The sequence below is a fragment of the Eutrigla gurnardus genome (genome assembly GCF_963514095.1).
Source record: "Eutrigla gurnardus genome assembly, chromosome: 15".
Classification (NCBI taxonomy): domain Eukaryota; kingdom Metazoa; phylum Chordata; class Actinopteri; order Perciformes; family Triglidae; genus Eutrigla; species Eutrigla gurnardus.
The window spans coordinates 12,964,400-13,108,578 of NC_139938.1; the positions used below are offsets into that span (position 1 = coordinate 12,964,400).

Here is a 144,179-nt window from a genome sequence, read left to right on the forward strand (position 1 = left end):
TCCGGTAACGGAGCCGGTAGACTGCACTGACGATCCGCACACAGCAGCACATTTAAGACTGTGGTTGACCTGCAACCTGACAGCAGGGAGTCATAAAGGCACTTCCCTCTGGTCTGGGGTCTGTTTTCCATCCGCTCTCGCCTGCACATGTCTCTGATATCCGGGCATGAAATAAAGTCTTAGGCTAACCTTATTGATTCACAAACACCAGATGGCGGTGAGTTGAAATACCACTAAAACACACCAGCGTGTGTTGGGACGGGACGAGGTGTCTTTTTTTTCCTTCTTCTTCGCCTTTTTCACAGCAAGGAGAAAACTTCGTCTCTATCAGTGGCGGATCATCATTTTCTTTAATTTTGTCAAACATCACCCGACCTCTTCTTCTTCTTCCTCCTCCTCCTCCATCACCTCCTCCTCCTCCTCCTCCACCCGTCTCCACTTGATAAAACAACAGCCACGGCGGTGAGACAAGACTACAGCCTGCCTGCCAGCGGTCAAAGGGAATCAAAATAACAATTTAGTTTCCCAGCAGCAGCGACGGACTGGACTCTCACAGGGATGCTACTCCAGCACAGACACCACTAGACGGTCCGAACAGCTGCCGCCAATATGTTTAGGCGAGGTAAGAGAAAGAGGAACGCACTTGCTTTTGTTGCTGATGGCGTTGAGCGCGTGTGGCTGGGCCGTTTATTGATGTGCGCGCGCGTGTGTGTGTGAGTTGATACACATTCTTGGAGTGTTTTTGTTATGATTATTATTATTATTTTTATTATTTTGGCTCAATTGGAGTCGCAGCAAAAGAGCCTCTCGGTGCCGCTTCAACAACTTACCAGCCGCTGTTTATCCGCGCCGGCGGCCGGGGATGGAAAGGAAATTAAATATTTATCCACTTCATGTGAAAATTATTCTTAAAATAGCGAACCGCTGCCGCACTGCAGTTTGTAGGACTTGCCTGCACGAGGACGGCTGGTGCTGTCGGTGCGCGAGCCGGTGTGTGCGTGAGAGAGAAATAGGACGAGGGCGCACGGGAATGAGATTGTTGTGGGAAAAGTTCACAATTGTGCTTTATTGTTAAAAAAAAAAAAAAAAAAAAAAAAAGTTTCACCTGTTTGGGCGCTTTGTGTGCGCGCACCTATGGCTTGAGTGCGCGTGACAGAATGAGGCGCGCGCGGCCACACCAACAGCAGGATATTCTGACTTGTGTCCGCGCCGAGGGAGAGGGTGTCTCTCTCCCGCTGGAGATCAGCACGCGCCCCGACACCTCGCTGTTTACTATCACACTGACGCGCGCGCGCGCCTGTTTTGTGGCTAGAAAAGGGGATCATGTTTTGAACCACGATGGCCGTGTTGACGGGGAGGCTCCTTTTCCGTGCGTGCACGTGCACGTGCACGTGTATGACGAAAAGTAGGTCTAATTAGCAACACTTCTGTCAAATCCTAAAAAGCCTTACAAAGTGATGTCCCATGGTAATAAATATAAATATATATATATATAGTGGTGAGTGAGTGGTGACTCATCTACCAATCCCCCCCCCCAAAAAAAAAATTAAATAAATAAAAATAGGCCTACAGTGCGGCTCCCATGAAAAGGCAGATTGTCAGCTCACTGATGAGTGTCGTGCACGGCTGACTGAACCCTGAGAACATAATAGAAAACATTCTTTAATAGAGACACTGGAAGTCTGTCATTTGTCATATCACTGCAGCCCAACACCGAGGAGGGTCACAGCACGCATACATCCACGCACATCATTTTCCATTAGCTCACTCGGCTGGCCCGAGTCGGGGCACAAGCTGGGCGATCTCCTCATTAAGGGTGTGACCTAATGGGCTTGACAGAGGGCTGATTAGTGCTGTCATTGCGCGTGTGTGTGTGTGTGTGTGTGTGTGTGTGTGTGTGACAGAACAAAAGGAAGACAGAGAGAGCTTGCTGGCTAGAGGCAGACAAGCTCAAATTTTAATCTTGCTGTAATTTCAGATGGATAGCACCCACACATGCGCGCACACACACACACACAAACACACAAACACACAGTGGTGATGGCTGCTGCTTTGTATCTCCTCCTACAAATATGTGGCTGTCAGTAACAATAATAAAATTCAGGGTAATTGTGCGCAGTCTGCCTGAGATACAGTTATCTATGTCTGTCACCTTTACCCACAGTATATCTCTGCGGTGGGATAAAACAAGAGAGATGGAGAGAGGGAGGAGGAGGAGGAGGAGAAGTGGTTCTGTGTAATGAAACCTCCCTCTCTCTTTCCCTCTTTCCGTCTCTCGTTCTTTCTCTATCTCCCTGCTTGGCCAGTTCCCGCTGCCAGCTTCAGTCTGAGAGGAGAGAGGCCTGGCAGGCTGATTGGCCGCTAGCTGGCTGGTTTGGGTAGCTGCCGAAGCTTTGTTTCCCAGCTTGTTTGAAGCTGGATTTGTTTCCCTTACTTGACTTTGCCTCGGCGTCCAACTTTTTTTTCTCCCGTTGTCTCTCTCTTTATCAACAGCTTTCCGCAGTCACGTACACAATGGCACAGTGAACAAAGCACATGCCAAACCTTAAAATGAGTTGCGTAAAGAGAAGCCCTTTTATTAAGGAAGACACAAATGAAAGGCTTTGTCATGCTCTGTCACAGACTGTAAAAGAACGCACACTTACAGAGCTGCATTTAGATTTTTCTGTTTGGCTAGGCCTGGAACTAATGATTACTTTTATCGTCGATTCGGCTGCCGATTCTTTTTCCTCATTAATCAGTTTGTCTATAAAATGGCAGAAGATCCTGACATTTAAGAAGCTGGAACCAGCAAATATTTGGCATTTTAGTTTGAAAAAAAATCACTGAAATGATTAATTAATTATTAAAATAGTTGCAAATTATTTTAGTCAATAAATGACTCATTAATTTATCTAGATCTACTTCACATTTTATCAGGCTATTGTTTGTTTGTCATATCTTTAAATGATTCATTTACAGTTTTGTATTGTCTTGCTACAGGTAGATAAAATACTAGTTCAAAACTAAGCATTATTAAGGATTTGCATATTTTTGCCACATCAAATGAAAACACTAATAAGCAGAGCTGATCAGCAGTCAGACTGTGTGGAGGAATTGAAGAGTAAAGATAATGGTGGTGGATCAACTGCCACTGATCAATAAAATGACCTTTCTTCAGGGTTTTGAGTTTTTCAAGCAAATGACACTCGACCATCATACTCCCCATCATCAGCTCCACAGTGAATGCTTTCTAACAGGGCTTCATATATTATGCCATTATGGGACACTATTCTAGAAAGTCATGTAAGTCAAACTGATTTACATCAGAAATATAAGAAGCAAACATTTCCAAAAACACGGCAATAAATACAGTGATTTTGAAAACATTGTTGGTTAAATGCAGTTTGAGGTGAAGCAATGACAGTATAATGTAGGGTTTGGTCCACGCAGAGCTGTATGTGTAAAGCTTTTTATAAAAGGCAAATTGGAACTGAAAAAACTATTGAAATGTATTCAACTTCAAACTTCACATACGGTTTTAAAATGCCACTTCGTGATATAATGTGGTGTCGTGACGAGTTCCTTTTTGACATTATATCCATGGATTTACAGAAAACTATCACTTTGATACTGGCAATAAATAGTGAGCATCTTATTTCTATGCTTTCTAAGTGGATTTATGGATGTTTATTGGCGAAGTGTTTGTCTGTCACTCTGTCTCTATTATGACAGTAACTTTCGCTACGTCTCTCCTCCATAACACTACAGTAACTGCATCACTGTATGTAGTGTCCATGGGTTTGCTTGTCAAGACACACACGTTCAATTATGATGCATGATTTTGACTTGTATTTGCAAACTAATGTGAATGAAATGTGTCTTAAGTTCTTACATCAGGAGGTGGGAACTTCTAAAAAGGCACGACCCCGTGTCTTCTTCTTATCGTTAGTTCATAATATGATTTCATCCTCTCGCAGTCGACCCTGCCGATGAATACACTGTAATCCACCAAGATGTGCAATATCTGAGGAACGTTCTGTGATATTACCTTCAGCCGTGATAATATAAAGAGAAGCTCGGTGCTGAAATCCACTGATCAATATCAATACAAAATGGTAAGATTGGAAGTCACTGTTCATTCAGACTATAGCCTCAACCTTGAGGGCCAATAGCCTTCTCTGGGCCAAAAATCCCAATATGGTCTGCCCTAATTCTGAAACTTTCTGGCAGTATTATGGAGTTCCTGTTCAGCTTTAACGTTTTTAACACATTTTTCATACAGAATTGATTTGATTTTATCTGATGGCGTGGCGACAAAGACTAATGCCACTTACTTACTTTGCCTCTCTTAGCTGACAGTTGCGTTGACACACTTTGTCTGCAGGCTTTTGTCAAGTCTACAGTCAAAACAATTGGAGTCTGTGTGTGTGTGTTGGTGTGTGTGTTTACTTGCATCTTTGATAGCCTTGGTGGATGATAATAACATATGGATTAGTGACAAAATGTTTATTCGGGTCGTGAAGCACCAAATGGCGGGGTAATTGAGTGCTGAGATTGATCCAAATTTGCTCTTGCAGTGCGGACATCCTGAGGCAACGGGCAGATTTTACAGATTAGGCGGAGCGACACGATACGGGGAACGTGGAGGGAACATCGCGTGGATTCTGTGGATATATCACATTAGAGCACTAAATCATCTTGGGACACGATGACTGGACTAGAATTCATATAATAATCAATTACATCTCTAATGCAAGGCACAGCGGAGAACGGGATGAAACGCTTCGCCACACACAGCGAGTGTCCGCGCGTTTGGCCGTGCATATCAATGACCTTTGCAACCGCTCCTCCTGCCCGATCTCAAGGTCACTCACAGACTCCTTTCTTCTTCTGCTGCTGGATGAGCTCCCTGTGGTCTGCCTGCTCAATTCTGTCTAAGTTGCACGACAAGTTTCGGGAATTTGCATTAGCGTTCACAACCGTGTTTAAATGCGTTACAAATAATTAAAAGGGGCTGATGTTTTACAGGTCCGAGCTTCCAAACTGGTAAAAAGAAGAAAAACCTAATGAGCAGGAGTTGTTTTAATGTGAAATAAACAAACACCAAGTGCTCCAAATTATACAGCACGGAGCATGAAATGGCATTCCATAATGGCCCTGTGGTGTTTTAGTTCAACTTTCTTGCCAAACAAAGCTCGATGCCCTATTTGTGTTTACGTGCAAACACACGGCTTTGCACTTTTCATATTTTTCACGAGGTCACCGTGCAAATTGATGGAGACAGCCACAACAAAGGAAACGTTCCCAGAATTATATATTCTTCAAACAAACAAAAACAAAAAAAAGGTAAAATCACAAAGCAAGCAAAATGAAATGGTTCATGCATACTATTTGCCACTGCAAAGTAAATATGTTGCACTAATTTGCTAATGAATCACTGCGGTACAGAGTTGGCTACGCACACAAACACACACACACACAGCAGGAAGGTCTCTGATCGCAGGTTCACTAAGCAACAGCTAGGCTAGTTGTGTGTGTGTGTGTGTGTGTGTGTGTGTGTTTCCACAGAGACAGGGGAGTGAGATGCACGGGCGCGTCGGCGTCCACCAGCGTGAGACATTTTTTTCGGGATGAAAGGGAGACAAACGTGCGTGATCGCAACGCAGGAACACAGCGATCCTAAGGATTCTGTGAGTGTGTGTTTGGCCATGAGCCTCAGGAAGCGTTGTGTAAATGTCAGAGCCGGGGGACTAGAGAGATGCAGGAGAGAGAGGGAGGGAGAGAGAGAGAGAGAGAGAGAGGGAGAGAGAGAGAGAGAGAGAGAGAGAGAGAGAGAGAGAGAGAGAGAGAGAGAGAGAGAGAGAGAGAGAGAGAGAGAGAATGTGTGAGACGGAGACAGAGAGATGGACACAGGAAGAAAATTAGTGATTATTTGGAAACAGACTTCACCTGCAGGATGAAAGGAATGAGGGAGAGAGAGAGAGAGAGAGAGAGAGAGAGAGAGAGAGAGAGAGAGAGAGAGAGGGAGAGAGAGAGCCAGTGACGAGTGAAAATTGAGCTGACAGGAGCTGATTGTGGTGTGTGTGTGTGTGTGTGTGTGTGTGTGTGTGTGTGTGTGTGTGTGTGTGTGTGTGTGTGTGTGTGTGTGTGTGTGCGTGTGTGTGTGTGTGCGTGTGTTTCTCCCCGTTTGGACCATGCAGGAACTTTGGTATTTTCCTGACTCCAGAGGGAGGGACACTTGGACAAACCAATCGCTTGAAGCAGCAACCTTGTTTGTTGACTGAAGCCCATGAGCCACTATTACTCATGTTAACGCAGGCGTGTCTTATCTTATAACACAAGATAAGATGAGTTAGGCCTTCATTGATCCCCATGTATTTAAATCTATAATTAGAATAGAATAGAAGACAAATGGAAGTAAAAATAGTAACTATACGAGAGCAACTAAAGACAAAACTTTAATGTAAAAGTGGCTGTGGTGTGATGCATTAAGCAGCAGCAAAGTGTCTGGATATTGTATTATATTACCATACTGTATAATTACAAAGGTATACTATGGTATAGTAAATCAAACAGTCGGGATATAGGATTGTGACTGTATGGGAAGTTACATGTTGAAGCTATTTCATAGAACAGCGGTGCATCCATCTGACTATAATCCAGGTTGCCAGGTTGGTGAACAATGATACTGAACCTCTCCACCTCTCTGCGACGACAAGACTTCAGGGACTCGCTGCCTCCCGCTTTTGTTTGCCAAGAAATGTATCCAACATGTCAACACGTCATTTAACATTTCCAATGTTTGCTGCTGTAGAGGCGTTGTGAGGCTACTTTTCTCATTCGGTGCATGAAGTGCACAACTTGCCCACATTGATATTGATATTATCTCCGCATTCCCAGACAGAAAGCAAGAAGGATATTTCCCAAAATGTTGAGCTAATAAGCCATTAATATCAACGAACTGACACGTGATCGCATGTTGTATAAGTCAGAAAGTAAAAACCATGTGCACGTTTCTGAACATCTTGAGGGAAAAAAAAAAGGAAAAATCAAAACCTTTGTGTCTAACTCCCATGCAGGATATATCTTCTCTATCCCCCGCTCTCTCCCTCAAATCTCCTCTCCCTCCCATGTCTTCTCTTCTGTAGCTGGTTCTCTCTGTACCTGTTGAATAATTGATAGCTGTTTTGGTTTCCGATAAGGCGTTTGGGGTCCACAGCTCTCAGCAGTATGGGCTTGCTGCTTTCCTCACGGCTCAGTCCATTCTCTCCCTCCCTTCCCCTCCTTCACTCTGCCTCCCTCCAGTTTTTATCTCGTCTTCCACATTATTCTGATGGGCTCCGCTCACGTTCTCTGGAACACCTCTGCATGCATGTATGTCTCTATTCCAGGTTTGATTCCAGATAAGCTCTTGCTATCCATCTTCTGCTCCTAATTACAAACAACTCTGCAAATATTAATAAATAGATTTTTTTCCCGTGGATATTACCATGGAAACAGAAAAATAAGTCAATACAAGGTATTTATTACAACCCATGTCTCATACTGCAGCAGCCAGGCTATCACATGCAGGCGGTTGCTGGTGTTTACAGGGGGTAGACACAATAACAGGAACACTCCGTGCATGTGAAATAATTTCAACTGGATGAGTCATCCATCAGCACTTCTAGATAGGTCAAATAGGTGCCACGCTAACGGTCATGATGTTCAACCCGGAGTTTGGTGGCTCCGAGGCATTATCTTGAGACTGTCCTCAAGGGGGGAAAAAAACGTCCTCAAACTCACACATCTGTTACTCCAATCAGCCTTCCTGGATCATATTTCATGAAGTCTACCATTGGTATCTCACGCAGCATTCTCCCCCTGGGCTTAGCGCGCAGACAAGGATGATTGTGGTCGGTTTAAATAAATACAAACGAGCCAGAACGATACTGTGTGGAGCCAGACACTTGTTTGGTACTGACCCAGCGCTGTGGAGATGGGTCTGACTATGCAAGACTTATGTTGATGCTCACCTGACAAGAACCTCTAGTAATCATACAAATTCTAACTGTTGTCTATCAGGAAGAAAGGCAGAAGTAGCATGGCAATGTAAAAGCAATGCTATACCTTAATCAATAAAGTGTGTGACTTTGTTTCACTGCAGTTTCCTGTCCTATGATGACGGTTGATCCCAAACCGTAACCAGGTTGTTCATGTGCCCAACCATCCAGTTGGGGGCGTCAGATCAGAAAACGCTAAAGCCCAAGTTATGCTTCCACGTTGACACAACGCAAGGGGGCTTGCGGACCCCTTACGTCCTTGCGGACCCCCCTTACGTCCAACGCAAGGGCCTGACGTGCACCTCCCAAAAATCCTAGACGTGCGTCGAGGCGACGCAACACCAACGCAACACCAACGCAACACCAACGCAGTGATTGGTCCGCTAACTACATCCGCTGGAGACCGCTATCCGGTTTCCACTCATAAACACCGCCATCTAAACTTTTAATAGGCTACTTTTATTGTTTGCACCTTGTCGCTTTTGCACAAAGAAATAAAACACCAAGTTCTGAAAAATTGTGGACGTTTAAAGACGGAAAGTAAACAAATAGGCTATAACGAGGCTAACGACGATATACGTCAAGAGTCTCGGTCGGTCGGTCGGTCAGTCTTTACAAAAAACATAGCGCCCTTTACCGGTGTGGCATTGAATTGCATTTCGACACGTAAACCCAACGCAGAACCATCACGGTCTCCAAGCAACTGCGTGGCCGTTGCGTGGCCATTGCGTGATCACTACGCGGAAGCATAACCGAGCCTTAACACGGGTCTGTGTGAACGGCAATGAGTGTAATAATGTAGTGATGATTTCTGACTGCGTTTAATCATCTAGCAGGGTTATGTATGTACAATGTTAAGTAAGTCCAGATGACCGCCGGTGAGCCCCGAACCCCAAAGATCCTGATCCCTGGACCTCGTTTATTGTTAACAAATTGATTCACCCTCATGTGATCCATTCACACTGGAGCAGTGTTTGTACTTCAGTTACTTAGGTCATTTATTATTTATGTCTATCCCCTGCAACAAATTGTAAATTAGGCACTCGAGTATCCCAAACTGTATTGGGGCATTAATATGCGTATACAGAAACTGCCTTAGAACCATTCCTTCTTTATTTGCTACCTTGGCCTACGAGGGCTCTCTGCTTTGCCGTCCCTCCTCCGTTCTGCTACCTCGGTGCAGTCGAGTGTTTAGAGGCCTGTATCGGCCGTTACTCAGCATGTGGGGAATTGAAGCGGATGGGTTAAGTAGGGAGAAGAGTTCATCAAACCCAGGACAACAAGTCAATTCCTCCTGATTTACAACATCAATCCCCATCCGTCCCACAGTGTTCCTACACACACATGTAAGCATGTGTGTGCGTACGCATAAACATGATAGCTCCAACAGAGACACATTCAAATAACTCACAAGCTCTTTTTTTTTTACATTTTCTCCCTCTCTCTCTCTACACTGCGGTATAGACAGACAGGAGCGGCAGCAGTAGCAGGTCTTACATAACTCCATCACTGCATTAACGAGCCCATCTGCCTCCGACTGGTGCTTACACTTGGAGCTCTGTTCAAATAATACACACTTAATTCAAGTACACGAGATATGAGACCACCTGAACTGCCCCATGAATCAGACTGACCAGGTAAAAACAGATTCAAACCTTCCCTCATGGTTTGTCTCCGTGAAGCATATTTTCATTGTTCAAAGAGGAGAAGATACTCCTTCGAAATGACAAAAATGCACCAGATTTGTCTTTGAAGTTACAATCAAAGCAGAAAGCTCCTGTCATACAGTATGCACACAGTTGCCATTTCATTCCGTACACATATCTAAAACTATTGCAGTCTAATACAACAGTGGTGCAGTAAATCCTACCTTCATGATGGTTATAATGTTTATTGTTTTGAGAGGTATTCATATTTAGAGTGCGGTCATTGACATCAAAGTGATAAATTACATATATTTCAACTGCACCTCAAAACAATTTAGACAAAAATGAACACTATAATGGTCACGAAGGTGGGATTTATCTCAGGACTGTGTACCTGTACCTCTTTCATCGTGTCCTCTTTTCTTTGCTCTGTCTATCGTTCTAAAACTTGATTAACTGAATAATTGTTTATGTAATTTATTAAATAAAAAACTCTTTTTTGCAGCTTGAAGACATCACGTTGGGCTCTGGGGATGCATTTTTCACAGTTTTCTGATGTATTATCAGCTAAATTATAAGTATCAACAAATAATTGAGAGATTAATTATGAAGAAAAATCTAAAAGAGTTTCAAAAAAACATTACTTAGCCCTCCAGCCCTACCTCGGTCTGTTGTATAGCATTCATGTTTGCTTTTTGGGGGAACTGGGTCGCACAGCACGCGCCACACACACACACACCCACACTCACACCCACACACACACACACACACACACACACTTGCCAGGACCTACTAGTGGGTTTAATGAAGCTCATCCTGTTCCATTTTTTCCTGATAATAAATCCACTTCCTGACTAAATTCCCAATTTAGCTCGAGAACAAATATGGAAAAGCCAAAAATGACTTTGCATTGCGACGCCCACGCATAGGTGCACCGGCACACAAAGACAGTGACGCATGAAATGGCTGGAATTAGAAGAAGCTTCTATTTTGTGGCAGTCGGTGTTTGCATGCTTCAGAGTGATGACGCCGAGGAAAGATGGAGTGATGTGAGAGAACGGCAGTTTGTTTGTCTGCTGCCACAGCTTGTTTGTGTCTTCGGCCCAGTCTCATTACAACACGGAGGCATTTTTGTGTTCTATGTCTGTGTGAGCGCGGTGTGTGTGCACGTGTATTCATGTGTGTGCCACACTTAGTCTTACATAACGATCCGCTGCTCAGCTGGGAACACGACGGTACAGACGGATCCCACCACGGCCTTTTATCAAAATCCAGTGTGGAGGTTTTTTCTGGAGCGCAACTAAAAAAAAGTAATCAGACGAACTTTTGCAGAGAAGTCGGTGTATCAGTGTCATCATTATACGTATCTGCAAAAAAATATTTTCATGACATCGCATTTATATTTGCAGCACCACTGATGCTCTTTTCAGCATTAGAATCTGATGGTCTTTTACATATTTTTGTTCCAAGCTCTTATTTTTTCTTGTCATAGAAATACAATTTGTTGTAGCTGGATTATAAGTATGCATTATAATATTGATAGCATGATTAAAATGAGAGGGATGTTTTAGGACCTTTCTTTAATATATCAAGGGGATTCATTCAAAACCCAATAATTCATGTATTTGTACATAATGGCGGTATTGGTTGTCCATTGCAAGTTTCCCTTTTTACGTTGCAGAGCTTTGATTTTATGTCGGTTATCATTCAAGTGGTGGAATGTGGCTGAAACATCTCATTTATGACATGTTAACGGTTGAATCATACATTTGTCTTTGAATCATGGAGAGATCAGCACAGGTTGATGTCATGAGAACGGAGAACGCTCACCCAGAGCCGTAGTATTTGCCGAGGGAGACAACATTCAATATAGTGAACTTTAAATAAAAGTGTCGAGTTGGTATAGCCATTGTTGATGGAGCTGGTATATGGGCGTGCTGCTGTCCCATGTAAGCGGTGTTTATAGGAGGAATTGTCCCTGCAGCATCTGTGTCGGAGGCTGCCAGCACACTTAATGTTACGGGTTTGGGCCTGTTAGAGGATGATTACTTCCAGCGCAGACACAAGTGTGCGGCGGCTCGCAGTCGAAGTGAGCGTTACGGGCAGCGAGGGGGAGGAAGGGTGAAGACGTCCACAGCGCATCCTCTGAACTCCCTCACCCCCCTTTAACCAATACCGCATTAATCTTCTTAAGCTGTCAGCATGACCTAAAACTGATGATGCACAGAGAAGAGGGGGGGAGGTTGGGGGGGGGATCAAGTTGACAACAGCTTGTGACTAATAGTGAGGTTGGGGGCAGCTCACCAAGCTCATAACTGAGTTGTTGCACCATCACCTTGGCACAATTCAATTACCGCTTTGAGAATGGTGCTTACCTCAGATGTTTCTGCTCACTCATAAGTCAGCCGACCCGCCGCCTGGTGCATGTGAACTCCCTGTGAACCGGGGGCGGGCCGGAGAACACTGACTTTTGAGATTGTTTTTTTTTTTTTTTCTCCCCCAGATGTGCAGCGTAACAGATGGCACCGCTGGCTCACACGTTCATGTCAGCTCGCCCACACAACATGAGTCTTTCACGTCGGTGATGCAGGTGTGACTTTCTGAAAAGGTGTGCGAGCAGAAACCGTGTGAAGCGAATGCTCCGACACAGCGAGGATGTGTGAAACAGTGAGGGAAGGGAACTATTTGGATGAGAGGGATGCGCGGAAACAAAAACATTAGGAGTTTTTAAAAGGACTGAATTTTTACACCTTTGCGTCCACCTGTTATTTAGTGATATAATGACCTCAGAGATAATCACAAGCCAACAGATGCCTACCTAAAACAGTCAATCCCAAAAAAAGCCAGTTTGACCCGGGTTGTTGTTATGATTACTACAGTGCAACTGCCCCAATAAGGATCTGGCTACACTGCAGCACAGCTGTCATGAAGATGGGCTGCCTGCCCAACTACACCAGCTGTGCCAGCCCAACCATCACTTAATCACCCTGGGAGGGAAGGAGGGAGTGTGTGTGTGTGTGTGTGTGTGTGTGTGTGTGTGTGTGGTGAAAGTGAGGAAGTTCAGAAAGAGAGAGTTGAGGGTAAACTGAAAAAGGGAACAATGGAGGAGACAACCTTTGAGGGGGCAAGTGAGGGAGTGGTGACGGAGGAGGGGGATGTAGAAGCTTAATCAGTAGGAAAAAAACAGTGATGGATTTGAGAAGCAAGGGATGCAAAGAAAAGAACACACAGATATGTGCGACAAGCAAGAAAAAGTGGAGTAAGAGGTGAACTGAGGAAACAGATGAGGGAGGTGAGTGTCGGGAGGAGTGGAAAGGTGAGAGAGTGATTTGTAAAAAAAAAAAAAAAAAAGGAGGAAGGGAGCTGAGGTGAAGAACTCGGCCTTACGCTGTTGGATGGAGCCGTAGTGAGGAAAAAGATGGAAGAGATGATGGTGTCAAACATGTTTTAGGTCGATCTCTCAGCCGGAGAAGACTGCAATCAGTCTTGTAGAGTTGTATGCGGCCACACAAAGGCCAGTACACTATATTTAGCAGGATAACTTCTGACAGACTTTAACCTGCTATAAAAAGCCCTTGAGGTCGGACTGCAGATAAGCTCTCCTAATGACCAGCAAACATTAAACTGAGGATGAATCAGACGACCTTTTGCACAAAACAAACATCATTATTGCGTGTCCTTCTCTCTCTCACCCAGTGACCCACCTATCTGTCTATCCATCGCACTCTTCAAATGCCTCTCCCTCCTTTCTCTCTGAATACGTGTGACTAACATGTCAGGCGACCACTCTCAGAGCAAATCATCCATCCCCAGGGCAGACGTGTGCTGCACCGCTCAACATTTAGGGCGACGGAGAGGAGTACATTTGTCTCTCCATCATCACAGATACGTGAGGATTAAACTGGGCTTTTCACATAAACATATTTTATTGCCAAGATAAACGCTGTCCCGTGAGTTAAAGTTAGAGTCTTTTGTCCTAATTTAATCAGTCAGCGGCCATTGATCTGAGCACATGCAATCCTGGAAAGCTTCAGGTTTGTAGAGAACAGAATCAGGTCCACTCACATTCAGAGAGACCAAACTTGGAAAAAACAAACTGATACAGACGGACCCCTGGGAGCTGCCGTGGAGCTGCACAGCCTCGTTTGAATTTATTTACAGGCAAAGTTACCTGAGGCCATGAGGGCTGCGAGGAAAAAAAATGATTTGTGTGGCTTATAATGGGCATCAAAATAAACCTTTTTGTTGGGGTCAGAAACCTGTTTTTATTCACTATTGTGGGGAAAAAAAGCCTGTGAAAAAAAGCAAATGATGGATGGAATGAAAAATGGAATCAGATTGAATAGATTTTCTTGTATCCTTTCATGAAATGTCAACAAAGAAATCGTATAAATATGACACTAATAGAGAGTGCCAGGGGTCCCGCCTACCTCTCAGGATGTGTTCTGGTCTGTAGTTCCCTCTGCCTGCTCCTACCTGCCCCGTCTCTTCCCATCTGTCTCCCCAGCTAGTCTCGGGGACCTTACACGCTCCGTTCGGCAACAGATCAAGACGGGCTACATTTTCTCCAAATGTCATCTCGCCAGCATTTCCCCAGACACATTCAATGGGAGAGGTTTTTCATGTAGTCGCATGAGCATGTGCGCTGCCGGGTTGTACAACGTGTGGGAGTCCTGCTTCTAGAAACGCCATATCTTTTTAGTCTGGAACAGCCGGTGAAATAACCAGTTATGTCTCATGCGTATGTCATGAGTGTGCTAAATAGATTGCATTTATTCCCGCAGTGAAACGGAAAAAGGTTAATTCCTCTTTAATCATTCTGAGACGTCGCCAAAAAAAGAGGGTAATAACAAGTAATCCACTTCTTCAATACGGTTGCTGCCAGTTGTTTGGACGCAAGTTCTGTGTCTTAATAATGACGAGGACGATCCAGCCGAGGTAGATGAATTGGATTAAAGGTGTTTAATATGAGATCGGGAGCGTTTCAATTACCCCTCAAGGGCTAGCAGCTCTAACGTAGCAGTGCCAGTGTTTTTACCCGAAGAGGAGAGGAGAAATTTGCATAACAACACACACGGAGGGAGAGTGACTTCATTCTCTTCTCAGGTACACAATACTACTCTATATCTGTACATGATGAGAAGTTAATGGATAATGCTCTGATTCCGGTCTTTAACGTGCAGCATAGATACTTAAAAACTGTAAGCTCACATAAACTCTCTGTCACATCATTATTTTTTTTCGCTTGCTTACCCCCCCTCCCTCCTCCATACATCCCAATGTCCCCTGCATACCACGAGTCCTCCATGTTAACCCACAAGCCCCAGTGGTCCACACATGACTGAGCACAGGCTTACCTTAAAGAGTTAGCATGGTAATACCTTCTGGAATAGGACTCAGTCGGCCAGGCCGGAGCAGAGTTAAGCCCTTGCTCCACTTACATCAAAGGGGACGGGCCGTCCACAGCCATCTCCCCGCGAGGGGGGGGGGGGGGGGGGGGACAAAGAGGAGGGGGGCTGTCATATATTCCCTTTATCACAGGGAATTTTATGGTTCAGAGCTGTGATTCTGAGGGGAGTTTTATGGGCTCACCAAAGATGGGCAGCTTCAATTCAAAAGTAGAGCTGTCTCATCACTTCCCAAAGTGTGTGTGTGTGTGTGTGTGTGTGTGTGTGTGTGTGTGTGTGTGTGTGTGTGTGTGTGTTGGCCCATTTGTGCCAACCTTACCTTTCTTCATTCTAAAGGCATATTTTATCATCCTGACAGCTTATTGTTTATCAATCCCGCTTTGTACAAGCTGATTCATTCTCAGCCGCCGCCTTCCACTCAGACCTGCATTTCTAATTGAACGTTTCAGCACAAGGGCAGAAAAAAACCCCACAAAAAATATAGATCTATCAATTCATTCCGCGTGAGCAAATTTTGCGTCGCGGGTAGCGTCTCCTTTCTCAGATATCGCCTGCGTCACTTTCAGACTAGTGTCCTTGGAAAACATGAGCACCATTACGTTTAGGTGCGCTCGTGATGTTTTATGGGCGGATTATCAGATTTACGTGCTCACATGGATGTTTTTATAGCCTGACAGAGATATTATCGCAGGATGACGTGGGCGTTGTACACAAACGTTGGCGTAAACGCTCCAGTTGCGTTGCATTAGCGAAACATGTTCTCCAGAGATTATTCATATTCTGTTTTAATTACGAGATGGTCTCACTACACAATAAGCCTCTTATCGGACTGTGAGCATCAGTTTATTTCTAAATGAGCCACTGATACCAAAGCTGGGCGAGAGCTCACACGAGCACACACACTGCACACACACAGCATCCAATGCAACGTTTCATTATTACATGCAAATGCTTTATTGCATTTAAAGGCCCTTTCAACCCATTTCTCCCAATCAGCTTACATGAACACACTCGTTTCTGTCTCACATGACAGGTTTCTGTATGTCTTGTTGTGTTCCTGGTTTTCTCACGAGGTTTAAAGTTGTTTGCTTACGTTGCTCACATCTGATCAAACCGCACCCTCGCAGCACAGATGGAGGGTTTGAATGTTAAAGTCTAAATAAATAATAACAGAGGATGTTTGTTTCTGAACTTTAACTTTGATTGTTGTTCATTTAGTCATGAATATTTAATGTTACAAAGAAAGTTTTCAGGGGCTTTATACATTTTTGTAAGTGTAAGGGGCTTTTGTAAGTGTTATCAAATCAACTTCATCTTTTCCAGTCTGTCTACTGCCAGTACACTGAGGATCATTGTGGTCATAGCTTACTTCTGATCTTTCCACTTCAGCTGTCACGAGTGATGAGGCGATGGCACGTTTTGGAAGATGTCTCATGTAATTTGAGTCACCAGAAACAACAGTTTTCACGGATAAATGACCTTTCATAGATGAAGTAATGTCATACTGCAGTGTTTCAACCAGTGAAAGCTTTAATTAAATGAAGCTTCAGTCAAAGAGCAAAAGTTAATAATTCTAATGAGACAAAAATGACTTAACAGAAGCATAAACAGGGCGTGCTGCAAGGCGATGCAGCCACACGTTACATGTGTTGATATCGGACACCAGCCGGCTGGGCCAGAACTGCAAAAGTTCCGTGTGTATTCATAAAAATAGCAAAATATACCATTGTGCCTTGTATTGACAGGATGCCAGGTCATATTGCATATTAGGGCTGCAATTTAATGTAATCTATCTGAGCATAGAATGAAGTTGCTGTCCCTCTGTGTGTGTTGTTAGTCAAGCTTCTCCTTGCCTCACTTAGCCAAGCCGCTCAAGCATGCTTTTCTTGTATGTTAGTGCATGTGAGCGTGCCTCATGGCCTGCTCGCGGCCGCTGCTCTGCACACGGCGATTACAGCTGACGACATCCCGACGGACAGCGTCGTCCCGACGGACAGCGTCGTCCCGGCGGACAGCGTCGTCCCGGCGGCGTAGTACCCGCCCTCAGGTCAACACACACTAGCTCCGTCAACACTTTTGCCTTAGTCTGCAGTGTTAACACAGTAAGCCAACAGCCGACTCAGCCATCGCCACGTTGAGAGGCAATATCAATGTTCCCCATTTCACAATTATTTTCATTGTCGGTTGATCCATTAATTGTTTAGTCAGAAAATAGCAAACAAACAACAACAACAAAAGATTCCCAGATCAGCAGTCCAAACACTTCAATAACAATTCACAAACTGTTAGCATGGCAACGCTGAACAGGAGAGGTAAAAAAAAGAGACTTCCGACTGGGTGGAGAGCTAACAGGTCACGATAGAAATCACGTTGTTGACTTCTTTAATGACCCGCATTGCTCATTACGGTAAACACACTGAAATAGTTTCACCTTTGGTTTCTTGTACAGCTGGCGATGCATAAATAGAGGCTCAGTGTACCGTAGCGCTAATTGCTAAAGTACTCAGTGGAAGAGCATCATCATAGTAAATAATAAATGTAGTAAAGTATTCTTAGGACAGAGCAGTTCACTGGGCTGGCTTCTATTACAGACCAGGCAGAACGCAAAAAAAAAAAAAAAAGAAGTATGGCATTATTTTTAGTCTTTCAAACATCACAGCAGGTACACAGTCTGAATCAGCCTCTCTCTCTCTCTCTCTCTCTCTCTCTCTCTCTCTCTCACACACACACACACACACGACAGTGTATTGGCCATATTGAATGAAGCACTGTCTACTGAGTATGTTCATTGACTGTGTCACCATGGTATCAGGAGAAACCGATCAATTCTCCTTCATCTACAAGGAAGCTGGAGAAGCACTAAGCCCATCCACGGAGTGGCATTATGCATTATGGACCGGCCAATTAAGAAAGGGAGACAGACCTCCGGATGGAGATGAGACAGTGAGGCAAAGATACGGAAACGTGGGACGACAACGACGCAGAGAGACATGGAGTGGGATTGATGATGCAGAACAAAGAGAGAGACGGAAAAAAAAAATAATGATTTGAATGGATGAAAAAGAAAGAGACTCATCAAGGCAACAGAAATAGATCGATGCATATGAACAATGTTAAACTTGAGAGTGTATCGCAGCAGAAAGTGTGGTTTTTTTTCTCACAGTGATATGAGCTTGATCCAACTATCAGTCATGCAGCGGATAGGGAGATGGTACGGTGGAGTGGATGCCGCTGTTTTTGGAATACATAAGCGCAGCCGTCGCCTACAGCTACAGCAGAACAATTACAGCTTTAACTCCGTAACATCTGCTGCTCTCGAGCCGGGGAGGGCAGAACGCTGGAGAAGACCGTGGAGAGAAGAATTAAAGACAAGGGCAGGAGCAGGGCAGGGGGTCCTTAACGCCATGTCACGGTGCCCATCCTATCTGTGTCACCTCCTCTTGTGATCCCTGCCGCTGTCCCACTTTCCAGAGGAGGAAGGGAAGGGAGCGAGAGACGAGGGGAGGGAGGGAGGGAGACGGCGAAACGAGTACAAAAAACGCTGACAGACGGAGGGGGAGACTCTGCACCAAAGCCACAAGGGTCTGCAACACCAGCCTGAGAACTGGCTGGGTGCGAGTGTGCACGCATGTCTTGTGTGTGGATACAGGGGTTTGGCCTCATTAGGAGATTGTTTGGGTTGGAAAAGGGCAACGCTACCGTGAGAAGGAGGATCAAGAGGGTGCAAAGAGGAAGCTTGAAGTACAGCTGGGATTGAAGTCAGATTGAAGGCTAGTTTCTGCAAAGACTGCGAGAGGACGACATCAAAGACAGCCAAGAAATACAAAGTTAATGGGCTCACTCATATGTGCAGGGCCATTCATGTAGCCTTGGCTGAACAAAAACCTTTTAAGTAAGTGGAAAAGCAATAGGGAGAACAGGAATTATGTATTTATCACAGTTATGTTTCCCATTAAGAAGGAACAATTGAAATAGTGAGGCATAAAGTCCAACAAACAAAGTCATTACACTCTTACTGAGAGTGGTGCTTGCGGAGAGGCCAAGTGGTCAGTCGAGTCTAAAAAGGTTTATCCCCACGGTACAATGAATGTGCTCTGATTTCTTCAGTGTGATATTTTGCAATACCAGCAACACATTTCTTCATTTTTCCCACATTAAATGTCGATATGACCAGTTATAAAAATGTGGTATGTTGTGGTATTGGATGAGCACATGAACAGGCTGACTAACTGACACCTCCATCCTTTGACAAAAATCATATGATTCATCAGTGACATTGTATTAGTCAAAGTGTTACACACAGCAGAAGTTATGGAACTTTTACTTTTAATGCCAGATAATACATCAGATGCAAAAATAAAACAAAAAACATGTTATTTTGAGCCAAATTGTCTTCAATAATGACATTACTGCAATAGTAATCATTCTCAAAATACAATAATTACATACACATAAGTTCACTATTTGACCATTGTGCACCATCATAATACTGTGAGTTCAGTAACGTCAAATTCAAGTCTGATCTCTCTTCACCGTCTAAGGCTAAGTAGACAGTGAATATAAGCACAGCGAGAAAAGAGGAATTTGGAGCAGAATTGATGAGGTGTAAAAACAAAATGGGGCCGCGGTGGCTTTGATGTTTTCACACAGCATCCCTGACAGCCATGCTGCAACGGGGCTCAGAATGTTCCCCCCATTATTTAATCCATGAGTGTAGAGAGTCTACCTACTTAACACGGAGGAACACAGAAAATAACCGCGTAGAAGCGAGCACCGTGGAATGTAGAGCTTTGGACTTTCCACTGAGAGAGCATGATCGGGTCTGAGAAGTGACTCACATCTCTAGAGTTTTCAGAGGAGTGTACTCTTAGCATTGCAACATGGGTTTTAACAGCTCAGCAACAGTGCTCCTTCCCCCCCGAGGATTTTAACACCATTTGATTTTTCATAAGAATAACACATGAGCTCATATGCATGTGTCACGGACCAACAGGTAGACTGCAAACCATTTATTTTCTCCACACACAAACCCGTGGAGGTCAAAGAGGACATAATGCCGATGACACTGAGCTTTCATAACACTGCCTACACAGAACTAGACACAGTGTCTGCGGAGCTTATGTTCTGCCATAAGGACTGAGGAGGAGGATGAAGCAGAAAAACAGAATCCCCCGTTTCTGTGTCAAGAAAACACGCGTTGCGACACAGACGCGACTGCATTGTAGGTTCGAGGTTTCATTTGTTGTCACTGTACGGTGGGAACGCGCGACGAAATGTGGTTGTAGTCATGTTTGGTGGAAAAGAAAGAAGGGTGGAGGATGAGTTCATGAGACTCGCAGCCTGAGGGAAGAAGCAGCACTGAAGTCTGGCGGTGCGGCAGCTGATACTCCCGTATCGCTAGCCAGACGGCAGCAGGGCGAACAGGCTGCGGCTTGGGTGGGTATTGTCTTTTGGAATCCTTTTTGTCCTCTAGTATGGCTTTGGAGCCATATCTTTACATGCTGCATACTTTTTACACACTCACACACCTTCAGTGGAGAAACAATGTTGGCAGTTGAAAGTCATTCCAGCTCATCTTTTCCATGTCTGCCTATTTACCTGACTCGACCGGACGGTTTAAACCCCCATACTCCTGACGAGGTCAAACCCAGTGATAATAAAGTGATTTGTGCCGAGTCTTTGAGGGATTTCGAAGTGTAAAAAAACTTTGTCCGTGCGACGCCATGCCTGTAATCCCATCAAGACAAGAGCAGGAAAAAGGCATCGCATTCAAACCCTCGGCAAATACTCTTCAGCTGTCATATTCATCGCCGTCTGATCCCATTTGCGGGGATCAATGCCCCGGGAACATAATCTCACAATAATGGCTCTGTTTAGAGACACTAGTGTCCCAGTGTTTGGAGTCAAATGTGTTTTGTGTCATGCAAACGGAATCGACCCGCATTTTATATCACATGTTGCTGTCTCTGTCCAGATAAAATGACAATAAACAGCACTTCCTCACTTCTTCATTGGCCATTTAATGCCTTTGTGCGAGATGCATTCTCATCCTTTTTTTAAGTCTCTGCTGCCTGGAGGTTTACATTAAGTCATTTCCCCAATGCAGTCAACACACACACACACACACACACACACACACACACACACACACACACACACAGAAGAACACAATCTAATCCTCCGTTATTGTCCCAATCCACATCTCTTTTCACAGGGCCGCAGGAGGAAAGGCATCTATGCAGAACGGGCCCCAGCGCACTAATATGGATACAAACAGACAAGTGCGTTCACACGTGTGTTCATATCTACACAACAAACACGCGCGAGCTCTTTCGCGCCCAGATCTGTGTCCCAGATTAAAAGGTGCCAATTACTACAACAGATTTTTTTTTCCATTGTTATCCCCGCATGCTAATTTCAAACTTGTTCGAAATAAACGCCTCCCCGTCAGAAAATGCTTTGGCTTTTTACATCCGTCTATTTTTGTCACACGGTTGCACAATTAGACGCACTCAACCACACGGGCATGTCAGCACTGACAAACTATGAGGAGGCAGCGGCAATAGAGATCTGTCCAAACCGGGGATGATAAGACAGCTGTGGCACATCGCATGCTCGTGTGTTCGTGGCCTGCAGAGACTCGGGGAGATGTGTGGATTTGGAGTATGCATGGGCACAGGTGTGTCGCGTGGCTCGAAATGAGGCAAATGCTCACAGATTAAAAATGATTACAACAAGCCGAGGAGGTCTGCAGCAACACAACCCCCTTTTTCGAGCCAAAAATATATTAAAATGGGGAAAGAGATGACAGTTTGCAGCCAGTTGCCATCAGGGTCAGTTTTAAATTACATTTTTTTCCCAGTGAGGAACAACTGGAAGTACAAAACATCAGAGACATCTTCCTGATTTGTTATCAGTAACTTTTTTTTACTGTTTCTCATCAGCTTCTGCTCATCAGCCTGTTTGCATTTTCTTTTTAGCTTTGTGATTGATATTTAATAAGGGAACCAAAACAGATGGCTTCTTTTCTTGACAGAAACAGCTACTACCCCTTATTCCGTCCCCGCGGTGACTCGAGAAATATACCAGGATCCCATCAGCTGTGGCAGCTCTGTCCATTTTTGTACATCACCGAATCACACTCTGGAAATCCTCTCTATTACCACTGACAAATGTAACTCGTGTCGAGATTTCCTCCACACCAAAACAGACACGGTCCCTGCAGCCAAATACTTTTCTTCCTCCTTCATCTTCTCCACCTCTGTGACAAAACCTCTCCTGTTCTCAAATCGGCGAGATCTCAGCCGCGGTCCTAGCGGACGTGAGAGGATGCCCAATGGAGCCGTGGCCTCAACTGCTTTTTCTCCCGGCTCCGCTGGGAAGCAACTTCAGGGAAAATTGCGAGAATTGCAATGGCCAAGTCCGTCCATCGCAAGCTTTTTTTTGTTGTCACACCTAGCCGCAAGCAATCTGCATCTTAAGTAAACACAGTACCGTTTTGCAAAGGCTGTTGAACAGCGTTGTTCCATCACAGCTATAAAACCTGCCTCGACTAACCTCACACACTTCCACGGGTTCGGCTAATCTACTTTTATAGTTAAACACAGCAGACAAAGCCATCTCATTTAGTCCCTAACACAAGCTCTCCGTTTTTCGTGCGTTTACTGGTGATGGAAGTCACATGGGCGATGAGTCAAATGTACTCGGAGTCGGATGACTGTTGCGGTAAACACTTCCATTAGAAGACAAACAAAGAAACAATGAATGTCGGATCTTTCGTACGCTACGGAAGAAAAACAGGTTTCGGGCCCAAACGGCCGGGCTGCAGTCGTTCTGGTTGGATGGAGTGTGGGAGGTGTCGAGAATGGTTCGACTTTTTAACAGTTAAGGCAGTTCTGCTGGAAAACACTAAAACATTTAGAGCTCATACATTTCTTAACTCTCTGGTTGTTTAAAGCTTCAACTGAGGTTCACTTTACCTCCATACAGCCAACTAGATGACACTAAACGTAAAAAGATGCACAATAAGCTCATTGTGAAGCATTGATAGAAGACGGCTGTCAATTACAATGCTCTTGTTGATGCTACGGGCCTAAAACGCGTTAGCTCATAGCGACACACAGCTTTATTATTTCCTAAGTGCAGGGCTTTCTGAGTGCGCGGCAGCAGTATTCTGCTTTCGAATAATGGATTTGTAGTTTAGACGATGGATGAGGTTTATAAACAGCAAAAAAAAAACATCTGGCAAACATTGCGTGGAAAATGATTTGATGTTGATAATAATGGTGATAGATCTTTTAGCACTCAAGGGTTATGCACAAGGCCAAAGCAATCTGAGGGTATCGGGCAATTTCAAAATGACCTTTACATCACACAAAGAGACTTTCATCTGCTGGGAATGAATTGAAAACTACTGAAGCACAAAGCCTGAAGTGCACAATGCAAAACGGTAGATCAGCGGAGCTTTTACAAAACATTAAAGAAACTTCTTTTGTAGACAAAATAATCCAAATATGTTTTTCAACACAATTAGACGTAGCGTTCGCTACACATCGCAGTGCAGCTGCTGCACAGTAGCTTAAGGGTTTCTTTTCTTTAAGAGCAAACATGAGTGCATGAGTGCAGAGATTCTCCGGGTCATCAGCACGTTGCATCAAACGTCTCCGTTCGACATCGTGCTCAGACGGGTCTAGCATTCGTGAGCAAATGTTTCCAGACGCTGAACTTGCAAAGTTATATGTTATGCAACAAAAAACAGCTTCCCTTTCATGTTCCTGGTCTGCCATCTTACTTCAGAGGATAGGAACTCAGCTTTATAAGGTTGTCAAAGAGCCATGTCAGATCTTTTGAAGGTTTTAAAAAAAAGGGACACTGTCTGAAAATATTTTTTCACAGTGCCGGAGTGTTAAAGAAGGCGAGGCTGTTGTCTTTTACCTGGATTCAGAGCTTGTAGTTTTCTAATCAAACCGTAAAAACTATTATATTATTAAATATCCAGGGTCCAGGGTGTACCCCACCTTCGCCCAATGTCAGCTGGGATCGGCTCCAGCCCCCCCGCGACCCTGAATACAGGATAAGCGGTAGACGATGGATGGATGGATGGATGGCAATCTTTCCTAATTTAGTTTGATTTTCATATTTTTTTTGGCCAATAATCATCCATTGCATTCAGCAATTAACTTAGATTTGTATTAACTTCTTAATACAAGAGTTTTCATTGTCAGTGGCTGAGTCTGATGTTCCCACACTGGACCAGTAGTTCTCCGGGAACGATGCCTTTCAGCCTCACTGTCTGTAATCTTACTGAGGTTGCATTAGGACTCAAGATGTAGCTCAGATGGATGAGGGCAACAAGTTAAGACCGTTGAAACCACCAGTTAGAATCCTGAGAGTTTCCCCGATCCGCCACTAGATGTTTTCACACACCACCACTTCCTTTCAAATTTCCTTCAAAGTTTTGTGTCGATGGATAGTTGAAAAATGTAACAGTTGAGGAGGCATGCAGGAATAGATTCACATCCAGAGGAAAAAAAAATACCACTTGCAAAGCAGGAGATGTCAAAGTGTCCTCATCCAGGCGCCTCATCAGCATCCGACAGTACTCTGCAAAGGCCACTGCTGCTTATGCACATGAGTGGCATGACAGCGGACCCCCCAAGTGCACGTCCCTTTGAGGCAGAGTCACAGTTTTCTTCTTTTGTTGCAGTTGCAGCTAAACACTTCAACACAGATAGATGCCCCCAATGGTGGACTTTTGTTGAAAGGAATGGTACACTTAGAGAAGGCATCAACTCCAGTAGACCAAAAAATCTCCAAATGGTAGAGAGGGACCATCCTGACAAAACAGTATAATGAAGCTATAGAAACAGTCTTTGCATAAAAGTAAGCGTCAGGCAGACAGAGCATCCCTCCAAACCACCAGGAAATCCAGCAGAGCTTTAGGTGGATGAAAACAGAGTGCTTCTCTCCAGAGTTGATTGGAAGCTGCTCTGATGCGTGTTGCTCTCAGACACATGAGCTCATCCAGTGTTCATGACGCGGAATGCCAAACAGTCTTATAGATCCTACTCAACCCTAAAGTGCTGATCCGCTTCCCGGCGTGGCGGAATCCACTCTGAATACAAACCCTTTGTGACGGAGACGATTACTATGATTACTCCATTCCATTTCGCTTTTTTAAAATCTCACCTGCCCCATAACGTTCAAAGTAGACACCTACATCACACAATCAACGTCTCGTGATACATTTTAAAAAGAAATCTCGGCTGATACACTTGAAGTGGCCGGGCTCCAGAACGGGTGATTCATCAGTCTGAATCCGTTTTTTTCAGCGAATCTGGTGCAATAATACAATATGAGAATGGCATACAGCTCCACATGTGAGGATGCTCACTTAACTTAGTCCAACAGCACTTTGGTACAGGTGTATACTGCCTTTCCACTAGCTGCATGCTCTGAAATACGCCTGATTCATTATGCATATTCTACTGATGGAAGGAGAACTGTAATTAGTCATCAACCCGGCAGCAGAATGCTGCTCGTGAATCATGTGTGCTTTGTAACAAGCTCTTTTTGTCGAGCCAAATTTTATTTTCTCAAAACAAAAGAGGCAACATGTTATTTTTTCCAAAGCAAGCGGGTTCCTGTACATTCAGGTCACAACGTGCGCAGCATGACTGCTGTTGTTCTCCTTTATTTGACACGCTGATGGAGAATTTTTCTGTCTGTCTGTCCTTTAAAGCACCTACATACTTGGCCAACGTGTGTTTGAAGTCCTCCTTCCCACAGCGTGCACAATAATGTATGTATAGTTTAGAGCTGTCAATTTTCCTCTATAATACTATTCAAATTTCATTCCATATTTTTACCAATATTCAAATTATATTACAATATTTAATGCTCTAATTCAGCCTTTTATTAAGATTAACTACACTACACAGGCTTATACGTTGCCAATGCCATTATCGGCAATGTGGTTGTTTTACTTCCTGTCCACTAGAGGGCGTTCCGAAAACATTACCAATAAATATGTTGAATTTCAAGGTGATAGCTTTCTAGATAAGTAATAATTTAGAAAGTATAAGGACCACGTTGCCGTTCTCCTGGGGACACTGTGTCCCCGTTACCATGGCTACGCCCTCCTCGTCTCACCGTCAGCTCTACTTTCACTTTCTCACGTGCATCCTGCTGTTGGTCTCGTGCAATTGCACTGAGAATAGACTTTTCATCTCATGTTCAGCAGTTCACATGTTTAAATTAACACCTGCACACTCAGATTCTAGACTGGGGATGAGAGTAAGGGTAGGATGAGGTGTCATTTTAAGAATTAACAAGGCAATTATGGCAAACACATAGCAGACACAACTTATTACGAGGCAAAGCATTTTTATATGTATTTAAAGATGTCAGCGAGGATCTTTAAGCATGTTTGCAGTGATATGTAGCCTATAAATGCTCAAATTAAATCACACAATGCTGCGAAATGAGAGTTACAAGCTCAGATTGGCTCTATATCTCCGCTAATGTGACACCGGATGACAAATTCACAGTTCTATTAAACAGTTATTGCTTTTGGCACAATGCCTCGTTCACCTACTGTAGCTCCATCACTTAGGACGTGGGTATATAAAAAAAGGAAACATTCCCTTAATCTGCAAAATGCCTTAATAAAAATGTGAAGCGACTGTCCTGCAAGTGCATTTACAATAGGCGAGTAGATAAATGGGTTCTATTTGAGATTTTCCTCATTGTAAAAAAAAAAAAAAAAAAACTGTCACACACAAAGTCCTCAGGGCATCCTGGTGACTCAGCTGGCTCAGTAGTTGCCATGCACCAGTGATGTCCTGGTTTCATGTCTGTGACATTTGTCTCATGTCAACACTCGGCACCCTTCTTTTTTTTTTTTTTTTGTCTCACTCTACTGTAGACTGTCAAAGAAGAAGAACAAGGAAACAAAAAGGCCACATGCAGTCTGTAAGAAATGTTCTGGTGTGCTTCGTCTGCACCAACACGTCCACACAGTTAACACATGGGACTTGCTCAACTAGATTGTCCAACGAGGTCCTTTCTCCTCTCCGCTAGCAGTATTACTGTCATGCTCTACTAGAACACTGCATTTAGTGCTGTCAAAGCTGCTGGACGCGCTGACCTTTTTGTACGTCTGTATCTTCAGTGGTTAGCGTGGACGTCTTGTGGAGCAGAAACTCTATTGCCCATTAAAGCACAGACACGACAAACGGTCAAACTTATGTTCACTTTGGTCTGCTCTTAATGTATGCAAATTTGTATGTTGTCATTTTTTTTGAGGCTCGGGTTAAGTGTTGTAGAATCGCTTTCTGAAATTGGCCAAATGTGAATCGACAGCAATTTTTCTAATCGACCAACGTTAGGGTAATAATACACTAAGATGGTAAATGACGTGAACGTTATTAACAGCATGTAAGCATCGTCATTGTGCTGATGTTAGCATTAAGGACGGACTCACTATTACTATTCTATTGCTATTCACTATTTTCTGACATTTCATGGACTTAAATGATTCATCTGTGAATCAAAGCAATCAAGAGAGGAATTCTTCATTAACTGCAACCCCGGTTTAGAAAATGAACAACTCGATCAATTTCCCTGCTGTGATAATAGTCTTGCCCGTTTCCTTTCTGCCACACACACACACACACCGACACACACACACACACAATGACGGCCTCTTCCACTTTTGTTTATGCATCTGTTTGCACGAGCGCTGCACCTCATTGACCCGTTTGTGGCATCCTTCCTTTTTTATCTCTCCCTCCTATCATTTTTTTTCCTGCCTGCTATTATATCCGTCTCACTGTTGCCCCTCAGCTCTTAGCACTCAGGTACACTCATATTTCAAGGCCAGCTGGTAATTAGTGGTATTTTAACAAGCTTGTGAATTGCTCCCAGTCCCACTCCTCTTCACCTCCCCCCCCTCCTCAGCTTCTCTCTCTCTCTCTCTCTCTCTCTCTCTCTCTCCACATTACAGCTGAAATCAGATAAACACCACAGATGGAGTAGCTGAGCAGCGGCACGCCGCGTCCTCTCCTGATTGTCCGATTAGCATGCTACCTTTGTGCATCTGCAATTAAAAGCAAAGGAGGGAAATCTTCATCGCATCCGCAACATCGTAGCATGTCACATTTTACACATCGGAACCACTCAACGCTATTTATTTGGCCAACTTTCCTCTTCGATGTGATCGAATCTAACGGCCCCGCGGTGTTCCAGTTTTTGGCTCATCATCATGTCTCCCCTGACTAATTTCCTCCATTCCTCCCCCCTCGCCTCCCTGTAGCTCCTCTATCATTCTGCTTGCTATGCGGCTCACACAGACCTGTCTAATTACAGTGGAAAAAAGGGGAAAAGGAGACTGAACAAGAAAGAATGAGACACATCCCTCTCTCCACCCCTCCAGCCACCTTTCTCTTGTTTTCTATGTGCCTTCTTTCATTTAATCTTTTTCCTCTCAGCCGTTCGTCTCCACACACACACACACCTACCTACACACACACACACACACACACACACACACACACACACACACACACACTCTTTGAGTTCACTGTGCACATACTGTCCAGATGGGCGAGGAAGCTGAAGACGTGAGCTGTTGTCATCAGCAGATTTTAGCAGCCGTGTTTTGTTTTGTTTTAAAGAAAGGAAAACCAGTAATGGGAGCAGCACTTGACTGTGTGTGTGTGTGTGTGTGTGTGTGTGTGTGTGTGTGTGTGTGTGTGTGTGTGTGTGTGTGTGTGTGTGTGTGTGCGTGTGTGTGTGTGTGTGTATGTGTGTTATAAGTTTACCCTTTTAAACTTGGGGCAAACTGACTATTTAGAAAATACAGCAAAATTATTGGAAGGATATTTACAAATTCAATCTCTCTGCATCTCCTCACACACACACACACACACACACACACACACACACGTATGAGCTCCAGGGACCCTGTTCAGTACAGACCTCTCCTCTCTGACCTTTCTGTGCAGAGAAAACATTGCAAAGTCTCCCTCTGCCTCTCACACTAATAAACTTGAACTGTGTTAACCGTGTTAACTCTGTTAGCTGATTGGTGTCTGATGACGGATCCAGATATCCGTCCGACCTGCTGCTGTTGCCTTTTGAGGTTAACAGACTGAGTCCGAGCAGCTCGATTAGCTCGGGCTTTTGTCTCACATGGGAGGCGTCGATTAATTTAGGCTGCTTGGCCAGGGCCGGTTGCCATGCCAATTGGTGATCAAATCACCTCGGTGCTTTTATAACCTCTGTTCTTTTCATTGCTGCCGATGCGCTACATTTAGCCCAACAGGCTGTGGTTGTTATGTTTCTCGGCCTCTACAGTTTTTGCAATGAACAGACAACACGCTCTCCTAGTAATGCTGCTCTTTTATTCCCACCTGAGAGGATGAACGCTGTCAATGAAAGCAGCCACCAGCTCAGAGGAGCGAGGTTAGATGAGGGTAGATGAACCCCTGGACTACTGATGGGCTAATTGTGGGCTCATTATTTCTGCATTTAATTTTTCAAAACAAAATTATCAGTGTGGAAATTAGATAGGAGTGTAACGGTTTAGCTGAGTATATTCTTTTTTTTAATGAGGCATTCTGGCGCACAATCAGCAACTTATTTGCCTTTTCTCATCAGATCTGTCCTTCTTTTTTGATTGAGTGAAGCGTCCTGTGAGCTGTTAAGAGAGCCCAATTACTGTTAACTGTTTTCTGCTATCTTCCTGCAGCAGAAAACACTACATTTTTGATTCATTGGCAGCCATAAACTCCAGGTAAAAACAGGAAAAAACAACTTTAAAGGAATAGTTCAACATTTTCAAAAGTAAGTGACGATGTCCCAAGGGGGTCCTGGATTCGAATCCGACTGGCGGCCCTCTCTGCATGTCGTCCCCCTCTCTCTCCCACACTGTCCTCTCTGAATGAAGGCAAAAAGGCAACAAAAAAAACATGTAACTGTCCATGAAGCTGCACCCGGTCTACGATACGAGGAGGTGTGCTGTCTTGTGTGTTATCTTCAGAGATGGTATTATAAAATGTTTTATTTATTGTTTAGGCTGTCTGTAGTATTACTGTCATTACGGTTGGCAGGTAGCACCGATAAGATTACGTGTGTGTACATGTGGGCTTGTTTTTGGATTACAGTGGGGTGGCAGAAGTGCTGAAGATGAAGGTTAGGGTTGAGCTAATGGTCGTTAAAGGCTCCAGTTTTTATCTTGTCCTTGTCAACATGAAATATAACCCCTCTCGCTCTCTCTCTCTCTGTGGCGGTAGCCGTGTGTGATTGCCGTGGGCCTCAGTCTTCCGCTCACCTCTGAAAGCCAGATTCGCGTGTAGCCACCGCAGCGGATCATTGGGAAATTTAATTACCCGTCTGAAAGCTCTTTCAATCAGACAGATTACCCGCTCTGTGGGTGTGTGTGCGCGTCTCTGTGTTTATGCGCGTGTGCATAGGGGTGTGTTTGTGCACGCATACGGTCAGTGCGTACGCGTTGTGTTAGCACAGGCTGCCCACTGAGCACCAATCCTGGGAGCCGGAGCTCAGAGAGGCAGCGAGCGGGGACAGAAACAGTTTTTCTTTCTCCCCTCCACTCACACAAGGGAGAGCAAGATTAATAGAGGGTTATTTGATCGATTTCAGTAACGCAGAGACTGATTCTCACAAAGAAAATCAAAAGAAAACTGAACCTTTGATATTCTAACCCCAGAATCCGATTTAATTTAATAATAGTGTCCGATGCTAAGCAGCTCACGGAAGCATCAGATTCCATACCTCAGGCGAATAAAGTAACCTCACAGCTGTTAAATGCACAGCTGTATGGAAAATCAAACTCAAATCAATTTGGTATTGATGTCTTGACAGATTCTTCATGTAGTTTATTTATTTATAGTTTTTCATATATGTAGTTTAACACTCCTCTGTGGCTTTTCTTCACCCCTTCTGCTGAGCTCTAATCCCTTAGCCGTGTGGACTGAATGCTGTGTTGTTGTTTTTTTGTTGTTTTTTTAAGTTTTTCTCTCAACTGGAGCAAATAATTCCACTGAATTATGCTTAAACACAGAAACGTTCAGTTCCAGTGCAATAAAGACAGTATGGCGGCCGGGGGAAAAGGGATTTAGTGTGCCTTTAACACCAGATCGGGGACCAGGTGTATGAACTTTGTGTCGACATGAACTGGTATTTATGAAAGCATGCTGTGCAGCGAGGATGTACTGTACCTCACACCCACTGCAATGCAGACCAGACACACATACAGTATCCGGACAGTACAAGATGTTTCTTTTTGTTATGTACTCTGTAGTGCTGATGATCTTCTCATTTTAAGCTCTGTTGTGAAGGTGTTTGTTAAGTCTGTTCCAGTATCAGCACTATAAATTAATCATTGATCATCTGTGGTTTATTGAAGATGATAAAGTCTGATCAGCCTCACCAATGCAACAGCAGTAACCTCTTTGCTGGTCTTTTCATTGATAAGCCAACCCCAAAAGTATCAATATATATAAAAAACTGCTGGTTTGACAATGGGAATGTAAATCTGGCTCGTTCTGCTATGATTGAGATTTATAAAACAGCACCTTTCGTGCTCCGTAAACCTGAGGAAAATAATATGTTTGTATATTTAAGTCTTTGTGCCTGCACACCGTTTTATGACCCCGGGTGTCACATCCTGTCTGGTGGTAGTGAGTGATGTTTTTTACCTGAAAAGACATTCACTGCCACCCGAACAGATGGAAGACAAATACAGGGGACGTGTCTTTGTCAGATTTTGGAGATCCTCCTTTGAAAGATTGGCAGCATCAGGCATTTAAACCAATGCACCAAAACCACATATATAATTTATTCAAGTGACAAAGCTCTCAAGCAGCCATAGTAATTATAGGGCTGGACGAAATGGCCAAAGTCTTCTATCACAATATAGGTAATTTCATCATATTTGTATCATATATATCATGTTTTGTGGTCATTCAGTTAATATATTGTTTATAAATAATGAATTCTAACCCTAGTGTTTCCCTCACATTATTTACTCCAATAATAGAAGCTGCATTAGCCTCCACACAGTGATTTGCCAGTACGTTTTAAAAAGTGCGTTTCTAATGACACTGATACCATTTAGCTGCGTGGTTTAACCCCCTACGCATAGCAGACCTTTTAATCCCAAATGAGCCGGCCTCTAATCCACAGGGAGGGCGGTGCTGAGCTTTCTAAAGTCAAAGACAAAAGGTGACCAGGTGTTTGCAGTCAGAGCCATGCAGCCTTGGAACACGTCTGAAGAACGAAAGGAAACATGCATAAGAAGACTTTCATTATAATCTTGTTTTTTAAAAACGACCAAATCTCATCAGAACTGTCAATTTTAGAATCCTCTGATTTAAACGTCAATTTATTCAGTTTTAACTGAGATTTGTGGTAAAAATAATGAAATATGAATGAAAAATTAATGATATCATTGTTGATGAGAATCAGAAGGAGGACCACCAGTGGTATTAATAGCAGTGTGGCAAACAAGCCGTTTCCTAAATACTATAATTAATTGGGCTTCCTTGAGGGAAGAACAGTTGATTCAAATTTGTAGTCTAAAAATGTTTTGTTTTGTGTGTGTGTGTGTGTGTGTGTGTGTGTGTGTGTGTGTGTGTGTGTGTGTGTGTGTGTGTGTGTATTGTCCAATCAATCACTATGTCATAGTTTTATTTCAAGAAGTTATGCTGCGTTAATTTCTGGACAAGTCAAACTATCCTTGCCAGAAGATTACAATAATTCCAGGATAAACTGTGACAATAACGCAAGTGGGAAAAAACTACTGAACACATGCAGCATCCGAAGGGTTAAAAATGTCAATCGACTTGAGTATTGTAGACAGTCTTTGGTCGACATCCATTGGGGGATTAATCAGCATTAGTGTAGATGCACTGTTGAAAACAATAGATGATCAATATCTTTGCAGTTTGATGAAGAAGGGTTTTCTCGGCTATGGTTTCCACAAAAAAAGACTTTACCTGAAGTCCTATTGACAGTGTTGCAGCATTGTGCTTTTGAGCACACTTCCGTCTTCTGGAGCTTTCAATGAGCGAGCAGGTAGGGGTTCAATCTTAGTCAAGGGCACTTTGACAGGACAAACTGTGGTTTGGAAACAGTGTGGCGGCTGCAGGATTTGCTGCGCCAACTACCTGGCCTGGAAGCCGTCAACACAGGGGCTGCTCATGTGAGAGGTGATAGAACGGACGGGCTGCAGGACGATAAGAAAATAAATCTACGCCGTCGCCGGCTGGACTACTAGCACGCTGGAGCTCAGGAATAGCAAATCTCTTCGCTGTGCCTGACTGATCCACTGTTCGCCTGCTGCTTTGCATCCTCCTGTCGCCTCGGGCACACACACAGAAACAGTGCAGATCAAAGAGTCAGCTAATGTGCAATGTTGCAACAAGATTTGAAACGAGATTGTTCGGGACATCTCATTTGGACTCCTTGACAAAATCCCATGTCGTGAAGGAGTGAGAGCCATACATACATTTAAAGCAGGTCGTTATAGTGAAAGCAACAAAATGTGATCGTCAGCATAGATGCAGAATAAGAATAGAGATACAAAAGTGAGAGGATACATGTTTGAAATATAGGTGCTAAGTCCTAAAGATCTGGGACCGCCAAGGAGAGAAAACATGATTGTACCCAAAATGTTCAACTTATTTCATATTAATGAAACAAGCTATTTCAAGGGTTCTTGTAACAAGTGCTCACATTTAATGGAGGCAATGATAAGCAGAAGGCTCTCAAAGTTAATGAGGTTCATTGTTAATAATTTGATGCTGAATTTAGAATCTCCCCTCGTACTGCTCTGTAGAGCTCTAAAAAAAACTCCTGGAGGTACACTTACCCCAGTTTGGGAATAGTGGTACTACATACAATATGCTCCTCCGTGTAGAAAAACCCTCAAAAGATCCCGGGGCCTCATTTAAGATTCTCACACACATTTTTGTGCTTCCAAAACAGCTCGAGTCAAAGCGGTGATTCATACTGCTTACTACGGAATCGGAAGATTTGCCAATTTTCTGACTCAACTTTTCTCAAAATGTCAAAAGTTCTCCTTTTAAATGAAGCTCCTGCCGAGCTGCTGCTGCACGTTTGTTCCATCCCAGAGGGCATGGGTTAAAACACCTCAGCAGGAAGACAAACAATCCTCTGGTAGCTATAGGTTGATAGGGAAAGTTTATAGGGTGCCATGATATAGCAAAAACACCTTTCTGCAGGAAAAATACAAAAACAGGGTGGATAGCATTCCAGTAATATTATCCACTCACTTCACCAAGCAAGATACTCTCGGTGGTGGGATTCAAACTTTAAGATCTTGCTTCTGAAATATTTTTTCTTTTAAAGCAATCATCTGCTGCACTCCACAATAAAATCAAAATATGTTATAAAGAACAAGCCCACGGTTCAACCGTGTGACAGCACAGAGACAAGAGCAAGTAAAGCCGGAGCTTGTGCATTTGAAGGGAGCGCTGTAATAGAGACAGAGCAGAGGATTGTTAAGAGAGGGATATTATAGAATTATCATTGTTCAGAACATGCACTGTTGCATAATGCAGGAGTCAACGCTTTGATTCTTCCAACTGCCGGTATGCCTTAACTTCCAGCCGTACAGATGCTGTCTTTCAGCTTAAAACAGTATGCAAATGTTCTTCTGGGAATCAAGTGCTTATTTCCTGCATAAAAACATGCTTATTCTGGTTCAAGCCTGCTTCACTCTGCACTCGTCCTCGAATTCATTTCCCCCTACAAACCCGTCTCCAGCTGGAGTGCAGCGATTCTTTAACGTTAGGCTTACATACAATGACATATTTACATTTGTGTGTCATTTCCATATTCATAGTCCGGCTCTGACTGGTACGGTGGCCGTTTCCCTTGTCTTAATATATATTCACGCCACTGGCCTCTGCCTGCAGCACTGCAGTTCTACACTGTGAGTATAATAAGTGGACAGTTGACAGTTACAGTAATAGAATGCACACATTTGTGTTTCTACGCGTTATTCTTGAAGCGGGAGCGCAAATGCTCCGCTGCTTCGGTCTGTACGCCTCTCACATAATGTTTGACCCGCAAGCGTCAGCCTGTATATATATATATATAAATAACTGTGTGTGTTCCCGTTGTACATGTTTCTGTGTTGTACAGTCAGCACCAGTCTTGGTTCAGCGATGGCGTTTGACGCTCCGTATGGATGAGTCACATCACTGCTGGTTCCCGTCTGTCACTGTTAGCTTCTTCAGCTCAGCCACGGCGCGCTTGCATCGTGGGTCCCAAACTGTTAAAGATGCAAGAAATGTCTTACTTGTGACCCATTTTCCTTGTTTTATTCGGTTAATATTTAGAGATATGAAGAGGTAATAAAGCAAGCAGCGTAACATTACATCAGGTTAGGATTCTGCTCGAATGTACACTCCATTTTAAGATGCTGCTTCTTCACATTGCTTTGTGCAAATACTTTGGTCAAAACTATATACTATAAACAAATGTTGATGACATTCATGATCCCCAGAGGGTACATTTTCTTTGTACAATAAATACATTTTGGACCAAATACATGCCAAACATTACCATGAACCTAACCTGTCTGATTAGCAATGCTAGTAAACAACATAACTGATAAAAAGGCAGTGTTTTAACATGTCTCTGTGAGCATGTGATGCTGACATTTACCAAAGTACAGCTTTAGAGCAGACTTCCTGTCCCATGCTGAGGCTGCAGTCAAATCCCTTTTGCTTAGGAAGGACTCTGACTGAAGCGCTCCAAAACACCGCGCCACTATTCATCCACGTTTCTTGTTTGTTACGCATAAAGTTCTGCGGGGGTTTATGCACCAAACATCTGGCACACGGATACAGTTCATCCAGTGCGACCTGAACATCTTCACACGCCGAGCAGCGCCGTTAAAGAACACATGTTTCTTAAATCCCCGCGGCGATGCACAATTATCTACTCTCCTTCCACGTGGCTGAGTGAGGGTTGAAACTTTAGATTACGCTGGTTCTGTATGTGCATCTCACAGCTCAGTGCATCCTGCGTAACGACTTTAATGCTTATTCTGGCATGTTTTCCCGAAGGCAATGTGCCACCGACGGGCACATACTGGAGTCGCTCTCTGAGGTTGTGCTGATGGGACTCCTGCTCATTGGGTTCAGCACTGTAGCACCCTGTAATGTAATAATTTCCTGAAAATGTAAAAACGCCTGAAAATGTGAGAAAATTTGCACTTAACTCGATTGAAAATGTTATAAAACCGAATAATGTAATAAAATATCCTGACTGATATTGTAATAACATTTTTTACTGATAATGTCATACCTTATAACATTATTGGGAATGTATTACATTTTTAAGAGGGTCTTTTTTTTTCAAAACTGATACATGTAATACTTGATAGATAATGTAATATATATGTTCATTTTCAGTCCAGAGTTCTACATTTTGTGTTTTAAGAATCTAAGAGTGTTATATACTGGATTTGAAACAACAGAAGGACTATTGGGTTAAATTGCAGACCTTGAGTACCATACAGCCATATGTACAAATACTCAGGGGCAACTACATCCTGGTCCTACTGATTGGGTGATGGACTTACCTCCTTGGGAGACCAGAACTCCAGCTCAGTTATAAGCTTCTGAGGAGCACTGGAGACCCCAGGTAACTCTTCCCTAAACGTACATCATTTCACAGATTTCCAACAAATCCCTACCTCATGAAAACAACCACAAAACAACTTTCAATAACGCTTCATTTGAAGAGAGTATACGTAAGCATTGACCTACATACACATTACATGACACCTGACATAAACATAGGCCTATATATCCACTCATAAATGGTGGTTATATCACTTTCAATGTCAAATTGACATCTTACTCTATGTCAAGTGACTAGTGAATAGTGGTCAGTTGACAATACAGTCATACTTGTAGTGTAGTATGAGATTTACTTGTATAAATAAAGTAAATCAAAATGACAGAACTTCATGACAATTGACATGGTCATTTTGTATATCATTATCTGTCAAGTATTACATAATCAGTTTTGTAAATAAATTCCCAATAATGTAATAAGGTATTACATTATCACTAAAAATGTTATTACAATTTCAGTCAGGATATTTTATTACATTATTGGTGAAGTTATTACATTATTAGGTTTTATTACATTTTCGATTGAGTTAAGTGCAAATTTTCTTACATTTTCAGGAATTATTACATTATATGGTGCTACAAGCACGATGAAGCTACTTATATTAAATATATGTCCTACTCTCCATGTTGCATTTTCCTTATCCTTATCTCTCCCCCCTCTCTCTCTCTTCACCTCTTACCTCCTTGCTGCATGACCATCCAATAACCAATGTCACGCTTCATTAAGTGACCATTTGAGTGTGTGGAGAAACATCGCCTGTTCTTCCAGGCATCGTTGCTTTTGACCTCTGCTATGTCCAACATTTACAACCGTATTAATCTCAATGAGCTCAGAACGAGGGGCAGCTTTTATAACAATCACATTTTCAGATGTCCACGGCCTTGTTGTAATGGTTTTCTAATACTTCCCAATTCTCATGCATGCTTTCAAGACACACATTTGTTTACATTGTCTTCATGATCTGTAGTTTGTGCACACAGAACAGCGGTTAACGGGACACGATGTGCCCCAGCTGCACTGTCCTGCTCCATTACAAGGGGGGCTTTTCCATGTAGGCAGGCTTATTTATGAAGCGTTATCTAATATTTTATCACAGCGGTTCATCTTACTCGGCTAATACCCGCATGCGTCAACTATTATATCCTCGTGTATTTAAGGCTTATGGCTTTATCAAAGGGGTTTGTTCTGAACTGTTCTTCTCTCAACAGAACATCACCTTACAAACAACACAGCACTGATCTTGCCTTGGATTTTTTTTTTTAAAAAGCAGGTATTTACATGTTTGTGTGTTAGCTAGTGCAGGTTATCACAGGTAACGGCGAGCTTCTGATGCCACTGCCAGTGAATTTCTTCCTCGCAGTTAAAACGAAAGAGCTGTTAGAGAATGGAGTCAGAAAAGCGAGACGTTTACAGACGGCTGTAAAAGTGAGTTATTTTGTGATTGTGTCCACACACACACACACACACACGATGGCTTCATTACCTCTCGCCACATTCTCTGTTTTAATCCTGCTGTAATTTCTGTCTCCACCTCACTAAAGGTAGAAAACATCCCATACTGAATCCCACTTTTCTCCATCCTCGATAACCTCTGACCTTGGCTAAGCCAGAGAAAAGCCTTCAGGGAAATGAAACATGAAGCCGGTTATTTGATGCTTCTTTTTTTTTTTTTTTACAGATCCCTGCACACTAACATTCGGAGAGACACACATGCACACAGATAGACACACTGACCTCCACACCTGAATGACTATAAGACTAACCATTTAACATGGAGATGCTCCTGTGACCCTGCAACACGCCGAGTCTTTGACATCGCCGGTCAATTGTGTATATTGATGTGGGTCTTTGGCGGATGACTTTGATAATGGAAGGCCTGTAAGAAGAAGACTTTGGGGGGGGGGGGGATCTTCCCTGAGGGAGTAGTTATTCTGAGGTGGAGGAATGGATGGTGTGTCACATTGTGCTGCGTTGGGCAGAAACACACAACTGTTTTAGTGATGGCAACCCAGTGACCTTTCCACTAATGCCTTGGACCCGCTCCCTGCTTTCACAGAATCACAACATCCAGCACCTCAAAAACGCAGAATGCAGAAATTCAGCACAGAAATGCAGATTGTGTTTTACACATGGAAACTGTGTGAATGCTACAGGGATCAGGGAGGTTTAGCTCCTCTTAAAGAGGCAGAAATAACAGAAATTTGGTAGACTTCACGGAAAATGTATAAATTGTCAACCATTATCTTTTAGCATTACTTTATAATAATGTATTATGAAAATAAACAAAAAATGTAATTTCATCCTATTAGACATTTGTGTAAAATAGTCATAATCGCCATTAATTCTTCATTTACGAAAAAAAAAAAGTGTTTCGCAAGGTCACAGTGAGCTTTGACCCCCAAATTCTAATGAGTTCTTCCTTGAGGCCAAGCGAACGTCTGTGCATTTGAAGACAATCCCTCAAGGCGTTCCAGAGATATCACATATGATTACATAGAAACGAGATTGTTGCCAACACCAAGCCAGTCCTGAAAATGTGTCTTGTACGTCAAGCACTAAACAGACACAAAAGGACAATCCATTGTTCATGAATCAAGATGTGTCCACCCACCACACCCTTTCTTTCTATTACTTTCTATTTATAAGCCAAATAACTGCCTGTTCCTCTTGTCTCTCCTTTTCTGTATCATTCAACGTTACGCCGGGAAAATGTCGGTCTCTCACCTGCAGTCAGGACTGTCATGTGTGACAGCCGTGTGAGGAGCGACAGTTATTTGTAGGCGCATTGTAAGAAGGAATTCATTAACATGTTCAGAGCTGACGGTCCTGGTTCAGAACCAATTATTATGATGAATTTTAAATCATTTCAATCAGATATTCAAGCCATCACAAATCCTCAAATTTAGTCTCTGTTAACTGAGCGGCACCAGGATGCAAATACGCATCACATCACAAACCGAAGTCTTGATTTCCTGGTTTCCAGCTGTGGGGTGCACACACACAAACACACACACACACACACACACACACACACACACACACACACACACACACACACACACACACACACACACACACTAATGGTGGTGTCCTACTTAGAAGGGGAAAAAAGGAAAGAATCACAACGAGTGCTGTTAGCCTTGAAATGACGCATCTGTGCGATCATTATGGAGTGATGTTCTTTTCACTTATTCTCACATCCTCACTGAGGTCGGCTTTGATCATTACCGTTTCATAAACTGACTCGATTTCTGCCAATAGCCAGCAAACTGAACACCGCTGTATTAATAATAATCATCTCTGGGCATCAGCACTGTGTCTGTCTGTCTCCTCTCAAGGTAACAACATTGGCGACCTGAAACATTAATAGCATCTTTTCATAAAGCATCCTCAGTCAGCAGCATAAACCTGCCTCTCAACACCTCTACATTCTCTCGCACATAAACCATTATCAACCATCCTATCCAACTCCTGCATATGAACATGACTGTATTCTTTCTAAATGCATTCTGCTCATCATCCACCAATATTTAGTACCATGAAGGCAGTGTACGAATCTTGTCAGAATAAAAGTAAAATCTGCTTCAACCTAATTATTACAAAGAAGCAAGAACATCCATTTTTCATGTCACCCTTGTGTTTGACACAAAATACACATTTTATCAAAGCCTGACCCTGATGTGTCGGACTCCCATCTTTCTGTCTTCATCAATTCATCAGAACGACTGTTATCCCCCCCCCCCCACTCCCCCATCATTGTTCCATCCTGCCCTCCTGGCTTCAGCAGCATGTCAAATAGATAATCAATAGCCTCCCGCGGCTTTGTTCTCCTGCATGCTAGATAATGGTTAGAGTTGCCAACGTGCTGAACACACCTCATTAACCACTGGTTACAGTTGTTTGGCTTTTCCATTGCCGGCCCAGACCTCTAGTCAACAGTACGACTAATGCAATGACACACATATTTCAGCCCTGCTGCCACTTCATGGGTGACAATTCTCATGGACTCACTCGCTCAAAAATCTTTACTTATTTACATCATTCAAACACATGGCACAAAGCACACAAACACTCTCTCCCTCCCTCTCTCTCTTACACACACACGCACACACACACACACACACACACACAAAGTAAAAAAGCAAAGAAATCAAGTGAAAATATGAATGTGGGAGGCCAAATGCAAAACAGGCAGGGAAACAAAGAGAATGGAGAAATGGACAGAGAGACACCGGGATGGTTGTGTGAATCGTAAGGAAGGATGGAGAAGCTCAGAGATAATCCAGAGACTGTTGTCAGCAGTTCTGCCTCAGTGCATGCGTGTGTGTGTGTGTGTGTGTGTGTGTGTGTGTGTGTGTGTGTGTGTGTGTGTGTGTGTGTGTGTGTGTGTGTGTGTGTGCGTGTCAGCAACCTGCATGTGGTGTTATTTAAAGTCACACATGTATGGAGACAAACATCACCTGAACAGTGCAAGCTCTACTGACTTCCTATCAACAACACATTGAGAGAGAGAGAGAGAAAGAGAGAGAGAGAGAGAGAGAGAGAGAGAGAGAGAGAGAGAGAGAGAGAGAGAGAGAGAGAGAGAGAGAGAGAGAGAGGGAGAATGTGAAACGTCTTATGTTCTTCGCAGTGAATCTGAATTAGAAAACGCTGCAATTCTCTGCGGTGCTTATGGTTTATTTACACATTGGATTGCACATTCACACGTCTGAAACTCCTGGACAGGCAGGAAGACAACAGTTACACAGTTCAATATAGACAATATAGGCAATCAACATGGAAAGAGCCAACTGCAAGTGAGCAGCATGGACAGACTAATGGGCAATTATAATAATCATAGGATGAATTGTAGATACCGTATTTTGTGTGTATTTATATTATAATACATACTTTTTAACAGGAAATGTTTGCTTTCATCTCTCGTTGCCTCGTCTCATTGCATCTCTCATGTTATTATTATGTTGTTTACCTCCACCTCATGTTTTTCCTTGATTGGACCGCCTCCCTTACTGGAGATTTTGATTGGCTGAGAGAGCGTCGCCGTGCAGTCTCTGTGTCACATGGAGGCTGCAGCGTCTCTACTTCACACACTCGGGAAGGTGAACACACACACACCGACGTGCATGCATGCAGACTCACTCACACCGGCTCGTTTGTTTCTGCTCTTTTCACCCAAACCCTCCAGTGTTATGATATTGATTCTAAATAATTGAAATGGAGTCATATCTGCACTCTATTCCCCAAAGTAATTTATGTGAAGCAGAGACGGAGACCCGTGTGCAGCAGGTCCTTCATGTCATCATGTTAGTCATTTTGTTCATTCCATTTCATTTCCTACAAGCTGTAAAAATGTTAAAATCCATGCCATCCCTCAGCACGGCAAATACACATACAGAGATATTATTTAGTCACTCAGATCATTTCACAATAATGTTGTGATCCGTTTGGCTGAACTGAAATAAATGTAGGACAAAATGAGGCATAAGGAATAATCTGATGATCTTTCATACACCCCCCCCCCCCAAAAAAATCCCTGTCAGAACAGAATCTCTGCTCCTGCTTCCAGTATTATTGCAGTCATTTAAAACTGTGACACCGTCATAGAGAACATTTCTGTTTATAAGTTTTCCTCTGAAAGAGTTTACTAGTTATTGCTATTATCTGTTGATCGAGTGAAGCCTGTAACATTGTAACGTTCCCTTATAAAAGCAGCGACTTGTCGTCGTTCACAGTCCAGGTTTTGTAGGGATTATGTTAATGAGTGCAGAGAGAGGTGCAGGTAGGCAGACTGCTGTTCCCAGACGTTATACTGAGCTACATTAAACAGCTGCAGCCTTTAGGTTCATTTACTGCACAGTCATGAGAATGAACTTGTATCGATCTTCTCATCTAAATCTAAGCAAGATATCGAATAAGCGCATTTCTAAAATGTCAAACTAAAGTGTTCATTGCATTTTGAGATTTAAATCAATATCACGATATTAATAATAACAACAACAACAACAATAATAATACTAAGCTTCCCCTGAATATAGACATACACACACACACACACACACTCTAACTGGAACCTGTGCAGTATACTGGGACCATAAGCTCACATCCCCAAATGTGATGCTGGAGGCGCGCGCGTCATTTCAGCTGAATTGTGACTTACTCATTTTAGGCATAAAGAGTCTATACAGTAGATCAGCAACTTGGAAAGAAAAATATATGAAATGTGAAATGATAAATTATTTCTACCCCCAGATAAGTTGCTCTATTGGATTTCTTCTACTTATCATCCATCACTGGAGTCCCATGAGGCTTAGCTGAGCATGTTTCACTCTGCTGTATATCAGATCCTCTGAGCTGTTCCGTTACTGTACATCACATTAACTTATATAATCCTCTGCCCTGCCATGCTTTACACTGACATTTCCAATACAATCATAGCCGCTAAGCCTGCATATTACAGATTTCTCCGGCATAGTTAGATTTTTTAAAAGTATGACGGGAGAAAAGACAAGAGTGGTGGGAATATATGAAAGGAGTGATTGAAAAGAGTGATTGAAAGGAGTGATGGAAGAGCGGTAGAAGTACAGATGGGTTCAGGATGAGGAAAGACAAAAATAACTGTGATTTGGATTTTAATGCCAGACAAAGCAGAAAAAAAGAGGTGGAGGGAAGGAAACTTGTGAAGACCTGAAACAGAGAGAGAGAGAGAGAGAGAGAGGTGGGGAGATAGAGGGCAAAAAACAGAGCCAAAGAACAAGAGAAGGACATCTACAGCTAAACTTGAGAGTAGTTATAGTGTCTTTCCTATGAGGGGACGTATGCACACTAACTTCCTGAATAATGCATATGAATGATATAAAACTTGATCAAAAATGTGTATGGCAACGAGTCTCAACAGTCACCTTCATTAACCAAGTACACATATTTGGCATCATGACTTCTCGTAAATATACACGCCACTTCCTGTGGCGTGTTATCTGGACGCAATTCGAGCTATTGCATACGTATGTGTACGTTCTGAGCGAAACGACCCATCACATCCGCGTGTTTGTCAGCACCCTCAAGCGAAACAACCCATTGCATCCGCTTGTGTGTCAGCGCCCTCTAGCGAAACGACCCATCACATCTGCGTGTTTGTCAGCGCCCTCTAGCGAAACGACCCATCACATCCGCGTGTATGTAAACGCCCTTTAGGGTTAGGGTTCGGCATTGATAAACACGCGAAAAGGCGATTGTGCGTAGTGATAACACGCCATAATGGCATACGAGTTGGCGTGTCATACATACGCCACTTCATGAGATCAGTCCGAAATAAAGCACGTGTTCTGATAGAAATCCAAAATACAAGTATGAATCTGAGAATGAGCACGACATTTCCCCTTTAAGCCTGAATTCATCGTCTCTTTAGCTTCTAAATGCTCCACTATGTCCACCAGCTTGTCACTCGCTGTGTCTCTCCGGCTGTTGGTGCCGGGCAAGCGGCGTTCGGTTTGTTTATCCAAGATTTTTCACTGGAAGAACAGCTGCCTGCTGTGTTGAAAATTGCCTATAAGACAATGAGCTGAAAGACATCCGACTGTCGACTCGGATGTTAATTCTCAATGTGTTCTGTCACATTCCAGTCATTTCATCCGTTGTTGATACAATATTGATATGCAGCTCTCAGTTTTAACGCCATAACCTGGTGTAGTTTAAAACTGGCTAGAAGCTAGAAGAACTTTACTTCCTCCTATTTCTCTTTTATATCTTTTCCATGCCTTATTTCCCAGCACATCCACATTCCCCCTGCTCATATAATCACTTATAGTTTTTTCTTCCCTTCAGCCTCCCTCTCACTCTCTTGAGCTCCTCTTCTTCTGTTTTTCCTCTTCGCTCACTATCGAAAATAGTTTCCTCTTCTCACCTCTGCTTGGTCTTGCGGGCTTATTTTGGTCCTGTGCCTGTTAGCAGAACATGGCGGTTGTCACCTTTATCCACTACCACTTTGCTGCTCATTCCTCACTCTTCCCCTCTCTCCCCTTTACACCAGCCGGGAACATTTTCTTCCTGGTTTCTTCATCTGCTCTCGTCTCTTTTGATCACCCCCACTCCCGATTGGTCGGTTCAGGTCTAGGCCAACTTGTGCACTTTATTACTCATGTCTAGCTTCTCTATTTCCCCTCCTCTTCACTCTGTCCGTCGTTCCTCTCCAGGTCATTTAGTAGCTATGTTTTCAGCCGTGGATGCGTATGTTTTGGCATTAGCCTTCACGGTGAGGCGCATCACTGCCAGGGTGGGAGGGCTCAGCCGGAGAGGTTGCGCAGGGGTTACTGCCATCGAAGAACTATAATTACCTCAGCTGTCAGTCAAACAGCACACACACACACACACACAAACACACACACTTAAATGTAGTCTAAGTTTGGGACTGGTACTTCATGAATGCACTGCTGCTTCTGCCCGACATCCTGCTGTGTATCACCATGTCTGGTGCCAACGAAGGCTGACTTACAGTGAGAGAAACTACAAGGAGAGTTATCTGGTGTGAAACGTGTAAACTTGTGTTGGTATTTGTGCTTCTGTTGGTGTACGTGCATGTATATGCTTGATTTTTAGTTTTTATAATGATGTTAAGTCGCTGTGGGTTTTGTGGCCTCTGACTCTTTTGGGTCACCAAAGGTCAAGATTCCCTTCCTGCATGTGATTGCATTGCTTGAGAAAAAACCCTTAGAACATCAGAAAAATTGCTGAGTTAATTAGGGGCCTAGCTGATCATTTTTTTGAAGAAATTCTCCTATAAGGCTGTGCAGGGAGAGCAGTGGGCGTATTCCAGTATGAAACAAAATATCTGTAGGCCAGGGATTTGGTATTAACCTAATGGTGTGCATGCTTTTACACAGAGAGACATCTTTGGGGTATGGCAACAGTAAACAGAAAAAAAATATACAATGAAAATAAAAACCCCTACACTCCCATTTCTAAACAGATTACCGAAATACCCTGTCAGTCACCCGAAACACCATGCAAAGTATTAAAAGGAAAATATAATTTCCATAGCGTTTGGCATGAAATGGCACACTTTCAGTTTTCACTAAATACGATCGCAAAAAACAACCCAATAACCAATTATTATTTCATCCGGCAGAAGTCTCCAGATGTGACAAGTGCCTCAAATTTTTTATTTGCATTTCACGAAAAGGCTGTGTGAGTGCGTTCACTGGAATATATCAAGCTTGAATGCATCAAATGGATGTTATCATTATTTGTCAGCCGCGGCGTCCTGGTCTCACAGCCCAGTAATTGGAAAACAAAGTGATGCTCATTTTAAATAAAAGTTTTGACCTCGCAAACATTGAAGCACGCCAATTAGCGATGGTTGCGGTACGGCGAAGACAACACGGACATTGTTTGGAGTGTGGATGATGCTGCTAACAGTGTCGCTGGTATGCAGAGGGACTCGGGGAGAGACGCGTTAAATATTTCAGATGCTGTCCTTGCAGGCGTTTGCTGTATTCAAAGAGAGAGACTGTTGATGTGATCAACAGCTGAAAGACGGACAAGGATTGATCAAACCAAATTTCAATAAGACAATAACATACTGTAATATTACTGCCATTTGTGCCATCGTTGAAAGTGAAAGTGTGAGCTGGAAAAACTCAAACGGAGTGATGGAAAAACTGCGGGTCCCAGATTCCCTCATCATCTCCCCTTCCCCGCATCTTTCCAACCTCCGCCCGCCTCTTTCCCGTCTCACACACAAACAGAATAGAGTGGTTGTAGTCGTTTCTCCAGCTATTATTTCTCCTGCTCTCTCCATGTCGTAATGCGCTCTGTTTTGATGTGTACAATAAACTTATCAGAGGAACGCCGCGGGAGGCCCGTGCAACACTGGGAGTGGCGCGGCAGGAGAGGGAGCTTAGGAAGCTTATGGACAACCAACACAGCTGTTCCAGACAAAACAAAACAAGCGTTGCACCATTCGGCATCCTGCTCCACTGCCGAGCGTCGTTGCTTTCTCCCGACAGGTGCAAATGTTTACGACGGTGGATGATTGAAGAAAATAAACAAGCTGTAGGAAAATAGGGAGGAACGTGCAAGTTCAAACTAGAGTTAAAAAACTGTCGTCGGAGTTGTTTTGCCATTACGGAGAGTAAGAGGCGATAATAAATGATTTTTACGACTGTGTTAAAGCTCTCGCTCGTTTAATGGTTCGCCGCATGTTTCAAACGCATCAACTCCAATTTTTTGGGGGGGCCTGATAATGGCATTTCTCTCCTTAAAGTGCAAAAACCAAGCACCAACAGGTGCCAGATGTTGCACCCCAGAGTGTCTCTCACTCATTGCCGTTTTCCTCTTTTACAATCTTGTGAAAATCTAGAAGTGTTAAAACTTTGTTTCCCCAGTCATTTTTCCTCCGCCCGCCTCCCCCTCCTCCTCCTCCGTCTTTCCTCCCCCCTCCCCTCTGTTTTACATCCCTTGTCCTCTTATCGGACTTTTTTGAGGAGTGGAGAGGAGAGAGACTGCTCCGGGAGATTTGAGAAGCCCATAAAGTAAAGCAGCTCTCTTCCAAAGGCAGCTAAGAGGCTCAGGGGAGGATGGCAGTCACCGTCTTCTTCCCGAACATGTGCCTCAAAGCAGTGACATGGTGTCATGGTGAGAGGAGTGCAGAGGAGGAGAGGAGAAAGTGAAAAAAGCAAATGTGGAGGGGGGGAAGAGAGGGAAAGAGACCGAGAAAGACACAGAGAAGAACTTTGTCAACTTGTCATCCATTATAGATTGCCTATTATTCATTCAGGCCTAACTCGCCTTGTGCTGTGCTATTCTCCTGCTTTCATCTTTGCTCGCTTACTCAATCTTTGTGTGCGTCTGTATCTGTCTCTAGGCAGAAAACCCACTCTGCAGTATTTTAGGATCTCCATAAGGGCAGCTGTGTCGCGTACAGTGAAGTGTAGCGATATGCACTTCTTAAAACACACAACCACAGATACACACACACCCCTAAATATGTACGATCTCAGAGGGAAACGGCACTCGGCATAAAACCACCAAAAACGACATACCGACTGAACATGAAGGGATGAAACCACTTCTTTTTTCCCCCTGCAATTTACTGGAGATAAATGTGATGTCTTTTCTTGCCATATTGTACAGCACTTGAATGATGTTTGAAGAGATGCATACATAAAGACTACAAAGGAATATTTTCATTATTATTTCATCCCCTCGGACACTAATTGCCCATTTAAATATGCCTATATATAGATATACATATTGTATGTTGTTCCGAAAGGCAATTGGCAGCAGTTATCACACTTAATGTAAATCTCCTCAATGCTTTGAGCAACATTCTTTGTAGCAATTTCCCTCAAAGTGCAGCCTGACTTAATGCGGCAACAAACAGCAACTGCTGTAAATGTGACAGCTCTCTCATGTGGCTTCTCCACTTGGTCACTCGCAGCGGTGGACTGTGCCGCTTCGCAGGATGCCGAAGATGCTATTCATGTTAACGTTCTGGGGAGCTGCTCAGTAAACAGTTTGCTGCTGTGTCGTTGCCATTAAACAGCTTCAGAAGGTCAGAAGAGAGAGTTTGACAACGTGGTGTTAGAAGAAGCCTGAATAGCTGTTGATGAAGAGAAGGCGTCGTCTTCGAGAGTGAACGACCCACCGCGGTGCCACAAAAGACCTGCAAGCTCTAAATGAAACCTCTCGCCTTAATACATCCTGCAGATTCATAACGGCACACAGGAGAACAGGCATTAGACATATGCAGTGTGGGTTTAATGGAAGACATTATGCTTGGGTGTTAAATAACATCCGAGAATGTAAAGGATGTCTACGTCTCACCTACGCTGCTCTATTTGTTTTTCAGACTTGAATACATTAGAGGACAATGCAGCATCGGAAAAAACAAACATTTGCATGTCCACACAAAATATATGACGTCTTACAATGAGTGGGGGGATATTTTATTTTATGCATAAGAAGCAAAAACATCTTAACTCTAAGTGGGAGAATAAGCTTCTTTTTTGTGTTATACTTTAAATATATGCAAGTATCGAATGTGGCACTTCAGGAGATCAGCAGTGTAGCATAACGACAAAAGTAAAAAGATCATAATAAAATTAATAAAAAGATCTTGGAATAATGCAGATGTTATTTTAAAAACGGTGTTCTTTAGCAAGTTGGCCTAAATTATTATGTCAAACCAGATTAAACCTGATTTACACAGAAGCCTTATTTGTCTAAAGACTTTCAAAGGATTTTGAGGAAGAGCATTTGCAGCGCAGTAGACTGGTAGGAAGGAATCTGATTACCCACCACATTCCATGTGACTAGACAGTAAATAGACTACTTGGATAAATGTGAACGCACCATCAGAATTCCTGCCTGGAGTGATTCCTGGTTGTATCCGGTGAGAAGAAGCAGATCCTGTCGACAGGCTGCATGTGATTCAGTGCTCAGCGGTGTCAATTTGAATATATTCACCAGAGTTCCCCAAACCCTCTCTTTCCTTTCTGTCAGGTAGTTTTCATTCCAGCGGTCTAATTAGAGTCCGACCTACAACCGAGCCGACAGGCGACTGCACTTAATTACGTGGAAGCACAGAAAACACACCTGGATATGAGAATCCCATATACTCATACACAGGTGACGCATGCAGACACACCTTGCCCACGCATGCAACGAGCGTTTCCCTGTGCCCCTACCCCTCCCGTCACCTTCTCGTCACTGTCAGAGTTGTTACATGATGGCGGTAAGTCGAGGCGCCACTAAAACTCAACAAACAGTTTAACCTCCAGAGACCAGAGGAGAAACAAGAGAAAACACTCTCCTCTTTGCTCCTGAAGTGCTGTCAGACTTCGTCTCATCACAGGAAGACAGAAAAGTTGCTCTTGAGTTTGAAGTTGCGGGGGCGTCATCCAGGTTTCTTTTCACACAAGCAAATTGTTTGCTTTGCGGCAGTTTAGTCGAACATCGCCAGGTCTGTTCTTTAGTGTCGCAACATTTCCAGCGGGAAAAAGAAAGCTAGTTCATTACACCTTCATCTGATTTCCAAAGGTTTGCCCATCATTTGTTAGTTTTGATGATGGTGTTGGTGCAAAAGTAACTGATGAGATCTAGGTGACATCGCTACGACAACAAAAAAAGCCTGAGGGAGCAAAGCGGTCACAAGTGTGACCAGTTAGGTTCAGCCAGATTGTTTTGGAGGTAAAGCCGAAACTTAGCACGCTGGAAATGTCGATAATAATCCTCATTACATGAAAAAACACTGAGCGTTGTTGTAAATATTTTCTATGACATTAGGATAATAGGTTACAATAACAAATGCTTTTATTTTGAAATAAGAATGTGTTATGTTGTCTTCCGCCAGTGTAGCGTTTAGACGTTACTAACGAATCTGCGATTTCCTCCTCGTACTTTTATGTCGCCGTTGTTTGTTTCCCTCGCTTGTAACAGTGTTTCCGTGTTTAAATCAGTAAATATGATCGGCTTGAATGAGAAACGGCAGTGATGGTCAGTTTTTAAGAAGCTCCAACAACTTTGAAACAACATTTTGGTGCCGAAACCCGGGATTTCAAGACGAAAGACTGTGAACGTTGTCAAGTTGGAGCTACCGTTGAACCTGTCGTTAACAGCGGAGATGGCCGAGCAATACGAGCGGATGAAACGGAAACGGCAGCGCTACAGTCATCCAGAAATAAACAATGGGTATTTACATCAGTAATATTTTCACTGACTTTCTACCTGGGACATGTTGCTTTAACCTCTCTTAGCATGTTCTCATGTACGTACTACGTAGCTCCTTTTACAGGATTCTTCCTTTGAAACGAATCAGCTGAGAAACACCGATGTTTTGGAACTAGCATTAGCCGTTAATTAGCAGTTATGCTAGCTACAGGTCGTACAAATTTGCATTTAAAAATGAGAAAGCTTATTTTGTTTGCTTCCGTGTGAAATCTAAAGTTGTATAAGGAGTTACAGTGGAAAATACCATCCAAAATCAGGCATAGCAACAGTAACTAGGGTGGTATCTCTGTAATGTGTTTCATTAAGAAGAAGAATTATGGTTGAAAGGTGTAATAAGCTGCAATTACCCTTTTTAAATGAGACTTGCTTTTGTAATATGTCAGTCAATGCATCGTCCTCTACATTGTTTGTCTATGTATATTTGGGGGGATGCGTGTGTACTTGTAAACATGTGTGTGTGTGTGTGGTTTGTCACATCCTCCCCGCTGAGAATCTTTAGAATCTGTTAATTACTTAGTTGTTGAATGTTGTGAGGGCGATCCCAAGGCCTTATGGGATGTGGTGTAAATACCAGCTGTGCATGCTCCAGTGTGTGTGTGTGTGTGTGTGTGTGTGTGTGTGTGTGTGTGTGTGTTATGCCCATTTAGCAAAGTCAGAGTGTAATCGCTGTGTATTTTTCGTGAGGGCCAACCAGAGAGAGACAGATAATGCGCTGCACTACAGGTAACAAATCTCTGTGCAGTGAATACATTAAGCAGATACATCTATGGAGTTAAAGAAGTGGACAAAATGGCTTCGAAATCCAATTTCCCAAACCTGCACTGCATTCAGCGGGGAAATGCTCGTTCCTGAATGCAGCATGAGTTAGTCTTTTTTTTTTCTATTTCTACCCATCTCTCAGCACATGCGTCACACTGTACATTTCTTAAAAAAGGGAAAGGTCAGGAGGAATGTTGAATCAAATATTAATATGTCGACTGCATATTTGTGTTTGAATTTGATTTAATTATTGTCTCATCTGAGATCTGCGTGTTTCTGTTGGTGGACATGTCTGACACTGTAAATCTAAGCATGTTAATAGATTAATTTCTCCGAATTCGTGTGTGCGTGTGTGTGTGTGTTCCCCTATTCTCAGCTCTGCAAATGCTCACTTATGGTTTTCCAAACGTTTGTTTTTTTAATCTACTTCACTTCAAAGGGGCACATGCAGAGTTGGGGGCATTCTAGCATATGGGCTCTAATTGAAGGAGAGACAGACAAACAGAGAGATAAAGAGAGACAGACAGACAGACAGACAGACAGACAGACAGACAGAAATTTGTGTGTGTGTGTGTGTGTGTGTATCATGTTGTCTTCAGGGCTGCCATAAGCTGTCAGTAGAAAATGGTATTTGTAAGATGCATAAGCACACACATAAAACACAGACTTATGTTACTTTAGTCAGGTGCAACTATGACTTGACCCCGAAAAAATTCGAACAAAGGTTTGTCAGTGGATTATAGTAGTATCAGATGTACTTATAAACATACTAAAAGTTTACCAAAGTGTGATACTCAGAAAGGCCCCATTCTCAAAATGGCCACCGCCAGGTCCTATAAATGACCATTACTCCTTTGTATTCCTCCTAGACCAGGAATACTGGTATCTGATACATGTTTTAGCCATTTAATATTCTAATTAGCATATGTGCATGATAAATAAGTGATTACAAGTACAATTATTTATTAAAGTGAATGTTTACAAGCATATTTATGTGAAAAATAGTACAATTTCCCTGAAGTAACTGCATATTTCTCCTTTCTCGTATCGTTTTGCCTTGTATTGGTGATTTCTGTGGTTCATAACTATCTTTTGATTCCAACAAAGAATAAATTAATTAGAACTGTGTGGTACTGTCAAATTAGTCAAAACAGGGCTGCCACGTGAAGGCTCAGTACCGCTAACCCCATCCATCCATCCATCCATCCATCCATCCATCGTCTACCGCTTATCCTGTATTCAGGGTCGCGGCGGGGCTGGAGCCGATCCCAGCTGTCATTGGGTGAAGGCAGGGTACATCCTGGACAGGACACCAGTCTATCACAGGGCCGACATGTAGAGACAAACAACCATTCGCACTCACATTCACACCTACGGGACATTTAGAGTCAATCAACCTATCCCCATCATGCATGTCTTTGGACTGTGGGAGGAAGCCAGAGAACCCGGGGAGAACCCACGTCACACTCTTCGTCCCATAGAGGTGGATTATTGTGGCATGGTCTACAAGCAGGCATACACTCACCGGCCACTTTATTAAGCACACCTGTCCAACTGCTTGTTAACGCAAATTTCCAATCAGCCAATCACATGGCAGCAACTCAATGCATTTAGGCATGTAGACATGGTCAAGACGATCTGCTGCAGTTCAAACCGAGCATCAGAATGGGGGAAGAAAGGTGATTTAAGTGACTTTGAATGTGGCATGGTTGTTGGTGCCAGACGGGCTGGTCTGAGTATTTCAGAAACTGCTGATCTACTGGGATTTTCACGCACAACCATCTCTAGGGTTTACAGAGAATGGTCCGAAAAAGAGAAAATATCCAGTGAGCGGCAGTTCTGTGGGCACAAATGCCTTGTTGATGCCAGAGGTCAGAGGAGAATGGCCAGACTGGTTCGAGCTGATAGAAAGGCAACAGTAACTCAAATAACCACTCGTTACAATCGAGGTAAGCAGAAGAGCATCTTTGAACGCACAACATGTCGAACCTTTAGGCGGATGGGCTACAGCAGCAGAAGACCACATCGGGTGCCACTCCTGTCAGCTAAGAACAGGAATCTGAGGCTACAATTCGCACAGGCTCACCAAAATTGGACAATAGAAGATTGGAAAAACGTTGCCTGGTCTGATGAGTCTCGACTTCTGCTGCGACATTCGGATGGTAGGGTCAGAATTTGGCGTCAACAACATGAAAGCATGAATCTATTTGTCGTTAGCTCACTAGCAGCTAGCTGCCATTACATTGCACATAATCGACTAGTAAGCATTAGTTTAGTTAGCATTACTAGTTATTACTCTTATTATGCATTATTTCTACTCATGTTACTCATGTCACCGACCTATCCAGACTCTCCGATGCCCAATCTTTGGTCTGATGTGTCCTCGCCTTTACATGACATTACACTTAAGTGGGAAAACCTGACGACCAGGGAAAAAACCCATGCAGACACAGTGAGAATATACAAACTCCATGCAGAGGGACGGGTGGAGGCGTCTCTGTGAGGCTGCAGCGCTGTACAGCGACGCACTGTGCTGCCCTGAATAAGGAGGGGGAGGATGGAGCAGGAGTGAAAGGAAGGAGTGGTGAGGTAGATGGATGAAGGGTGTTTTTTTACATATACATACATACATACATACATACATACATATTTATGAACTGTATATTAGGGTTGAACGATTTTAGGAAAAGATCTAATTGCGATTTTGCTGACAGATATTGCGATTTCGATTTGATTCACGATTTCCTTCAAATCAAGCTTCAGTGCAATATTCACAATGTACAGTAACATTAAAACATTGAATGCTATAACTCTAATGCAAGGATGAAAACTAAAGTTAAAAATTGCTTCCAAATGAATTTATTAACAAGAAACATGCATGTTCATTCTTTAAAGTCCTTGACCAATGGCAGTTATTACAAATGAACTAAAAGAGCCATCTTTGACTGTCTTAACTTGAATGTGCAAAAATCCTTAACTGTAATAATTTAATTGTAAATCAAATACAAAAACTGTTATTGAAATAAAATGACCCTTCTAAAAAATATGTCAGACATTAAAATAGGTGGGTCATTCATTTATTGGTTACCACTTTTTCTTTACACTCCGCGTATAGCTGTGGGACGGCAACCTGTTAGAAGTCGGTGCGGGAGGGAATCGTATATCTTCTGTCCAGCATGCCCCTCTCCCAGCGTGCGGAGGAGGTTTTTAAATCCGTCTTTCCGGTGTCTTCCGCTGCTCTTATCATATGGAGTTACACGGAGTTTGCTACAGTGGGCCTGATCATCATTGTCACCGGACTTTTTCGTCATGCACGCGTCATGCAAATGTCTGTGGTGATTTTTCAAGTGCCGGTGTTGTGCCGTAATCAGCGCCCCTGCCGTGAAATGCACCCTCCCGCGGGAGATTATATCACCGGTATATATTGGTTGTGTTTCCGCTGGATGTTGCAACTTTAGCGCGACAGGTTTTGCACAGTACCCGTTTCTGGTGCACGTCTGCAGCCTCAAACCCGAAATACTCCCAAATGACGGACGTGCTGTTTAAATCCCCTAACTCCGCTTCTGGTCCAGTTGAAGTAATTTCTGACTAATTACAAATACGGAGCAGGTTAATACTGATTTCCCAGCGTGACCTGTTCACAAGTAGTCTGATTGGTGAGCTTGGCAGGATGGTCGGAGGACGGCATGTATGTGTAAAATAGTTGACAACAGATCCTGGGTGAGTCAGGAGCGCTGCAAAAACCGCAGCTTTGGCGATCACATGATCGCGTTGTCTGAAATCGCAATTTCGGTCAGAAAACGATAAATCGTTCAGCCCTACTGTATATATTGTGGGAGAAACCTGAGCACCAGGAGAAAACCCTTTTACGTTGAAGGTGAGGAAGGACAGAGTGGGGGAGATGGGGGTGAGGTAGATGGATGAAGGGTGTTTTTTTTATATATACACATACTATATATGTATATATTGTGCGCGAAACCTGAGCACCAGGAGAAAACCCTTTTACGTTGAAGGTGAGGAAGGACAGAGTGGGGGAGATGGAGGTGAGGTAGATGGATGAAGGGTGTTTTTTTTATATATACACATACTATATATGTATATATTGTGGGCGAAACCTGAGAGACCAGGAGAAAACCCTTTTACGTTGAAGGTGAGAAGGACAGAGTGGGGGAGATGGAGGTGAGGTAGATGGATGAAGGGTGTTTTTTTATATATACATACTATGTATATATTGTGGGCGAACCTGAGAGACCAGGAGAAAACCCTTTTACGTTGAAGGTGAGAAGGACAGAGGTGAGGTAGATGGATGAAGGCTGTTTTAGTATTCTGGTATTTAGATTTCACATAAGGATACAATGGAGAAAGCTGAACGAATAGAAGCCACCTCCACCTTTTGGTCGCCGTGCATGAGCAAACTCAAGAAACCCTTTTTCTTTGGCTTCTCCTCACGTTCTTTCTCCTCCTTCTCCCGCTTGGCTTCCTTCTCCTTCTCCTTATCATGCATCTTGTCCTTCATCTTCTGCAGCTCTGCCTGCTCATCCTGGATCTTTGTCCTGGAGAAGATTCCTCTCCTCTTCTTCTTCATGATCAGACAGAGCTTCTCCAGGACCCTGTTGTCCTCTCGAACTCTTGTCTCACAACTCTGTGCTTCGTTGGCCAGGTCCTTTTGGAACTTGTCCTCCAGTTCCTTTTTCTCGTCCTCCATCTGTTGGACTTTTGTCTCCAGCAGGCGGATGCTTGTCTCTGAGCTCTTCTGGGACACAGCCAGGTCCATTTGGAACTTGTCCTCCAGTTCCTTTTTCTCATCCTCCATCTGTTGGACTTTTGTCTCCAGCAGGCGGATGCTTGTCTCCGAGCTCTGCTGGGACACAGCCAGGTCCTTTTGGAACTTGTCCTCCAGTTCCTTTTTATCGTCCTCCATCTGTTGGACTTTTGTATCCAGCAGGCGGATGCTTGTCTCCGAGCTCTGCTGGGACACGGCCAGGTCTTTTTGGAACTTGTCCACCAGTTCCTTTTTCTCGTCATCCAACCGTTGGACTTTTGTCTCCAGCAGGCAGATGCTTGTCTCCATGCTCTGCTGGGACTTGTCCTTCAGTTCCTTTTCCCCGTCCTGCATCTGTTGGACTTTTGTCTCCAGCAGGTGGATGCTTGTCTGGGACTTGGCCAGGTCCTTTTGGAACTTGTCCTCCAGTTCCCTCCTCTGGTCCTTCATCAGTTGGGCGTTCCACATCTGGCTCCGTAATTTGTCGGCCACCTCCGTCCTCAACTTGGCTTCCAGAGAGTTGCATCTTGAAGATACAATGCAGAAAGAGATTGTACTCTCCAGGAGTTCATCCTTTTTTCTCACAAGCAGGTTTGTCGTCTCTGTGAGCTGCTGAGAGAGACCCTCCTTGTCTTTCCTGAGTTGTAGGATTTCTTCGTCCCTCTGGAGGATCTGAGCCTCCTGCATCAGCAAATCTTTCTTCAGGCAGTCCACCTTCAACTCCCACATGGTTTGGGCGCTCTCCTCCTGGGTCTCAAAATGTTTCCTCAGCTGGTCGACCTTCGCCTCCTGCTTCTGCATGGTTTCGTAGCTCTTCTCTGTCTTCTCCTCCTGGGTTTGAAGACGTTTCTCTGGCTGGTCGAGCTTCGAGTCCTTCTGTATGGTTTTGTAGTTGATCCTTTCTGTATGAGATCCTATCTCTAGATTGGACTTTCCTGCAACACCTCGAACAATGGTTGTGTTTGTCCAGTACCTGCACTATATTTATAGACTCTGCAGTGCTTTGATCAAAGCCACTGCTTTGATGTCCCTGTGATGTCATCAGAATGGAATGGAATCACAGAAGGAAAAAAAACAGTGATGTCATCAGAATGAAATGGAATCAATGAAATGGAATGCTCTCCCTCAACATCAAAGCCACCACAGACTGTGGATTCTTTAAAAAAAAAATGCCTGAAAACACATCTTTATAGAAAGGCCTTTTAGCTAAAGTATTTATCTGTTTTAATGTTTTAATTATTTTTATTATGCTAGTATTAAATTATTTTACAATGTTTTTATCCTTCTTCTTTTTGTGCACTGTAGCACTTTGAGGTAATTGAGTTGATGTAAAGTGCATTATAAATAAAATGTATTATATTTGTATTATTATTATCATCAATGAAGGGAAAAAATAGAGAATAGGGAAAGAACATGGAATGGAATGATGTCACGCAGTGATATTTGTTTGTTTGTGTGACTCCACCCTCATTGATATAATTGTGTTGGACAAAATAAATAAATATTTGTGATGGTTCAAATTTATATCTTTATATCAAGATCTCTGAAATAAGCCATAATTAATAAGTAATAGGCCCCTCCTATGATGTTTACTAACCTTATTATATATTAGAAAGATGATGTAGTTATAGATATTGTGCATAAAAATATAATCACCTGTTAACACACTCGATGGCATTTCCTGTATTCTGGTGCATTTTAACATAGATTGATACTTTTATCTGACTGTATCATGAGAAAGCAATATGGGTTCATGTTGTAAAGTGGTCGGCTCCTGTCAGATCACATATTTGATCATATTAAAAAAGCGGAGTACAGTACATAAATATCATGTAATCCAGAGAGACTGCTCCAGAGCTTGGGGGGCGCGATTAGGTCACAACAGCATTGTGGGTACAGCAACAATCAGATCCATCCATCCATCCATCCATTTTCTACCGCTTATCCTGTATTTAGGGTCACGGGGGGGCTGGAGCCGATCCCAGCTGTCATTGGGCGAAGGCAGGGTACACCCTGGACAGGACGCCAGTCTATCACAGGGAGACATGTAGAGACAAACAACCATTCACGCTCACATTCACACCTACGGGCAATTTAGAGTCACCAATGAACCTATCCCCATCCTGCATGTCTTTGGACTGTGGGAGGAAGCCGGAGAACCCGGAGAGAACCCACGCTTACACGGGGAGAACATGCAAACTCCACACAGAAGGAACCCGGGCCGACCCGGGAATCGAACCCAGGACCCTCTTGCTGTGAGGCGAGAGTGCTACCCACTACACCACCGTGCAGCCCGCAACAATCAGATCATACCTTAAAAAGTAATGTGGACTGAAAGGTAAAATACTTGTTTTGAGCTTGTGAGACTGCAATATTCACACCTGGAAGCTGCTTCTATAACAACGTATCTGCTCTGTTGAGGAAGTATCATATAATCTACTGCACATAAGTAACGTTTGACAGTTATACTGTATTAAATATCTGGGTTTTTTATGTCTGCCTCTTAAAGCGTACCGTTGCTTGTTTTGATGAGGACTATATAAATATTGTCTTTGTTATGATTGTTTATCATATTATCAACTACATGAGATATGTAACAGACTGAACTTTTATTGCACAACATGAGCCTAACAGCCCACAACATAGCGTTAAATATTAACTTACATAGCAAAATTTCTACTAAACATGCTGTTTGTTGTCAAAACTAAGAGCCAATGGCTTTGGAGCCAGGTGTAACCCAGGTTACTAGGCCCTAACCATGAGAACCAAAAGAAAGAAAAAAACAACAACTAAAAACTAAGGGTTAACTGTAGTTTTTTAAATAGGAGCCATTAAACAAAATAGGTTCCTGTGGTTCGATAAATAAGACAGAATAGGCAACATTTTTTGTGTTCATATTGTTCAATATTTCAAATCTAATGACTGTGAGTGTTGTTTCCATTTTGCAGACTTCCAGGTGACATTTGAGTGAAATAGCCCTTTTGTTCATGTGACACGCGCATGATAGCCAGATGATAGACCTAACCGGCCAATCAGAATTAAGCTTTGCTGCGTGATCAGGAAAAAGGTACAGTAATTTCACAAAATCATAAGTATGTGATCATGTCAGTGCAATTTAGACAAGTCCAATGGATTCATAGACCCAGAAAACATGGGGTTAGATACCAAGATTACTTGACAAGGTCAAATATTGAAGGAGCTAGGCTATTTTAAGGGTTTTCTACACATCTTGGACACCATCTTGAAAATGACACCTTTATAGTGGTCAGAATTTGGTAAACTTTTAGTATGTTATTAAGGATACCTAATACTACAAAAAACAGTTGAAAAACATTTTGTTAGAATTATTTTAGGGTAAGGTGGGTTTTTTTCATATATGCACCCGCCTACTTTGCCTACCAGCCCTCTGCTACTTGGAAGGAAAATGTCAACCATCTATCTCTCCCACACACACACTTACATTAGTGTTTGTTTCCCTCCGTCATTCTCCTCAGTAGGAATAGATATAGTTGAATTGAAATTGATGTACAATTTGATGTACAATATTGAAATGTTCCATTCTGGGTTCCAATACGAAACCCATTTTAATTTTATCCAAACACAAAGCAGCAGTACAAAAGCTTTGCCTAAATAAAACACAATCGAAAATATGCCCACACTGAGCCGACTGAATCTGAAAATACTTATGTTCTCTATTATGAGCCAACTTACAATCATTTCCATTTCCATTTCTATTTAATTGCTATTTCAATGAAATGCCTGACAATAGTAAAAATGCCCATTATATTTTCCTTGTTAAATCCCTCAAAGTAATCAATTCACTATATGCCAAATAATGGGGGGAAAACTGCATTGCAATGGGTTTTTCCTCACGACCTGTATTGTGATCAGCATCAATCTGGTACAAGAGGCTAGATGAACAAGTGCATGAAATACAGTGTGCCCGGGAGCCCTGTGCAACCCCACAAGGAAAGAAGGCAAAGTCATAGACTAGAAGTAGACTGGACTTCCTCACCATGACCATGACCATCATTGGTTTATGGACTACGGTTTTGAAGCCTCAAGTTCAGCATTTTGTTTGTCACCATCTTTGATTTTGGCCGAACTAAAAAACATTCTGTGAAAGGGTTAAAGTTTAATCACAATGTAGCCACACCCCAAAGCATTGCCTGCTTTATTATCTATTTTATTGTAAGTGGGACCATAATTTAACAAATGAGACTTGAAAATAGCTATTGAGACCAACTCATGTTTACAATGTTTACTGAAATAATAAATCAAGTGAAAAGCAGTAGAATCGACGCCCCCTGATGGTCGTTAGAAAGAATGCAGGTTTAAGGCACTTCCACCTTGGCTTCACTTTTTTAGACTCAGAGGTCACAGACAGGCTCCTCCCAAACCGAGCGCCCGTCTCTGACCCGCCGAGGTGAATCCTCACCCGTTGAGAAGTGTAAAAAAATGTTCAGTTCATTATGAAACCGTGGCAGGCTGGACTGCAGGTAATTAATGTGAAACACTGGATTAGTCATGGGAAATGAGAACCATGGGAGTTTTCCTTCTGCATCAATCAGCAAAATAGTTGCATCATGACTTTTAAGTTAATTTGCAGAAATCACGCGTCCTGTGATGACTAAGACTAATGTGCATGCACCCCACAATGTCAGACAGTTTGGAGGAGGAAACAAACGGCTGGTGCCTAGTCAGGAGCTGTGCAGCAATTAAGTTAACTTCCTGTCACCTCTAACTTTCTCTGTGATCGCCCATTTTATACGTCAATTTTGCCCATTTTGTTCATTTGCAATCACAAAATAGAGATTTGATTGACATCCTTGTGCTGCAGCACAGTAAATACTCCTTCCCCGGCAGTAACCGGGTAATATTTATGAGACCAACGACTTTGTGAGTTCAGCTGTATTGAAACGGTGTGGGTGATCATAAAGACAAAAGAGCTTTAACAAACTGGGGGGCAGTGATACGGTTTTATTGTTTGCCAACTAAAAAGGGTGCAAACCAAGAAGGGATTCAGCCGGCTGCCTAATGTCCAGGAATACGAAACAAACTTAAAAATCAAGCCATCCGCAGAAATGGATAGAAAGAATGTGTGTGTGTGTGATTCATGTGTGTGTAAGGGAGATGGTATGCATGTCCACTCAGATACACACATACCACCTCCCTTACACACACATGAATCACACACACACACATTCTTTCTATCCATTTCTGCGCACACACACACTTTTTTCCCCCAGTGTCGGAAAAACAATATGAAGCATCAGAATTCAGAGCCACACTGCATGGCTCAATCCTGATTCAGATACAAAGACACGTTTGGGAAGGAGTGGAGGATGAGGAGGAGGATGAGGAAGATGAGGAGATGGAATAGGGGAGTGAAGAGAGGGGGGGTCAGAGGAAGGTGGTACAAAGCGGGTGAGAAATTGAGAGGATTATGTAGCCAAGGTGAAGGTGAATTGAGTGGATGGACATATTGGGAGTTGGGGAGGAGGATGGACTCGGAGACATGCATTCATAATTAATTTCCATGCTGGTGTACGCATCCGTGTGTGTGTTTTTTGTTTTGTTTGATGTACAATGTGTGTGTGCGTGGGACGGCGTGTGTTTGTGACACCGTCCAAGTAGTACACATTCGTAGAAGCACAAAAATGTGTCTTCATGCACGCTCCTTAGCGACGTGTGCAGGCCCGATACTCTCCGTGATGTGTGTGTGTGTGTGTGTGTGTGTGTGTGTGTGTGTGTGTGTGTGTGTGTGTGCATTTGCAGGCGTGTTTGTGTGCAATGCTTGTGGCCTTGAGGAAGAAAATCCAAACATTTGTGGACTTGATGTGATGAGCGCTGTTGCCCCTGTGCTAAAAAAGATCAGGGACATACTGCACTGTGGGTAGAGTCTCTCTTTGTTGCCTCAGGTGAGAGAGGGAGAGAGAGAGAGAGAGAGAGAGAGAGCAGAGTCACTCTGCCTGGAATAAAATGTTACAGTTTAATTCAAAATCACGGAGATGTCTTTTGTTGGAGAAATCTCTCAGTGTGTGTGTGTATTAAAAAAATCTGGAATTACTTGTGGATTAAAAAGAGGTTCATGGGAAATTTCTTGTCCCGAGTTTAGCCTCTAGAGCCCCGAACCCACAGCTTTCATATATCATCTCTGAAAACCTCGGCTGCCACGCCGATACAATAGAGGTGAATCGAATTTTGCTTTGCGATGGTCCAAGTACTGAAAAATGATATGTGACAACCTCAACATGTCGTCTTAGAAACACCGTCCCAGTTGCCCTGGATAATCCACAGACCTGTGTTCATTCAAACTGCTCCCTACTGAAGCATTAGTAGCGTTCTATTGAGAGATACACAATCAAAAAGAGGATCCTTAAGTCTGTAAACAAGGGGAGAAACAAATGTGGACACAAGGCCAGTAGGTAGGAAGACCCTGGGGGTAAAATGAATGGAAACAGTGAAAGTGTCAGAAGAAGAGGAGTAAAAAAGAAGCATAAGGAGGAATTGAGTGATTAAATTATGCAGACTGAATGTGGGAATATTCAATGTCACGTGAAGCCTGAATCATGCGAGCCGATGTCACGCAGCATCCTTCCTGGTATACCGCCATTCACGACGTTCCAACAAAGCGACCACAAGCGTCTGCTCCGCTCTTGAGCTCTTGTTCACTTCAGATGCGAACAACAAAATCAATAACTTCAGCTACTTTTCCTGACGCTTGTGTATTCCCCATGACAAAATACAGAGAAGCCTGTGTGCGCTAGTGTGGACACGGAGAGTAAAATCGTATTTCATATGATTTGCCATTTTAGGCTTGAACACATTTCACCACAGCTCTCATCCTATTAGCTGGATGAGATCAAGCTTGAGACTCCATTTTAGAGACAACAACAGATCAATTCAATTGAGCCTCTCTCTCTCTCGATAGTTGCATGCCTATATTTATACCACAGCGACAGGGTCTAATGTATATAAAGTACTGTCATTTCCTTCTTCTGCTCCCTCCCGCACCGCACGACAGAAAAGTTATTTACAGAGCGGACCTCAAGTTTATTTTTAGAAATAACAGATTTGCACACACCCATGCCAGTGTGGCTATTTTTAATACCGCTCTTCGGTGAGGCTGCAAAATTCAAGGAAGTCACATATTCAGATCAGCAATAACACACAGTGTGACTTAATGATGCTGTTTGGACACATGGCTCAACAGCAGAGAAGCCGACGGTACTGCAGGAGTGGGTTTGAAGTGTTCGTGTTAACGTTGATGTGAGCGTCACGCTGTCACAGTAAGACGTCGCTGAAGTCCACTCCATTGTAAGCGCGCTGAATCCGAGCAGAACAGCCGCCATCGTCATTGGAGGAGCTGGCCGCAAACTTTTCACAGCCACTTCTCAAATCCTGCAGGCGGTCAGATAGATTTCCAAACAGGACCTCCAAAAATGGAAACAGGTTCATGATCAACATCAAAAGGAAGTAATTGAGGAATAAACAGAGCACAACTACGGAGAAAATGCGGCGCTGCAAACTAGAACGGCACGATGAGACGTTTTCCAGATGAGTCTAACCTTCACAGGAGCCCAACGCTATGACTGATGGCGGAGTTTAACCAGCAACCTTCAGATTAGCCAGATCCGATGACTGATGGGAGGGGAGTTTAACCGACGTGCTCTTCTCGCTTCATCCATCTCTCTTTAGCTGATGGAGCAAAGCTGTGACGCCTCCGCCTGTTCGCCTGCCATACATCCTTCCTCTCCCTTTCACCGCCCTTCTCACGTTTCCTGACTGATGTCTCCCCTCAGCACTTTCTCCGTCAGGCCACCTGAATGCATTCTCCTCCGACGCCACGGCAACGCAGAGGGGGAAGTGTACACTGATATCATGCTAATGGTGTTGCCAGAACACTTATTGCTGTCAGTTGTAAGCTATTGGAAAACGATCTGACGCGGATCTAGATGGACGGGTTGATCAGGCACTGATATATCCAGCACAGTATACTTCATGTGTCGTCGTGCTCTCGAGTCATTCATCATTTTGCTGCAGTAGGCTTCACATTCGTCAGCCGCCAGATAACTCATTTTGGAACGAAAGTGATCGCATCAAGCGCTGACAGTTCTATAGTGCTTAAAATCATTCTCGGCGGGGCGCCCGTTTAATGAGGGTCTCGACGGCGATCTCCCTCGCTTGTTTTGGCCAATCAGTCGGGGGAAAATGGCCCACGCCTGCCTGTGATTGGCTCAGTCAAAAGGCAAGCGCGCAGTAACAGCGTGTTATCCGATAAAACAGCCCGGTGACAGATGATCCCTCGGACATGTCACCGCGCTGAAATTGCTCACTTCACTTGTCATTCTGGATACTCGGATTTTGCAACCCTTCATCTCCTTCTGCCTCCTTCCTCTTTTCTTTCTCCTTCGCCTCTTTTCTTGAATGTGTGTGCGTCTGATTTACAAGTGTAATCCCCGAGCAATGGCGGGAAATTTCCCGCTCTGAGCGGCCTCAAAAAACAAACACTGTGGAAGACAGCCATTGCCAGTGTAAGATTTATGCAATAATAAGTCCTGATGTACTTTTTGCCGTCTTTGTAATGGAGACAGATGGGAAACTAAACGAACAACAGGGAGGAGAGCGGAGGAGGGTGACAAAGGGTGATTCATACCTGCAGTGTAGAGGAGAGAGCAGGGAATGATGTAGTCACAAGAAGAGGGAAGAGAGGGATTTTCCTGGAGCCGGGGGAATCGGACAACCAGCTTTTAAGAGAAGAAAACCGCTCGGCCCCCGTGCTGCACTTCCTCGTCCTCTTCTCATTGGCTTGTTGGACAGCCTCGTTTCTCCCCGCTCTCCGCCGAGGATATCCGCCAAAAGCATTCCAGATCCAGTCATGGCAACACACAGGAGGGCAACCAGCACCTCAACGCAACTGCACACACTCCACAGATGCTAAAACTGTACACACACTTTCATATATATATATATATATATATATATATTAGAGGTGTAACAATTCATGCAATGCATCGATTAATCGATTGTCAGTCCTATAGATTCAACTAAATTGATCTGCTAAAATAAATAAATAGAATGAATCCTTTTGGCTTCACCAATAATCCATATAAATCCATTAAATCTTATGAATCGCGATTCTTAATTATGATTAATGTTTTAAGACTTTTAAGACACTCTCTCCCCTGCCAGCCTATTGAAAAATGTTCAAAATAACTGAGCAATGTTTAATTACATTTTTGTATTCAGCATAAAATATTATTTAGGACTACTTTTTTATAGAATAAATATGTTACAGAAGTAATTCACCTTTCAGAAGAATACAGATAATCTCACTCGCACTATTGCATGTTTATTTTATGGAAATAGAATTTTGGTGAAAACTGTGGTTTACAGAATTGAATCGAATCGTTCCAAAAACGAAACATTTGTCCAGATCAGGGCCATTCAGCTACGTAAACCCTGTGAATTAGCTCCGTCGGGGGTGTACGCTGCTGTGTTGGTGCGTGTATAAGTGTTTGCATCCGCATGTATGCCTGCCAGAGTGTGTGTTATTGTTTGGAATGATGTGCTTCTCATCGCCATTGACGTTCCCACACACCCAAACATTTTGCCCACCACTTTGAGAGCACCACTTTCTGGGAACAGAAAGCCAACAGAAGAAACAATGAGCACTTAGTCCAAAGGTTTTCTTGAATTTGATCGTTTCACCTGGATTTCTATTTTCCAGTGTTCAGGTGTTCTGTGTAAAAAGGCGTGTGTGTGGGTCCTCGGCTTCCTGTGTCCTTGCACGCGTGCCTGAATGCATTAGCGTCGGGCGCCTGAGGAGGAGGTGCCACACCTCCTCGTTGAAGTCTGAACATGGCCCCTTGCTTCCCATTGACGCATGTCACCCTGTCGGCCTGCGTTTGTCGTGGTTTCGATGAGATGGAGAGCGGCGTCGTTGACGGCACCGCTCTGCTCCCGCTCGCATCTTTCCTCCACTAATAGGCTGGAGTTAAATAGGGAAAGCTGTGACCTGCATCATCTGATTATGCATGTGGAGGGTGTGTGTATATGGGAGGGAGGGAGGGCTGGGCAAAGTTTTTCTGAGAATAATTAGAGCTTGATTGGTGTTGAGATAAGCTTACCCTTTAAATGACCCAATTACTGCATGCAAAGAGGGTAGAGGTTATTTTTGCATTTTCTCCCTCTCTCTCTCTCTCACTCTCTCAATATATCTGCCCCTCCGTCTCCATCACACACACACACACACACACACACAGAGTAGAGTGTGTGTATGCTTTTAATGGGCCAGTATGTAGCGTGCCGAACAGATGTCACAACAGGGGGTCAGGGGAACCAAAGCAGAGCATCAGCCCAGGCAGCCTCACACGGGGGAACAAATGACCACACAGGAGCGGTCCTACGCTAATTATAAGATACCTTAAAAAGAAAAAGCTTCTAAGCTGGTCTTCTCAGATTTGTTCAACGTGCGAGGTACCACTGAAGGTGCTTCACGATAATGAACACCGATTTTTGCTTTGACTTTAAGCACTTTGCTTCGCTGCTGGACGGAGGTGGACTACACTGCTGTGCTGGGGATCCTGAGGTTAAAGAGCCTACGGTTTAGTATAATACAAGAATAGAAAAGGAGTATAACTGGTGCATTTGAAAGCTTTAGGGCTCAGTTTACTTTTCATATTTCCATACTATGGGGCATCCACTTCCTCTCGATAGGTAATCCATCACAGTGAGCACTTCACTGCCATATATTTCCACACTATATTAACGAGCAAGGACGGTTTTGTCACCGGTGGTGTCAGCTGCTCAACTCCTTGGATTGAGTCGTTACGTTTTCACAAAGCAGAACTTGAAGACTGATGACAACCGAACATGGAGGTTATAAAAAAAGGATCAGTTTGGTTGATTTTCTTCTCGGATAGTAACTCATCCTGCTCAAGACAATCAAGGACACTAATGATTTTTTCTTCTTTTTTTCCTAAGGAGTACTCTGATAGATTTGAAATTCATAAACTCATCCCGGTTCTGCTATATTTCGTCTCATAAAGCCATGTCCCAATGTCATTACTACGCCTCTCTATCTGCACGCAGACAGGCAGGATCATGGATCAAGACCAGTTGGAAGTAGCTCACGTCTGTTTCGAGAAATCAATTGTTTCTCTGCCCAGTCAGCCGGTGATTTGTCTCCAAGCTTTGTTGTAATTTTTTGTTTTTTTTGTTGAGTGTCACAGAAGTGCGACTTTGAATTAAAGAAACTTTCAAGACTATAGAAATAGTCATTCCGAGGCCACAGAGGATCAGTGGCACAGAGCCGACAATATTGACCCGGTTTGTCTCCGATATGAAGATGGATGTAATGGTTATGTACGATATTACATGAGGGGAGGATTATATAGCGAGGAGATATTTCAGCTGTGTCTTTGAGGCAATGACGCCATTTAAATCTCTCATTAACTCTGCCAGAGATTTATCACCATTTGAATGAGCAACGCTAAATGATCTTTGGGATTACGCTAAGCTAAATCAAGCACCAACAAGAAGGGGAGCGGCGTTTACAGCCAGCGCCTGAGTTAGCCGCCGTCTCTCCTGCACCCCGTCTCATTCTCTGCCCCCTCGTTTTTATAAATTCCACTCTTATTTCTCTCCCGTTTCACTCTTGCTTTTTTTTTCTCAGGTTAAATCCTGCCACCGCTGCTTAATTACGATCCATTATCTGTGTCTGTATGTGGGTGTATGCGCCCGCGGCCTGTCTGCATATGTGTGTGTGTGCGCACCTGGATGAAGAGAATACATGTGTTTCAGTGTGACTAAATGAGGTTGTTTTTTCCCCCCCGCAAGTTGAGTGCGCATGCGTGTTAATCAATTTGCAAGTGTTTACCTGACTTACCTCACAGAAGGTCATAGAACCAGTTGGCGAATCATCAGAAGTCACTGTCGGCAGGGCAGACAGACGTTTACACAGCTACCTATATAACGGTCTACGCTCTGCAGTAGATCCCTGTCACTTCCATCTTCACCTTTTTTTAGCTACAGTCTCACTCGCGGTGCTCTCTTTCCCTCCCACACCGCCACGCTGTGCCTCTCTCCCCTTGCCTCGGCTTTCATGTTTTAAGAGCTCCTCATTCCCTTTGAGTATGATATTGCCCATTCCTCCCCTCTCCGGCTCCCCTCCTTTCCTTTCCTCCCCCCTCCCCCTCTTACACCCCCCCCCCCCCCCCACTCTGCTACTTTTTCCCTGTGTTTGCCAGAATGAGTGGCAGGTGTCTCCTCCAGATGCCAGGTTGTAGTTGGGAGGCTGTTGTGATGACAAGCAGCATGTGTATGTGCTTCTTTTCTCCAAGTGTGTGTGTGTGTGTGTGCATGTGTGTGTGTGTGTGTGTGAGACACACAGTATGACTGGCGTGGAGTGATGGGAGAGAGAGACAGAGGAGAGAGATGGCTCTTGTAATTGAACCCTGACTGTGCTTGATGAAGCTTTCAGCAAATATCCAACCAGGGAGGCCAAGATGAGAATTAAGACAAACAACCAGTGGGAAAACGGATGCAGAGGCAGAGAGAGCAAGGAGAGACAATGAGAGAGAGTTGTGATTAAAAAGGCATCACTTGCTGAAATGGACAATTACTGGCAGAAAGTGAAAGCCGTGTGTGTGTGTGTGTGTGTGTGTGTGTGTGTGTGTGTGTGTGTGTGTGTGTGTGTGTGTGTGTGTGTGTGTGTGTGTGCCAACCCAGAGGACAAAAGGACATCATCACCAGTGTGATTATGATCCAATCAAGCTGGAATTTGAACAGGAAAACATCTTTGACTGTGTGGTGCTGTAGACTCAACTCCATTGTTTTTCTAAAAGTGGAATTGCACAATACGGCCAAAAGTTGTGTTCTTTTGGTCTCCGGCTATGGTTCAGGGTTTGGGTGAGTCTTCTACTGTTCCAGTAAAGGAAACCTTTAACTGACATTTGTGTTCTCCACACTTTTTTTTGTAAAAATGAAATATAAATAAAGTGATACTGTAGATGTTCATCATATCTGAGTGGAACAAAGGTGGTATTAAGTTTGTATTCCACTCAGAAAGTGGGAGCCAGCCAAATTCCTACAAAGCTACTTAGCGTAGCTTTATAATATTAGCACTGATCCCCATACACTTCCCAGTTACAGTGATGGCAACAATACAGGTTAGATCCCTCGATCATAGTTGTTAGGAAATATTTTTATTTCCCACCTACAATGATAGGCCAATGTCAGAACCAATCTCATCACCTGGAAGTGGAAACACAGATCCAAAAATCGATAGCCCTGTTAACACTACTGTAGGGGGCAATTACAATGTTGATCTCAAAAACTACACGTCAAAAACCCTTTTATTTTTTAGTAGACACTTTCCTGTAAGGCTGAGTATCTGAATAACGACGGCCCTTGAAAAACGTTGAGGAACACGGTGCCAATTGTTGGTGCTTTACGGTAATTGTGCTTTAGAAGAGGAGGAAACATGACCTACATTCACCAAGCAACATCAGAAATGTTGGAACATGCCATCCAAAGTGTTTCCCCTGCTAAAACCGCAGAGAAAATTTGACACAAGCATTAATATCCTTATATATATTTCACACACACACACACATAGTGAAGTGAATGTCAGTTAAGTCTACAAACAGGCTCTGTAGTGAGTTGGTGTATTTGCTGAGCTAGACCAGAGAATATTTGATGATGCTGTTTTGCCCTCAATGTTTTCCGTGAAGTTTGCTGGCAGTGATGTAATGGAGCCCCAGAGTATTTGATGATGAGTGAGCACTGCACTGAACTTCATTTAGAAAACAGCTTTTTATATGCTAGATTGTTTGTTAGCAGACGGTCAGCAACCAGCTCTCAAAGAAAAGCATTTTAAAATAACTGCCGTTCGATGGGAATGTCAATGTGAAGAGTGGTTCATTGTGAAAAGGGACGGATAATAAATATTTAGAGAATCAACTGATAAATATTAAAATTTATAGTAGGTGGTAAAATTAGTGTTTCATTTGAATTTGTTTTGATGTTGCCCACATGTTGGATTTGCAGTGAACTAACAAGTTTTACCTTTTCATTCACAACGATCATTAACATTCTGAGTCCTATTAAGGATCTTAACCCCTGAGCACGATATTCAAGCATCAACCGATTTTTACAGCAAAAATAAGGCAACAAAGCCATAGTGTGCTCCTTTGTTCCAACGGAGCACCTGGTTTACAAAAATCACTAAAAAATATTTAGATCTTAAGAAGGTAGTCGGTATCAAATGAGCTTTAAAACATTACACCCCTTCACCAGAGAGTCACACCGGGAACAAACGACTTTTATGGAAACTCACCCTGATTAATTTTCCTATTTAACAGCAGGACATGGGGAATTGCGTCATGAAGAATTAGTGGTGAAAATTATTTTTATGTACCTTGAGGCTTCTTACTGGGAAGCCTGAAGCTTGGCTTAATGCCAACTTGATGCCTCTCCTAATTGCTGATTTGCAATTAGTTCTCTATTTATGCAGACTGCAGACTGCACCGGTGCTGTGAAGCCGAACAGTTGAAAATCTACAGTGGCAAATCCACGGATGTGCTTACGTGGTGTTAAGACATTCGAAAACATGTTAACTTTTGAAAACACGGTATCATTAATTTGTTGTGGTTACAGAACTGGAGCTTTTCCCTCTCTGGTGCTGAGAGCAATGCATTAAAAGCCGCTAATGCATTATAAAAATGCTTATTCTATTGAAATCTTTTTTTTTGTTTGCACAATCAAAAGCAGACAAACAGTGAATACATCCTGTTTTAAAAAAATTAAAATGTTTGAATGACTAGATGCTGGTTGACAGTAGTCTGCAGCTTTTCTATCTATATAATCACTTCCATCTCTCCCAATCTATACATTTTAAACACCCACAAGCAGAAAGTAGCGATGCACACACATTTCCCTCAAATGTACATTTTACACACACAACTAGGGACACGTACGCACGATGAACAGCATTAAAATATAGAGGATATTATTGGAAAGAAAGAAAGAGGCAATTGGAAATGGAAACTAATGCTAAAAGCATAAATACGTGACACTGAAGACAATTTTAATGTAAAGAAAATAATAATAACGGGACCACCTCTTTGGTGAATGTAATATCGTAAAGTTAGCTCACTAACAGAAATAACAAGTGTTATCTTTGACTCAGTCGAGTTTTGAACAACAACAAAAAACAGCTTAACCCACATTTATAGAATCCTTTATAGTCGTACTTACAGCACACTTTACCGAGATACAAAGACCTTAAGATATACACCAAGAGCCAAATGTCAACCTCTATTCAAACCATTAAAATACAGCTCCTCCAAGCGACTCTTCCTAAGAAACACCAACAAAAAGACACAAGGCCACACAGTCACAGGTGAATAAAGTAATGCATGTATAGTCAAAGATGCTCTTTAACACAGTGCACATTTTTTTTAACACACACGCTTAAGGAAGCAAATAGCAGCTTTGTACCTAATTAACAGACACAGAAGGCGGGGCTGAGCGCCGCGGGAAGATAAAGCTGTGGAGGAAGGAGGCAGGGAAGCGTGAAGCAAAGGGCAACACAGATGGACAGATAAAGTAGAGGAGTAGAGAAGAGGAGGGAAGTACGAAGAGATAAAATCATTTTGATTACCCGAGGGACCGAATACACACTGCCAACACTTCCTCACTCCCAGCTCATCCAGTACAGACACTCGTCAGTGGACCTACGCTCCAAACGATGACGCGCTGGTGTCAGAGAAGTCAGTTTCCACTTCTTACATTCTCCAAGTTTAGTTTTTAGGAAAAGAGCACGATTGACCTTATCTTGACTGAATGACAATATGACCAATAAAAGCTATAGGCAGACTGTGAGAATAGAAAGGGGAGATCAGGCCACACGTGGATGTGCAGCAAATACCTCTTCAGCTGAAGCATCAATAATACATGTGAATTAATCACTGTGAAATATTTATTATGTAACCTTCCACCAACCCAACAGAGGGTCTATCAGAACAAAGACAGCTGTGCACACAAAGACCTCGTCAAAATGAATGAGATATTCTATTTTATACACACACAAAAATGACTTGTGATGGGGATGGTCAGCACTATATATGTGAAACACACTGCACAAAAACTATTTTTTAAAGTCACAGTGGAGAGGTAAACAGTGTGAATTACACTGCAGTAAGTTGTGGAGGAAATACTCACATCTCTACTTAAAGTACTGCATTCAAAATATTACTTACAGTAAAAGCACAAAAATATTAGCATCAAGATTGACTTCAAGTAGGCGACCAAAAGTAAAAGTACTCTTTATGCAGAATGGCCCATTTGGGAATAATATAAATTATACTAATGGCTTCTAATTATTGATGCATTCATTTGTTCATTACTTGAACGTAGCAGATGGTAATGGCGGAGCTCATTTTAATAACTTAATATACTGCCGGGCTGTTTAATCAATAATAATGTATGAGAATGTATGATGAAGACATGTACTTTGAATATAAATAAGGGGCCAGAGTGCCAAGAAAAGACACCAAGATAGAGACAAATATGCAAATTTCACCTAGAGATACAAAGACGTGATGGCAGAAATACATAAGACAACAGTGTTGTTATGACTAAACAAATATTACTCATACTCTTGAATAGCAGCTAGCGGATGATTTAAGTTTGTTCATGACCGACTAATGTAAAATGACAAAATGGCATGGTGGAATATAATATGTCTATGATAATACATTGAGAGTTGTTATTATTATGAATGTGTTATGTAGATAACGATTATGAAGAACTTGAGCAGTCGTGTGAGACTACATACAATATCAGTGCCATCAGTGTTGTAGTTAAGAGCACCTAAACAGAGTCCAAGTCATGAAAAGACCAAGACCAGATATAAAAAATAAAAACGCCACAGTGTCTCCTCGCATGTATATTTATAAATGTTAAATATGAATTACAGTACAGTATGAAAGAGGAATGCGCTGTATTGATTTGTTGTTGATACCACAGGACAGGACAGGCTGCTATGACGACAGCGGTGAGTGTGGCGGGGTTTGTTTGTTTTTTTATGAAAAAGGTCAGCCTTGTCGAATACAACCAACAATGCCCTCACAAAAAGTGTCAGTCAAAATGTCACATATACAGAGAGACATGAGGACACACACATAGACACCCGTGTGAGTGTGTTTATTGTTTATTGAGGATCCCCATTAGCCGACGAACAAACGCCAGGCTAGTCTTCCTGGGGTCCTTTTCAAAAGTACAAAATAAAATAATAATACACAGATCCAGTTACAAAACATACACAGATCCAGTTACAATAAAAAGAAAGAAAAAGGGAAAGAAAGAGAAAGTTCTCAAAATGATAACATGAAAGATTAACTCTTAAGTCTAAAAAGTGACTTTACATGTTTCTTAAATGCTTTTTTACTGGGAATGGTCCTAATATTTAAATGAAGAGTATTCCATAACGAAATGCCTCTATATACAACAGTGCTTTTCATTGAATTAGTTCTTGGTCGTGGTAATGCAAGTAGACCTTGAGTTGAAGCTCTGGTACTGTAGTGGTGAACATCAGCATTATAACCAATCTGATTAAAAAGATCTGTAGGATACTTATTGTGTGTGTGTGTGTGTGTGTGTGTGTGTGTGTGTGTGTGTGTGTGTGTGTGTGTGTGTGTGTGTGTGTGTGTGTGGCTACACAAGTGTAAGGAGACACATGTTCACCACCCAGGATAATACCGCTCTGTCCTCTGCTGACATTTCAGAACATGTTGTTCTTTACAGAGCAGCGGTGTCCTGGACTAAAAGACATCTGTCCATCACATCTGTTCATGACACACACACACACACACACACACACACAGTCATACTGTACAGAAATGACTCCCCCGGATCAACATGTCTCCACCATGATCTTTTTTTCCTTTCCCCTTTTTTTCCCCTCTCCGGCTGCACAATACACCAAATACTGGAGTGATCCAAACGCAGAAAAACAATGGAATGAATAAATAAAGAGTGATATGTGGATAATCTGAAAACAAAAAAGTAATATCCACCTCACAGACGTGCTGCAGATCCACCTGCTCTCGCTCCCTCTATTCCCCCTTTCTTGCTTATTGTGAGAATGTATTACATGTGAGCTGAGTGTTCACTTGCAAGCAGGAGAAGCATCGATTTCCTGTCGCCTTTAGAGGATAACCAAAAGATAGAACGCTGTGCGGAGCGTGATAGGATGCTGTGTGCGCCGTATCGTCCAGGTTGGTCTAATGAACGAGAAGAAAATGTGACATCTTCAAAGAAAAAAAAAAAACACATTTGCTCAAAAAGATGTTGCCATTTTGGTCGCATCTGCGTGTGGTGGTGAAGCTGCCTCTTCATAGAAATGACCTTCAAGGTTTGCTGCAAAACAAAAATGGTCCCCTGAGTTTAGATTTGAGTTTAAGATTAAGATGGGGTAAAGTTATTTTTAGAGGATAATCAGTTTGGGAAGGAAAATGTGTGAGAAGAATGGACCCAGAAAACAATACATGAAAGTTTGTGTACACGTGTGTTTGCCAGAGATTTATGTCAGAGTTGTAATTCGTCGGCACTGAACCGTGTCCGTGGTTGTCCTTGTAAACTGAGAGCAATGAATGTTTCATTTGAGATGCGTCTGATAACAGGAGCGCCGCTGTATGAATTCAATTAATTCTGCTCGTCTTTTCCTCTCACGCTCCCTTTCCCTTCATCTCATTGTTTGTTTTTTTCCCCCCCATTCTCTCTCTCAGGTTATGGTGGGGTGGAGTTACTGCTGGTGCTGTGTGGCCTGGATCTGTCTCTGCCCTGTCCTCGCCACTGCATCTGCTACACCTCCCCCAGCACCGTCTCCTGCCAGGCCCACAACTTCCACGCCGTGCCGGAGGGCATCCCCGCCCAGAGCGAGCGCGTCTTCCTGCAGAACAATAAGATCCAGCGGCTGCTTCGCGGCCACTTCTCGCCCACCACCACCATGCTGTGGCTTTACTCCAACAACATCTCCTACATACAGCCCTCCACCTTTCACGGCTTCGACCGCCTCGAGGAGCTCGATCTCGGGGATAACCGCCACCTGCAGGCCGTTGCCTCGGACACCTTCATGGGCCTGGGCAGGCTCCACGCCCTGCACCTGTACCACTGCGGCCTGATCACCTTGCCTCCAGGGATCTTCGCAGGCCTCCACAATCTCCAGTATCTCTACCTGCAGGTACGTGGATGACAGCCTCCTTTTTTCTTTTTTCTTTTTTATCTCTGCTGCATATTGCATCTGCCTATGCAATCACATAATGGTGTAATCTGTCCATCAGCCTGGCTCAGCACTTACTGCCTATTCCAATTTATATTAATTGTACAATGATGAAATGCTATGCTGTTATCTTCAGTGCGGCAGAATTACCACAAAGCAGAGCTCACATTGAGGTAACCTATACAGTACAGCTCATATGATCAAGATTATATGATTTCATGGTTCACACTGTGGGTTCTTGTGGAGAAAAACTTCCATTATAAGGATCCCCTGTCCATATTATTGAAGGGGAAATCATTTGACATTAACACCATGAGTGAAGGTTACAGCTTTGATGTTTGACGGCATCCTTTCTTCACGTGTAGCAGCTCATCAAGCGTGGTTGTGCGTAAATCCGCCGTGATCTTTGGCCTCTGGCCCCTTCATTTTAACAGGGTCCTCAAAACGCACCACTCAAATGGCAAAGAACATAGTTTATGACCTCACTGTTCACCACTCAGTTAGCTATCAAAGAATAATACCTTTGACCTTTGAGTTTCTAACCCAGCCATTTCCTGCACTTAATGTGCTTCGGGAACGCATTCTGAGGAATAAGAGTCACCCACGCTTTGTGTTGTACGATGTATGCTTTATGTGATATTATTCATTCCTGGTGGAGCTGTGATAATGTGATAATGTTAAATCACTCATTCCATTTTAAAGTGATGTAAAATGCACTGCTACCCCATTTTAAGCTTGTGTTTTTTTTAACTTTTCACCCTTCACCTACATCCTGGCAGGACAACCAGTTAGAGTTCCTGGAGGACGATCTGTTCATCGACCTTCTGAATCTCAGCCATCTCTTCCTGCATGGCAATAAACTGTGGAGCCTTCGCCAGAACACTTTCCGTGGTCTGGGGGTCTTAGACCGCCTGCTTCTCCACCAGAACCGAATCCAGTGGGTTGACCGGCAGGCTTTCCATGACCTGCGGCGCCTCACCACCCTGTACCTGTTTAATAACTCCCTGACGGAGCTCTCCGGATCCAGCCTGACTCTTCTGCCGGCCCTGGAGTACCTGCGGCTCAACGACAACCCCTGGGAGTGTGACTGCAAGGCGCTGTCACTTTGGGATTGGCTTCGGCGGTTCAGAGGATCCACTTCATCTCTGATGTGCGTTTCGCCACCGGAGCTGGCGGAGAAGGACCTGAAAACGCTGAAGAAAGAGGAGCTGCCCAGCTGCCTGGCAGGCGAGGGTCACGCACCCGACACCCCGGGTGGGGAGATGGAGCACGGAGAGTCTCTGAACCACCTGAATCGTCACAGAAACCGCCACCAGCGGCCGTATTTGCCCCACGGGGATCAGTACAGCTTGCCCTCACCTTCGCCCCTGCCGCGGCCACCAAAGGGAGGCCGCAGAAACTGCACACGCCGGGGCCGCAAGGCAAAAGGGGGCCTCAATGAGGTGCAAGTACTACGGGAGGGGAGCGAGAAAGACTATACTCCAGACGAAGGTAAATACGACCTGTCTGGGACTGCGAGGAGGAAGAACAAGTGCATCCCCAGAACTTCTGTCGGCCCGCCGAGTGGGGTGCAGAGAGCCAATAATAACGCTGGGTCACACTTTGCAGATTATATTTTCTGTTTACCATCAGCTCTTCTGCTGTCATTCATCTCTGCCCGCCTACACTGAGACAGGAAACGGACACTTCTGCGCTGGCGTTGCAACCTTTACGATTCATTACCCTGACCCTTCCTGCCCTGGCTCTTCAAATGAGGCACGTGTGCATAACTCTGTGTGTACATAAAGAACATTATCAAATATTCTACCGTCAAAGTACTCCCGCGGTATTAAGGCGAGAATCTTTACGAGTCATAATCAAAACAAGGAAGTCAGGGAAAAACAATTCAGCCCATTGCTTTGATGATGTCACCAAGGTAAACATCAGGAAAATTTACCTTTGTCCCTGTGGCATCGGTTGTGTCACCAAATTCATGTACTCCGCTGTACAGCCACATTAAATAAGAAGCCAGTCAAGTAAAAGAGAGAACGCACAATAGGGAGCAAAACAGTTCAAGGCTTGGCCTCTATGTTAACCCTCGACACAATAGAGCTCTCTCAGTGCAACCTCGATGTGTCACTCACACGGAGACGGAGACGGCCATTTATAACCGTCACACTGCTCACTCGACGGCACCTCGATATCATAAAATACACTAAATACTGCAGGCACAAGTGGCAGGAACATGAGTCATCGCAGTGTCAGAGCGGTAATAACCAATCACTGTACGTCTACTTATAAAGTGGTTTTACTTGCATGTCTCACAGGAAGGTGAATCCACTCTGAAAACCACCAGTGGAATTGTGACACATCTATGTAACTAACAATTCAAACTTCTTAAAAAGGGTGTCCGTTGTCTGAGCAACACATCAACTTTAAAGCCATTCAGTACCAATCTTCCATTATAAAGAGCCAACTGGCGAGTGAGTGAATGAATGTCTGTGTCTGTGTGTGTGTGTGTGTGTGTGTGTGTCGACTAAATCTTAAATTAAAAATATTTAGAAAACCTCTAAAGCCATGCGGGTAGAACAACATTAGATCAGAGTGCCTAACGAGAGCCAGTGGCCAATAAGGACAAACTGTGGAGGTGAGGGATGGTTTTATTCATCCTTCAACCTCACTGGCTACAAAACAGAGGCCTCAACACATGCAGGCCAAGGAAAAACCAGTCTGGCTCACAAAATGTCAGATTCCAGAAACGTATGTATTTTCCTTTGTAATGCAGATTCGATCCAAATAGTCACAGGAGGTGTTCAAATGCTGGAGAAAAAAAAAGTGGAGTACTGATGACCACCACAATATGTCTCCTGATGTAGTCCAAAAAAAAAATGGCATAAAAAATAAATGGTTCACAATCTGTGATGATCGCCACAGCCCAAAGGGACTTCTGCGTTTCTGTCCTCATCCTCTCTGGTTTGTTCAGCGTGCTCCGAAACAGACGGACTTGACGATCTGTGAGCACTGATTGGACAGTCGGATCTTAATGCTGCTACGTCCAAGAAGCCACTTTCTGAGGTCAGAGAGGACTATGGGACATGGTGGCCTGTATGAACCGGAGTGAAATCAGTCCACTGACCCCTGACGAAGCCCGATCACCTTCACAGCCTTCCTGCCGCACTGCAAACTACTAAACCCCGTCGGTCCAGGGATTTGAAATCCCAGAGCAGAACAACACAGGTTTTGAGTTTAGACCTGAACAAGTCATTCACTTTAAGTCTCAAGTACTCAACTACAGAAGGGGAAACCTGTACAGATACACACGGTCCATCCGAGTACCTTCACTAGCCAGAAATGCTAAAAGTCTTTATTTCTGATAGCGTTACGAAGTTACAAATTCTATTTTAAGAAGGAGCTGCCCTCGTATGCAAAGAAGGACTAAAACCATGACAACCTGACAAAAAGCACAAGAAGTTGTTAGTGCGGTTTGCTGGCAATCTCATTGGTCTGGACTGGGATCATGGAGCCGGGGGGCCACTTTCGGACCCCGGGCTTGTGTGCGTTTCCTGTGGCGCCCCGCCTTTTCGTGTCTAAATGTTGGGGATGAACAGAAGCCCGTCACCGGAGTCATTCTTCTGACATGTAGGATTAGAGACCCCCTTCTGGTGAACTTGTTTGTGCTGCTGTGAACCCAGAAGTGATGTAAATTGTGTCCGTTTATTCCTGTGAGGATGATTTTTATTTTCTTCTTTTGTAAAAAAAAAAAAAACAAAGAAAGAAAAAAAAGAGAGAGAAACTCTCCGTTGTGTCTCAGTAGTTCCCTAAAAAAAATAAACAGGGAGCTGGGAGCTGGAATTTAATTTTTTATTTCATTATTATCATTTTGGGTTTTTTTTCCAGTTGGGTCTTTTTGTTGCTGAGTCATTCAAGATACGGAACATCTACACTGCCCCCCCCCCCCTCCCCCATGCTTTTCTATCCCCCTACTCCTCCCTCCCTCTTCCCTTCTCTCCTCCCCTCTCTCCCCTCCTGTCTGTATTTCTCTCCCTCCCTCTCCACCTCCTCTACCCCCCCACCTCCTTATTCTTTCCCTCTCCTCTCTTCCTTTGTGCAACCCAAATGTTTTGTATGTGGTTATCAAACAATGCCAGACTCAAAAGCTGTTTATAAATAACATTAAACAGAAAGTGTCCTCAAATAGCTGAGGTGGTCCGTGTTTGTTTGCCTCCCTTTTGTAACACGCGCATCTCTATGTGTGTGTGTGTGTGTGTGTGTGTGTGTGTGTGTGTGTGTGTGTGTGTGTGTGTGTCAAATAGACAGACCTCCAGAATGAGCCCTGAGGCTGACTGATAAGGCAATGAAAGGAAAGAAAAATGGTTAAATTGTAAAAAGAAGGTAATGGAATAAGTATGCACATTCATCTACTGCTGCTGCCAGCAGAGAAACACACCCACATTTTTACCAGGATATATTCTGGCCTCCTTCGTGCCCTAGTTTCACTCATACACTCAGCAAGCTCATATAAAATATGCATCAGAACACACACACAGACACACACACACACGCGCGCACACACACACCTGTCGAGCAGAGTTAGCTTTAGGGGGATCGAGGGAGGTGTCTCGTGTCAGGTCAAGGTGAGGTCAAACGGAGCGCTAGCATGTACTACGTCTACTTTGATCGCTTGCACGGCGTTCCCGTTCATCCATGAGGGTTTTGCACGTGGCACCGGAAGGTTCCATGTCTGCGTTGCGATTGTGTGTCTTGTGTGTGTCTGTGTGGGTCTGTGTGTTTCCTGTTTGCGTGTGTCCACCGGTGTACCGAGTATGCCCGCTGTCACGGCAGATCCGGCCTGACAGCCGGCTAGGGCAGGGGGAGAGGTGTGCCTCTGAGAGACAGTATCACTGCTCTGTTTGTAAAACAAAGCTGACAATTGGGGAGGAAGGGAGGGAGGGAGGGAGGGAGGGAGAGAGAGAGCCAGAGAGAAAGAGAACGAGTAAAGGATTTAAAAGGCAGAGAGGTGGATATATCTGCAAAAGAAGAAGTAGTTATCAGTACCAAACAGACCAGCAGCTGGGGGGTAGAGGGGGGGCAATATGGGTGGCTTTAGCATCAGCTCCGAGTTGTGTTTGTCAATCACTGCCTGTGTCAACACGCGTTCACCCATGTAGCGGCGCCGCTGTGATGAGGAGTCGACAGAGAATATGTATGAGTTTCTAAAAGCACAAGTGAGTCGGGTAAAGGCACACTCATTATGTAGGGATTTAAAGTTTCATATATATGAGAACAATAAAGAATGACCGGTGAGGTTGAGGGAGGAAAAATGAAGAGCTCAAAAGGGAAGCGACATTAAAGAGAGCCATAAAGAGAACGTAGAAGCATCGAAGGATGTTATTAAGGAAGAAGAAGGACAGGAAGACAGATGGCAGAAAGTTAGTGAAATAGCAGAACAGCGAAGGCTTTGAGAAAAAAAAGTTAAGGACAAAGAGGATAAGATAATACGTGGGGAGGGGAAGGAAGACGAAGGGGCAAAAGAATGAGGGGAGGCAGGATGGGAATAAAGTCGAGGAGGGAAGGTGACAGGTGATCAAAACTTATAAAGATGCGGTTAAGGACAATCAGAAGTTAGAGAAAGGAAGGATTTTAGGGGGAAAACAAGGTGTAGCAAAAAAGTTGTGGAAAGAGAGGGCCACATGGGGAAAAGGCAGAAATCATCCGTGGAGACAACATGTTCGTGATCAAACAGAAGAACAGCTCATCCACTAGCTCAGTCCCCAAGCTGAGGATCTGAAATAGCCGCATGTGAATATTTATATATGCCTCTGTTCCCTTCCAAAGGCAAAGAGGCCAAGCAAAATTGATTTCTCTGTGTGAATCCCCGAAGAGTTGAGACTCAGCGAAAAGAACAGCGGGAAAGAGCGAGGGAGAGTGAAAAGGGAAGAAATAAAAAAAAAGCACCGCCAGAAAGAGCAGTGGGAGATTTTTGTGAAAACGGCCGCAGAGAAGGAGAGATGGGGGAGACACCTTCAGTGAAATGCAAATGTGCGAGGTTTCCACTGAACTGATGCATAGGACGGCTGGCCTGCGTTCACCTCGCTCGGGGGCAGAATGTTCCAACTATGTGATTTGATTCTCGTTGCCATCGCCACCCGAGCGCACGGCATCCATCACGCGCTAGCTCACACGCCTTACAGTACCTCCCTGTAAGCACCATTTAACACCAGCCGTCTTTTCACTACCGTAACTCCATCAGGCTTCATTACACTCAATATAGGCAGATATCTGATTCTAATTAGGGAGAAGGTCAAAGTGTGGCGCCGTGACGGAGGCAGACATGATAGATCACACCCGATACGTCCGTTTCAGATTAATAAAAAACATTTGCTTCATACTGTACGTTTACTGACAGCTCCTTTCACTCCATCTAAAACCTGCCGAGTGCTTCCATTGTTCAATAGGTCTACTTATTTTTAACAAATCTGCACAGGGGTTACAGTCTGAGACACGTTCAACCTTTCAGCAGCAGAGAATTACACAAGCAAATCGGAGAAATCCTCATCCGTCGTGCATGCCGAATCAAAGGCGTCAGTGTGTGTTTTCCTCAGTTTTGGAGTCTTGCTGCAGCGTTATTAAATGTTTCATCATCCCGGATTAGCGTTTTGAATAAGTGAAAGTCTCTGCATCTCCACCAGTAACGCAGTGCTGTGGCGCGTCGGATACAATATTTGTGGTTCCAACTTCATTTTTGAAAACGCCGTTCCCTCATCCAAACAATCTCACAGACAGATCAGACAAATGGGTCATCCTTGAACAGAAAGCATATACGTGGGCCAAATTCTGCAGAGAGCAAAACACAAAGGCGGATGACCAAAACAAAAAAAATATTTTGGACCAGACATAACCTGAACAACAGTCTACAGTCCGGCTGGCAGCTCTGTGAGACTGTTCTTTAACACTACTGCAATGGCAATGCTACAGTAACATGCTCATGTTTAGCAGGTCATATTGTCACTCACAAGGTTGACCATCATTTACAAAATTAACATCATGGTGTATTGAGGAAGACTGAAACTAGATGAGGCCGTAAAATGTTAAGGTTAAGGTAAAACCGAGGTAAAAAAAATCTAATGAACTTCTGTTCGCAACCGGAGGAGTCGCCCTTTCCTGGCCACGACAAAGAATGCAAATTTAAAGGCACTTCTGCATTGGCTTCACTTTTCAGAGCCGGACATTGCCGCCTGATCACATGCATGGAAAGCATCATCATGCCAAGAATCACACTTGAGTGTCCAATGTGATGTCACACACTCTCAGCCCCTCCCACTAAAAACCTTCCCGGAATTTATGAAAGACTTTTTCTGTAATTTTCCCACTTTTTCTCTAAAATAAGAAAAAAGAAAGTTCACCCAACATCACCCAGAGTTCACCCGCTAATGGGGTTCTATATGGTGTTATATCTCAGTGCTCTGCTGTGCTGGGTGGTTTCCCAAAGGAGACAGCATCTCACTTCCTGTCTCCTACCTGTCATCTAGATGCTGTCCCAACTTAATTCCTACACCATAAATCCTCCAATGTTATGAATTATTTACGTCTTTTGTCTGCTTCTCGTAATTCAGTTAGATGTTAAGAAAAGGCTCGATTGACTCAGCTTGAATTCTCCAACATCAATAAGTGGCTCCTCTCAAAATTGTTTCTACATTTATAGACCTTCAACTTCCACATTCACCGTCCAACTGGATTTGCTGTGAGATATTCAGTAATGCCATGTGAGATAGCTATCACTGTTTTGTTGGTTACCTTTCCCCACTTTGACATCTACGCTCTGATCTCATCGGTCTCCACTAGCTCACACCAAGCTCAGCACAGCAGAGATCGATCGCACAGGGATGATAAACGTCCTCCTAAACTGATACGGAGCCCAGATATTATGTGGACGTGTGGTTCTCCCCCAGAAGAGCAACCAGAGCAGGGAATAAAGTAATAAGTGCACCGATATGGACACATCCAAACACAGCAAGAATCACAGCAGCACTGCACATTTTCACTCACTGACATGAGCGCATCGGATGTTAAAACAAATGCATCATCAGACAATGATAAGCAGCAGAGCCAATTAAAGAGATTAAAAGAAAACAAACATCATGAACATCAATGCAGGTAAGGAACCACTTTCAAAAGGATGTCTTACCTTTGTTAGGTGATGAGCGCTGCCTCCACCAGTAAGAGCTGACAGGGACACCTTGCTGCAGTCTGGACCGGTCTGGACTAGTCTGGAATGGACTGGGATGGACTGGTCTGGATTGGGATGGACTGGTCTGGTCCCACACAAGTCACAAAACCATCCTGAGGGAGTGTTGTGTTGACATACAATGAGACCATGAGCAGTTAGCAACAAGTGTGTGTAACACTGTTAGCCGTCCCGATGGTGCAGCTAAATAGGCCGCCTTACTGCAAACGGTGCTTTACGTGCACATGACGCAGCGAATACTGGACGTCACGTTTAGCTAGGCACACGACTAGTGACGTCTGCGCTGAAATTACTATTTGAAGGAGCAAAGTGATTCTTCATGATTCTTTTCCAAGCTGTTAGTGGAAGTTTAAGTTGATGGCTTAAATTTCACTGACAGTAATGCTAACTGTCCAAGTAGCTAACTAATGTTAGCCATAAACTGAATATCGCCAGCAAACAAATCAGACGTGTAGTCGGTCAAAGATAGTTTAACAACGTCCGAGGCACCACTCCTTATCATTTCCATGTAACTGTCTTTTTTTGCTATATAAAACCACGAACAAAGTGATGACTCATTCTTTATGTAAATGATCTACGTGATAGCGTTACTTCACTTAAGTATTCGAATATTTCACTTCAGTGAAAATAGCAATATCATAATATCAAAATACTCAAAATAAATAACAAGTAAAGATGCTTGTTATTCATAAAAATGCTTGCTCACTAAATATTCATATTGTCAGTTATGATAAGGTGCTACACATCGTAGTTTATAAACTCATAGCTTTTCTTTGTGCAAACTACTAGGACATTATTCTTACAACTAGGAATTATATTAGATAAATGTAGTCAAGTAAAACAATATTTACCTCTGGAATGTGTCCTCAACAACATGTTACTCATTTATATTCAAAATTGTTTTGTACTGTTTGTGGTTATGTGTAATGCTAGATAACCAGGCCTTTGTTCATAAAAAAAAATAATATAATAATTAATTAATCAAACTGTTAAATACTACCTGAAAAAAGAGTCTGACTTAATTCTTTTTGAAGTAACTGTCTGGTGCAGCAGCTTCAGCACACTGAAAACAGTAGATAGTTGGCTAATGAATCCTGACGAGTACATTGCACAGACTATATGTCTTAAGTGACTAAGTCTACGTTAGGAATAATTATGAGCGTGTAGTGAGCACACGCTGGGTGATGTTCAGTTCTAATCCTCTTAGTTCAGAGTGCAACGATCAATACCGCCGTGAACTCTCCTGATCTTGGCAGATCTTGCTTATTTTGCATGTCTGATAAATGGGAACAGAAATTCATAGATAATACACACGCGAGATTGTAATAACCAGTCTCCGTGAACGCTCCCAGGCCGTGTAGCAGCTGTTGACAGTGTGTGAGTATCTCAAAGTGCAGTAGGCCAGTGTACAATAGTGCCATCAGGCCTCAGGGAACACAATGCAGAGACTGTCCTTCTTAGAGTCAAGGATGACTTTCGTCTGGCCGCCGACGCAGGATGATGTTCAGCCGTAATCCTCTTAGCCCCGAGTGCAGGTTCCGACTCTGCCCCGCTCTCTTTTGATTGGCTGCGTCGAAAGCTGTTCGTACCGTTTCTTACACGGCTCCTCTGATTGTGCAGAGTGTAAATCGCGTGAGGTCAAGAGGCCAACATGTGTTTTCGTGCCTAACATCGCAGACATTATTTGAGAAATATTGTGAGAGTAAGATTATCGAGCGCAGTTTATGTGGCGCTGGTATGAAATGTGTTGTAGCTGCATGTAAGGATTGTCGAGAGGGAGAAAATGGAGCAGTCCTCGGGAGTAGTAGTTGATATTCTCAAGAATGCTTTCAATTAGGGGCTTCTCTCTTTCCCTTATTAATTAAAGTCCAAAGCATTTGGAAAATTAAAACCACACAGAGGGGGCGAGAGAGAGAGAACAATGACTTAAGTGTAGGTGGCTCGTGCCTTGAGCATTTTGCGTGCGTGTTCACATAATAGATAACAGCAGAAAGCAGGGTGGTAGCCAAACTCATGAAACCGACAGAGAAACAAAAGAGCCTCTTGTCATTCTCATCCTTATCCTCTCCTCCACTCCATAACCCTCGTCCTGTTTATCTGACTCGCGCTGCAGATTGGCTGCTCCATCATGGTTTAATCTGTTTTTATGAGCCTGCCTGAGCCGGGTGTGTGTGCAACGGGGGACTGGTTACAGCGCAGAACGCCGTGTTTATTTGGTTATCATCCATTCCAAGTCGCAAGACTCCGCGGTGTGGCCCCTGGAGACCAAACGCCGGTTTAGCATTCATGTTAGTCCTCAAGGCAGGAATACTGACAACACGCTGCAGTCCTATTTATTGACAAATCCTTAGCAGCGTTGCCATGGAATTCATCATCATTACAGATACGAATTTTGTTCGGTGGGCAGCTTACTTGTAAACCACTAGAACATGGTATACAGACTGGGGGATTTAAGCAAGCTCAATTAATTACATAATATATATATATATAGGATATACAGGAGACACACAACATTATTCCCGTGTTCAACCAACTCTGTGTGCAGCATCTGTTGTCGCTAGTGTTGCTTCTGGTGAAAATAAAGTGTCATTGTGGTTTGTCCTATAAAGCAGCATAAAACAGTCGAGCAAAGAGACTTTGTACGGTTCAGGTGAACTTTTAAAGGTTTTTTTTTTAATGCTCAAGTGACCTTCCAAATAAATTAGAACACAAAACCTTTGACCGAGAGTCTGGTGAAGTCAATTTTTAAATACTGACTTGGATTCATCACCTCAGCAGGGGAGCGACATATTTAACCCCTCAAACCTCGATGACCTGCCGAGGGGTCGGTTATTACGAAATCGTAGACCTTTTTAAATCACAACTTTTCCAAAGATACCAAACATGTCATGTTGGAATTGTCTGGGAATTATTATTTCCTGGAAATATTCTAGATGGCCATAAAAAAACATGGACTTTGAATATATCACTGTGGACATTATACAGCTTCAATGAAGAGCTGAAACAAGCTGATGCAGCATATACGACATTGTGGGATAAAACCTTGGAAACTAGTTTAAGGTTAAAATATCATATAACAGCACTTAATGATGTTACTTTTTCCTAAGAAGGTTTACTTGTGTTGTCCGTGTAAGCAAATATTAATTTTAGTATTAACTTAGGCAGAGACTGTTGCTTCAAATAAAAGAGAATAAGCTTTCTTGCAATTAAGGTGGTAAATATTGTAGCCGTTTGAGTTTTGCATTAATGGAGTGACTCCAAATGTAGCACACAGAGCGCAAATGATCGTTCAACAGTCACATGAAGTTCATCCTTGACCTAGTGATGAGTGTGCATGACAAATTCAAAAACTCACCACTTGAGTTTGGATTATTTCATTTTTTTTCTGCAGGAAGTTAGTGGATCGTTGAGATTTTTGTCACAGTGTCATGAATTATTCCTGTAAGGCTGATTTATAAGGGTTTAGGACACTGACAAACAATGTCATCCTTTGTAGTAGTTTTTAATGGCAATGACAAATGACTTAGTCATGTCAATTAATGTGGAGAACCCTCTCCACGCAGAGAGCTGACATCTGCATCACTGGGTTAACAAAGTCACGGCCAAGGTCAACATGATGCAAGTTCTACATATACGGCATTCAGAGCAGAGTAATACCTGAGCAGAGGATTTACACATGCCCTCTGTGTGTGTTGTTAACCAGGCTTCACTGTGCTTTTGGTTACATCAGACTGGCCACATGCATTTAGGTGTGAGTCCTTCTGTAGTGCCCACGGATGTATAGCAAAAAACACGGATACCTAAAGATGGTGCCTATTCAGTCCAGTGAGAATTGCTCGCCTGGTTTGAATGCCAAAAATGTTTTCTAGCCTCCGGGTTTACTTTTGCGGTATGCTAAGTCCCACCGGCTCTGCTCCATCGACTCTTGTGCAAACCCTTCAGATTTTCTTCATTCAGGCTTCAAAATGTTTCTGTTTCCATGTAAAAGCCTACAGTGTGTGCTATTCACTCTGAATAAAGCTCTATGAAATTCACCAAGCACTGCGCTGGTTACATTTATGAAGACTGGACGCCTTTTGGTTTCCCAGTGTATCTGGGACTTCACAACATAAAGCAGTAATAGTGGACCAAACTAATGTAAGTAATGTGAAAATTTGCGTCGCCTTTGGTGTGAACGCCCCTTCACAGTGAATAAAAGAGGCTTTAAAGGACTAGTTCTGTCTTTTGTCTCGATTGCCAGATGATGTGGGGCTTCACTTTGATCTGGAGGCTTTAGCCTTGAGCTTCATCCTAACCTGCATATTAGACTCGTCTGTCCGCTTCTCTCGAAAATCGCTTCTTTGTTGCTTCCTAAAGGTAGATATGTATTCAGTGAGTGCAGTAAGCGACAGCGGGGCTCCGTGGTAGCTCTGACAGTTTGACAGTTGTAGCAGCGGGGGGGCGGGGCTTATAGTGAAGGGTCAAATTCATATAGAGAACCTTTAACTTTTCCCAGCGCCAGTGAGCTGTTGGGACACAGTTACTATAATGTTTTCTGTTTTACTCAAACTAAATTATGGAAATTTGTCAGACAAAACTTTTACCTTAAAATCAGCTGCACAAAATAATGAACGTATGAAATTCAAAACTGCAAAGGAGAAACCTATTATTAACGATTTGTAACAAATAATGACACGCAAGTTTAAAAAGTGAGTTTATATGCGACTCATGCGCAGCTGTTATACACCTCAACTTTCTTTATCGTATGCAACAGAGTGACTGAATTCTAAAGAATGACTCTCTAGAAACTGAGGGAATCTTTCCATCGCTTGCTGCTTCATGGTAAACTCAATGGAGCTGCGAATTGCTCATGCTCTTCGAAAAAACTGAAAAAAAAGAGAGAGAGAAAAAAAACAATCCAGTGCTCATTGTCACTCACTGTTTCTCTCTAAAGCTTTTCTCAGCTCCCCGTCCGAGAGCCCATTAATATCTGAAGAAAAAGTGATGGAATTGCAATCTTTCTTTTCTTTTTCTTTGCTGGGCAGAAAGGCTGTCAGCAGATTATGTGGGAGGACAGCTAGTTGACAAGATTTGTCAGTTTTCACTCTCTCCCTCCCTCCTGCTCTCTCTCTCACACACACACACACACACACACACACACACACGCACACACACACACACACACACACACACACACACACCTGAGCAGGGAAAGCCCATCACCCTTACACGCTCTGACCAAATAAATAAGAGAGCAAGGAAGGCCGACATAAGGATAGACATGTTGATTTGCATGTATTACACTTTATTTCTCTCTCTGTTCACCATCCCTGCCTTACTTCCTGCCTTCCGTTCCCTGCATCAAACCCTCCCTGCTTCTCCTTTTCTCCACCACTCTGTCTACTTTTGTCTCACTCACCCACTCTCTAACTCTGTCACCTCTCCTTACGTCTCACATCTCAGTCCCCATCCCCTCCCTCTCCGTCCCTGCCAGATACCTATGATTCACATTCAAAGTGTTTATACGTCCTGCTGTTCCTCTTTCCTCCCACCCTCATCCTCACGGTTTTTCCTCACTCCCTCGTTCCTTCCCTCTACTCATTTCTTCTTCTTCTTCTCCCACAGTTTTTCCTCCCTCCTCCTGAGCCTCTTAGATAACTGTCTTCGCTGCCAACACTTTCATCACTGTAAGACCAATAGAAATGAAGGAGGGTGTGACACCCATCCATGTCACCCTGTCACTCCCTCCTCATCCCTCTGTGTGGATTCCTCCCATCTCTTTCTTCTACAGCAGCTTTCTGAGATCCATCACTTCCTCCAGCCTTGTCAAGCAAATCACCTCCCCTCCTCTGTGCTCCTCTGTGAGACTTTTTCTATGACGGGCTGTGACAACATTGTTTAAACGTCTTCTCACTGCAGCCTGCATAGAGGCCGCTATAGGGTTCGTATATAAGGTTCAGTGGTATAGACGGAAATGAAGGGGAACGCCATATAAGCTGACTTTTTCCAACACAGAGACATAATGCATTAACATTTAAGACTTGGGATTGATTCGGTCATGTGTTTGGCTATTCTAGAATTGTCTCACTTTTTAAATGTCTAACCTGTTTTGTCTTTAATCATTCCAAAGGTGGCAGTGAGGGACCAAAAAATATGGTTAAAGACGGGGTTACCTTGATAAAATACAAAAGCCTACGCAAGTTCTAGTTGTGCCAAAAACAAATCTCTATTTTACCCGAGGCTGCTTTTCAGGCACTTAATGAGCCTCCTGTGACCGCTTAAAAAAAAAAAAAACTGGAGGAAAAATTGTGAAATTTGCATTGTGAGGGAGCTAAGAAATCCACATAATCTTAGTTTATTACTGATTATTAATGAAATCTTAATGAAATCTCCATCTATATATATATATATATATATATATATAAAGAGCACGAGCTCCACAATAGCTCATAAACCTCTGTGCATTTGAAAGGGGTCGCTCTTAGTGACAGACTCATAGACAGACAGAGTCTCAGGTGCCCTCAGCTCTATCAAATAAAAAAAAATCAATCAAAACTTTATTTATAGAGCACTTTTCATACACCGGGTGTGCAGCACAAAGTGCTTTACACAAGAAAGATAAAACAATAAAGAAGTTTTACTCTACAGAGCATCTTTTAAAAACTCATTGTTATGGTTGTGCAGCATACAAGTTGCTGTTTGGGTTCACTCTCACGGCTCCCATCAGAGTTGCTTTTGGTCACAGCAGGCAGCTGTTTTCCCTCAAAAAGGCTCTAAAAGCTCACTTTGCACTACCTGACAGACAAAGTAAGCAGCTAGCTGGAGAACAGGGGAGCATTTTGCCAAGCAAAAATCCAGATATTTCTCTCAGGAGTTGGTGGAGACCAAAAGCAGAGCTAAAAGAGAGAATATTTGACAGGTGGCCATTATACATAGTGAATTAATTAGTTAATTATCTGCTGGTTGTGCAAATAAGTATTGTTTGCAACAGGTTCACCAGCTTGGGAGCACAGACATGGATTCTACATTTAATTTGTGTAATTTGATAAATGCCCAAGATCTATAACACAAGCTGCAGTCTCAAGCACAACAGGATGAATCCGTCTTCTGTGAGCTATAACTTGTATTGTGATTTATTATGTCTGCAGGGACGCGTGTTAAGTACGCTGCTGGACTGTGTGTTTGTGTGAAGAGTAGGTGTAATAGATCTGTGTTAGAAACCGGTCTGTATTTAAAACCATTAACATGCCTCAATAAATGAAGGCCGTTAACATACTCTCTCCTTGCGCCGCCCAGGATTGTGAGAATGTTTCTTTTCTGAGTAAAATCAATTGAATCACTAACAGCCTTCGTGATTTAGGCACTTCAGCCTGATGTAATATACTGGCCTCAGTGCTAGCAACATATTGGAGCATTCAATAACCCAATCCAACTTCTCCCCAATCACTTCATGTATGTGAGTGATGATGTTCACTATTTAAAAGAGAGCTCAGAGAAACAACAGCGAATTTAATTTTCATTTCCTACAACGAGCTTGAGCTGATACACACACTTGGGTGACTCAGACAATGTGCTCTGGTGATACCAGATTTTGGGGGGGGGACATGCTTGTTGACTCCACTAAACCATTTGTTCTGCAAACACACATGTCAATGCTCCAGACACACAAAACAAATGTGCATTCACAATTGCCCACATGGGCATGAAGATGTTCACTTTGCACCAAGTTCTGCCAAAACAAATCCAGTCTGGTCACCATCACTTATGTAACATTGCTCAGTTGAATTGTCATCATTTTCAAAATAAAACTAAAAAAGGGTATTGCCTTTGAATGATTTTACTATATTATTGTATTTAATCACCACCTACAGTATAATTTTTCTTGCTGAGATTAAAATAATGCTGATCCAACAAGGCTCCAGATTGTTCCCATGCGTGTGTTCTGTAACATCAGGCCTTCAGTTCATTCGGATCAGCGTTTTCAACTAATAAAGATTCCTCTATTTTTGGCGCAAGAGACAACTGATGTCCGTTAGACAGTCGGGCAGAGGCACGTTGCATGTAGTGAAGCTCCATCTGGCTCAGTTGCACAGTCCTCGTTATTTCTGCCTGTCCAGTGGCCCGGTACCACACACACACACACACACACACACACACACACACAGAGCTTTTTACTGATGACAACTTACTGCACAGGCCCGGGAACTTCTGCTCATGCTCTCTCCTAGGACTTCTGGGTAGCAGCCACAGACGTATAACCTTGCGTCTCAGGTATTACTCCTGAGGTTATATACATACACACGCTTTGTCTCTGGTGTTTTGTCCCAGACAGATAGTCCTGCTCTCTCATAAATGCTAACCTACATTGCATGTGCGTCCTAGTTCTGCTTGGCGGTCTGCATAGCTCCTCTATCTTAGGAATGTGAACAGACGCACAGTTTTACCCTACATTGTTTTCGTTAGTCCCATAGGAAAAAAGCATCTCTCGTGTAAGGGAAACCTTGATATGTGCATGCTTTGAGTTACAAAACTGTATATAAAATATCCAACATACTGAAACCTAAGAGCCACTTAGTTGTGGTTATCACCTTATCACGTTCAGAATATATCAAGAATGTCTCTGATTTAGAAAGCTGTTGCTAGAGTCACCAACAAACACAGAGGAGAACATCAATCCACTTCACAGATCCTTAAACTGACTTCCTGTGTGAATTTTCAAATCAATTATTTTAAAAAACATTCAGTCCAAATGCCTCAGATCGTCGGGGACAGATCTGCTTATAGATTCCCCAGAGTCAAAACAACAATATGAAGACTATTCATTCATATTTACGATGTACTCTAACTGTGTTTTCTATTGAGTTTGTGCAATTTCCACATCCCCGGCTAAGTGAATTTCCTTTCCCGGATGATAAAGTATAAAAGTATAGAGTGAACACACAATAAACAATAGCAATGAGAGTGTGGATGCGTGAGTTACACGCTGTGGAGGTGCTGAAGGTGATGCAGGCTGGATGTCGGCTGAAGGAAGTAAGGAAAGACGAAGCACATGGAAGCTCAGGTGGAGCAGATGAACTGACGACGCCCCGCTGTCAGCCGACTGTGTGCCGGACTTGACAAGGACAGCTCTCTGGTCAGCGGGAGGGATGTCACACCGACCCTTCTTAACAACACGCTTCCACCTTGACAGCGAAAACATTACACAAAGTTAATAATCCCAGTAAAATACAATGTGGCAGTATTAGAAAGATAATGTCTCACATTTCCTCTTAGTTTATCATGTGTCTGCTTGATATTATCACAACGTAACCATATGAACACAGTGGATTTAAGGAGGTTGTTTGTTAACAGATGTTTTGCATCCCTAACCCCTAACCCTAAGCCCTAACCCGCCTGACCCTACCCCTAAGCCCTAACACCTAACTCTAACACCTAACCCCCCAATAACTAACCCTTATTGTCATCTTATGTGTGTTTATTGATCCGGTAAGCTAGCGGTAGCTTTCACTTGTTGTCATAGCAACGACAAACATCTGGGTCAGGCTACGTGTTTACCTCCTCTATGACCTACTGCTAGCTTAGCCAAACCACCCGATCAACAAACACCCATAAGATGACAATTTGGCCAATTTAAAATTAACCAACAATAACCATCAACAGCCATCACCCTAAGGACCTTAGCAAAGAGTTGTCGCACGTTGGGATGGATTAATTAGAATGATAAAAGCGACATTCATGGGAAGTTAGCTAGCAGAAATGCCAGTTGTTAGCATCGTAATAAACTAGCAAATTTGCTAGTTTTAAAGTCGCAAATTTGCCACTTTAAAACTAGCAAATTTGCGACTTTTTTCTCCGAATATTGCCCACCTCTCTCAGCTCCGTTTTTTGTTTCCCTTACAGTGGCCCTAATACGCCGTCGTATATATCAGCATAAATGCATGTGGTAAATTTTCCTTCTGCACTTACTGCTTCGCTTTAGACTATGAAACTCTTGACCTTCACCAGGATCCACATTTAATCGCAGCCCTAACACTCATTCTAACAGCAGAATGTCACCTCAGTGGACTCTTCGCTACCACTTGACTTTAATTTGAAGTCAGCACCGTACTCTCCAAAAATCTCCAAATGCTTTCCAACTCTTTCTAAGGTTCTTGCTGGAGTTGAACATTTTCTAAAAAAAAAGATGAATGGTAAAACTTAATAGCGGACGGATGCAGCATTGTGGAATGAACACATTTCAGTGCACTACTGTGACTGCAAACTGTGTTTCTCACTCTGTATTGTGATTCTCACAAACACAGTTAACAGGAGGAGGCGTGTCATTGATCAAGTACAACAACATGTTGCCTTCTGAATCAGTGCATTTGGAAACAGAACACAACGGTTAATTAGCCTGTGAATTAGCAGCTGCACTGATCAATTACTACCTTTCACTGTGTGTGCTTGAATGCAGCATATTATTAATATTGTGTATTTCTGCTTCTTTTACCGTCCAAGTGGTCCAAGAGATTGAAGGAAAGAGCAATGTGAACAATGTCCTCCCGCATGGGCAACACAATAACTCACTCTCCTAAACAGCCTCATGACAAAACTATAAGTAATGAAATATGTCATTATTCCTCTGTGAAACACCTCTTTCAGCTTCCACAGTATGATAACCTTCACTGCAATTATATTCATGCTCCAGAAACACGCTGCGAGAAGAGAATTCTTTGTGCTAAAGTAATCTACTGTGACTCTTGAACGGGCACAAAGAGACAGGCTGTGTTTAAAGAAAAAGACAGACAGAGCGAGAATTTTTTTTTAATGAAAACTCCTCATTAACGATCTCAACATTTCATTGGTTTCTAAGTGAAATGGGATGCCTGATTAAATCCGACTCATTAGCAGAAGGTGTGGGATAAATGGGAAGGCGAAGGACTGAGGAGAGAGTGTTTCTAATTAGACTGAAGACAAAACGACCAGAGAGGATCTCTGTTATGTTATTACAGAGACTGCAAAATTTGAAAAGGGAAGAAAATATGCCACTTACAGAAGATTAAGAAGGCTGTTGCTGCTAAAGGGGGAAATCCCTTTATTAAAGCACATCCAAATGTACACTGTCCTTTTTTTAATATCAATTTCAAATCCCAAATAAAATAAGAATTTTCAGAGACAGAAAGTTTTGTCGCGTTTGAGCCCAGGTGATTATGGATGCTTGCTGACAATTTTGTAAGATTTCATCCATTGAAACCTGTAAGAAATGATTAACAAACCCAAATGGCGTTAACCATTTATTCCGACATTAAAATGCACTGTAATTCGGTGCCGTGGTTTGAGAGAGGCTGACGACTTCCAGCTAAATGCTGATATAAGACGAGGTGGAGGGAGTCACAGGCAGAACAGCGGAGAGAGCCTCGTGACAGAATCAGCGCCTGTATTTGTCGACAACCTGTTCGGTGAGAGCGTTAAGTCACATTGTATGAAACATGTGACTGCTGATGATGCCGTGTGAAAACGTGTACAGCTAAACCACATCCCTAACGATCAGTAATATTCTGAGATGTTTGCTTAAAAGCATTAAAAAACTGTGACTCTTGATGTCGCCGACGTCATCCTGAAATAAAGGCTAAAGTTTGGCTTTACTGTTCACTTCTTATCAGACAGAAAATCCTAAAGTTTGTACACCAAACGTGGATAAAGAAACAGCAACCCTGAGATGAGATGTCGAAATGTGATGCCACCATGACATGAGGACACATTGCAGCGTGCATATGCGCCCTCGATTGTGTGGGATGTTAGCAGTGAAAACGTTCCATAACCTTTATCTTCAAAGGGCCCATTCACTCCTTCTGCCATATGTGGTTGCCCCTTGGTAAAATTACTTCCTGAAAAAGAAAACTCAAATGTGTCCATCAACAAGGTTTTTTTTTTTTTTCCCATTTTCCAACAATACTAGGACAGTCAGCAGAGTGGAGGAGCAAACATCAATTTGTATGGACAAAGAAAAAAAAAGCAGTTAGTGCACAAAGAGAGACATTTGTGCTGTGACAGAACACACCCCACCTGTCTCCTGCTTCCTCTCCCTATTGTGCCCGTTTGTGCAGCACCGTATAGCGGAAACTGCTTTTTTTAAACGTTGGATGACATTGTTGGATGACGTCTGTCTCACAAGTGCCGTTACTGTTTTTGTCAGGATGCAGAAATATGGAGGCAAATTCCTCCTGCAGGGATAATTAAACACTCCTCGCCTGTTTACTTAAAAGGTGTCGCCGCATTTCAGTGTCTTCAAACCCAAAGGACAGATGTTACACCTTATGTGTAATAGTGATAGACTTCTGATTGGGGCCAGTACTGTTCAGTCTATCTTCCTGTGTTCTTGTGTGAACGCTTATTGGGCAAAAATAAGTCTGATTATAATGATAATAATTATAATGTGTGTGTGACAAATAATGTCTTTGAGCAGGTTGATATAGAATCACAAGGAAGAAAAGATCATTTTTACACATTAAATCCACTCTGACAGCCTCTATTCTCCAATCCCCCATTTAATATACTTCCTCTTTACAATCTGATTAAATACACGGTCGCAAATTCCAGCCATTACCACATCCTGAGGTTGTGTGTTTAGGAATGTGGTCTGCAGCATTGTTGCTCGTTACCTCCTGCTCTGATAATCTGGCTAAATAACAGCTTCAGACATGTGCAGCTTCTGTGATTAGCCATGTGCCTCTGGGGGAGGGTTTATGAGCTTCATGCTGCATTCTTTTATTCACAGCAAGAAAGACATGTTCCTTTATGTTCCCCCAAATGCATCTATCCTGCTTGAACGGTAACATTTAAAAGGTGTTTGAATGCTTAATTAAATATGAATCTGCCCTGTAAGCTTTAAGAAGATCCTCCCAGTGACACTCCACTGATGTACCTGTGATGAATCCACACACACACGCACACACACACACACACACACACACGCACACACACGCACGCACACACACACACACACACACACACACACACACACACACACACACACACACACACACACACACACACACACACACACACAGGAAAGAGCCTTCACATCCTCCACTTGTTCACATTCAGTACGTATTGCACACTGCAGCCTCGATGTGCAACTCTCCATAGGGGTGTAATTATGTTGCTGGTGTAAACTGGGTAATTAGCCATGTTTCTACTTAGCTCTCAGCTGGAAACGCTGAGAGGAGCGAGCGGAGGAGCAACAACACATCATCCGCCGACGCTGATCCCGCGCAGGATAATACAATTCCTGAACAAAACATTAACAAAACACATGCAAGCATAATGAGAATTATCCATATTATCCACATGCATAGGCAATCGCCTCGCCAGCGCTCCCTTTCATGTTCAAACGAACCCACCGGCGTGAATGTGAAGACAGGGTCCTGGTATTTGAATGAGAGTTTCAGACAATCTTTCATCTTATGTATCTGAGTTGACTCATTTAAATCAGAATCAGCAACTACTGTATCATAATCACGATGTTGAAATCATGTGATGCGGTGGAAAGCTCTGGAGAGGAAAAGCAAGCGGACCTTGAATCCAGATTTCTCCAAAAGTCGATGAAATGCATGAAATGAAAAAAACAGAATATATTCGGAATATCTTGAATACAAAACACATGATTTGAGGCCTAAATTAGTTTGAATTTCAACACGCAAGGCAACGTGAAGGTGGAAACCCTGCAGCGCTTGCGTTAATGTAAAACCGAATCACATCACAGGAGACTTCTCTCCCGTCTTCTGGACCTGTTAATGGAAAAGCAGAACAAATAGAACCATCCCAGCTGGTGTAGCTAATCCAAAACAAAGAGGGGGGGGAGGGGAGTTTTAGCTGTCATCTCTGTGTGATCAGATTAGAGGTTATGCAGATAGAGGCTTAAGATGGCTATCTACTGGCTCATCCTGAAGACACTACAGGTGCATAGACAGATAGCATCACGTGGACTGACTGGAACATGTTGAGCCACTGGTTTGGTACAGCAGGACGAATTAATGAGCACACCGACGCTAAATTACACCCAAATATTCAACATCTTGCAGGGTCGTCATGCTTCTACCACTTTGAGGGCTTTAATGCAGTTTAGGGTTTTGCGGATTAAACACGATAATCATAGAACGGAGGTTTGGTATTCATCACATCATAAGTGCTAAACATCAGCATGTTCTCATTGTCAGTGTGAGCATGTCAGCATGCTGATGTTAGCATTTAGCTTACAGCACCAATGTTCCTGAGGTCTCACAGAGCTGCTAGTCTGACTGCAGGCTGTTTGGCTTCAGCCTTACATTTACTCAGGTCCCCCTCCAAAAGGAAATGTCAGTGTCTTTGGGATTTGGCTGATTAATAAAAGCCATCATCATTATTATTATTGTTACATAATAATATGTAACTTTTCAATACTTTAAAGCACACAAACTCGTAAAAACCCAACTCCTATTCTTAGAAATCAGGCTGTTAATTTGCCTTGAAATATGTTTTATCTTTGTCTCCTTTTTTCGCACTCATAGGTTTTTTTTCTTTTAATTGGAATTGACACCTTAAGAGAGAATACTTAGACAAAAGCATCAGAACCTTAACTGTTATAACCATGCTTTCAACAAAGGCACCAAAAACGCAAACACATTTTCTTGTTTGGCATTCTACGACACACTTCTTAGGAAACACGAAGAATGAAGCCTCTTGCAATCATTGTGGAAATGAACGCAAACACTCATGAAAACACTAATTGATCACCAATCAGTCTGCAGCCGTAGCGCTACAAATAGACCTCAAGCCCCTCTCTTTGAGGATGAGGAGGACGAGGACGAGGACGAGGAGGACAATGAGGAGGACGAGGACGAGGAGGACGCCACTGATGACATTGTTTGTGTGGACCAGCTGATGTGTCCGGAACCTAACAGAAGTCAACCCTTACAATAATAGTTGTTGACTGTAATTTGACTGTAATTATTTTATAGATAGATAGATAGATGGATGGATGGATGGAAAGTACAAACAGTGTTCGGCATAAAGTACATCAGTGTTTTTGTTGCTGCTTTAAAAAGAGATTTAATGTGCAGGTGTGTCTCATTTCTGTTGCTAAAGTGTAATTTTGCAAAAGGATTGTGAGGTTTTGTTTGCAGAGATTCCTTTTGACACAGAGGTGAGATGTTTATCTCACCTCTGTGTTGTGAGTGTCGTACCTTGTTTGACTCGTGTGTAGAGTTTTGCCGCAAGGCGTCAAATCCTACAAGTGTGTTTTGCAAGAAGCTGTAAAAAAAAGTATGCGGTGCATTACTGAACTGTACATCCATGCAGTTGGTCACTGAGTTTAGATTAAGAGCAGTTTGTCTACAGTCCAGATCAGCACCGATAACGACATTCTTAAAGAATCACGCTCATCGATATTTTGAAAGGAAGCTAAAGGTATTTTTCGGGAGTGTATGTCACCTGCCTGCCACACACCAAAGGTTCATTGTGACGCAGTATGCAGTTTATCTGTGACAACCTACACACGGCCTCTATAACAGCTTTAATGCTCCTGGGCATGCTCGGTATTCAAAAACAAAAGAACTACTTTGCTGTTGGTTCTCTTTGCCCAGAAATGAACAAACTGTTTCTTGCATCGGATTGCCGATGTCCTACAACAATGCATCAATGTATTATCCGAGCTAATTAAATTAAGGGTGCCACATATTCACTAACGGCAATTCTGCACCTCCCACACAAGGACACGAGTTTCCTCTTGAGAGACGCTTTTGCAGTGAATCCACCTCCGACTGTTCTCGCATCGCACCCTGAGCTCCACGAAGCCCAGACAAATCCTTGAGAAAAGAAAGAGGGGAAAAAAAAGCTAATTTGATTGATGATGACTGATGCCAGCCCCAACCACATTGTGATATTTCTCATAATCACACCCTGTTTCCAACATCAATTGTGCCACAAAGCCTCCGGCGACGAAATATTCTAAAGTCAGCCGCCACAGCGTGAGCGCCGCACTCTGCACCACTGATTCTTTACAACAGAGCCCAGAGACACCAATTTGTCCGCCGACTGCAGCCACGATAGGCATGAATATATCACACTGTTTCTTTTAAATGTGTGATTCTCCTGATCTCTTGATGCCATCGCTTTCTTCACCGATATCAGAGGTGCAACAAGTTCTCACTCTGACACGGTGGGGTACTGGAAGGCATTCTGGGAAATCGTTAACCAAAACTGAGGAACTGAGTCCAAATTCAGTTCTATAAATATATTATAAAATACCGCCTTGACTATGACAATTAATTGTATATGAAAGAAATTATTGCATTCTACCAAAGTCAGAGAAGATCCTGTGGGAAATACTGGATCAAGTCAGAGTTGGACTGGACAGCAGGAGCACCAGTGGCTGAGCTGGGACTTGGGACTGTGATCCTCCTGACCTGGACTACCTCATGATGCCGGATCAGGACCCAGGTGAGTCGCCAAATCCATTTGCAGAATTTCCTCCATAGTCTTTTAACATTTAGATCTGCAGTTCACCTTCAAGGCACACGAGGGAACCTGAATGTTCTTATTGTTCGGATAATTACAGCCTTCTTATGACATTGAATCCTAATCTGAATTTGGTCGTGATGGTTTGTCTTAAAAGTGGTTCCCCAGAGGTCCGTGCCCTCCATAACAACACTTAACTTTAACTCTCAATTGACGCCACTATCCGTGGTCTGATGTTACACATTTGTGGTTAAGGTTTAAGGTTTGTCTTAGTTGCACTTGAGAGAATAACATCCCAAATCGCCATGCCAAACAAAATAAAAAAAAAATCTTTAAAAAAAGCTCCTTTTTCTAATTTTAAACATCTTTTAACTCAAAAATGTGGAAACTTTTTGTGGAAAAACAACATCAGACATAAATCATTATTCCAGCAGAGCATTTTAATGTTTTAAAATATGTCTGGAGGGGATCTTTAATTGGGGACAAACTGGAAACATAGTAAGAATTTTTATATTGTACACAAGCGGATCACAGCCATGGGCCTAGCAGGATGAATTGATCATTTATTTTTTCAAACAAAATCTCTTTAATGCAACAGTCACATAAAATATGCACACACAATAGCTTTAAAGAATAAATTACTTACATCAACACAAGCTAAATCCTGTTAAATCCATATGTGGTTAATATCTGGCCTATTATGCATTTACAGATGCATGATAATACTCCTTTACGTAAAGGTGTAGTATAAACTACCATGTTTAATGTAACACTCCAGCTCCCTCTGACGCCACTGGGAACGCTCTTTGATTTAATGATCCATTTATTAGACATGCATGCCATATTAACACGCCAATGTCAGTTGAATCTGCCATCACCTACTGGCAGACCAATAATGTGCACCTAAAACATTATATGTCTTTACTGCATCCAATAAATGCATCATTCAAGGTATCATCCATCATGGTTTCACGGCTTTATAAACTGGCAATCGAAAAATCTCTCCATCTCTGAGGAGTTATCATGCATAAGTACAGGCACCTGGCTTGTACGGAGCATGCTGTCCTTGGTGTTCGCATGGCCTCTGGCTCTCCAAGTGGAGCAGAAAACGTACATAAATGCCCTCAGGCCAAATCTGTGGTGGAGAGAGAGGGAGAGAGGAATCTGGAAGGTTTATTTAACTGGTGGTGGGAAGGACAGAAACAAAGACCGGAGAAGATGAGAGGCAGCGCGGAGTGGAGAAAGAAATCGATGAGCTGAAAGAGAGAATGATGATGGTGATGCCGGTAGAAACAGTGTATGAAAACAACAACAGCTCCTGTAGGTGGACGGGAAAAGACAGATGAGGAGAATAATGGAGTGAGTAGGGGGTAATTTATGTAAAGAGTGGCACGAGGCAAAGAGGGGGGGGCTGTACAAAAGAATGGCCTCCTCCAAGAGAGGAAAGTTAAGAGCGAGAAATCTGCACCTGCCATGAATGTGACAGATCCTGCAGAAATATCTGCGCCGCCGCCTCTGGAGCCCTTTTAAACTGGGATAAGTGAGATCATACGTGCACTCGCACGCGGGAAACAGAGCCTATAAATACCCTTGAGAGAGTGAGGTGTCCTTGATAGCGCTGAAATCCTTGAGCAGAAACAGGCAGTCAGACTGTCGATCAAAATGTTGTGTAAAATGGAGCCGGCAGACCGCAGAGCTTTGGTCCTCGCCGAGCTCCGGGTAAAACTTCTACTTCCTGCCAGTGGATGCATGTAGTGGATTAATCAAGACTTCTTTTTTATGGTTATGCACGTCAAAGTACAACAGCTGATGCTTCCGGTTTCCAGCAGCAATTTAGTAAAGACCTAAAACAGAGCTTAAAGAGAGAGGGTGCTGGATTTATTTTTTATCAGGTGGCCACAAACACAACGCTAATGACAATGTTACTCAGTAACTGCTGGATGTGTAAATACGACACTTAGCTGAAGTTCGCCATATCAACTTAAAAAGGTTTAGGTCAATTGTATGTCCATAACTGGTTTCAGCTGCCCCCACATCAAATTAAGGTGTATCTATAACACTTAATGTCTTTGTTTGCTCCAGTGGCTCAAACAGGCTAATATTCACATTTGTCTCCTGAATTAATACAAATGATATTCCCTTGCAGCCATACTCATTACAGTCATTTGTCCCAGCGGGATGTGCTTTTCTAAAGCCAGTACAAAGAAACAGTTTCACACGAACACATAGCAACATACAGATATAGAGATCAATTATATACAAATATAATCTAGTTTAGACTCACGTGGGGGGAATCATAATATGGGCACTGGCTCACGCTCAAACTCCAGGCGTTTTGCAGTGGAAGGCAGTGGCGGTTTTAGCAATTTGGGGGCCCAAGGCGAACTTGGCTTGGGGGCCCTCCACATCCGTTCTTTTACAACAAAAAAGTAGCAAGGGCCACCCCAAAGGCACCTGTCAATACTTGCACTAAATGAAGAGTGAATGGAATGCAAGAATTAAGTTTCAGATATAAGTAAGTAAAAAGTATTCATAAAGCACATTTAAATACACTTTACACTGACCAAAGTGCAAAGCAGATAAAAGAACACATACACCTATATCCACACATTGTAGCTAATTTAATTAAAAAGACAAAACATGAGAACATATATAACAATATCTATGTCATAAAAGGGCACAAAAAGCCTGGGAGAAGAGATGTGCCTAGATGTAAAACTGGAGAAGGAGCTCTGGTGTGTGGAACATGCAGAGACCCATACAAGACCTCAGGGACCTCGTTGAGTGGTGGTGAATGAGCTCTGCAGGATGGGGCCAGGCCAATTAGGGCTTTAAAAACCATTAGCAGAAGTTTGAAGTGTATTCTGTAGTGAATGGGCAACGAATGGAGGGTTATAATAACACCAGTGCCATGTCAAAATGCCAAATATATATTTTTCTAAAAAATAACATACTTCAGCCTCCCCTCCCTCCATCCTCTCCTCCATGCCCCGCTGAGAGTACCGCGGCTTCACCGTGCCTTCCTCCATACTCCACATTGACCATATACCGGGGAACAGCGGCGCGCGCACACATTCAGCGGCGGCTGTCAACACAACAGCGCACATCCCCTACATGGAGGAATGGAGGTTTTGTTGAGGCGCAGTTAAACCAAAGAACAAGGTGGAAGAAGCTACTCACCCTGCAGAGCAGACGTCTCATTTGTAAACAAACCGCTACACTTCACTTCCTGGCTGCTGTCTTTCGTCTTTTCGCGGTCATGGAATAGTCCATTATTGTACGAAAGGGGAGGGGGGGCAGATAATACGAATTTGGCATTCTGATGTTTTTTTGTTGTTGTTTTCCCTTTATTTTCTGTTTAGATACACAATTCTAATTTACAATGACAATGGTGGGGGCTACTGGCTGGTGGACCCGGCCCCTGCTGGTTGGGGAGGGGCAGCTGGTTGGGGGCCCCGCCTGGTGGGGAGGCCCCGCCTGGTGGGGAGGCCCAAGGCAATTGCCTACCTTTGCCTTGATGGTAAGACCTGCCTGGTGGAATTACAACTGCAAAATTGCTATCAATTTCCTCCTGTGTTCATGATAAGCTTTGTTACCCATGGCTCATTTCCAGAAGTGCAAAGGAATTAATTACCACCTGATTCAAATAGGAAGTAGAATTACACAAACATTGTTATTATATGTGAAACCAATCTACTGATCTACAAAATGCCAATGAAACCTAAAGCCCTGTTACCACAGCTTGTCAGCACCAGCTGAAGGGAGGTAGGCTGGAATTTGGTGCAGTCTGGTTTTATTAAAGAGACGGTGAAAAGCCTCTTGGGATTTAAACACATGCTGTCATACAGATGTGAACGACGTGTAGACGAGGGACGAGAGCTCTGGAGTGGCAAACACTTGGAACTTAACTGCTGAAGCCCATACGTTTTTCCTTCTTTGAGTATTTTTGAGCATCAGGTGCATTAAATCCACACTTCCAATGAGAAATGTAAATTGGGGCAACGTCCTTCATTTCAGGTGAAGGACTTCACCTGTACTTGTGCTTCCTGATTAAATCTGGTCTCAAGTATGTGGACGTGAACAGACAAGTTACTACATTCGTCTGAACGCTTTAGTCACTTTTCAGTGTACACTTTTTCCTACCCTGTTCAGTGAGAACCATGCATCTTAACAGTCGGTCAATTCAATGTTTTTTCTGATAAGTGTTACCCTTCATCCTCATTTTCTCTCCAGAAAACATGGAATAAATCAAAACAGTATTTCCCCTTTTCATTTCCCGTTCCCTCCTGTGAGATGGAGATGTTGTTGAAAACATTAATGAGTAAAAGCTAAACATCTGTCACCGGACATGTTGACATGTAACAGTTATATAACACCTCGTGTTAACTTTAAACACAGATTAAAGCCCAATAACACGCTTTAACAATATCATGACTAGATTAAAACATGCCTCACGCCCCCTCCTTGTCTGGCGGTCGGCCATGCTGGCTGAAAAAGAGGGCGTGTCTCTACCTGCAGTCCACTTGAGATGATGTGGAACACAATGGTTGGCTTATGGACAACCAATCAAATGCATTTGTGCATTTGAGTGGCGTCAGAGGACAGTAACAATTATAGATCTAGACATCATAGAATAGTGCTTCCACTACTGCAGTTTCCACTGTTATTTTTGATATTAGGTCATAGCGTGTTGATGATATCATATAAATATTTATAAATCAGCCAGTGATTGAAAACACCTGTGGGGGTGTGCCGGGCCTGTCTCCGCTGTAATGAGCTGGTTCCAGGTCATGGTGTTACACACTGGAGGTGATGGATGCATGAACTGGGGACTCTGAGAAACTGTGGTTTCTCTCTCTCTCTCTCACACACACACACACACACACACACACACAACTGAACTACAGTGTGTTTAAAGATAAGACTGCGGTCATATAGACTGTGATCAGGGCTACGACCTCCGTGATAACCGCAGCTCATTTCCATTCGCCGTCCTTGTAGCCTCACACACATTCTGCAGATAGAGACAAACTGCATATTCACCAGACTGGAGGTCCCACATTCCCAGAAAGAAGATACGACAACCTCACCAGCAATTCAGTTAACTACTGCTTAGCACGTCACATTCAGATAAAGTTCTCTAAGGGTAATACAAAAAAAAAAAAAGTGTTTCTCTTAATCTCCTCACTGTGTCCTCCTCTGTCCCATAATGCCTTGGGGCTGCAGACTGACGTTTCTCCATCTTAAGTCTCAATCACCAGCTCGGCTTTAAGTTGGAAATGACTTTCTGATCTCACAGACTCCTTTAAAGATTTGCAGAACAGAACACAGTTATACTCGCTGCACCTGCTTATGCTGGGAAGAAAAGTCCGGGTGAGGTTTCAGGGGAAAGCGAACCTCAAAATGTGGAGTCATGTGAACTGTTAGTGGTTTGAATCGTGCTGGATCATTTTCTTTTTTGAATCAAAAGCAACCCTTTATCCCGCACTTAATTCCGTTCATATTTTCACTTTTTCTGTATTATATGTCGGGCCACATTCAATCTGATTGTGTTGTCGCTAATAAGAGATGATTAGAGACTTCGGCTTGTTTAGAATAAAAGAAAAAAAATAGGAAAACGGACTAAATAGAAAGAAATTGAGGGGAAAACACACTGGGATGAAAAGATCAGTGTGTATGTTTAAACCTGCACACACAGCATGGCAGCAGGCAGGAGATGGTAGTGATGGAGCTCAGAGTGAGGGGAGCAGCTGCCAACATAAATCCGTGTCATGCCCTTGAGCCGCACCTTTAGTGGAGGCACCAGAGTGCTGTCCTCGCTTTCCAGAGTCTCGATGCAGGCTCAGAGAATGTAACACACTGAAAATGATGTGTTGTGTATTAAAAAGAAAGGAGTCATTTAGCAGAGAAATGTGTGATTCTGAATGAGGATTACTGCAGTTAAACTGACAATATGGCCTCATATTATCATCATATCACATTTGTTTTGCTTCCCAGCTGTATTTAACAATATTCGTAATGATAATTAATGATTCAAATGGAAGTTAAACAATGGAAATTGCTGAATTCATTTAAATAAACAAGGCCGTTTTTTCCTTGCAACTGTTGCGCTGTAACCCCCGCTCTTAGGTGATGCCAGGGCTTTGAAAATGATGAGTGAGTGTGTGAAAAGTGAGTGAAAAGTGTCACGAGATAACTCTTGTTGCGATATGTTATGAAAGAAAATGTACTGAATAAATAACACAAATCAACACAGGCTGGTTAGCGGTTACCATGGCTACACTAGCTGCTGGATAGTCACTAAATCCCTCCTGCTCATCTCTTCATATTAAATAATAAGTTGTGAAGTGCAGATAAGGAAGATTTAAGGAAGAAGTTAATTAACTGCTTTTCAAGAGTGGTGCTGTAAGTGATGAAAAAAAAAGATTTTCATTTTGACATCCTTTTAATCACTCTTTTCTTTTTTTGATTGGTTTTTCGTAAACAGAAGAAACAAACCAAACACTTATTTTTTAAAACACAAAGCATAATTTTAACATGCAAAAGACACAGTGAGTAAAACAGTAAAAACAAAATGCCAAAACGTGAATCTCTTACGCACTTTGGCCACGCACTCATCTCTCAACCAAAACAATGAAAATGACTCATCTAGGTCTTACTCCACTATTACAGAGCATCGCCACCACAGATTTTAAACAAAGAGATGAATCACTTGCATAAAAAGGAGAAGACGCTGTAAGATTAAATAAAATAAAAAGGGAAGCAGATCTCAAACCCGTTTGTGTGGTCAAATAGTTGGAGCTCTTTGTTAAAATGTCATTAAATTAAAAAGGTAAAAGTCAGTTCCATCATGTTCCTAAACGACCTGTTGAAGGAAATGCACAACGAAATATCAGTGTATTGTTTGGCTGCCATTTCCATCAGATGATACACTGGCCTCCCTTCTGCTGCCTCAGTCCGACATGCTGTTATCTTGCTGGTGGAAAAATTCGGACACCAGTCAGAGACCGGCAGCAGAGACGTGTTTAATCACCAGGCAGCCGTGTAGGTGACTGGGACAGAGTTCAGCTGGCCAATTTGCGGATGTTAGCGAGGAGTCTCCTGCTGTATTCCCTGTGGTCGACTGGCTGGACTTCCATTACGGTTACCTTCACTCGACTCTCGTCCTGAGGAGAGAAGACAAATCTTGAGTGAAACGCATCATTTCAAGCCTACATGATCAATATTAAAGACCTAAATGAATAAATGCGTTTAAATAGTAAGAAACGCGAAGGTCTGATTCGACTGGCAGGCACGTCCATACCAGGGATGAGAGAGCACATATATCTATACTCGGTGCAAACAGCTGTTAGCAGTAAGTACACTTCACTCTACCATCTAATTTCTCTTCTTTTGGCACATTTTGTTCATCTCAGATTGTTGTAGCATTTTTTTCTAGGTATTTTTCACAGCGACAAATCGTTCTGTCTCTTGCTCGGACGGTCACCATTTCTGACTTCACACCTGGAAAACTCACAAGAGACTGCTAAAAGTCAACAAAAGCAGCATTGTTAGTCTGCTTTTAGATTTAATAAACATTATTAAATAGCATGTTCTTATTTGTCTTTTTCCATTTTATTTATTTATTTTTGTATGTAATAAATAATTATATATGCATGCAGATATACTCTGGGAAAGCTCAATTCAGGGCAAGATGTATTTCTCATTATACATCATATCATGCTGTGGGTTCCCATAAAGACATAAAGCCAAAAGCTCATTTCCATTATCGTTTCACTATAAGAAGGATTCACCCCGTGACACATCATTAATCAATTATCAATTCAGTTAGCATTACCAGCATCAAGAACCTAACATGAAGCCACTATCTCATGTGGTTCAGCACCTCTATTATAACTTTTTAATTTGCATCTACCTGAAGATAGCAGAGAAATTAAACAAATACGGGGGGCCGTCGAGACAAAGGCTCCACTTGACAAAAAGGCTTATTTAAAAATAATGGTCTTCCATAGGATAGTGTGAGAGAGCTGGCTCTTTAATTTCATGCGTGTATTCTAATAATCACATCTGGATTCACTGACTTAACATTCAACCCCTATTTGCTGACTCACCTCCAGATAGTGACGTTGTTCCCTGAAGAATTGAAACATTAAAACAACAAAACTTCTGGATGCTGACACACTGACGGGACATGGAGACACGTCTAACAGAAGAACAGGCGACACACATCTTACTACCTCACGGAGGATAAACAGATGCTGAACAGTCTAATCACAGAAGGAAGAGGATCCCTGTGGAAACATCTCCGTATACATCATCTTGTCTTTGCTAATTTGTTCACCTAGCCCGCCATAAGTTCTCATTGTCAGATGTCAAAGAAGTAACTGAAGCAATTATGTATATTTTCATCTTCATAAGAATTAGAGTGGCAGCTTCTGTGGATCATCTTCACAGCTTCACCTTTCGCCATATAAGAATCTTCCCAACCCTTTTCCACATGCACAAGGACAGCGGAAAGCCCCCACTACTAAGTGTGTGTGTGTGTGGCTCTCTAAGGGCTGCCTCTGACACTAATGTATTCATTGAGACAAAATCAATTAATTCACTTCAGATAAATGCACTCGCCACAAGCCCAGATATAAGCACACACACGTTTGAGGCCCCCTACACACAACAGCTGCTCTCACACATTGTACATTACCAATACAGTATATTTAAGACAAACAAGCATCCAGTGTGGAATACACTCAATATATTGCACCCACTTATTAGTTGGAGATCACAAACACTTTCCCAAACTTTAAGCCCATTGGTAATCTAGTCTTTTAAAACAAATGCAAATTGGATTTAAGTGAAAAAAGGCACTCTGTGTTCAGTAAACTCAATCCTGCAGGGCAAATCTGATATTCACCATCACCTGAGTTCCATCACCTCCACTATAACATGAGATGAGATGGGCCTCCCCTACACAGACGTCTGCAGCACAAATTTCACAGCAACAAACATAAAATAAACAGATACAGCTTTTTTAAATAGATTTATATGAAACTGTCTCTTCAAACTGAGTCTTGAGTCACAATATCAGTAATAGAGAGACATTTATATGAAAACGTTGATTACTTTAACTTTAAACAAATCTGTCAAAAGTGAAGTCCAACATCTCCAGATAATCGTTTAAAAAAAGAAGAGGTAAATAAAGTCTGAAATCGAGGGAAAAAGCAACGACAGCTGCACCTCTGGAATTACCAACTGTGTGACATTCAGCTATAGGCTTGAGCGGTTTAATATTTATACAGCAGAAAATTGATAGCAGCAACAACTTTTGGGGATTTCAGTGCTTTCTGCTTGTTAAGCATAAAAAAATGGATGTTTATCAAGTCTGCTTGCCCTAAAATAATTCAAACTTGAAGTTCTATGCAAAAGAACAAACATGCACTTTAAAACGTGAGTACAGTTGTTCGCTCCATGTCCTTGTGAGAAACGACGAAGCACACATTTTTGTAACTTCATTAATCTTGCCAAGCTTTGACATTTCATTAGATTGTTCTATTTTAAGCTCCGTGGTAGATATCAGGTCTTTTTGGTCTTACATCACAGAAGTATGTGGGAAAGAACTGAAGCTGAGGTAGACAGACGCCCCGAACCAGTGAATCACAGACTCTGGCTCTCTGTTCTGTGCTCCTCTTTTTGAATCACGAGCTTTGAAACAAATCCGGTAAACTTTGGCTAGAACAAATCTGAATACATTGATAAGGCCTGTGCAGAACATCTGCTCGGGCCTCATTAGCTCTACTTTGTGGCATTCCTTCAATTTTACATCGATCCCGCTGGGCTACAGATAATTTCTTCTCCCTTTTCTGAAACAATAGAAAAATATACCAATCCATGAAAAGGTGCAGGAAACGGATAGCTGTGACTTTGTAACCATATGTGTTAATGTGTTGGTCTAAGACACATAAAAATGTAACCCAGGACACCTCAGCTCTATACACCACTACAATGGATTTTAAATTAAACAAACAAGATGTGCTTTAACTGCAGACTTTCCGCTTTAATTTGAGGGTATTTACATCCAAATCAGGTGAACGGTGTAGGAATTACAACAGTTTCTATATTTGATTCCCACTTTTTAAGGGACCAAAAGTAATGGGACAAACTAAACAATCATAAATCAAACTTTGAATGTTTCATACTTGGTTGAAAATCCTTTGCAGTCAATTATAGCCTGAAGTCTGGAAGGCATCGACACCACCAGACGCCGGGTTTCATCCCTGGTGATGCTCTGCCAGGCCTCTACTGCGACGGTCTTCAGTTCCTGCTTGTTCTTTGGGCATGTTCCCTTCAGTTTGGTCTTCAGAAAGTGAAATTCATGCTCAATCGGATTCAGGACTTGGCCATTGCATAACATTCCACTTATTTGCCTTAAAAACTCTTTGATTGCTTTTGCAGTATGCTTTGGGTCATTGTCCATCTGCACTGTGAAGCGCCGTCCAATGAGTTCTGAAGCATTTGGCTGAATGTGAGCAGATAATATTGCTCGAAACACTTGAGAATTCATTCTGCTGCTTTTGTCAGTGGTTACATCATCAATAAATACAAGGGATCCAGTTCCATTGGCAGCCATACATGCCCACGCCATGACACTACCACCACCATGCCTCACTGATGAGGTGGTGTGTTTTGGATCATGAGCAGTTCCTTTCCTTCCCCACACTTTTCTCTTCCCGTCACTGTGGTACACATTGATCTTGGTCTCATCTGTCCATAGGATGTTCTTCCAGAACTGTAAAGGCTTTTTTAGGTGTTGTTTGGCAAATTCTAATCTGGTCTTCCTGTTTTTGAGGCTCACCAATGGTTTACATCTTGTGGTGAACCCTCTGTAGTCACTCTGGTGAAGTCTTCTTTTGATTGTTGACTTTGAAACACAGACACCTACCTCCTGGAGAGTGTTTTTGATCCGTTGTGAGGGGTTTTTCTTCACCAGGGAAAGAATTCTTCGGTCGTGCACCACAGTTGTTTTCCATGGTTTTTAGGTCTCCTGGTGTTGCTGAGCTCAACGGTGCATTCTTTCTTTTTAAGAATGTTCCAGACAGTTGATTAGACCACACCTCATGTTTTTGCGATTTCTCTGATGGGTTTGTTTTGATTTTTCAGCCTAATGATGGCTTGCTTCACTGACAGTGACAGCTCCTTGGATCTCATATTGAGCGGTAACAGCAGCAGATTCCAAATGCAAATGTCACACCTGGAATCAACTCCAGACCTTTCACCTGCTTACTTGAAGATGACGGATGACATAATGAGGGAATAGCCCACACCTGTACATGAAATAACTTCTGAGTCAACTGTCCCATTACTTTTGGTCCCCTAAAAAGTGGGAATCAAATGTAGAAACTGTTGTCATTCCTACACCGTTCACCTGATTTGGATGTAAATACCCTCAAATTAAAGCTGAACGTCTGCAGTTAAAGCACATCTTGTTTGTTTTATTTAAAATCCATTGTAGTGGTGTATCGAGCCAAAAATAAGAGAATTGTGTCGATGTCCCAATATATATGGACCTGACTGTGGCTTTATAGGTTGTTGCTGTTTCTCCTTGTGATAACTGTCTGATTGTGTGACTCACATTTTATGTCCAGATTGCCACAGATAATTTGCTGTGGATGTTCATGGTTTCAGAAAGCATCCATGCTTGGACCCTGTGAATCTCCCTGTAATGCAGCCCTGAGGCCAAACTGTATTTTGAGTTCCACTACTGGTAAGGCTGAAAAAAAACAACCCATCAGTATGTTGTTGTTTGCTCCGACCAACACTACTTGTGGGCTTCTGCTGGGGCTTCAGGCTTTCTCTCGAGAAGAGAGAAGATTCCTCCTCACTGCAACAAACATCACCGCATGGGGAATTCGACAGTGGCTACGGCACATGTGCCTTTGTGTGTATGAGGACTGAATGGAAATACTTTCCAAAGACTCCTCATTGAAAAGGTTTGACATTATTTTCTGGACCATGAGGAATGCTTTATGAACTTCCGCGTAGCATTCCTCGTAGGTTTCCTTGAGGTCAGGACACAGACCGCTCAGCGCTCATCCTACATCTCAATCATTCCACTCAGACTCTCGGTACGTGCCCTCGGTATCAAATTAGGCTCTGAATAATTAAGCTAATTAGGCTTACACAGACAATAGCTAAATGCTAATCACTGCCTAATTAAGAGAAATGAATCCACAGCTGTATGTATTTTCTGTTATCCAACGTGCACTGATGGCTACATAACAACTCCCTTGTCACTGTGATGCTAATTGAAATGATTTTGGATTCATGGCGTGTGACTGACGGTGCTTTGTGATCATATTGCATTTTGTTGCATTCTTGTTTTGTGGCTTTACATGCCTGGGACCGCAGCTCAGACAAAGACAACTGACGAGTCTGGTCGGTACAATCATAAACGGCAGGCGACCCAATAATTAACACAACGCACCTCAATGTATCGTGCTTTGTGCAAATCAAAATATTAAATCTTTAAACCCAAGCTTTTGCCTCTCATCATGTTGTAACCATCTCCCTTTACTCATCACTTTGACGGACAAACTTCTACTTTTTTGTGTGCCAAAAACAGAATCTTGACAAATATTAAGTGCTCCAACTTCCAATTACAATATCACAACTGAAATGTTGCAACTGACATATGAACAGGCTAATACACACACAGAGCTCAAGTCTGTATAGTGTAGCTGGGCCAACTTTTTGGCTCGATTGTGAAGTTGATCCTAAATGAGACCATTTACTGTTTTTATACAACAATGGCACTTGTTTGCATTCCTGGTCATTTTGAAAGCCCATTTTCCAGAACCATTATTCGGGTACTGCTGGTGTATTTGTTCAGAACAGCGATAAGACAGCCATTTGTGACAAACACGCACTAACCAATCAGGGTCGAGTATTCCTGCAAGGCAGAGATCACTGAAACATTTCTCACAGCTTGCATGACAATGATGAGCACTGAGCACCATTGTACATCATTATATTCTGCTCTTTTATTCCTGGGAAACTAAATTGCACTGCATTGTATCCCTTTTTTGTGTGCTCCTGCTTACAGCTACTTACGTTGTACGTCTCCAGCTTGACTCGGTTTCTAAAGACGTGGGTTGTGAAGTTGGTTTTCTGAAAGACTTCATCGAAGGCGTCCTCGTCCTCAGGAGCAAACGCACGCAGACACAAGCAAAACAAGACGAATACAAAGTCAGTGCCAGTGATTTACGGGGGGAAATGATTTAAGGAAAGAAGTGTGTGTGTGGTATTATGACTTGTGTGTTTGTGTGTCTCACTGTGTCTCTGAGCTGTCCCAGAGCCTCTGCACTGTGACCCAACAGGACCTCGGCTGTCTCCTGGAAGCATGTCACCCACTGGTTATCCCCGAAGTCTGCCAAGTTGGCCTGAGAGTCAGACGGACGGAGATGATGAGGGATTATTCATGTGTGTGCATTTTGAATGTGTGTATGTGTGATCGCAGAGGTTGCAATATTCCTCAAAGACAGCATCAGTGATTGTGTGACAAACAAGCATTAATGATGTGAACGTACAGAGAGCAGGAATCTGTATTTGAAGTTGGGGAACTCTCTGTTACACTTCTCGCAGCGGTAAAGTCCATTCTGTTGGTCGACGACCTTCTTGTTGCAGTCTACAGATGGACAGGCCCGGTACAGACAGTTATCCTTACGAAGGTACAGCACTGTCGCCATGCAGCTGAAATAGTCCGCCTAAGAAGAGAGAACAAAAATGGGAGAGGAAGAAATCTAATTAGGGGGATTAGAGCTGTGAGATCAATAAAAAAAACTACCAAATTACATCAAACTGCTGCAATGCAAAGGTGCTGCCCCCTAACAATGAGGGGAAATCAAACCTGCAAATAAAGTCTTGTACGGGACAAATTAGCCAGAGCAGACCTTAAAACACTGTTGTTTGATTCTCGAAAATGTTTTTGCTGCAATTTGTATTTGTTTCACTTAGTGATATATATTTCAGATATATTTCGAAAGCATTGTATTCACTGCAGTAAACAGTGAAAATGCTATTTACCAGCTAATTCACATTAGCCCTCTAAAGCATAATTCAAGTCACTAAAACTGTGGTAAATTGTCAGAGTACTACAGGTGAAGGGTGGTGATACAGGAAGAATCAGAGTGCCTGTGTATCACCTAGTTTTCCTGTTTAACTGGCAGCCTTTGAATGTGTTGGCGGTTGCTTGTAGTACTGGCAGATGTTAAAAATATGAAGGACTGTAGCTGTCCTTGTGGCTGCCTCATCGTTCCCTTGTTTCGTAAACATTTGAGAACACAGCCATCTGATTCTTTTTTGGAGACTAAGACGATGTGAGAAAGAAAATTGAGTGCATGGGGTATTCAAGGCTTCATCACTGTACCGATATAAAACAGCTTCTCATTTCAGGCTGGATGTGAGAGGGCCATGTGACTTATATATGACTTATATGCCAAATGCTCGTGTGACTACTCCCCACATGCACTTGCAACAGATAAGTGAGAACTTAATTATATGGGAATGTATGACGGAGCCCATTATTGTTAACATTAAAACAATCTTTCAACACTCAACATATTATCCTATAGAAAACGCATAAAAGATTCAGTAGGTCCTGGTTAAGGTACTATCTTTGAGTCATTCTTGAGGCTGAATAATAATAATAAAAAAAAAAAAAGATATACAATGAATGGCCCAGAACAAGACCTCATCAAAGCGCTTGTTATGAACGAGGCTGCATTTTGCTCAATGGTTTGCTCAAAACAGTGGTCGGGTACAATGGACAATTTCAAAACAATGCTTCAAATCCTGTTCTGCTGGAGAACAGCAGCAGATTAGCTCGCCTGCCCACCATAAATTAAAACACATTTCCAGTGGGCGAGAAGAAACATCAGTAAAAAAAAAAGTTAAATAACTTTGTCTGGTCCGATGAATTCCTGTTCCAACTACATGAGGCGATGCTTGGCAACAACTTTACAGGTCGTGTTCATTCATTCATGACTAGCATGTAGCTTCAGGTGACGGACATATGATGATCCTACCATCAGAATGAGTGCAGGAATGGTTCATGAATGCTGTGGCCTCAGTCCGATAAAGTCAAACAAGGCAAGATTAGAAAGAAAAATGAACTGATCAAACCTTTGGGTGTATGCTCTGATCTCATCCAAATGGTGGGAATATACTTTTGGCATTCTCCTATATAACCATTAGTGGTATTTTTAGACACATAGCAAATTTCATGAAACCAAAGCCCAAAAAATGTTTAGATACGAGGAGAAAACGTGCTTCTTCTAGTGCAGGCCATCGACCGTTTTAATAATGTGAACGAATAAGCTGCTTGGGGTGAAAAGAGAAACATTAAATAAAATAAAAATAAGCTCAGATCAAAACTTGGCATCATGAGTTAAACCGTTGCCAACAAGCAAGTTGAGTCAGCTGGTAGATTCACACTGTTTACACATCTCTATTTGACTTCCAAACAATCTTGGAACATTTTAAAAAAAGAGAGCAGAGGGAGTTTGAGAGTTCGATGCATAATAGATGCAAGATGAGACGAATCTCTCTCTCCCTCTCCGATACATAAATTCTGCTAATACACCAGCACACAGACACATGCACATGACTATGCAAGGTTATATGCAAAGAACCAAACTCACACACTGGCAATACAGATACAATGAGCTAAACTTCTGTCAGTAATGAATTAAAAATCAAGTGTCCACAGTCGAACAGAATCAAATCAAAAATGCAGCAACGTGTCAGTAATTTAAACAGATATTAGCACCTAAAGCGGAGGAACTCACACTGTGTACAATCAACGGCTAAAAAAGACAAGAAATGCTAATTCTGGGGGGAAAGATGCTGCTATTCCATCCTGTGGAGAGACGGCATTCGATTTCCATAAATATAAATAAAAGGAATGCACACTGCAGGTGTCTCATTGGGAAGAGGCTCACATGTGTACACGCCAGGGTGCAAACGCACACTTATGGATATAAGCAAGCACAAAGCATTAAACACGATATACATGCACATGTAAGAAAACCAGAGAGAAATCCTTTTCTTCCCTGCTTCACCAGAGGGTATTTCTTCTACCAGGAGAGCAGGCCTTGAACAAGATGTTGGAATTACAGCCAGCATTTAAAATGCATTCTAAACAACAACTACAAGCAAGAGCTGGGCCAGACTCATTACTAATGTTGGCCTAAATGAGTCTATCAAAGACTCTCTCTAGGACGAGGGCCAAGTTCACAAACACTGACTGAGCAATGCTTCGCTTCGTTATACAACCCACACTCTCTCTAAAGTGTTCAGTAAGAGCATTGGATGTGAAGAGGCCATTGTGTTCTCTGCATCCCTTGTGAGATGCTTGATGTGTTCTGTGTCCCCACGACCTCTACAGATGCTGTCAGTCAGACTTAGAGCCCTCTGACACTTTCTCCCCGCTAGCTAAGACTGACTCACGTCCTCATAATCTGTCCACCCATCCATCTGCCCAGTACCGATGCCACACAGCAAGAACCCATCGGAAACACTTACTAAGAAGGTTTTTTAATTAGGAGAATTTCTCCCGTTAGCAACAGCCATCTCCCCCTCAACACTCCACTCCCATGTTTCCGCCCGCATCCCTGCCTCATCACATTTCGCAGACTTGGGCAGATGGGTGTGCTGGAAGGCTGAAGAGGTGGGAAGGCGATGGGTGGGGAAGGTGGTAGGAGGGTGGACGTGGCAGGAAGAAAAGAAAAGAAGAGGGCGGTTTCTTTGGGGGCTTATTGAAGGCTCGTGATGTTGGCGGATGCTAGAGAAAACGTGAGGATAGAGGTCAGCAGGATCTGGACCATGGCGCTTCCATCAGACACTTTACCAATCTAAAATGAATCCTCCTGCATTTGTCATCATCTCTGCCCTTCTTTTTCTGTGTCTTGTCGGCCTGCCTCTGTATTCATGTGTGTACACAGAAGCCTCGGGGCAAAGTCTTAACCTCAAGCACACTGAGGAGAGCCTCGAAGAGCAGCATGACTAATGCTGCACACACACAAAAAAAACGCTCACAGACACAAACACAAAAATATATGTGAGACTTACCTAAAGATTCTCTCACACACACACACCCCTAACATTCTGAAAATAGTTTTAATTCTTATCACACCAAATCCCTGTGTCACCTTCTGGCACCTAAATGCAATTAAAATTTGTATGTGGAAGGGCAACCAAGTGAAAATCTACTTCACATAATTGACGTGGCTACACATGCCAACTTTAATGCTTGTCCCAAAACCCCAACCCACACACACACGCACACGCACACGCACACGCACACACACACACACACACACACACACACACAGCTACATTAATTAGAAATAGCTTGTACACATACACATACAGACAGGCAAACAGGTAGGATGTCAAATTAGATTCCTTCAAAGTATAATCTAATGATTCGGATTCCATTATTATTACAGAAGCTGCAGCCTCGGAGTGTGTGATAGACAACCTCCTTAAAGCCGTTCAATTACAGAAACAGTTGGGGGTACACAGGGCAGAGAAGGAAAAAGCAGAGCAAAAAGAGAATAAGCTAGGGAAAAGAAACAGAAAAAGAGGACAAACAAAACCTGAGCTTGAGTTATTTACATATTCTCACCTTTCACCTTTGTTTTTTTTAAATTGCATCCTTTTCTAAATAACCCTCGTCACTTTAAGTTCCCCCCTGCGGTCCGTCTATTTAGTTTAAGTGACTGGATTTCCTTCCCGTCTCTCACTCTCCCACATTCTCTGTCCGCGCTACTTTACTTCTGGTAATGTTATGCCCTATAGGCTTCCTCAAATTCCGACACATAATTAGAAATTTTCATTAGAAACGACATTGATCTTGAAGCTACCCGTAAGTGGCTTCTAATTAAACGTGAGGGATGAGAGAGACTAGTCAGAGATAAACCTAATCAATTAGATAGAAAGTTTGAGTGGCAGACACCACTTTTCATTCACTCTACTTTTAGTCGAAAAGTATGGCATCATTCTGCGCGATGACACTTCTTAAAATGGCACGAGGTTCCATTTGAGAGTTCTCGCATGCTCCTCCAAAGAAGTATAGTAGTTCAACCAGTGCTGCTAATATGTGAGCATAGCTATCTGCCTCCCACAGCTAAAACAAGAGGGCCGCGACTCTAATCCATGAAGTCAAAGAAAGGCACAGCCTAGAGCTGCTCTATTTACAATGAATGGAAGACTGACTGTGGATTTGTGTTTGGCTAAACGCTTACATTTAAATGAGACCGCCTAAATCCATGTCTGTTCACAGGAAATCATCTCTGGTTTTGAATAAGAGGCCATCAGTGTAAATGCTATATGGCTAAACAAACACCATTCAACTATAATGTGTTATGACCTGCTTAGTAGCAGGGGTTGTTTTTTAGGGTTGCTTCTTGCTGATTTCCCACACTTTTCCAAAATGCCTCGAGTTGAATCCAGCAGTAGGTTATACTGTATGTGTAGTAAGAGAAAGCCTAAGTCATAGTAAGAGCAAGTAAGGGAAATATGTCAAGAAATAGTGAGACGTGAGTCCATCAACATGATGGATTTGTTCCTGTGTGACTGCGAAACCTTGGTGTAAAACAGTAAAGCTCCAACGCTTTGATTCTCAGGAACTGACACTAAAACTATGTGTTTACTGTGCTTGTCTTCCAACACTGAACATGTTTCTGCTACCAAACCCTCTTGTACTGTAGCTATGCTGATGGTACATCATCTGTAGGGGTTTCTTTCAGTCGTAGTTCGAATAGCAGCCAGCTGCCTGAGTGAGGGGATGATTTTCAAAAGAACTGGCTCAGACAAACAATGCAAACATCTCATGGATCAATTCTGCTCTCATCTACCGTATATCCTAGTGACTTAATGTTCATTATGGTTCTTATAATACCTCAACTCTCCCCCAGTCAGTTAGAACTGAAGAAGCTTGTTGGATGAGAGATGGAACGTCTTCAATAACCTCAAGTCCAGTTGCCTACGAGAAAGCTTTAACCCTGTAACACCCCTTGTTGTAAAATTACAACGTTACCTTTAGCCATCCTAAAAAACAATCTGGTATATTTTATTTTGTTTTTTACCACATATACATAGTCATTGGGTTCTTATTGTTCAGTCTCACAATGCTATTGGATCATACATTTGTTTATAAGTCCTGCTTTATGGCCATGAACTCACACACCCTCTCAACAACATCTCTCTGTTTCATTGGACTGGATTCATCAGATTCAAGAAAGTAAAATGTCTTTTAGTGTAGTAAGGAATCAACCTTGCAAATGAACCCTTAGTTGTTCTGAATTGTTGTTCAGACAACGTGAGCACAAATATTTCTGCTCCCATCTAAGCCCAATTTTGCAATATTATTATTTATTATTATTATTCTCTAAAATCATAGATAAACATTTTTTTTTTAAACTCTTTCATTTCTGCATCAAAGGCCTCCTACAACAACATCTGAAAGGTAAAATAACTTTTTAAGTTTTTCTATATCTGGGTCTTAGAGGGTTAAAAGATTTCCTTGACCTGGATGGCTGAGAATCTTCAGCCATTATGCCCACTATTGTGGACTGCACTGGAAGCTGGGAGTGCATAAACAAATCTACAACCCAAGCCAAAGAATCAGAAACACTACGAATGCACCACATTCAGGGAATTACAGTCATGAAGCCATAGAAATGAAATAGGACGGATGTCCCCATTCAAATCAACATAGCAGGAGAACAACAACATCATTTATTCATAGTGTATTAATAAAGTATGAATAAAGTATGAAGTCTGATTTATGGACACCTTTTGCCATAATTTCGTTGTAGAGCAGGATCGATTATTCATTTACCATATAATTAATCTGCATTACTTTAAGGTAAAACCAAAACAATAATGATTATAAAAAATAAGTAATTCGTTGCAGCCCTATTTTTCTCATTGTAAGGCCTGTTGTCCATGAGATTAATAATATCCTAGGTAAAATCATCAAAATCCATTTTATGGCACAATTTTCTTTAACAGTCATTTAATCCAAATGACCAAAAAATGGTGTCAAGCCACGGAAGTTATCGTAGGTTTCATCTGGTTTTTACGTTGCCATCTCTGATATCTGCTGTACTTTGGGTGAACTACCCTTTAAAGGGCCCCGCTCCATCTCCTTTGAATGTCAGAGCATTTAATAATTCTTTAGATGTATGCCCTCCTTTGTGGGTGTGTGAGGCGTCGTGTATGTATTCACTGCACCTTCGCTCCATGTCCCAACTGTTCATTCTTAACGTCGCTCAGCGTTTTCCAGTTCGTCTTCGCGCCGCCGCTCACTGACCTCGTCTCTGTCAGGGATTGGCTGTGAATCGCATATCCTCCCTGGTCAAACCTATAGTATGAAACACACATATGTGGAAATAAATGAGAGTGCAAAAACAACAACAAAACTCTTGCACCCCTTAAACAAATATGACATGTATTATTTAGAGTGTAGGAACACCAAAAGCAAAAAGAAACAAGGGTTTGTTGAGTGAAATGAGAAACCAGGCCGTGCTAGAGCAGGCGATCCCTGGACACAGAGGTGATTAAACTACAAAAAGATATATACCATCATTATCAGTCGTGTGCGAACATATCCAGAAGTGTATCCATCAGGAGAGAAACAGATGGGGAGAAAGCAAGTGCGTTTGTGCATGTTTGTTTATATGTATGAAGGTGTGTTACATTAACAGATTTCTTCCTGTGGAGGAGATACAGCGCTGTATCTGATTTCTCCTGTGAAGGAGATACTGCACTGTATCTGCTATTATCTAAAGAAACTGCCTTCAGCCGTGACAGAATTACTCCCTTAATCCTTTAACTGATTTACAGCCACTGCATCTGTATCCTGCAATCTATTTTATCAGACACACGGCTGTCTATCAAGGACAAATGCATTCATTCTTCAATCAGCTTTTTTTACATTTGCATAATTTTTTGTCCATAAACACGGATTCTTCGCAGAGGCAAGAGTAAACAATGCTTGCCTATATTTCCTTTTTTGTACCCAGTCCATCTATGACTTACTCTATCGTTTTAATATTCCCTTAAAAATCTTAATGCATCAGCGTGACTTGTGCTCGGTATTCTAGCAGAGCATAGCGATCTAATCACGGCATCATCCAAATTCATCTGTTTCCTTCAATTATTCAAGCAAGCCTGGTCAAAACAATCCCATAAAGTACCAGACCGCCTCAGGAGCCAGAATCAGAAAGATACTCTTTGCGTGTTTTAAAGCATGTAAACTGGAGAAAGGACCACTACAGCAGCAGAGATAAAGAGGAGACGTTGAAGATTAGAGAAGAATGGAAGGAGAAACGAAAGGAAGGATGGGGCGCTGTTTTTTGGGGTTTGTTGTTTTGTGTGCTTTGTGTTGTTTTGTGTGCTTTGTGTGTGTGTTTTTTAGGAGTTTAGCCTTTGGAATGTCACGACGTGATGCTGTATTGACCAGAGACTAATAAGACCAAGATTAAAGTGGAAGCAATGGAGCTTGTCCCTCCTCAAACACACACACACACACACACACACACACACACACACACACACACACACTAACGGCTATAACTAATGCAACACACACACACAGACTATTGTTCAGCAGTTAGCCATAGTTATATACCAGACATTAAAAGTCGGAAGAGTGAACAGGATAATGCCCACAGGTGCCAACAAACACATAGTTTTATCTACTGTATTCACACTTTGAAGCTGTGAGTGCAGTGTTTGATGCTGTTTTGGGTCTAAGAATAGCTTTCAGTGTAACACGCAAGCAATCACATGCATGCGCCCATGCACACACACACACACACACACACACACACACACACACACACACACACACACACACACACACACACACACACACACACACACACACACACACACACACACACACACACACACACACACAGGGAAAAAAGGAAAAAACACATTTATATTTCAGGGGTGGCCAGACTTGGGAACAGCCTTAATGAGTGCATGAGTCATAATTTAAAATCCCTCCACAGGAACTGCTAATAAGAATCCAGTTTGACGAAGCTCACCAAGTCCCCATCTCTCTCTGTGCACATACAGTGCACTGTGCACATTCCCTCCATGCAGTCCGATCTACATCCTGTCTGGAGTCCTGCTGAGGAGGCACGTGCCACTAGTTTTCTGACACGTGATGATCAAGGCTTTTTTCACTTCATCGGTGTTTGTGTGTGTGTGCATGTGTGACCCTCGTGTATAGAATTCATTATACTATAGTTTACATATATAATCATTACAGCAACAAGAGAATACCACCTCTCCATTTGTAGAGTGATTCGTCCCTCTGTTTACACAGGTCTTGTGTGGTGCTTGTGATAAAGCGACTGGATGTCCGTGCACACACTTGCCATAACAGCATGTGTGACCAATTCTGTATGTGTTTGTGAATGTGTGTGTGTGAGCATTGGAGTATGCCTGCACACCAGCGTGACTCACCAGGCCCGCAGACTAAAGGCTTCTGGTAAGTCTGGGTTGACCATGACCGTTGAACTGAACAAAGCAGAGAGAGATGTGCCCCCAAAATCAGACAAGCGAGCTCCTTTGATGGCGACCACGGGCTGCCCAGTGCAGTCAAACTTCTCAGCCTGGAGAAAGAATACACCGTGTCAAAGATAAATATCGAGTGGAGGAAAGACGGAGAACCAGAAACAGCAAAAGCAGTTGCGTTATTGTCTCTCATATGTGCAGTCAGTGTCGGCAGCTTACAGGGACCAGAAAGTAATATGTTGTATAGTTTGCATTTATAATTGGACAACCTACAAGTTAATTTGAAAGTCATTTTGGAATTTTTGGCAAAGAGGAGGGATTAGCTCTTGCAGATTGAATGAGCTTAGAGAATAATAGTGCCATTTCACGCACATTCGAGAGTTATTTAGCCTTGCGTCTCAAATCAGGGACTCCGGTCCAAAACACCCCCGAAGGTCACGAGAACGATTCGACCGATCCAAATTTTACAGCCCAGAAAACCCAATCAAACGGCCCTGAGCACACAGAGATACGTTACGCACATAGATAGATGGCCACCTCCATGAACCCATGATTAATTATAGCCAGCTCAAAACGTTTTTTTATGGTAAAGCACAAAACCATCCCCTGGACACAGACAGCAAGGGAGGGAGGGAGGGAGGGGGGGAGAGATATTATAGTTATTACCTCCTTTCCCCACAGTGTGGCTGTCACCACTTTGCCAGTTGTGTCTATTAGATGGAGGGCCCTCTTGGAGACTTCTCTGCTGGTCTTAGTGGTGATAAGGGTTACATCCTCCGCACTCTTACAAACTCCAATCACATCTACAGGCAGAGAGAGAGAGTCATTTCACATCTCCATCTATACATAGCTCATGAATACAAATAGACAAATATTCTTAAGCAAGAGGAAGCAATAGTGTGTTATGTGAAGAGAGCCTTCTCAAATGTTTCCACATGGTGTAAAGAGTAAAAAAAAAAATGCCTCCTGGATACACTCTACATAAATATAAAGTGGTATCACATCATAAGCAATAAAGACCCAACGCAGCAGAGAGTCGACACCCTTCTGATATTGCCAAGTCACAGCAGACTGACATAAATGTCATAACAGGCTGGCTCACATCCAGGCCCCGCACTCCAAATCACAACAAACACACTCATTCCTCATTCATGTTTCCTGTCATGCTCAAGGCCTAAAAACTTCATTCAGGATTACTGCACTGAAGAGCCGTCAAGGCTGAGCAGTAAGAAGGTGAAACCTACCATGACTAACATTAAAATACTAAATCAGAACAAGTCGATATTATTCTAGTTTGAATATTGTATCAACAGTTAAGTCTTCTTCCTTGCCTTTGGTGCTGCATTGCTAAGTAATAATAACAATAAAAAATCGGTTTTATATAGCACTTTTGCAGATGCTCAAAGATGCTCAACAAAAGCAACTAAATCAAACGTATAATGTGAATTGCATTGTATAAATATGAATTGCATTGTGCTTTTTTGTTATGATACAATCAAAACACAGGGTCTAGTGCTCGACAGTATTCACATTTGTGTTGGTTCATTTTCTGTACAGAACTCGTGCCCATGAGTTGGATAAAACTAAAAAAAAACTTAAAATAAATAAAATATAACAGAGTTTACAAACCAATCACCCTCTGAACTTCATTCTCCTGTCTGCTACTTCTGCAAACCTTTCTCTAAACTCCTCCTCTCCCTCGCCTGCTCCTCTCTCTTGCTCCATCTGTGCTCTTTCAGCCCTCCTTAATTCCATTATGATTGAGACGATGTCATCCACCTCTGAACTCCATTATCACCACAGGAACAGGCTGACAGTTCTCATTACCATGTTATAATCCCCTGTTTAACAAAGGAGCAAGGAGAGCATTAATGGAGAGACAGTGAATGTAGAGACAACAGATGACACACAGGACATGCAGCGCTGCCCCTCTGCGACCAGCGCAAACACTCTTCTCCATGGAAACCGCTCAGAGCATTGTGTTGCTGTGCCGGCTTGTACTGCTCATATTTGAAACTAATGTCATCATGCAACTTTGCTCTCTGAATGTAAACCCAGGTGAATCGTCCGCCCGGATACAGTATGTTGTTTGCACTTTGAGACCATTAATATATTCTCTAATATGGCATGTCCAACACAGAAATTGCCCTTTACGTTACACTTTATCTATGCTATGTGATTGCACCAGATAGATATATATAGGTATACAATTGACAATAGTATTGAAAAGCTTTACAAAAAAATCCCTAGCCCTACTTTACCTTACAAATACCTTACAAAAGCAACTGATCTATTGAGTTGATCAAGTGCCGTTTTTAAAACGTACATCCTCATTACACACAGAATCATTGCCGTCATACCTGCGCATCATGTGACTCATAATATTTAGCAGACCGCCACAAGCACAATGTTGAATCACTAATTCTTCAACCCCAATCCTTAGTGGACCATCCCAATTTACCTGTCAGAGAGATAAGACATTCCTGTCAGGCACAGAGGGCAGCGACTGCAACTAACCTTCACAAAAACAGTGGAATGAGTGTTATCTGCTTTTTATCTCTCCTCTTTACCATATGCCTGAATTAACCTTCCCTCTGACCTTGTCATAATGTATTCTTCCAGGTACACCTGGTACGTAACTGACTGGCACGTGCCTACCCATTAGCTTAGTTTTATCATCTATACCTATAACTTCAAATTGCCTGGGTTTACAGAACAGCTGGAGAGATGATCCAGCTGATAACCCAAAACTAATACTGGCAGCAACTACTGTTTCCACCAGGGGAGAGCTCAATCATCTGAATTAGTTTTAAAATATAACACATAAAAAATTAGCACAGACTTAATTCAAAGTTAATATTCCGGTCACCATATTGTCATCATCATGGCTGCCAATTTACTGTTTTTTAGGCATATTTCCACACACAAACTTGTGTAGCTCAGTAGATGCAGGAAATGTCTCACTCCAACAGCGGCCTCAGGCTGTTTTTGCAGGTTGCTGAGTATATTCCTCTTATTTTCTCTCATCCAATATTTCAAAGACTACCTTTCATATATATACTGTATAACTTTTGTGAATTAAACTTTTTTTCCCCACAATTTCTGGGTTCATGATTTAGTTTTTCATTAGTGTGTGTGTGTGTGTTTGTGTGTGTGTGTGTGTGTGTGTGTTTGCTCCCAGACCCTCAAATTAAGTTTATAGGGAGCCCTATATGGATTTAAGGGTTTCGATTACATAAATGCATGAATTTCATGAGTATTTATAAGACTGAAACAAGCAATTACTGACAAGTTTGTCCGGTTAAGAGAGATAGGTGGATGCAGTCTGGAACTCTTGTACAAGCAAATGTCACATCAGTAATAAGTAATCAACACTGCTTCCTGTTAAACAAATTATGACGTGGGCTAACGAAAGCCAGTACCAATCATTGTCACCACATAATATGACAACATCCATCCATCAATCAAGCTGCAAACCAAGGGAGGTGAGTGTGGAGCCACAATCATTCATAAGTGTACACTTTTATCTGGTAGAAATGTACAAGTAAGTCTCATTGGTGAGATTCCTCTCTTACCAACGACTGTGTCCTTGTCTCTGTTCTCCAGCTCTGCGATGGGCACAAAGTCACAGTGCACAGCGGGGATGGCCTGACTGTCATCACAAGGCACGATGGATGAATGAGCATGGAGGGTCATCTCATAGTCGTTCTTCAGTGTGTTGAACTGCTTGTTGGCCACCTTCAGCGTGGCCTTGGTGATGTAGTACACCTGCAGAGAATGGACATACAAGGTGAGCTGGCAATATAAAACTACACCCAATCCGACGGGTTATGTCCTGTGAATTTGACTCAACTATGCCCAATCAAAATTGGGCGGCCACTTTATTGACTGCACTGGACATTATTGTTATAATACAGCTTTTGTTCCGCCAAAAGCTCATAATAAGAAAGAAGAACCTTCAGGTCCAACTCAGATGTGGTGTCATATCAGGCCCATCATTTCTCTATTCAACAGAAAATAAGTAGCATCTGAGAGCGAGTCTGCTAAACAGCACAGTTTAAACTCATTTGGGGAGGCACACACTTCTTCATTTGTCTCCAATAACCCCTCTCTCTGCCTCCGAGTTTGCCGCTATAGCTTACTCTTTTCCCTTTCCTTCTCCCTCTCTCTGTGATTTACCCCACACAGAGATAGGAGCATGAAGCTAATGGGATAAGCATTCTGGCTGCTCAGAGTCAGTCACACCCCCTCACTGTTCTGTCAATACTCAGATCACGAAGGGAGACGGATTAATTCCTTTATTTATCTTTGGAGGGCAGAGGGCACAAATTGGATCTAGGGCTGCGTTGGGAGTCACATGCCGGTGGCTGATACACCAGCCAGTGTGACTCGCAAAATGATGGCCAGGGTTAATTGAGTTATTGAGTTATTATTCATGCTGGGCGGCACCGGGCGAATGAGGTGAATGACGCAATTTGGTTTTCACGCAAACTCGCTCGAGTGAATCATTTGCGTGACGCAAAAGCCTATCAGCGCTGAGATTCTCCTCCTGACGTCACTGAATGGAGATATTGTAGCAGTCTGTTGTGTCCCAGAGCTCTACGATTTGTACAGACCTCACGTTTGTACAGAGACAAAACAAAACTACCTGACTGATCCAAACTCCATTCAGAAAAGAAACATTTTAAAAGTTGTTTGCTTATCGTCTTGCGGGCAGACTTAACAAAACATAACATCGGCCTTTATCGAAATTTCATCATCATTTTGTAACATTGGTATCCTTATTATTGCAATTAAATCACAACAAAGTTGATGCAAACCACTGTAGCGAACCAGCCGACTGAGTACAAGCATCTCTTTGCAGTATTGAAAGGAGTTGGCAGTGTGTAATATGTACAACACATGTTATGTTTTTTAAGTGAAGTTGCCAAGAAGCTCTTATCACTTCAAGCGAGGATGGATATGAGTGAGTGGGATCTGCTCACCTTGCCTTGCTCCACTAGAGAGAAAAACTTGTCCACTTCGTTGTTGAAGGCTGTGATCTTGATTTCCCCCTGTTGACGAGCACATTTCTATTAAACAACATTTGGTTTCACAGATGGAATCAAAAAAACATGCCGTGCATGACATAAGTTCACATGCATACACATGAACAGATATTCGGGCCTCTCCACTCCTCTACTCACACTCTCATCCACAATCTCAAAGCTGAAGAGCTTGCCCTCTCCTCGAGAGTTACTCCATTTGCGGATACTGGATTTGTTGGTGACTCGGGCTCTGATAGTCCACCTGGGAATACACAGAGACACTTGTGATAATGAATCAGCTTTTATAAAAGTACATGTCAACAAAACAAACTACACAATATGCTATATTTGGGGGAAAAACATACAAAAACTTAAAGAATACCTTAATTAAAATGAACCTTAAAGCTTGGGTGTGTGACATTGGAGAAACCAGAAAAAGTATGTTTCATTTAAAGATTGCTGTCACCATGTAAAGCGGATTTCAACAGATATGACAAAAATATCTCGGAAATATACACAATTTCTGTTTGCATCAACAGATGTATATGTGAATGCACACAGAACACTTAAAAAATGATTACACAACTTTTCTTTGACCAACACAGTTATGTGCACTCTAACTAAAAGAGTTGCAGTCTAAAGGTCAACATAAACAGTAAAAAATGCTGTAGAGATGGTTTTAAAAAAAGGCTTGTTTGTTAATGAGCATCCTTACTCAGCTCACATCAGTCACCAAGTGAAACAACTGTGCAAAAGAACAATTCCCAAGGAAGTTGGATGAGTGTCTTTTCAGTATTTTAAAAGTTACAAAAACACAAAACAGCCTGCAACTTTCTTTTCAAAGAGTGAACTCTGTGTTGTACAACTGCCAACTCCTGGATGCGTTTAAAATCTGCTTCTTGTTCTGTTTTTAACAACAGCCAGCCAAGCTCGACAGTTTATGCAGCATTTAGCTTTTTGACTGCGTTGATAATTGTGCAGTAGAGGATATTCATACCATAACTTTGCCTGCAATTAAATCCCCTATCATGAGAGCAGCTGCTGGCCCAGAGTGAACCCCATTCCCTGCTCAGTATGGATAAGACTGCTACACCAAGGTTTATGGCAGCCAAAAGCCAATTATAGTCTGCTCTAGATGCTATTACTTAACACCAGCAGAATGGGATGAGAAAGCCATGCAGACGAACCATAAAAGACTATGTGAACATACACAGCATCCCTACATAATCTACCGTGTAACACTGGTGTCACCCACACTATTCACTCCTCACAAACATACATGGAATAACCACAGTTGCTGAAGTCATCCCTTTTACTCACTGTAGGTACTCCCCAACTTCAAAGTAAGAACAGTCATCAGTTTATTACAACACCTAGAGGCACAGTTATCTTTACAGCTTGCAATTTCAAACAGGGCTACGTTATCAGAGCCCATACATGGAGAGAGTTGACAGGGTACCTTTACTCCAATCAACTACATTTTTCCCATACTGTGCTCTTGTCTTTTCGTGACAAATTTTAAGGTCAGAGACAGAGAGTTAAGCCAAATGAAACGATAAGAATTGAGGGGGGGAAACAGCAGTAAAACTGAACCCCAGAGGAGGTAAAGAAATTGTGAGGGGAAAGAAGGAGGGGGGGACAATTTTGGCCACCAGGCCAAATAACAGAATCAGAACCTCAGCAGCAGACCATAAAGACCCAGCAGTACCTGCCCTTAAAGTGTCCATTTCTGAGGCAAGATCGATCATTTCATTTCATTTCCATGCAGACGGGTTGCCTGACACACATGCACAAATCCCCACATACACACAGGCCTCCATGGAGAAAAACTGAATGCTCTTACATGCGTGCACAAGCACGTATACACACAAATACACACACAAGTGCTATTCAGAAATGACAGCAGACAGGGAGGTAGAGTCACAGCACGAGAGGAAATAGTTCAGCTGATGAAGGAGCTGAAGAGGGAAAACAGTGCTGACACACACACTTAAACTTACTTGCTTTGGTAGGGGTTGAGGTTTGCAATAGGCATAACTTTTGCTGAAGAACCGGGTGAAGCCTTCATGGGCGAAGCCTTCATGGGTGAAGCCATGGGCGAAGTCTTCATGGGTGAAGCCATGGGTGAAGCCTTCATGGGCGAAGCCTTCATGGGTGAAGCCTTCATGGGTGAAGCCTTCATGGGCGAGGCCTTCATGGGTGAAGCCATGGGTGAAGCCTTCATGGGTGAAGCCTTCATGGGTGAAGCCATGGGCGAAGTCTTCATGGGTGAAGTCTTCATGGGCGAATTTCCCACAAAACCTCTTCCACGGCCTTGGGGAGAAGAAAGGGCTTGTGTCAATTGTGATGGGGCTTTTTCATAGTTTTCTGAGATTTTTAAGATGATTTGCTTAAAATATATACTTAAAAACAGTGATGATTGTGAGCTGCAGCCCTATAATTAAGTTACTGGTGAGAGTGTCAAACACTTAATACTCATGCCATTGTCACTAATAAACCATGAAATGAAATAATGAAATAAAGAAATACAAGAGTACTCCACGGATGTGTGATTGCACTATAACATTGTCAGAGCGCTGCAGAAACGGAGATATTGGGCCCTAGTTTCGTGGCGCAGCGCAGGGCGGTGGAGCTAGCGTAATGCAAGTTTCGACCAGCCGCAGCCTTGCGCACGGCCAGTTTGGCGCAGTTTGGATCGCCTGCGCCAAGATGGGTGTGGCGGCACAGCAGGGGGAGGCGTCACAGATTCAGCTTGGTGCAGTGGAAGTTTCGTGGCAAAAAGCCTCGCCGAGACTGCGCCGAAAGTGCGCAGTGCGCACACATCACCAAGACCTCCCACAGTTCCAGGCACATTTAAATGCAATACATAATCACAACAAACACTATTTAATGCAACTAATTGAATCAACACGTGAATTTATATCTATATAGATTGTCCCGTCACATCTGACGTCAGATCAAAGGCAGATGGCACGCGTAACGGAAACTCAGCCTGACTGAGTTAACACAGCTGAAACTGTGATGCAAACTAACGAGTTCACATCTCTCTCAGCCAACCACAGAAACCCTTGGCATCAGAGAGTGAGTATAAAGATTCAAAAGAAAAGAAACAGAGAGAGAGAGAAAGAAAGAAAGAGCGTGACACGCTGTGAATGAATTGTGAGGTATGTGCAGTGTCTTTAGGATGGACGTGCTTCATATGATGATCCAAACAATTGTTACAATTGTCTTGCTTAATGTGATCTACAAAGAAGGAGTATATTATTGCGAGGAGGAGGAGGAGGAGAGGATACGCAGAGAGGGTGTACCGCCAAAGGTCATCCTATTTGGGCATGACAGAGCAGGAATGCAGGTGAGACAAACAAATAATGACTGGAATACCGCCGTGGCCAATGCAATTCTTATGTCATTTGGTACTCTTTTTCATTACACAGGAACAAATTACATCTTACTCCTGAGGTGGTCCACGTGGTGACGCGCATCGTGGCCTCTGATGCGCACCCCGGAGGCCCCTGTGCTCTCCCAGTTGCTGTAAAGGTGTCAGTTCGGCTTTACATGCGGTGGCTTCCAGTCTAGTCCGACATGCAAATGAGCACATCATTTTTCCATCAACCCCTGAGAGCCAGCTGGAAACGAAGCGAGGTTTCTTGTTGAAATGTGGATTCCCTGGTGTACTGGGAGCCATCGACTGCACACATGTGCAGTTGCGCACCCCAAATACACAAGCCATCACTTATCAGAACCGACAGGGAGTACACTCCATTAATATCCAGGTGATTTGTGACTCGAATTGCCTGGTGACACATGTGTATGCTAACTTCCCTGGGTCTGCTCATGACTCATTCATCCTGGCGAATTCTGCCATTCTGTCTTTCAGGGGGACCCCCCACTGGATGGGTGGCTGCTAGGTGACAACGGCTATCCACTGAAAAGGTGGTTGATAACGCCATACATTACACCTAAAACAAGAAGGCAACGTGATTTTAACCGTGTTTTCAGTAGTGCTAGGTCAGTCATTGAACGTACTTTTGGACAACTGAAAATGCGTTTCAGATGTCTGGACCGTCCGGGGGGGTTCATTATCATACAGCCCCCAGAGTGTCAGTGCATTCTTCGTGGCATGTTGCGTTTTACACAACATAGCTACACGCCATGGATGCCACTTTGATCTCACAGAGGAGACATTACAGGACTTAAGACGGAGAGAGGCCGAACTGCATGTGCCGTATCAGCAGGAAGAGCAGCAGAGCGCACAGGAGAGGAGAGACCACCTGGCTGCACAGCTCTGTCCCTAAATGTGAGTATTTTCCTGTATATCTTTTCAGAGATTTTTGGTCTAAAATGAATCTCAAACTATACAAATCACCCAAAACAAATCACATCTTAACATTCATAATTGTTTATTCATGCAATTTAATCCCGCCTTCTTCCTCTTCCTCTTCCTGGCCTTGCTGAGGTGAGCCCTCCCCTGGTTCGTGGCCTTAACGGCCACCTGGGAGTGGTGGAGGGCGCCGGGGCTTGCGGGTCTGGGGACAGTCTGTCGGCTGCATTGGCCAGACGTCGCAGACTTGACGCCACAGAGGCCAGCGGCCGCAGGCTGACCTCCAGGCCCTGGAGCCGGCTGTTAACCTCTTGGAGCTGGGCCTCCAACCCCTGGACCCGGGAGGTTAGAGAACCCAGCTCCCTCTCCACCATCCTGAACACCCCCTCCTGAATGTCCAGGAACGGCCGGTCCCTCTCTGGAACCCGGTCACGGGACCGGGCCCGTCTTCTCATATGCTGGGGGTGAGCTGCTGTCCCTGGCTCTGCCGCCGCCTCCTCCTCCTCTTCCTCCTCCTCCTGCTCCTGCTGCTGCTGCAACAGTGTGGTTGCCTGTGGATCTGACAAGAGGATCCTCAGTTTAATGTTCCAAAAGTTTTTTTTGTTTTGGGAATAAATTAAATGAAGTCATTTGGAGATGTATTTTGTTCACTGCAGCTGGTTAGCCTTGTGTTTGTCCAAATAAAGTTTATCAAACGTTTTCACATCTTTCATTTTGTGAACACATGATGCACATTTACATGCTAAATTTACAACAATTCAATTGGGAAGTTGATTTAGCAAGCAAACATTATTGATAAGGGCCAGGCCACGGAGGTTGGCAATGCGCATTTAAGTACAACCCTTAATCCTCGTTGCATGTGGTATTGCGCACAGGACTCGTTTGTTTGCGCAGCGTTTTAACGTGTTACTAAATGTCTTTCTTTGTAGAAAAGATGTTTGCCTTACCTGTAATTCCAGCCTTGATTCCACCAAAGCCTTCAATGCTAATTTGCGGGAGAGTGGAGGAGGCTATGTCCTCCGCTGAGGTCAGCGGAGTGCTGGTGGACGGCCCACCCCTCGGTTGCCCTGGTTTGTGTTATGTGATCAGAGAGCTTTTGTTTGGCTCTTCTTCTGACATCATTGAACCGTTTTTTACACTGGGCAACGGTTCTCCTGTTACCTCCTCCCAGGCTGCTTTTGCATCATCAGCCTGTGGAGGTCTGCTCGCAGTTCCAAATATTCGGACACTGCGAGCTTGGACCGCGTGCCTGCGCTAGCCTGCGCGGTGCACGAAACTTGCAAAGTCCAGGCGGACACTGCCCGTCGGCGTGGCGCAGGTGCGCTGCGCGCTGACTGCGCCTGGTCTACGAAACTAGGGCCCATTGTCTTTTTTGTTCCACGCATTCCCTTTTGCATTCAATGTAAGTTGTCTGCCAACAATTCAATCTGACTGTGCGTTCCAGTGCCCATACGACTACGCCAGATTCAGTTTAGGCACAACAAACTTAATTAAAATCCCTTAAAAAAAAGGGCATTCAGCCATTATAACACCTAAGTTGAGTTAAGTTGTATGAGTAGCTGCCAAAGTGATAAACTGCTAAACTCTCCCCACAGATCTCCCTCAGAGTTACTCATTTCCCAGTTAACATCAATGAATGAAACAGTGTTTTACTTCTTGGGTAAGATCCAATCAATTATTAATTTCAGAATCACTGTACTTATGCCTTTCAGAAAAGGAAAAAGAAATAATTAAGATTGCCTATCAGAATATCAGCCAAGAAAGCAGAAGTATATGTATACACATACCAAGTACATTAATGAATTGACATTTTATTATTAGTTGGACCTAGAGTGAAAGACAGAGTTTAAGAGTCTTACACTTATTTTAAAGGGTAGAATTATTGTTTTATATAGGCAGTAGAGTCTATACTGTATATAGTATAGTATAGTTAGTTACTGGTTGTTACTCACAGATTCTATTAATAACCACAATGTATTTATCACGTTGTGCAATATCAAGCCTTATGTCTAATCAATCACTCTGAATATTATTATGATGATATTATTTCTGTCATGATTAGGTCTCACTCAAAATCTTACATACACAACTTCTAAAAAAAAAAAAAAGTTAAGGATAAGTTCACTTTGTTTCCGAAACAACTTTCAGCTTTTACATTTCTTTTACAAAGGGAGATGCCATAAAACGTGAACAGTTCGGATCGGCCCACAGAATCACAAGGTGTTATTCTCACTTCCCACAATAAAGTCGCATCAGCCCCATCAGCTGTGATTTAGGCTAGTTGGATAGTTGGCTGTTGTCATAATGTTTTTTAGCAATGCCTCATTTTGGCATGAATGTGCAATATTGAGGAAACACATTTGAGGGAAGAATTGTCAGGGATAAAAATATATAATTCCACAGAGACCACCCTGATATAAGCTCCTGTTCTGGAGCACAACAAATATTCACCTCTATGATGCCTTCTTCTGTGGGTGTGTACTGTAATCAAGTGTGTGTGTGTGTGTTTGTGTGTATGTGTGTGTGTGTGTGTGAGTGTCATGAGCTGATTCATTGGGGAAATCACAGATTGAAAAGCTATTTTCAGGTGAGGGGTAATTAACATCAATATTCATACACACGCAATCCGGATGGAGTGTCTAGAGGAAAGAAGCAGAGAGTGAAAGAGAGGGATGGTAGGTGTGGATGGGGGTGGTGGGGTGTTGGAGGGGGGGTTAAGATCCTGAATGACGGTGCTTGATGTGTTGAGGATACTGTAGGAAGAGAGAAAATTAGAAATATACAGACAAGAAAAAACCCATAAACAGAGAAAGTAAATAAGAAAGCAGCAAGCGCGTAAAACGTGTGTGTGTGTTTCTCCGAGAGAGAAAAGGGAAATTGTTGTGAGGACAAAGAAAACCTGCAGAGAATGGTTAGTAATGAATAATGATTTTTTTGTAACTGCACTTCAACGAGTGCAGATCTCTTTTTGGAATTTAAATATCATCTGCGAAGCAGTGTGAAGGTGGTCTTTTTCTCGGGTTGCTGCTGTTAAATATTTAAATAAAAGCACAGGACCCTCAGCGACTACCATGCCATGACCTTTGACTCTACATACATGCTGAAGGAGGACTATCCAGAGTGTACTTACAAGGTACATCCGATACAATAAATAATGCTCAAAACATTTGAAATGATTGCTTCAAGCTCTGCCAACACCAGAGGAATAATGTTCTCCGACCACATCCTCCCACTCAAAGGAAGCCAGAGGTCAGGCTTCACAACACAGCAGAACGCCTGGAGCTCATAGAAAGTGTGATTCTTCAGCAAATAACGCTTTCTCCTGTCCTCGCTCCCCCATCTTCTGGCCCTTGACCTGGAAATTATTCAAGGTCATCATCAAGGATAATACGGGAGCGAGGAACCACAGGTGTATTCTATGTGGTTTTTATTTTTATTTAAGTTTTTATTTAATCCGATTGCAGTTTTGATTAATCCTGTAATATCGAGCCTGAGCCTGAATAGGATGCACTTACTGTACCTGCAGCCGTTCACAGACCAATTGATGATTCTGTTGCACCCTCTTGTCTGTTCAAATCTTTTAGCAGTAATCACATTTATATATCTATTGCTGTTATTCTATCATTCTCTCACACAGCAACAGATCTATAATTGTTATTGGAGCAGTAGGCATCAGACAATTGAGATGCTGTGTGTCATGACTAGTAGTAGCTGTCTCTTAAAATGACCTGGCTTGGAGGGAGCAAGAATGTCCCGTTTGGTAAATACAAATACTGTACATGCATCCTTTCCTCGCCTCCTTGCTCTCTCTTGCATCCCCACTGAGGAGCTACGACACAACTAATAGACTGCTGCTGAAGGACTGTGAAGTCCTCAAAGAGGCTTGAACCCAGACCGTCAAATTAAACAGAGTCCTGCCGAGTCATGACATATCGCACAGCTCATTGGAAACACTACATGCTTTGAACTTAGCAATCTTGTGAATGCAACTGAAAATGCTATTTACAAAAACACTGTCAAGTCATCAAAACATTCAGAAGCAGAAAATACTTTATGCATAAGGCTCACTTTGGCTCTAAAAAGGAAAGCAGGACGATTTCATCAGCATAACTATTAAATAGAGCAGCAGGTTTTCTGTATCTAGGGGGGATCTCTGAGGTAAAACAATTCACAGGATATAACAAGGAAGGAGCCTGATGAACTACTTAATGCAGAGCCTCATATTTGATCAGTCAAATTAGTTGACTTTCTTTCCCTCTCTCCCTCCATCTGTGCATGGCTACAAGGGGATTCAGTCCACAAAACAATATTCATAAAGCCATGAACTGGAGGAGCCATCGGCCCACACAAGCTTCCTCAGTCACAACACAGAGAGGGGGAGAGAGAGGGAGAGGGAGAGGGAGGGAGAGAGAGAGAGAGATGGAGAGGGAGAGAGAGAGAGAGACACCTACACAAGCAAAAAACACACAATATATACCAACCACTTATTATCCACCCACATGCCTACATCCTCCACTGAGGAGCACTATTGGGTATGTTTCTGCCACATAACAAAATCAATGTTGATGCTGAGAGCAGTGGTGGTATAAAAAAAGTGAGTGAAACAAAGACTAGCCCAATAAAATAAGGTCCAATAAAACACAGGCTACTTTAGGCATGAAACATAGCACTAGCCACATGGCAGAAGCCCAACCATTACTTGGAGGACCTTCTCTGTTATTAAAAAAAATGTTGGTGGTAAACCGTTGAAAGGTGTGAGTTATGGACCCCACATGAGTGGCCAGTGGGCAAGATAGTTTCCTGCTCTGATCGTAAATAGCATGAAAGTGCACAATGTGATCCTACAAAGGAGCTGCAGTATTGCATTAATTTGGCAAACACTGTGGCTACCTTCAACTGGTTAAAAACCATCCTGTGCCTTATGATCCCGTCTCTTAGAGTTGTGAAATCACAGCCTTTGAACACTGAAGAGCTTTGAATATCAAAAGAATGAAAACCAGGATTTACGTTTTAGTCCATAGCGCTGGATAAAGTGTGGTATGGTAAAAGAGATTTGGAACTGAACAACAAAGACTCTGTTCGTCCTAAATTATGGCTGCAGAACAACAGTATTGAGGATAAAAATAACAGGAAGTGGACTGCAAATCATTCTTCAGCACACCTCTCTCAAAAGGTTACATGGCGCCCTCTGCTGGTTACTTAGACATTTGTCAAATTATACAGATTTTCTCTAAAACTACCAATAAACAACAAACAACCCAGCTCCTAAAATGCCCTGTTATTCTGGAAGCAACAATTATAATTTTACCACAGTGCAACACACCTATTCATGACTGGTGTAAACAAACAACAAAATAGGCTGTTGTGTTGAGATTTGAGAAAACAATCAAAAAAGGCAAAAATCAAAGCAACATTTTAGTCCAAATGACGTTGAATTGGTTATTACAAAACTGTATTTAGCTTGAGCAAAGCCCTAACGCTCAGTGCATCCAACTTTGCTAAATGATGAAATTAGAACTTGTTTACATTAGTGAGGTATTTAATTGCTGTAATCTGCACAGCAAATGAGTATTATAAATCTATACGACATGTTATATCATGAACAGAGAGCTTGAGGGCCTCTGGGTCCATTGTGTTGTGGTGTTTAAAAATGATTTATTCAGACATCTCTGCCTTGCATACAGACGCTCGGGAAAACATCCACATATATTTTGGTGCCCCCGTCAACACTCCGTTTCTGCTACTGGCTTTAAAAAAAAAACATGGAAGATGGATTTTTTTAAAACCTCAATGACTGTGATAGCTGTACCAAAATCTGTCTGCCTCAGCCTCATGCTGCTCTCTTTTACATGGAAAGCAAAGGTTCAGCTGTCGTATATTCTTACTATATCTAGAATATCAATATGTGTGTGCTTGGGAGATACCGGTTTCATTCACCAATTTGTTAGCAGATAGATTAGATTAGAAAGATTTCATGAAAATAAGAGGAGACTTGCTGCTCCATATAATTGGCAAAATCATTTCCACTTTTATGTGTTAAGACTGAGAGGGAAAAAAATGATGTTTGATATGACACTCACTGCTGTTGCTATAGGAGGGTCCAGGTACTGCAGCAGGTGGAGGGGACGCCGAGACAGAGGTACTTGAGGGAAACTTTTTTGGAGACGACGTCTTTACTGCAAGATGAGCAAACAAACACATCAATGAACTTGCAGAGGTTGTTTAATATGGTTTCAAACTTCATGCTTGTGCATTTTTTTTTTAAATCATACCATCTGTAGTATGTGGAGTAGGGTTTCCAATTTTTCCTCCGGCCTCCTCGGCTGATTGCAATACCTCCATGTCCAACACAATCACAACACGCCTGGAAGAAAGTTATAATGCGGCCAAAGAAGATTACTTGCAGCAAACAAATAGAGAGAAGGGGGCGGGGAGGAGGAAAATGCGAATGACAACACATACCTGCCATCTGCCAATGTGTTATTGACGGTCTTCTTCACCATACACACACAGTTAGGCACCAGGATGTTCTCTTCTGGCAGATTGTTTAACTGTGTGGCCAGCAGGAAGGCTACATACACAAAAACACAAACACATTCATGTTCATCTCAAAAACACCATTCAGCTTAGCTGATCACCGATGCTTCAGTATCTTTTGAGTTCAACTTAGGTGATTAGGTTGAGTTTTGAGGCTAAAGCTTGATACTCACAAGTACAAGAATGCTGACCATCACTCATCATGAGCCGGAACCTGGGTGGACCAGTGGCATTAGTGACCCGACGGATGTTCTGACACACACACACACACACACACACACACACACACACACACACACACACACACACACGTAAGCAAAACAGGACTCAGGATCATCATGCCTGAGGACTTAATTCAACTTCCCTGTGTACATAACAATAATCAAAGTTATATCAATAATGATTATAATATGAATCTTCATATTATCATCTTTTTTCATTTTAAATAGTATTTATTTGATAGCAACGGGAAGACAGAAACAGAGAAAATGCAGACATAGGAGGGGGGTCATAAGAATGGTTGTCTATATATTGCAATATAGCTGGATTAAGTGGTAAAGTGAACTTTTAAATTGACTTACCAGCAGCTGCAGCACGGCATTATCATACACCTGGGAGTCTTGGACCAGGGCCTGGACAATGACACACATGGACTTGTTGTTATTTGCTGCCTGGCCCCATCCTGTCCCATCACATTACCATACTACTAACGCATAGTTACACGTCCAACATTAATTGGAGATTAATGAAGTGGCAATCATTTTGTACCGCCCCTAGCAGATAAGCAGCTGAAGGTAAACAGAACACCACTAGATTAAACCGTCCTGTTGTTTTCATCCACTAAAACACAAAATATATACATAACTACTGCATTATTCTGCGTCAATATTTTAATAACCGCATTTATTTCCCCCCACGAACACAAAAACGTACAAAAGCAAAGTTTAATCACTTTGGTCGGTTGATGCTAACGTCAATGTAACGTTAGATTCACCTGTTAAATATGTCATTAGCTGACTGGACTATGAGCTGTAGCTAGCAGAGCTACATTGCTAAATACCAGAGGCTGGTGTTTCAAGCCAGGAGAAAAACAACAGTCACGCTAATTCTAGTTATATTAATATTTATGCTTACGTCAACGGCCCCGTGTGTGAGTTGTATACTCATGTCACCCTGTCAAATCCCTTTCAAAGCCAGGAAAAGAGCTTTTCTAATGCGTAGCCAAAATAAAGGGAAGGAAGTATTGTATCGCGAGAGAAGCGAGACAAACGAGAGTTGACTGTAAAATGCGACGTCAACGTCAAGTCAATGTGACTTACATCGGATGTGGCACAGTTTTGCCTTCAAAATAATGGAATAAATTAGCAACGGAAAGAAATGACGGCCACATTCTTAAAGGGACTTAGGGCAGGATCAAGAAATAAGACTCAACAGTGACACGACGGCCGTTAGGGTAACTGCAGCCATCTGCCAAGCCGGCGCGGTAGCGCGCACGAACTCTTCAGTGCAGCTGATGCTGTGACACGGTTATTTATTTACTCGCTGTTCACGTGACTGTTTACTACAAGCCCTCCGCACATGCCTCCGCGGAACTACGTTGGTAGCATACATCTGCGAACAGCATCATGTCAAGCGACGAAGTAAGTAAACAAGTGTTTATTTTAGTGTAACTTTAGGATGACGAATTGCCGCTGATAAAACCTTCGTTTTCTTCTTGGTATTACTTTTTAGTGGACTTTGTGTGGTGGTGGGTCGTTTTCCGGCCGAAGCAGAGTCCATTACTACACATACAGTACTTGAGTCCACCGCGCTTGTCTTCTTCTGGTCTCCAAGCCGTCGAGTACGCGCATTCAGCGTCATTTGACGTCACGTCCGCCGGACTGCGCGGGAAATTCGGACCACGAATTGCAGTACATCATGCAGCACACAGCCTGTTCAAGGCAATGGGGAGATATGTGTGTGGTCTCATTCTTTTTGGTTTTGAACGCTTCATCACCCATTAGCATTAAAAGACTTAAAGTGAATGTTTATTTTTTCACAAATCCTGCCCTAAGTCCCTTTAATGGAAAAGTGTACACGTTACTTAACACCCGAAGGCAAATGGTACATGAACAACATTGAGGAATTATTATCAACAATTACGATATTCACTTTTTGATCACACTAATGTGAGTAATAGTCGTTGCCCTTTGAAATAAAACATCTCCACAAAATGCACATTTCCACTACATGAGGAAATGTAGTGTAAAGGATTTTTTTAAATGACCATGACAATGCATACAGATAATACAGCACGTTCGCACATTGAACCTCAACAAACCGCAACCCTTAAATTTGGAGATACTGTATTTTCCATGAGCAGCGATGGGTTTAGACAGCAGGAGTTTTATTTTGAAGGGTTTGTTCAGGGACTACGTTTCATCCGCGCTAACTTGACAGTGACGCTCTGCGCTCCGGCCAGCAAGCGTGAAACGGACTCAAAACAAACTATCCTCCATGTGGTTTATTTGTAGTTCATGATGGATCTTCCGTGTGTCCAGTGGCAAGATCATGTTGCGGCGAAATGGACCGTCCTCGACCCTTTGCAAAAGGAAACGTTTACGTCGCTGATTGAAATAGATGATGTGTTCAAATGTACCTTGCCTCTGATAACGTGAGTAGCTAGTTTAGCTCTCTGCTGCTTATTAGCTTACTTCTGTAGTTTGGGTTTCCACTGGAAACTTTCCAGCTTCTATCTGATCAATCTGAGACCATATTTTATCATCTAAATAAAGAACCATGAACTATTTAAAGCGTTTTTTTTTTTTTAAATCAGCCATTAGGGGCCATAGCCCCAGAGGCACTAATCCAGTTGTTGGTCACAAAGTGTTTCTTTAATTTCTGTTTCATAGCCAAGATGATCTGGACTTCGTGCAATCCATCTCTGAAGGGTTGTCTGTACAGAAGGATGCCACGTTATCAGTCAAATGCAGGGAGAGAGGCAACTCCAGCTTCAAGTCCAGAGACTTCACTGCAGCTGCTCTGCACTATTCACAGGTGAAGTGGAAATATTATTCTATTGGTCCATGAGAAAAAAGAAACTTCCAATGACAAATTGAGAACAGAAGGGTAAAAATAACGTGGCTTCCTACAGCAATATGCCTTGTAATCCAAATTAAAATGCATTGACATCCCGCTTCTCTGTCTCCTGTCATGACAGGGCACATGTTGTGCTCCTCTAGGTTCGGAGCAGCTGTCTCTGTGTTACGCCAACCGCTCCGCCGCACTCTACCATCTGCAGCTCTACCAGGTGAGATCTTCAACCAACCAATAGTGATGTGTCACGGTTGTGGTGTCATTAAAACCAGCTCTGCTCCTTATTTTATGACTGAAAACAGGTCTGTACAAATCTAACAGATTATGTCACCAATGTGCGTCACGGCAGGAATACTGTGGGGGAAACCATCTATGTAAAGGGCCTCCTCGTGTCCTTAAAATGCTGTTCACATATACTATGATGTACACCGCATCAACTTTCTTTAAAGGAGTCATCACCTGGTTTTATACGTATCCAGCCCCCCTTGGATCGCTTTGGATCAATTCGTAAAACTTATTAGAAAAAAAAAAAAAAAATTTAATCAAACATTGAGCTTGTTCTGACCCTTTTTCGTACCGCGATTTTATCACGCGAGATTACGCGCGAGGTTTTGACTGGTCCGGATGTGCATTGTATAATATGTAATGAGGCGCGCGTTGATTCGCCGCAGGAAGGACAGAGCCGGGGGGGCTTGCCTGCATGCAGACTCCAAAACATAATGGCGGCGCTTCGGCGATTTCAGGTAGCGGACGGGGCGGGGTTGGGTGGTGAAAGAGGGGTGGGCTTATGCAAGTAGCCGCCACGGTGACGTCACCGAAGGCGCAGAATCAAAATCTCGTGCTTTAGGAATGCACACCCTTGTGTGCTATTCCTGTTCGGAAAAAGAGCAGAAGCGAAAAAACGGCGCCACTTTCAAACTCCAGCCTTTCAGGCAAGTTTCAACTGAGGTCAAACACAGATATGCATCTTTTAACAAGAGAAATTGCGATTTCCGGGTGATGACTCCTTTAAGGAACCTCTGAAATATCATGAAGAAATTGAGAGCGTTTCAACATCTTAAAGCAAAAATGCTGACTTTAATAAGTTATTAAATTGTCTTATCTTTATGTTTTACTCAGAATCTTAGATTTTGTAGTGACTCACACTTCATTGTTTCTTTTTTCACTTAGGAATCCCTTGATGACATTGACAAGGCTCTAAAGAATGGCTATCCCTCTCAACTTGTACACAAACTAGAGGACCGTCGCACACAATGTCTCAAGCACCTCTCTGTAGATCAAAAGGATCATAGCGGTCCAGACCGAGCAAAAAGGGGATCTGTTGGACCTCTCACAATCGGGATACCTCCTCAAGCGGCTGTTGGCTTCAGCCCGGAGAAAGGTCGACACCTTGTGGCTGCAGAGAGAATAGCAGCCGGGGAGGTGATCCTTTTCGACCGACCATACAGCTGTGTCCTTATACCAGGGATGGAGGAGGTGAAAGGGAAAGGAGGAAGGCTAGATGCAGAGAGAGGAGTGTTGCATGGGGTGGAGCACAGGCGCTGTCACAGGTGTTTGGCTGAAACACTGTGTCCTGTGCCATGTGAGGGGTGTAGCTACAGCCAATACTGTTCAACTTCCTGTCAGCGAGACGCCTGGGAGGAACATCACCGCTGGGAGTGTCCACTGGGAGCAGATCTGATGGCGATGGGTGTGATGTTACAGCTTGCTCTGAGGATAACACTAAAGGCAGGGTTTAAAAACATCCAAATGGCCAGGGATCCAATGAGGGACGAGCGCACGATGCCAGAGCCAAGCTGTCGAAAAGGAGAGTCCACCGACGATCCACATCGTTCAGATCCACCCGATCCCTCTACTTCATATCATGGCGACTCTTACCAGAGCGTGTTTCACTTGCAGCCCCACCTGAGTCGCCACAGCCCTGCTGTACGTTTCCTGTGTGCCGTTACCGTAGCAACACTCTACTTAAAGCTCAGCAAGGCAGGACCTCCACCTGCCCCTTGGGACCTTGGTAGACCCATAGGGGCGAACGGCCAGCCACTGGACAAGGAGGGAGGTATCACAGATTGGAATGCAAATCTGTGGCTGCTGGGAAGTGCAGTTCTGAGGCACGTCCTACAGCTGAGGTGTAACGCCCAGGCAGTCGTCATGATGCAAGATACAGGTGACCGATTTGAAATGTTAACACTTCACTATGTCTCAAAGTCAGAAACATGAAAGCAGTTTGTTCTGGGGATGCACCAATCCGACTTCTTCTTTCTTAAACATGAAACGTTGCTTTCCTAACTTTAAAAAAAAAAAAAAAGTACAAATAAATCTATAGATATACATTTATTGAATTATTATTTATTATTAAAATAATAAATTGGATACCAGCAACTAGTATCCTCAAAATGACACGACCCAGCTATTTGAGTCAGCATCGGCCCAATTATTTGAATTTAGAATTTTCTAATAATTGCATCTTCAGCTTTGAATGTTCATGAGTTGCACACTTACATTTTAGCTTCTGGTTCTTGCATCTAACAGGAGCAGCCAACTCACCGGTGCAGTCTAGCAGGGAAATCCGCATTGCCACAGCAATATTTCCATCTCTCAGTCTTCTGAATCACTCCTGCTGTCCCAACACCAGTCTG

The 144,179-nt window shown here is 42.9% G+C and overlaps 3 protein-coding genes across 5 annotated transcripts in view; 2 read left to right on the forward strand and 1 right to left on the reverse strand.

Moving 5' to 3' along the window:
* Positions 1–364: 364 nt before the first annotated feature.
* Positions 365–77,762, forward strand: rtn4rl1a (reticulon 4 receptor-like 1a). Its single transcript, XM_084028555.1, has 3 exons — positions 365–622; positions 74,821–75,275; positions 76,094–77,762. Exons 1-3 carry the CDS (start codon positions 610–612, stop codon positions 76,982–76,984), a joined length of 1,359 nt encoding a protein of 452 aa, XP_083884681.1. The 5' UTR covers positions 365–609; the 3' UTR covers positions 76,985–77,762.
* A 28,700-nt stretch (positions 77,763–106,462) lies between these two features.
* On the reverse strand, positions 106,463–139,732 carry LOC311026079 (replication protein A 70 kDa DNA-binding subunit-like). Of its 2 annotated transcripts, XM_084029406.1 has the most exons (18): positions 139,603–139,732; positions 139,050–139,100; positions 138,642–138,720; positions 138,394–138,502; positions 138,204–138,295; positions 138,012–138,107; positions 129,829–129,923; positions 129,611–129,756; positions 127,770–127,872; positions 127,569–127,637; positions 126,159–126,351; positions 123,250–123,386; positions 122,533–122,681; positions 120,286–120,415; positions 113,574–113,750; positions 113,319–113,426; positions 113,098–113,184; positions 106,464–107,159 (listed from the first exon to the last, which is right to left on the reverse strand). In XM_084029406.1, the coding sequence occupies exons 1-18, from the start codon at positions 139,633–139,635 to the stop codon at positions 107,058–107,060; spliced, it is 1,956 nt and encodes a 651-aa protein (XP_083885532.1). In that variant the 5' UTR covers positions 139,636–139,732; the 3' UTR covers positions 106,464–107,057. The 2 variants fall into 2 exon arrangements, with proteins under 2 accessions (XP_083885531.1, XP_083885532.1); XM_084029405.1 differs by having other exon boundaries at positions 106,463–107,159; positions 129,611–129,923.
* A 1,202-nt stretch (positions 139,733–140,934) lies between these two features.
* The window catches only part of smyd4 (SET and MYND domain containing 4), a 5,838-nt gene continuing 2,593 nt past the window's right edge, over positions 140,935–144,179 (forward strand). For both annotated transcript variants that reach the window (XM_084029009.1, XM_084029008.1), the window contains exons 1-5: positions 140,935–141,121; positions 141,360–141,504; positions 141,668–141,757; positions 142,714–143,707; positions 144,073–144,179. The exon at positions 144,073–144,179 is cut by the window's right edge and continues 139 nt beyond it. In XM_084029009.1, the coding sequence (XP_083885135.1) occupies positions 140,985–141,121; positions 141,360–141,504; positions 141,668–141,757; positions 142,714–143,707; positions 144,073–144,179 (1,473 nt within the window). In that variant the 5' untranslated portion in view covers positions 140,935–140,984. The remainder of the gene's footprint in view (positions 141,122–141,359; positions 141,505–141,667; positions 141,758–142,713; positions 143,708–144,072) is intronic.

Excerpts from the sequence above, each read along its gene's own strand:
- rtn4rl1a (XM_084028555.1), top strand. Across the intron at positions 75,276-76,093 it reads TCCAGTATCTCTACCTGCAG|GACAACCAGTTAGAGTTCCT; the intron begins GTACGTGGATGA and ends ACATCCTGGCAG.
- LOC311026079 (XM_084029405.1), bottom strand. The coding sequence starts at position 139,635 with ATGAGTATACAACTCACACACGGGGCCGTTGAC. Across the intron at positions 138,108-138,203 it reads TACTCCACATACTACAGATG|TAAAGACGTCGTCTCCAAAA; the intron begins GTATGATTTAAA and ends CTCATCTTGCAG. Across the intron at positions 127,873-129,610 it reads CTCAACCCCTACCAAAGCAA|GTGGACTATCAGAGCCCGAG; the intron begins GTAAGTTTAAGT and ends GTGTATTCCCAG.